The sequence below is a fragment of the Balaenoptera acutorostrata genome, chromosome 2 (genome assembly GCF_949987535.1).
Source record: "Balaenoptera acutorostrata chromosome 2, mBalAcu1.1, whole genome shotgun sequence".
Taxonomy (NCBI): domain Eukaryota; kingdom Metazoa; phylum Chordata; class Mammalia; order Artiodactyla; family Balaenopteridae; genus Balaenoptera; species Balaenoptera acutorostrata.
Window position 1 is genome coordinate 135,394,738 of NC_080065.1, and position 126,433 is coordinate 135,521,170.

Sequence of the window (126,433 nt, forward strand, 5' to 3'; positions counted from 1 at the left end):
CTGACAATATTTTCACGCAAAGGAAAGCGGAAGTTTGCTCTTGGGTTAGGAAAAAAGAAAAAGGAAAGAGATCAGATGGACCTGCGCTGTGCTCCTGCTGCAGCTGCGGGACCTTGCCAGGTCCCTGCATCTCTCTTAGCTTGACTTTCCTGATCTGTAAAATGGGTTGTGATGAAGAGTCAGGAGATGATGGTACAGAAGACCTGGCAGACACTGTATCCGGCACTCGATAAATAGCAGCTCAAAGGTATCAGGCCTGAGGATAACTCTGCTGACTTAGGGAGGGTGTGTCATCGCCACTTCACAGAGGGGAGGGGCCCCGGAGTCACGTGCAGTGAGATGAGGGTAGAGCACCAACTCTTTCGCAGGCCTGGGTTCCGCTGGCTCTGTGCCTTCTGGCAGGTTCCTTCACCCTCTGAGTCTCAGTTTCCTCAGCTATAAAACTGGGCCAGGGATAGCACCTAGGGACCTCATTGGGCAGCTGTGGGGATTAAACGAGCCAACCTAAAACTCCTGGCATGTAGTAGGTTCTCAGGAAACACTACTCTAGCTGAGCGGGAACCTGGAGGCCCGAGGCCAGGTCCTGGGCTGACCTCAGGGGCCAGGCCCCTCAAAATGCTTGCTTCAAATCATCCCACTCGTCCTCAGTTGGGGCCACAGCGTTTGGAGCAGGAAGGTCAGGCAGCCAGAGGCTCTGCAGCCCTGGGAAGGCATCTCCCCTCTGGACTGGTTTCAGGTCCTGCCACAAACACTACCGAAAGCATCTCCTAGAGGAGTGCTCTGTCCCCGCCCCTGTCCGCAGGCAGAGGGTGGGCAGTAACAGTGCACCTCACTATCACGGCCAGCAGGGGTGTGGGTTGGCTTCCTACCTGAAGGATCTTGAGAGAAAGGAGGAAACCGGGAAAACTGAGGCTCTCAGAGGGAAGGGGCCTGTGTGGGGTCCATGCAGAGGTGAGGCAGGGACTGGAGGGGTGGAGGCGAGAGAGTGGGAAACCTTGTGGGGAGAGGGAGGCGGGGAGGGCCCTGTACCGACCCAGCCGGGGCTTCCTTCCAGCGCTGTTCCCTGGAAGCAGGAACCGGTTGAAGGGCAACCGGAAAAGAGAGAAAGAAAGCAAACAGAATCAGAGAAAAGCCTAGAGCTCCAAGCGCTGGGGTTGTTTGGTCTGGCTGACCACCTCCTGGGCCACTCCCAGCTGCTCTGCAGACAGATTCCAGCAACCCTCGCCACACGCGCTCACACACACACACACACACACACACAGTCCCGCACAGACACACACACGTATGCACAGACGCACGGCACGGGAGCGCCGAGTGGGAGGGCAGGTGCTGGGACGGAGGACTTCCGCAGCCCCTTCCAGCTGGGGCGCCTCGCTCCCCACACAGCCACGGTGCACAGCAGCCCAGCCCCTTGCTGCAATCACAGTAACACCTACGAGGCGCTTACTGTTGCTGAGCTCTAAGCCCTTTACTTGGATGAACCTGTTTAAGCCTCACAGCAACCCCTCGAGGTGGGCACTGTCATCAGCCCCAGTCTGCAGATGGGAAAGTGGGCTCGGAGCGGCAGGGCCCGGAGCACGGTGCCCCTCCCTGTCTCTGAGGGCACTAGGCCCTGGCTCTGTGCCAGGCCCTGGGATCAGCACTTTCACCGCCCCCCCCCCACTCTCCACACCACGTGACCAGCAACATGATGCCGCCCTTTTCTCAGGCCCCGGGAAGGGAAGTCACAGAGAGTGGAGGGCGCAGGGCTGGATGCCTTTGCGTGTGCGGAGAGGAGAGACAGGGGGTCGGGGTCGGACAAACTCTCGCGTCACACGTAGGCTCAGTGTCCTGCAGCCTCCTCTTCCAGCGTCTCTGCCATAGCTCCCTTCCGTCACCTGCCCCGACCCCTGAGACTCACCTCTATCCCCTAGACCTCACCATCCAGCATCTCTCACCCTCACACTAGTTTATCCAGCCAGCCATTACCTCAACAAGTGTGTCCTGAGCTTGCTTAATAATAGCACTGGATGCCTGTTGACAAAACATATTTCCCTTCCATTATTTTATTTCATTTTGTATGTGTGTGGTGGTGGTTATTATTTTCTTTTACCTTGGCTCCACCATTCACTGAGAATCCTTTCCAGTCGAGGGCCAAACCAACTAAAATACATATCAGAGTCCTCCACTGGGCTCAAAATGCCAGCTGTACAGGTACAGGGTGCGGGAGATGTAGCATAAAAGCAGCAGTGGTATAGTGATGTCTTGGTGAAGCATAAAGACAATATAATTCAGCAGAGGTATAGCAGTTAAAAGGGGGGAAAAGCTAATCTGATGTTAGGCTGCATTAATAAAGAGAGAGTGCCCAGAATGAGAGAGGTCATGGTCTTGCCCTGGTCTATGCTGGTTTGATTTTCCTGGACTATTGTGGTCAGTTTAGTTCTGAGAATCTGACAGACTGGGTTGAGAGTAGAGGAGTGCGAACAGGAGAGAAGGGGTCGGAAAATTCTTCCCTATATGGAATAGTTGAAGGGACTGAGGTTTAGCTTGAGGAAGGGAATAGAAAATACTCAGAGGATGGGATTAAAATCAGTGGGGTAGAGTGGGGGGAGATTTCACCTCTCTAGAAAAGGGATGCGAAAGATGGAATGAATGAGCTGCCTCTGGGGAAAGTGAGGCCACTGACACCAGAGATGCACAAGGCTGGAGGCCTTAGTGAAAGGGGATTTGAGATTGAGATGGGGGCTTTAGTTCCCTTCCAGTCCCAACACCGAGCCGCTCTAATTCGGTGTCTCCTGACTCCAGCTCTTCCCACAGGTTGTGCTGAAGGTGAGGGGTCCCCAGGGAGGCCTGAGCACATCCCACGCCCGGTCTCTCCATGCTGCATGGCCTCAACTCCCACCCCCTCCCCATGGCCCACCAGGACCAGGACACAAATTCTTGGACAGGGTAATCCACATGGTTGGAGGAACCCTTGGGAAGCACCTTGTCCACCCCCTCCCTGTATGGTGGGGTGAATGGAGGCAAGTGAGGAGAAAGGGTTTGCCCGAAGTCAGTGGCTTGTACGAGGTGATCATAACTCCACCTTGAACCCAGACCTCCACCCCTGGGCTCCTGCTTCCGAGCCTGCCAGGTCATTGGTGGGCCGACAATGTGGTTCCCCCAGTCAGGGAAGGCTCCCAGGCAGAATCAGTCCTACTCTTTTCCACACCCCATAGTGTCTCTCATTTGAGATCTGCTTGGCGTGCATTTATTGAGAACCTACGAGGTGCCAGGCATTATGCTAGCACTTAGTGATGTGACAGTGGCTGCAGTAGAGTAGGGGGTGAGCTTCTTCCCTCTGTCACCTTCAGAGGACTTCTCATTTTTGAAATTACTTGGTTTATTTATTCATCTAATGGCTTACTCCCTGCCTTCCCTGTGCCACACTGCCCTGCTCTCAATCCATCCAAGCCCCCACTGTACTCCCAGCTCCCAGAGCAGTCCGGGTTCATAGGATATGTTTATAAACTGCTTGCTAAATGAGTGAATGGGGAGCAAAACTGACGCGATGCCAGCCCTTGTGGAGCCAGGGTAACAACCAACACTTCCTGAGCCCGTCCATATGCCTGGCACTGTGCCAAGTGCTTCTCCCACATCATCTCATTTAATTTTCACAACAGTGCCTGGAAAGTAGTGCTATCATTGGCCCGATTTTACAGATGAGGAAACTGAGGCTCAGAGAGGTTGAATAGCATCTCACGGCTCTTTCCACCTCCCACCTTGTATTATAACCATTCAAGCCCCTGTCTCATGCCCCTCTGACCACACTAGACTCCTGGAGGGCAGGAACCACTTCTGCTTTCCCTCTGTTCTCCCCTGTGTCCTGCACAGTGCTGACCTTCCTTGGCACCTATAAACGTTTAATACATTCAGTTGGGTTGAATAAAGATTTGGGAAAGGAAAAGAGGACATGGTGAGGAAGAGAGGATGCGTAGAGAACACCAAGCAAGGGGCAGACAGCAGCATAACGCAGTGTCAGTGCTGGGAGCCATCTTCAAAGACTGTTTCAGCCAGTGCCTCCCCCACCCACATTCAACTTTGGCACTCCCTCCAGAGCAGCCTGCCAAGGAGTTTCCCAGGCTCTGCTTGTTCACCACCAGTGATGGGGAGCTCAGCACTTATTGAGGCATGAGATGATCCAAGGATATCACTTAGCCCAGGGCCAGGTGGTCCCCTGACAACTCGTCTTTCCTGAGTACTTTCTCTGTGCCAGGCACATTAAAGCCACAAGAGGTAGGTACTATTATTATCCTAGTTGGACAGATGAGAAAACCAAGGCACGGAGAGTTGTATGACTTGCCCAAGGTCTCACAGCTGGTAAGTGGGAGAATACAGAATACAATTCGAAGCCCAGGAGTGGGGCCCTAGAGAGCCTGCCCTCCTAACCTCTATGCAAGCGCTGTCCATTGAAATAAATGCAAACACATATGTAATGTTACATTTTCTAAAAGCCACACTTAAAAAGCAAAAAGAAACAGGTGAAAGAAAAGGAACCTGAGAAATTTATCTTAATAATACGTTCACTTAAATCCAAAATAGTATCATTTTAACATGTAATAAATCTAAAAAAAGTCATTAATGTGACACTTTATGTTCTTCTTTGGGTTCTAAGCCTTGGAAATCTGGTATGCATCATAGCACATCTCAGTTTGAACTCAGCACCTTTCAAAAGCTTAGTAGCACATGTGGCTAGTGGCCACCATACTGGACCACACAGTTGTATACTAGGCTGCCTTTCAAGGTGCTTGCTATGCTATATCCTAGTGCATAGGAAGAATCCCATAAATGTCAGGCACCATTATGATTATTTTTATCACTGGCTGTTGTTGGTGGTGGTCCAGGGAGAAGCTGGGCTGAGGCCCCAAGCCCTTGGCATAAGCACTGATGTTTCTGTTCTTAATCTGAGTCCTCCAAGCCAGCAGCTTGATGTCTCCCAGGCTAAGCCAAGCTTTGTGCACCCTTGGCCTGTGGGTTGAGAAGAGCCAGCCTAATTCTCTCTAGGAGGTGAGGGAAAGACAAGGCTGAGGTCTCTCCATCTCCCCAGCTGGTCAGCTGAGTACATGAAGTGAGGCCTCCTTGGGGTTTAAAAGCCTGTGTCCCATCTGCTGTGGAGTGTGGGGTGGCCAGGTACACACCTGGAAGGAAAAGGGCAAAGGCCCCTCCTTCTATGGTCTCTGGAAGCAGCACCTCCTGCATGCCCTTAGGCAGATTAGGTTTTTACACAGAACAAACAAACACACAAATCCCCACACACTTTTTTAATACTTTTCTTTTTCGTGAAACCCCACGAGTTAAATGGAACAGAGATAAGGGGTTGGCATTGCCCCCTATCCCTCTGTGGTTCCTGGACAGTTGCTGAGCTCTTGCAAAGTGGTTCCCAAACCTGTCTGCACATTGGACTCACCTGGGAAATTTTGAAATATACCAATGCCTCAGAGGTTGTGATTGAATTGGCTTAGGGTGTGGCCCGGGCTTTGGAATGTGTAAAAGATCTTGGGAGATCTATCAGGCAGACAATTTTGGGAACCGCTTGCTAACCCTTTGGGGCACAAGCTCATCTAGTCCTCACAGCAGCTAGGATGCTGGTGTGGTTATAGTTCCCACTTTACAGATGGAAACGTGGAGGCTCACAGAGGTAAAATAACTGGCCCAAGTTCAGACAGCCAGGAAACGGGCATGGTAGGGATTTACTGGCCATGGTCTTAGCCAGTGGTGTGCTGTTAAATGTTTAACAACTGGCTCTCTGGAGCGAAAAAAGCCCTGATTTGTAGCATCTGCCCATATCCATGGTGGAATGACTCCCACCATGGCTGATTGCAAGCTACCAAAGTGATGTCACTGAGCGCAGAGTTGGGAAGTGATTCACACAATTGGCTGTTGGGTCAGTACACTGGGCTCCAGCACATGGCTGGGCCACGCAGCACAGTGAAGGGGGTGGGGGGTATCCTATTGAGTAGAAGGTAGATATTGTAGTAATTTGCTGAATTTTTAGTCATAGAACACTTTCTCAAATGAAAAATTTGAAAGCCCCCAACATTTCCAACAGATAAAAAGCAGTATGTTATCAGTAGAGGTTTCTTTTATAAACTTAAATTATAAGATCTTGCTCTTGCTAAACTGGGTGAGCCACAGGGCGGTGTGGAGACTTGTGATAATGGGCAGTAGGTGGCGTGAAGAGCAGCCTCCACTCAGAACCAGAAGCCTTGTGGTCCAGGCCCACCTCTGACCTCACTTCCCCGGGTGGCCTTGGGCAAGTCCCTGCCCCTCTGGGCCTCCATTTTCTTGTGTGTCCAGGAGGAGACTGGACGGCACGTGGGACCCCCAGGGTGTGGTTTTCTAAGCTGGCGTTGGCCCTGCAGCACCCCTGCCTGACCCCAGCCAGTCTTGGCCCTATATTTATAGCCATGACTTCAGTCTCTCCAGTGCCACTGAAGCTAGTTCCCTGGCCCACATATTTATAAACCCAGCAGGGCAGAAATAGATGTGACGCGCAGGGAACTTGGCTGATTTGGTGAGCAGACTGGATTTGGTGTGTCCATTTGGAATGGGCTCAAGCCCCCAGCATCCTGGGTACCAGGACTCAGGCAATCCAGAGCTGGAAGGGCACTTGAAGACTCCAAGCCCAGCCCTGTATTTGTGTGGTTGGGGGTCACAAAGGCCCAGGAGTGAAGGGACATGTCCAGGGGTGCAGAGGGCATGGCAGAGACAGGCCCAGAATAAAGAGTTTTTTGCACTGTGCAAAATGGCCTCTCCCCGGACCCTGGGGAGACCACCCCCTCCACAAGTGATCATATCAGGTGCCAGGTACCTGTCAGGTCCTGGTTTGGTTGTTTTCCTGCTCTGGGACCATGGGCAGAGATTATCCTCCCTCCGCCTCTGTTTCTCCATCTGTTAAATGTGAATAGTAGTAGGTACCTGCCTTCTAAGGTTACTGTGGGGAATAAACAAGATCATACTTGATATCATGTACCTGGACAGTGCCCAGCACACAGTCAGTGTTCGATAAGTGGTGCCTCTTGTTGCTTATATCCTCAGTCACCCCTTAACAAAAGTAACCTATAGGATATCATTATTATTATCCTCAAACTCGTTGTATAGCATGTGTTTTACATCGAGGAGACACTCTGTCCATTTAATGAACTTGGAAAAGAACGCTCTCAAAGAAATAAAGCTAATATGTGAAATCATATTTTTATATACTGGACCATAAAGATGCTCAATCCTAAATGGTAGACAGGTTCATAGTGGAACATGAAGGTTCTAAAGTGGTGAATGCTTAAATAATCAGAATGTTAGCGTAAGACATCTCCCAGGGGCTTGCAGGGTTTGTGTTCCTGAGCTTGCCACCTAATGTTGATTTTATATATTTTTAATTGCATATGAGAATTTAACGTAATAGTGAACCTGAAATACATATGCCATACAAAACAGAAGATAGCATCATAGTAATACCACTGTTTTTTCTGTCCTAATGATACATGCACTCCCCAGTCCCCTTTCCTGCTTAATTATTTTTCCATTGCACTTATCACCCTCTGACATACTTTCTTATTTATTTATTGTCCGTCCACCCCAACTAACGTGTGAGCTTCACGTGGGCAGGGTCTCTCTCTCTTTTGTTCGCTGTGTACTGCCAGGACTTAAAATAGTCGATGGCACAGAGCAGGCGTTCAGTGAACATGTGTCAAAGGAATGAATGAATGAATAAGTGAATGTGTGGGTCTCCATCCTACCAAGAAGACAACTGGAATTCAGTGAGATGAGTGATCGGTCCAAAGTTACCAAGCTATCATGAGGCTGAACTGAGGCCTGGCTGACACTCATCTCTCCTGAGACCACCCAGTGTGTCCAGCTCAGGAGTTCTTCCCAGGCCCTCACAGCTACCTCTTGTCAAGGGATGCTTTCCTGACGCTTCCAGAGCTCTCCCAGCTTCACATGACGCTCATCCACCACTGGCCCCTTATGCCCCAGGAGTAGGACAGGAACAGCGGGGAGAAGGGAAGTGGGGAGGAAGGAAGAGCAGTCAGAGCAGGCTGGGCAGCCAGGGTGGTGATGGCTGGGGGCCAGGGCAAGAAGAAAGGAGGCCACGATCGGTCAGTCTGTCCTGCAGGTCTGGAGGGAGGGCTCAGTAATGTGGGGTCACATTTGCACATCCCTCTGGGAATGACTCTGCCCACTGGAAAATGCCAGGAGAGGGCAAGTCCAGGGAGGATTCAGGGACACCTTCAATCGTGGATACTGCCATCCCCACCAACCACTCTGCCCAAGGCCTTTTTTAGCTGGGGAAACTGAGGCCCACTGAAAGGAAGTGACTCTTCCAGAACACATAGCAAGATAATTCCAAATGCCAGGCTTCCTCATTCTCACCAGTTCTGGAGGCTGGAGGAGGTTGAGACTCCCCCTTTGGAGCCATGGGGAAGAGACCCCCACCCACCTTGGCTCCCATCCCCTCCTTGAGAGAAAAGCACTAAGGCAGGAACATACTCTCAGCTCAGACTCTTGAGGGCAACAAAAGCTGTCTTCCTAGTGGCCAAGAGAACTCAGCTCTGGACAGTCCAGACACTACCCTCCACCCCACTCCTAACGCCAGGGTGCTGCCGGACAGGGGTGGGGTGGGTAGGTGCACCCTGAGCCATCTGGACCAGTTCTGGGTTACCCCTTTCCCCAGGGTGACTCCAATTTTGTCCCTAGGCTATACATACAGTTAGTACCTCAGTTACTCCAAGTCCATTATTCCACTTGATAAATATTTATTTAGTGACTCCTATGTGCCAGGCAGTGTACCAAGCATTGCAGATAATCTTCCCCTCTCTCCCTTCCATCCTCCCATCCTCCCATCTTTCCATTCTTCCTCCTCATTCATTCATTCATTCATTTAGTAACTACTTAAACTATTAAGGCAGTACAGCCCATGGATAAGAGGGCTATTTGGAGCTGGACTATCAGGACATGACCCCCGACTCAGCCACTCAGTAGCTGTATGAGCTTGGCAAGCCACATAAGTTCAATTTCCTTATCTGTAAAATGGGGATAATAATAGTATCTTCCTTATAGGGTTGTGATGAGGATAACATGAGTCAATGTACACTAAGTGTCTGGAATAACACCTGATGTAGTAAACACTTCATACACTTCAGCCATCATCTTTGTCGTTGTGATTATGTGCCTGGCACTGTGCCAAGTGCTGAGGAAATTGCTTCAAAATGCTCCTCTCACAGAGGTGTCTGCACGCCAGCCCTTGTTTCAGCCTCCACTTCCACCCCCAAAGCTGGGCCTTGCCATGGCTCCCGCAGCCCTATAGGGCTACCCTCTACATTACCTCTCAAGCCAGCAGGAGAGAGTCCAGGCAGCTGAAGCCTGTCACAATTTGGCCACCTTCTCTCCCAGCCTCACCTCCCTCTGCCCTGCCACACGTGCCCTAGCCTCAGCCTATCCAGGCCCTTGTGGTTCTCCAGATTCATCCTCAAATGGTCCTGCCTTCTTGCCTCCACTGGGCCTTGATGGATGGAGTACCCTCCGTTCATCAGAATGCCAAACACTTCCTGCCAAAATCCTTCAAATTCAACTGAAGCATCATCCATCATCCCCAGGAAGCCCTCCTTCCTTCCCCTCAGCCAAGAATCATGAGATCTGCCTTTGAATCTGCATTTCCCTTTGTTTGCAACTTTTCTTTATTCCATGAGCGATGGGGAGCCACGGAGGGTTCCTGAGCAGCTGAGCAACACACTCAGAGGTACACTTTAGAAGAAGGGACCAGATCCTATAGAGGATGGAGACAGGGAGAGATTGCAGGTAGGGAGGCCAGGTATGGAGTCCTTCAGAGGAATAAGGGTTTAAGCTTCCTGGGCTGCTTATCCCCTCTCTGCCTACTCTAGTCTCCCCCTTACAAAATCAGATCCTGTGATTTCCCCAGCATTGACTCAATAAGTCAGGGGGAAAGTCAAAACTAGGAGCCCATGCCTGACCCTGCAGTGTGTCTACTTAAGCCCTGATCCTCAGCATTCCTCACTCCCTTGATTTCCTCTGCAGCTACAAAGCAGGCTGAGGGCGCTGAAGATGATGAAGAATCAGGGGAGGCCAGACTGTGCTTTATGTTCACCTGGCCTGTGAGCCAAGCATCCCCAGAGCCCCATAGGTGAGCAGCACCCAGCCCTGCTCCCTCATCCCCTGCCAAGTAAAGGAACGAGTCTGTATTTTTCAATTAATCCCTCAACAACCCTGTGAAGTAGGCTCTGTTTTAATCTGTTTTACAGAAGGGGAAACTGAAGCTCACAAAGACAGAGAGACTTGCCCAGAGTCAGGCAGCCACTGAACAGAGGAGTCAGAATTCAAACCCAGATCTGATTCCAAAGCCAGTTCCCTTCCTCCACCACATAGGGGACGTGAGGCTCCCAAGGCCACGTCCCCTGGGCCTACTCATGGCAGAAGCCAACCACTGAAGGAGCCTTTGGAGATCTCAGCAGACCCTCAGAGCTGCACGGACAGGGGCTGTAGAGATCTGATGCTCAGCTAGGCCTCTGGTCCTGGGGGCCCTGCTTGGATTCATGGGAGGCGAGGGGAGGGAGGACAGGAGGCTGACCGCTCAGGAGGGAGCAGGGCTTGTGCGAGAGGCTGGAGGCAGGTGTCTTGACACCTGGTCTCTAATGCCAGGCCTGTGTCTGAACCTTCTGTACAACCTGGGTGATCCCTTCCCTGTTCTGGGCTCAGAGCTCCCCTCTCTGAGGTGAGCGCGGTGGGTTTGCTGGACTCTGTCAGCCCTATCAGCTGAGGCTGGATGGCCTAGAACCTTGGGCCTGTGGCCAGAGGAGGGCTGTGGATTTGGGGAAGCTGGTATTAGAGGACTCCCCCTCCCGTTTCTGTGGAGGCCGGAGCAGGCTCTCTCCTGCCCACAGCGGAGCCGTGCCCACACAGACAGGTGTGCTGTGTCTGAGCGCGCAACCTCAGGGGCTGGGCGGGGTCCCTGGAGTCAAGTCTGCAGCCACTGAGAGTGCGGGTAAGAGCACGGGGCCCAGCAGCTCTACCACTCAGTCCCCTGTGACCCTGGATGCAGAATTTCTCTCTCCGTGCCTCAGTTTCCTCATCTGTAGACAGCACTCATGTGGCTGTCCCATAGGAGCGTTAGGTCAAAGCCTTGGCCAAGCACCAGCAGATGCTCAGTAAGTGGCAGTTGCCATTACTGTTCCGGGTCCTGACACCCCCGCCCCTGCCCCGGGCTCCTGAGCAGGGTGGGTGTTCCAGGGCTTGGGCCCACAATGGGGCCTGCCCAGACCCCCCAGCTGGGCTGGGAGCCTTCCCTCCTTGGGAGGGAGACTTGAATTGGAGCGCTCCTGCCAACTCCTCCCTCCTGGCTTGGCAGTGCGAAGACAACGCCGGCCAAAAATATTTGTGTGGGTGGCGGAAAGTTAACTTTTCCGCCTCTGTCTTCTTTCCTGGAAACCGTGGCCACCGTCAAATACAGCAAAACAGAAGCAGGCATAGAGTGAGGCGAGGCCCCGTGGGGCGTCCCAGGGAGCCCTGCCCCCCACACCCACTCCTGCCTCCTGCCATCTGGCTCCATGGTGGGGCGGGTGGCGGTGGTGATGGAGGGCTCCAAAGGCTTAGAATCATGGCATCCTGCAATGCCAGGGCTGGCTGGACCCTCCAGCATCATCTGGCTCGAGCCCACCATGGTGCCTTTGGGCAAACCGACTCGAGTGCAGAAGGCCCCTGCCCAAGGTCAAACAGCCACTTAGGTCTCTTCAGAATTCTACTGGCCCTTCGTGAGATTCTAAGATTCTTTGAAACTCTAATGGCAGAAATCTGGCAGCAGCTGGCGAGTGAGAAGGAATCTGGAGACGAATGAGGCCCTGGAACCTCTCTTCTCTGTGTCCACCATCACGGTCAAGGTGCCAGAGCTGGGTTCAGAGACCAGCCTTATCGCTTACTAGCTGTGTGACTTAGGCCAGAAGTCACTTCGCCTCTCTGATACTCAATTTCCCCACCTCCGAAATGGGATAATAACAGTACCTCCCTCATAGGAGCCTACTGGGGTAGGGGATGCCTGACCCTGCCTGTGGGCGGAGGCATGGCCTTCAGGTACCACAGCAGCAGAAGTCAGCCCAGGCCCTGAGGTCACCAACATCCACAGCCTTTAACAATTCTCAGGATTCTCACCGCCCATGGGGCAGCCAGTAGGAGGTGGGGGGATTCTTCTCTTTCTGTTTTATAACAGGATAAGTGACATTCAGAGAGTTCAGATTCTTCAGAGTTCGCACAGCTAAGCAGTGGCGGAATCCAAGATCTGTTAACCAATGTCTATAAACTTCAAGGTTTCCTCCCGAGTGCAATTGGTCACTGACCCTGACTTAAGCTCTACCTGCCCATCCTGGGGCATCTTGCCCACCTCTGCCTGGGGCCTCCACAAATGATTTTTAAATCTTTGTCTCCAACCTGCAACTCTCCCCTGCTCTTCAGGCCTCCATGTGGAGCTGACCGTGCTCATCTCCCCCGGAAATCCCAAATCAAACTCATCTCCCTGCTCCCCTGAACACCTGCTCCTTACCATTTATTCCTGATCTCTATTAACGAAATCACGCTGTCACCAGAGTGACGAACTGGGCTGCATCCTAGCCTCCTCCCTCTTCCTTCACACCCACTCTCCATCTGCCTCCCCGCCCAGCCAATTCTTCCACCCAAGTTTCTCTCCCATCTATCCCCTCCGCACATCCCTATAGAAAGACTCCATCCCCTCTCTCCTGGATTGCCATCATTTTTAACATTTCTAAATAATCATACTGTTATTATTATTGTCCCTGTTGTCATTCACAGCTCTCCCCACCAGATTTGAAGGCTTCACAAGCCAGAGTACCATGTCTTCTTTAGTCCCACCGTAGCCCCAGTACATTTTATGGTGTCTAAAATGTAAACAGGAGCTCAAAAGTTTTTGGTGGAATGAAAGAATAGTCAACATGTATTAAGTTATGTCTCAGAAACTGTCCTAAGTCCTCTGCATGCATTTTCTCACCTAATCCTCATTGCAACACTATGATGGAAATATTACTGTTCCCATTTTACAGATGGGGAAGCTGAGGTCCACAAAGGTCATGGGACTTGTTGCCCACCACACAGGGGGCAGAGGTGGGATTCTAGCTCAAAGCCTGGGCATGTAAGCACATCACTGCACCACATCCCTTGGTGCACAGCCTCCTCAGGGGGTCCTGGCCCCAGTCTTGCACCCTCTGCACCACCATTGCTGTGATTCCTTGTGGCAAATGTACCTTTGGTGACACATGAGAGAATTTTTTTCTAGGAGGTGCCCAGATAAATATTTTTAAATAACTAGGTATTTATTTAATGTGTATTAAGGGGGAAAATGACTTAGCACAACATATTTGTGGTTTCTCTGCAATTATTGCTTAAGATAAGTCTAAAGTAATAGAAGTAAGTTATTTAAAGTTGATTTACGGAAAGATATTAAGCAAATAAAGTGTAAGTGGCATAAGGATATGGCAAAAATTGGGGCAAAAATTTGGGAGGTCAAATGACTGAAGCTTGGGACTTTCCTATGGACACGTTGAGACCCGTACCCCAAACCCCAGTCAGTTCAGTTCTCAGGGTTCCCCTAAAGTGGTCTCAGAGACTCAGCCTGGAACACGCAGCGAACCGTCTCATGCACTGTTTCTTTTCTCCCTCTGCAGATAGATCATCTTGAAGGGGAGGCCTCACAGACGAGAGACGGGTTAAGGAGGAGGGCTTGGGGGTCCACCACCCACCCCGTCCAGGAAGTCTAGCAGTTGGACCCCATTCCGGCTCTGTGAGTCGGCTGAGGAAGGCAGGGCTGCAGAGAGGCAGAGAAGGCCCCGAGAAGAGCAGACACCAGGGCTTACGCGGAGCCTCCAGTCCGGGCCTCAGCCCAGGCGCCAGCTTCTCTGTGCTCCTGAGGAGAGGCAGCACCATGCTGGGCCCTCACCTCCCACCCCCGCCCCTGGGGCCCAGCGAAGGCAAGTCCTCCCCCTGCACATTTGGGCTTCCTGACGGGAGCTACAGGTGTCTGGCCTTGGAAGCCGAGGAGAGCGGCGGCGAGGAGGGCCTACAGGGAGAGGCGGGGCTCACGGACTTGGAGGAAAACGAAGTGGCCAGAAGGAGTGAGGACAACGCCTGCAGAGCCACCCAAGGGGCACCCCAGCTTCCCAGAGCCCGGGGCATCCAGTCACCCAGGTGCTCCAGGGAGGTACGAGGGGGTTCCCAGCATGACAACAGAGCCAGCCAGGACTGGGACACGGTGAAGGCCCAGCAGGTGATGACAGCCAGCCTCAGCCCCAGCCCTGGGCCCAGGGTTGCCCAGAAACCAGGTAAGCCCATGGCCCTTTTCCCCTGGACTGCCAGAGTCATGGGGGACCCCACAGGTCCTTAACACAGGCACTCCTGACCATATTTTCCCGTGGTACACAAGAGACCATCAGAGTCCCACGGGCCTGCCCAGATTAACAGCTGTGGAGAGACAGGGGAGGCTGTGCCAAACGTGTCATTCCAGCTGTACGACATCTAAGTCCACTCTTGTCTCTGCCAAAGAGGGCACGTGAGAAGGCAGCGAGAGAAAGCCACGTCACCATGCTTGGTTAAAAAAAGCCCATCGCTCACTCTTGTCTGCCCTTTGATCATTCGTGGTAACAAATGACCTTAGAGTCTGAGCACCTGATGGGGCAGGACCACCTTGCTGAACATACTAAGTGCCAACTACTTGCGGGTGCTGGGGATGCAGCACGGGGTGAAACAGATGTGGTCCCTGCCCTCATGATGCTTTTGAGGTACAGACTGAGCCTTTGATCTAAACCGACCTCCTAATTTTACAGGTGGGAAAACTGAGGCCCAGAGTGAGGAGGAGACTGCTCCAGGTCACTCGGCCTGTCGGTGGCTGAGCCGAGCCCACATTCCTCATCCAGGCCTTGGTTTCCCATCTGTTAGAGGCGACAGAGGCACGTCACCTGGGCTGCACTGATGACTCAATGACATTGTGTAGGGGAGAGCTCGGTGTGCATGGCACAGAAGGAAGGAAGGAAGGAAGATCAATTTCCCACAGGCGGCAAGAGTCGGCAGAGCAGGGCGGGACAGGGACACCCACACTGAATCACCTCCACCGCTGGGTCCATGGCAACGCTGAAGTGGGTCCAGATGGGGAGGACATGAGCCGGGCCATGCTCGCTCAGGCGGGAGCCGCTGCCAACAGATCCCGGGGGCGCAGGGCGTGCGGGGGACACAGGCCTGGGAGGGCTTGTGCGTCAGGAAACTGAAGGAGCACTTCATTTCTGTGCAGGCGTCGCTGACACCCAGCCTGGCATCTCACCAGCCTCCCACCCACTCTCTTTTCCGAAATAATTCTCTCCAGGCTCTGACCACCCCCCACGGGCGCCATTCCCCGTTCCCGTGGCCCCCAGGCTTGGGTTACACAGGGAGCCAGGCAGGAACAAGGAGGGGTCTTCAATGCATTTGGGGTAGGAAGGAGGAGGATCCCAGGAGGATCCAGCAGCCTTGAACTTGGAGACAGGCCTCCACACCAGAGTCGACCCAAATCCATGTCCCTTAGAGCCGGAAGCCTCAGGACCTGCTCCCTTCCCTCTCACAGACCATGGCTGGGGGTCAGGAGACATGGGTGCTGGTTCTGGACCTGATGCAACTAGCCAAGCCCCCAAAAATCCCTTCCCAGTTTCTTCATCTGTGAAAATAAAATAAAAATATGAGCCCTATCTACCTCATAGAGCTATCGGGAGGTTGTAGAGTAATCTAGATAAGCAGGTAAGGGATGTTGATAACAACTAAAATGATCATCGTCAGCGCAACAATACAAGAGCTATTCTTTGTTGAGCCCTCATGTGCCAAGTCCACTGTGCTAAGAGCTCTACACATATCACTTCATTTAATCACATAACAATCCCCATAAGGGACATACTGTTACTATCTCCATTATACAGAAGAGAAGACTGAGGCTCAGAGAATATAAGTGACTTGTCCAAGACTCATGGCCAGCAAGCTGCAAAGCCATGATTCAATCACAGTGTTTTGAATGTGGGGCTTTGCTCTTGGCTACCACTGTGCTCTGGATCTACACGGGCAAGTGCTGACTGCTGACACCCTTGAGGGGAAGAGACCATATATGGAGATACTACCAGTACTGACTCCTGTTGGCTTCTCACACAGAGCTGGCCCATTTCATGGTATCTCATTCTTGTTGATCTTACTCTAGCCTTTCAAGGCAGCTATTATTCTCCCCATTGTACAGGTGAGGCAACTGAGGCTCAGAGACTTACGTCCCTTGCCCAAGGTCACAGTCAGCGCCGGAGCTGAGACTATGGTCTTGTTCTTCTTGCTCACAGTCTGGTTCATTCCTGTCTTTAACATCTAGCCAGATGGTTATCTAGTTCTGTCCTGAACATTTCTAGGGACAGAAGAGGTAGGAGTAACCTCAGGAGGATGGAGTGGGCAGGGGAGGCTTCTCAGAAGTGGAGGCAGAAAGGAAGCTGGGTCTTGCGAGAGAGTAGAAACCTGGGTGGTCTTGGGTCAGAGCCTATACTGGCCTTTCTGCACCCTTGAGAAAGGGAGTGGCCAGAGTTCCTTCTCTCTACGCAGAGATCTGGAGGGAAGAGGCCTGTGGAGCTGCCAGGTTATTAGCAGATTAAGGCGTCCTTTTAAAACTTCCTCCCATTACTGCCAAAAGATTATAAGCATCTTCAGACAGTTACACCCATCCTTCCGCAATTATACCTGCCTCTCTTGAGTGCTCCCTGACAGTTTTAACTATGGGTCACGGCATCTTCTGCCTTGCGTATCCACCACTTGGTGGGGGGGGGGGGGGGTTCCAGTGACATTTTGCTAAGGCCTGAGTACCAGCTGAGCAGGGCAGAATGGGGTCCTTGGCAGGCTGAAGGGTCAGGGGATGCAAAGAGATGAGGTGGGCAGCAGCCTGCAGCTCAAGTTTCCTGCTATCAGCTGCTGCCAACTTGAGAGAAGATACGTGGGAAGGAAAGTGTCCCATAGGGCTCCTCATCAGCACTGGTTAGTCCATAGCTCACCAAGAGAGACCCACGCTGTACTTTCCACAAAGTCTCAGGTGGTCATAACTGGCAGGGCTTATTGAGATTATTCTATAGATAATCTTGTGGAGCTTCCTAAGTCCAGAGATGGCAAGTGAATTGTCCAAGGTCACACAGTAAGCTGGTGGCAAAGCTATAGCTGGAACCCAGGGTTTCTGCCCCTCAATTCAGCTGCCAGGCCCTGTGTTAAATGCTTTGCATGGGTTATTTCTTTTCATCCTCTAAACAACCCTCTGAAGTTCATAATTTTCTTATCTGTTTGACAGATGAGGAAACTAAGGCATAACAAGTTTAGGTGACTTGTCAAAGTATCAGGCCAGAGGGTGGAGGAGCTGAGATTTGAACCCTGGGAGGTCTGGCCCATGCTTTCAACCACCCTCTGTGCTGCCTTGTCTCCATGGAGACAAGGCAGCAGGCTGTGTTCTTCTACCCACCTGGGGCTGGGGAAAGGTTGTTCAGACTCTGAGGGATGGTGGACAAGCCATACCCCCTCCTCCTTGGAGACACGCAGGGAGACATGGGATCCACTGCCAATCCAGCCCCTCCTCTGCCCGTGGCTTTGGAATTCCCACCTTCCCTCCTCTCCAGGCCATTGTTCTGGGGGTCCAGGTTATCTGGAGAATTTGGAGACCTTTCCAACTCTAGTGGACACTGCTCCAAGCCTTTGGGGTAGAGATGGGGGTGTGGATCTGGGTTGTCAGAGGAGCCCTGCCCCTGGCCATGTCTATCGTGTTGAGGAAGAGGAGTCAGCGCCCATGATGAGAGCTGATCCCTGGGCCAAGGACAAGGCCCCTGCTCCTCAGGCCCGTGGAAAAGAGGGCAGACAGAGCGGCAAGGTGCTGCCCACTCTCCCTCCCCTCCCCGACCACGGTGACTCTAATAAGGGTGATGGTGTAGGAGCAGGGCTCACAGGTTCTCATAGACCTCACACGTGTACCCACACATACTCGCTCACACTCCCTACAAACACATGTGTATGTACAATGATGTCTACACACCATGTTCTTATGCAAACGCTCACGTGTATATATTCACAACTGCACACATACGCATGCTCTCAGACACCAACACACCCGTGCATGGGGTAGACATTGGCACACACCCTCCCACAGACCCCCCCCCTCACCCATGCATGCTTAACTTTCACATGTGGACACATGTGTCAGATTTGCATACATAGCAGTCCCACCTGAAAACATACAAGCACACATATTCCCTCCCTTAGATACAGGTTAAAAGCATGTTCCTTTCTCCATTTTCTTTTGCTCACACACCTACACTGTGCAATCTCTCTTGCATGCACACACTCTCTCCTACAGGCATATCCACTCTGCACACCCACTGTCACATACCCACATACAGACCGAACCACTTTCTGTCCTTCCTTTCTCCCATCTCTTTCACTTTCATACCCACCCACACAGTAATCCTAGCCTCCCTCCCTCTCTCTCTCTCTTTCTCTCTCCCACACAGTTTGTTTCCTGGTTTCTCACAGGCTGGGCTATAGCACGTGCACTCACAGAGCAGGCAATACCCTGCCTGATGCCAATCCCCAGGACCCCTTCAGTGCCCACCTCCACCCCCCCACTGTCACCTGGGACAGCCCCAGCACAAGAGCAGCCACCGGGTCAGAGGGATTCTCTGAAGCCATGAAGCCAAGCAGAGGGTCAGCAGCCAGGGAGGGGGTTTGTCCCTTCTGTCACCTGACCCCATGCACTCTAAGCCCACCCACTGGGGACAGGGGACGTCTCAAAACCAGGCCACTTGCACCTCGGCATTTCACAGAACCTTGGGTGAGTGGGCTTATATCAGCACATTTCCAACTTCCTCTGGCAGAAATCTAAACACAGAACCTTGACATAAAGGACACAGAAGTGGAACCACCCTGGTTAAAGGGGTGGGGTACTTGGAACCCAGGGAAACTTCGGTGAAAACCCAGGACAGCGTTTTTCCAAGTGCTTTGTTTCAGAATTGTTGGGGGCGTGAAGGGTGCTTCTTATCAGCCCAGTTTCCAAGCCCATTGCTAGCCCCTCCATCACTGGGAGGGGGCACCTGGTTGTGGAAATCTTGACTTTTCACAGCATCCCCACTAGATTCTGATGCACAATGACCCTTGCCATGGGGCTCTGAACGTCACTGCCCTTGTTGTTGCTGGCCCACTAGTTAAGACAGTGGATGGCCCCAGACTGCCTGGGAGGTGACAACCTTCCTCAACCTCCATTTGCCAAGGCCTACTTAGGCAGTCCTACCTGCCTAAGTCCTAGACAGTTATTCTAGTTACTGGGGCTGAGGAGGGAGAGGATGGGCCTAAGAGGGTACTGCATCTGGGTCTGAAAGGAAACGGGCTGGGGAGATGGGAGGTGGTGTCAGTTATGGGGACTCACAAAGACAGACTTAAAATGGGGTTAGTGGGAAGGATAGAGGAAAGAGGGGGGGATGAAATAGATGGGAGAGACATGAAGAAACTGAGTGAAAGAGAAAGCAGAAGGATTCAGGGACCCATCGAGAGACACAAAAATTGAGGAGGAAACAGAGAGACAGACAATCAGGCAGCAGAGAGTGAGGCCAGGGAGAGGAAAGAGGGAGAGAGACGGGACCCGAGGGGAGACGGGAGGCCTAGCCCGTGGCGGAGGGAGTCGCACCTCCGAGGGCTGGGCTGGGCTGGGCTGGGCTGGGCGGGGCGGGCGGGAAGGGCGGCGCTAGGGCCCCGGGGAGCGGGCGGCAGGAGCGTGGCTCGCCAGCCCGCCCAGCCCTCCCGGCTCCCGGTCCCGGAGCAGCCTGCTAGGCGGTGGAGTGGGCTGTGGCGGAGGTTCGGAGGGGGCGACCGGCGCGGGGTGGGGGGGTGGCGGCGGGGGTCTCGATCGGGGCGGGGCGCGCTGACGGACGTGGCCAGGTGCGCGGAGGTGGCGGCGCCGGTGAGCTCGGGGACCGCGCGCGGAGGCTGGAGGTGAGTGAGGGGCGCCGGCCGGGCAGGGGTGACGGTGCCGAGCGAGCCTCGCCCCTTCCCACCTGTGCCGGTCTAGGTGCCGCCCGTGGAGATGGCACGTCTGGGCTCCAGTTCCCACACGCAGGGTGACCTTGGCCGAGTCGCTGCTACACTCTGGGCCTCAGTTTCCCCACCTGTACGGTGGGGTGGAGGCGGGGACCTGGGGAAATCTCGAAGCTCCGCGGCAGCTCAGCAGCGGGAGGACGCCCCGAAGCCGAGCTGCGTGGGAGCTCCAGCCCTCGAGCCCCAGCCCGCAAGCAGATCGCGGCCGGGGCAGCCGCGGGTCCGCGGGTGGGCGACAGCCGGAGGTGTGCGCTCCCCGGCCCGCTCTGGGGAAGGGGGGAACGGCTTGACTCCGGAAAGTGGCGGGTTGGGCTCTCCCGGGGGGTTGACCAACATGGGCGCCTGTGGGGCAGCGGGAACGGCGTGTGCTGGGCCCGCGCCCTCACCCCTTCCCGCGGGCGGGGCGCCCGGGTCCGGCTGTGAGGGCGAGGCACGCAGGACGCGGAACCCGCAGACCGCGGGGAACACCGGCGCGAGCCCCACCTGGGGAAATCGAGGCCTTTCCTGCGTGCCTGTGGGGGAGAGGGGGAACTGTCCTAAGGGCTCTTCACCGCATTCTCACAGTTTGCCCCAAGGTGGGCGCGGAGGCCCTAGAGGTGAAGGGCGGGGCTCCTATCTAACCACTACACCGTGGAATCAGGGGGCTCCATCCAGAGCCCGGACAGGACCTTTCTGAGAACTCGGGAGAAAAGGTCTCCCTCCTCCCCACCTCCACCCCAAGTTATAGGCTAACTCTGGATGGGGGCAGGACCTCCCGTGTTCCATGTCTGGGTTGTTCACGGGGACAAGAGCCAGTGGGGAAGCGGCATGCGCCCCAGTCCCCGTCCTACCCTGAGTGGCAGGTGGCACTGGAGTAAACCACCTTGCTCTGTGATCTTGGGGCAAGCCTCCTGCCCTCTCTGGCTCCCAGTGAGAGGGTGGGCGGGTGGCCCCTGAGGGGCTAACTGCGTTGGAGACAGCAGCACTGGTAGTGGCTGTAGGGGCAGTCGGAGGTTGCCCCACCCCTGTCATGTTGCACGATCAGGATGAGGCAGGATGCTGATTAGAGGGACTAGGGTACGCTGGGGTAGGGCACCGGAAGCCTTGCTGGTGCCAGCCTGACTGTCACCAAGGCCAGGCCGGGCCCCCACCCTGTGTTGGGGGACAGCACCCCAAGCAAACTGATGGCCTCTTGCTCCTCCAGTGCTTGCTGTATTATCTCAGGCAGTGGAATGGGACCTCAAGGGAGGCGAAAATACTTCGTTTGCTTGGGAGGTGGGGGAACACCTGCCTCTGTCTCCCTGTGGGGTCTTGGGTTGGTTCCTCTTCCTCTCTTTCCTTGTCTGTACAACGAGGGGAATGGACTAGGATAATTCTAGTTTGATATTCAGAGAACTTCCCAAAAGCAAATTGTTTGCTGCTATGCCACCTTGGCTCCCCATCGCCACTTTGCAGGCCTTGGAACAGCTCCCCCCACCCCGCACCCCTGTTGCCCGCCCCCAGACTAGTACCTAAATTAAACTGTGGTTGGAATCAGCATTTACATTATCAAAATAAGGCCTGTGAACTCCTTCCCTCCCTTGTTGTCTGCTGCCTTTCCCCTAAGGTAAAAAATAAAATAAAATAAAGAAAAAAGAAAAAAATCCTGTGGCATTTGGTGCCTGGTTCCCAACTGATCCCTAGCCTCTTCAGTCAGCATTTTATCTAATCTCCCCATTTTAGAGTTGGGGAGACTGAGGCCGGAGAGGGGAAGAGATTTGCTCAGGGTGGTTCTGTGAGGAGAAGGCAGCAGAGCCCCCTTTCCTTGGGACAGAGCAGCTCCTTGACAAGCAGGAGGGGCCAGTGTGGCAGAGGAGCACCTGGAGAGATGGGAGAAGCACAGGAGGAGCCTTTTCTCCATCTCCTCTCTACCCCTAGTCATGCTCTATCTCCCTGGATGACACGTGTCTCCCTGAGCCCACTGCACAGCCCTGGGCGCTGGGCTGGGCAGGGGTCATCACACTTTCTCCACCGGCCAGGGCTGCCATCCCACAAGGCTGAACACACCTCCAGGCCTAGGGGCCCGGCCTGGGAGGCACCTTTTCCTTCAGGGCAGCTCCCAGGCTTCCAGACATGAGCTCATCGGAGATGCTGATGCCAGGAAGGGAGGGACAGAGGGGGAAGCAGGCTGGGCTGCCCAGATTGGGGCACCGAAGGCCCCTGGGGCAGTGGAGGGACACTGTTGTCAAGGACTGGCAGGCCCTGGCCCCACTGTAGTGTGAAGGCAGGGACAAGATAGGCCAACAGAGGGTCAACTGGGGTGGGGATGGGGACAGGCCAAGTGCCCTGGGCCATAGTGCAGAGTTGCAGGTGCTAGGCCAACCTCTGCCACTTGCTTGCTGTATGACCTTGGGTGAATCCCTTGCCCTCTATGGACCTCAGTGTCCCTGTCTAGCAATGGGGTACGTGGATCCTTAGGCACTGGGGTTACAATAGTGAACAAGATAGACCGGTCCCTGCCCTCAAGATTGCTTTTTAATTGGGGAAATAGACAAGAAAAAGGGAAGCAAAGAATTCAGCAAGATAGTTTCAGATAGATAAAAGTAGCATGAAAAACAAACAAAAAGCCATTGCTAAGATGAAGAGCACTTAGAGGGGGTCTTTGTCTTGGTGGTTAGGGAAGGCCTCTCTCTGGAGGTGACACTGGATCAGCACCCTGAATGTTATTTGAAGGTGTGGTCATGGCTGCCTTTTGTGGAGTTGGCAGGTCCAGAACTTGGGTCTAGAAGAATGGGAGGGATTTGGTTGGGAGGAAGGGTGTTTCAGAGGCTGGTGAAGAGTCTAAACTAAGAGCTGGGGGCAGGAAGTGGGGTGGGCATTGGCTGTAGGTTATGGAAATGCCTTCATCCCTCAGGGCTTCAGGCTGTCCACCCAAAGGAACCCAGGCCTGTGATCTGGTCACAGGGGCAGCTGGGCTCTACCAGGCCTGTGTGTGTGTGTGTGAGCTCAGAGTCCTTTGTGAACTGTCCCTGGACACTGTGGCTCAATCGCTACCCAGTGTGGCCAGAGAAGTCAATGTGGGGACAGCCTCCAGGGCCTGTAATTCCAGAGGCTCACAAAAGCCCTCTCTCTCCGAAATGAAATCTTTACCAACTGGCCACTGCCTGAAATTCCACCATCCTAGCTTCATCTTTTCCACTCAGTGAGGCAGTATAGTATGGTGCTGTGTTGACCCTACCCTACCCTACCCTACCCTGTCCAGCCTCCCAGGGCCGCTTCAAGTGAAGCAAAATTCGGTCTACTCCTGTGCTAGCTGTTTCCTGTGTGCCTAATACACAGATCCTGTGGTTGGACCCCTGGATTCTCTCCCCAGCTTGCTGGGAGATCTTGAGCGTGTTATATAACCTTTCTAGGCTTTTGTTTCCTCATCTATAAAATAGAAACAATAACAGACCCTACCTTGTACTGTTGTTCTGAAAATTAAATGAGATGATAAAAATAACTATTACCTATTAAATAGTATTATAATGTTTTGATCTCTGTTAAAATAGCAAGCCCTGGAGAAGAGGGACACTCGCTGAAGACTCATATCTCAGTATATGTTACTTTTTGACGTTTAGCCAGGAACAGGTTTGATAGTGGGAGGATGGGCACAGTATGGTGGAAAAGGGCCTGGATCGAGCTTCAGGAATGGATACTTGAACCTCCAGCCTTAGCCAACGAGCTGGTGGTCTTGGACAAATCATTTGCTTCCTCTGGGGCTCAGGCTTTGGTTCTGAGCTACTATGAAATGGACTAAGAAGGATATAAGGGGATCGTGAGTGTGAAAGAGCTCGACAGACACGAAAGCCACTGGGCTGGCAGGAAGGGTGGTCACCAGGGTGGGTCAGGAAGGGGCAGGCTGGATGAGCCTCAGAGACAGGAGAGTGGGCTGACGTGAGACTCTTGCATGTAATCCTCTGGAATAAAATCTCTTGGAGACAAAGAGTGTTCGATAGGTAAAAGCCAAAGTTCTTGAAAAATAGTTAACATTTATGGTAACTTACTATGTGCCAGGGTGTTTTAAGTTCTTTACATGTCACCAACTCTATGAAGTAAGTCCTGTTATTATCAACATTTTACAGATGGGAAACTGAGGCACAGAGAGGTTAAGTGAGCTTCCCAAGGTCACACAGCTGGTAACTGGCCAGGTTCAAACCTAGGCAGTCTGGCCTCAAAGCCCGCGTGCTTAACTCCTGCACGACGTGCTCTCTCCTGCCTTAGGTGGAGTGCCAGAGGCTCAGAGGGGCCAAACCACGTGCTTAATAACACACCTCTTTCCCCTTTGATCCTCATCATCTCTGCCCCTCAGGTGCTGGAAGGGGGAGCCTCACTGGGTCTGGGGTCTGGGGCTCTGAGGTTGACCCTTGAGCCAGCTCAGCCTCTTATCTTCTCCCCTCATCCCCTGGGAGTAGGTCAGGGAGGATCACGTGTGCCCTGGGAATGCTGTGGGCAAAGGAGGCTCTGCCAGGGCCTGACAAGTGAGCGTCATTAGTGTCGTGAAGCTTGAGTGGATCCCAAGAGCCTGAGCTGTAATAAACTGCCATGGAGTCTGGCATGACTCTCATCACTGTACAGACAGGGTAAACTGAGGTCAGAGAGTCCAGGGACAGGCCCAAGCCCACACAGGCTCCCTGAGTCTCCTGTACTGCCTTCTGGGCTGCTTAGGACTTGTGGGCTTCGTGAAGATATGGGACTTGGGGACCCTCCCACCAATCTCCAAGGTGGCCCCTGGTCTCAGCCAGGGCATGGTTCCTACTATGTACCCTTTAGGAGGGCACATGAAGTTGGGGGATGGGGAGGGTGCTGATTAAAAAATAGACTGTCACGCGCATGTGGAACAGGCCTGTCACCACCCAGCTTGAGCCAGTTGGCTCCCCTATGCCCAGCTGCCAGGCCCCGCTCAGGTCTCCTGCTGGGGGCCCCGCCCACCCCAACCCTGGCTCTGGGCCTGAGGCTGGATGCTCCCAGCCACCTCCTCTCCTCTCCTCCTCCACCCCTGCCCCGCCTCCAGCCAGATGGTGACCTCACTGAGCCAGGGTGGGCCTGTTGGCTTTAAGCTGTGCCACGGGGGGTCTGGCGTCACCACACGCTGGCTGTGTGGCCTTAAATGAGGCCCTTTCCCTCTCTGGGCCTCAAACACGGATGAGTAGAACCACCAGTTAAAGCTCTTTCTAGCTTTCAGAGCCTTTCCCAGATTCTACCTCTCATTTAGACCCGACAAACAGCGCTCCCCATTCAGAGAGGTGATATGACCTGTGAAGGCCACTCAGCTGGAGCATAGCAGAGCAGAGGGTTAGACCCACATAATCTTGCAAGTCCTGGTCCTTTACAACTTCTCCAGGGTGAGCGAGGTCACTGGGAACCATGGAGGTAGATGTCAGCACTGTTTTTATTCATTTATTCCCTCATTCAGTCAGGAAATGTTTATTGCGCCCAGCTATGGCCTAGGCACGGGGGCAGGAACATAGCAGAGAAATGATAGCCAAGGTCCCTGCCCTGCGGGGCCTCCTTACCATGGGGCAGGGCAGACTGACACTAAAACAAATAACGATGGAATTACAAATCTCATGAGAGTTTGGGGGAGAGGTAGAGGGTGCTGTGGCAGAGGAATGTGACCTCCCAGGGCAGGCGTACCCTCCCTGAGACCTGTAAACATACCTGAAGGATGAGAAGTATGGCCAGAAAGGGACAACTGAGGGGTATGGGAGGAAAGGGTTCTAGGCAAAAGCAGCAGCCAGTGCAAAGGCCCTGAGGTGCGAAGTGCTTGGTTCCCGTCTGAGCGCTCGAAGGAAGGCCAGCGTGGCTGGCGTGTAGGGAGGGCAAACACCATGAGGGGAGCTGCAGCATGGCACGGAGGGGCACTGGGGCTAGTCATGCAGGGCCTGGAGCCTGCAAAGGGGTTTGAGGCCAAGCCTAGGAAAAAGGAGCTGTTCCTAGTGCTGGTCTTAGAGGCTGATCTTGCCTCCTTTCTTTTCTGCTTTCCTTCCGATGCCCATCCTGTTAGTGCAGTGGGCCCCCACCCCCACCCCCGGCCCCACGCACTCCCCCAGCCACTTCTCAGTATGACTGAATGCACAGTGCTCAGACCTCACCTTCCTCTGCCTGGATCTTGTTTGCATTTTAATAGCCCCCTGTTTCACCCTGCCTTCCAGGAGGGTGCCAGTCCCTCAGGCCTCAGATGCAAGCTGATGAGGGCATGATCTTGAGCCGGAGGCTGCAGTCGCTTCAGCTGAGTGCCTCTGTTCAGGTGGATTCTTATTTCCTTTTACGCCTTGTGGGAGCCTGTGGACCCCAGGAGGTTCAGCTTTCGGCTGAATGAAGGCCTGTCCCCGGACCGACTCCTGCTGCCTGGAACTGCCGCCTGTCCCCTGTCCCACTCCAGGCACCTCCACTCAACCCCAAAGCCCCTCTAGGACCAAGCCCAAGAGGATTCAGGAGGCCTGTGTTCGAAGCCCAGCTCTGCTGTATGCTTTTGGGCACATCCGTTTTCCTTTCCGGGCCTCGGTTTCTCCATCGATTTTATAGGGAAATGCTCTAGTTTTTCTGTACTCATTGTATGGCAATCATGTATGCAATATCAGCATCACCCAGGAGCTTCTTAGAAATGCAGACTCTGAGGCCGCACCCCAGACCTCCTGAATCAGAATCTGCAATTTAACAACAACCCTGAGTAATTACTATGTACATTAAAGTATGAGAAGCACTAAGTCAGTCATTTTTAAAGTTAAAAAAATTTTTTTTAATTAAAAGCTATAGAATCTTCTTCTCTCTCCAAAGTCTTACAGATGAAAACACATTAAGAGGGGAACCACCCACTCTGTTCATCACATGAGTGGGGGTGGGGATCGTGGGGTATGGGCTAGGGGCATGGGCTTTATTGGGATGGGCATCAGAAGGGAGGAGGAAAAGAAACAGTCCCAGTGGGCGAGGGTGGGTGGTGCCCCGTCTCCTCAGGCCTCTCCTGACAGGTGCCCCCAGGAGCCCTTTCAGCTCAGACCTCCAGGGTCCTCAGTTTGATGGGTTTGGAAAGGTGGGCTTGAAGAAAGGGCGCTTGATGGTCCACAGTCTAGCGATGCCTTTTCCTGCTTGTCCCCATCTTGGTGTCCTCCTCTGTTCCCTGAGAAATCCCTGAAAGGGTAGCCGGTGCTATTCTTAGCATGACAGGATGGCGAGCAGAGAATGTGCTAGTGCATTATTTATGCCTCTGAGTCAACAGGATTGCACTCAGGTCTCCCAGAACACGGCCCTCCCCAGCGGCCTTCATCAGTGCCTTCCCAGGACCCGTGACCCACCCCTCTGGCCCCGAGCATCTCTGCTCTGTGCATCCAGCCCCCACGCTGGGAAATGGGTCATGAAAGACAATGATGAGCTGGGATCAGGAAGAAGTTCGAGATGATATCTCATTTCTCACCCATTCGGGTGCATATTAATCAAGCACACGACACGTGGTAGGTGTGGGCTCCCTGATGACCACTGTGTGGGTTCCTGCCTTCCAGGAGCTCACACTTTAGCCTGCAAGTTAGTGGCGCTCCAGCATTGCAGGCCAGATGCTGGGTACTTCGCACAAAAGACCTTATCCTCACAATCACCCTGAAGGATAGGAATTAGGAGACCCCTTCGCAGAGGAGGAAACTGGGGCTTAGCATATACGAGGTAGTGATCTGCTCAGGTGGGATCTGGACTCAGGTTGGCTGGAACAGAAAGACCATTCCAGATCAAATGGTAGCGTGGAGCATTAGGGCTCTGGGAACCCCCCGCCCTACCCAGTGAGAAGGGCGTTTCAGCTGGAAGGAAATTAACTGGCTGAGGTTGTCCCATTGTCAGTGAACCCCAAGTGACTGGAGAAGTCAGTGCACCCGGAGTGGAAGGACTGTGTTTGCTGTGTACACAATACGCCCGCTGTGGGCTGGGAGGCAAAACGTTATGGGATGAGGTGACAAGGCCCCGAGGTGGTACATCTCACGAAGCTGAGCCGAGGACTCTGGCTGGGAGCCAAAGACCTGTGTTCTGTGAGATGCTGGCCAGGCCCCTTGACCTTTCTCTGCCTCAGTTTTCTAGTCTTTAAAATAGCATCACAATCCCTGCTCTACTTCTTTCTCTGATGGATGTGAAGCTGCTAGGAAAACTATAAAAGTGTGTGCACGCTCAAGGATGGTGTATGATTACTACATATAATTACTTAGGTAAACACATTTTCTCAAACTTAGTTTTTGTTGACGTGGGTCTATTTGCCAGACTATGTTCCAAGCATTTCCCTATATGTTCATTTACTGATAAACACATTTATAAAATCATGAGCTCTAAAGCCCACTGGGTCCCCAACCTAGCTGTGCTTCAGAACCCCTCAGGGAGACTGTTAATGTGCATATCCTGTGGTCCTGGGTCTGGGGCGGAGCCCAGGAATCGGCATGTTGGACACACTCCCTGAGAAATTCTGCAGCACCCACAGGTTTCCGATCTGGGCCAGAGAGGGGACAGGACTTGCCTGAGGCCTCGCAATGTGTTGGAGACCAGGTTGCGACTAAAACCCAGGCCTGAAGCTCCCAGTCTGGCCTTTTCCTTCTACTCCTCAGCTGCCCCCTGAGCAGCCTAAAGGCATGAAGCCAGGGATGCGGATGACTGTGATGAGCGATGATGCCAGTAGCGGCTGATCCTGTTGACAGTGCTGTGCTAGGCGTTTTACATGGCTTTTCTATTTAACTGCAGGAGGGGTAGAAAAGGGGACATTCTCCACAGCAACGTGATCCCTTGGGACATTTGAGCATCAGGTGGCCGATTTTAATGTAGCCCCGGAAATGGGAAACCATGACTGAGGTGCAGAGATATGGAGAAGTGAATTTGAAACCACGCCATCGGGACACTTGCCCTCCAGGCAAGGGTGGTCTGGTAACTCAGAGACAAGGCAGGCTGGCAGGAGGGAGACACATATATCCGCCCATAAGGTGTGTACCTGCTGCACGTGCACCTGTGCCAGTCTGCCACCTGAGTACCTGTGTGTCTCCACATGCATACCGACGGGTGCTCTGTGCGCACACACTGGTGTGTAGGTTCTGCCCCCTCTGTGGGTGCACACGCAAACAGCACCTTTGTGTGTGGGTGTGTGTGCAGAGGAAGGTATACTATTGCTGGCTAGGCTCTTACCAGCATTAGGGAGCTGTCCAGAATGTGTGTGTTACAGGGTGTGTGTGTGTGTGTGTGTGCGCACAAGCACAAATGGTTGCAATGCAGGGGGGTCCCTGAGACCCTGCAGGCCACTAGAAAGGCCACTAGAGAACCTGGTTTCCTTATTCATGTCCCACCTCCACATTACGTGCACCATCCTCAACCTGCCAGATGCGAGCCTGCCTAGGGACCTTAGCACTAGCTGTTCCCTCTGCCTGGTCTTTCTTCCCCTAGAAATGCACAAGCCTCACACCCTCACCTTCTTCACTTCTTCACTCAGATGTGATTTCTCAGTGATGCCTCCTTTGATTACCTTATTCACCTTTGCACACCACTCCCCACCCTGTGCAGTCTGTATATCTCCCACCCCGGCTTTATTTTTCTCTATAGAATTTACCATCTGACTTAATTGTAAGTCAGATGGTAAATTCTATAGTATTATAGAAGTAATAGAATAAGACTATAGATATATAATATAATAAGATTATAGAAATAGTCTTATTTATTATTTGGCTCCCATGCTAGAATGCAAGCAGGGCTTTATCTGTTTCTCTTCATGGCTATGAACAGTGCCTGGCCCTTAGTTGGTGTGCAATAAATATCAGTTGAATGAATGAGTTCATACACCACCTATACTTGTTTTCTTTAAATTGTCTAACTTTTGTTGCTGAAATATCCACTTTTACCTCTCCCTAAGCAGTAATATACCTTTAATGGGTTTATTATCCTCCTTTTCTAATACACACATGAAATTTACATAACTAGTAAGACGTTATTAAGTATCAGGGTACCACTTAAATCCTTTTGCTCCCACTAGAGGTGTGGGGGTACCACGCTCTAGGAATCACTGGTGCAGGCCAATCCCTTCTCTGAAACACATGGACATACTGAAACCCAAAGAGGGTCAGGAACTAGCCCAGCATCTCACCCATATTGTGACAGAGCAGACTGGAACCACATTTCCTGACCTCCAGCCTGCTTTCCTTTTGCAGTTTGAGGCTGGATGGTCCAGCCTCTCCTCTGGAGGGGAGCCACACATGCCTGGTAACTGGCAAATGGCATGAGGGGATGGCAGGATCGGTAGCCTCCTGCCCACTCAGGACCACAGCACCCTCCTGGCTGCAGGACTACGTACTGAGTGGTGGGAGCCTCGGCCATACCTTCCCTCCTAGGAGTCTTGGGTCTGGGGCCATCCAAGGGGGCCTGGGCACTCACATCCAGTAAGAGGCAGACCTGGGATTCAAACCTGGTTCTCTCCTGCTACAGCACGGTTAGCTAGAGGTTGACACTGGGGTTCCCTTGTTGAGAGGATGCTGGAGGGGGGAGGGGAAGGTTGGGCTGTGCCTGACTGTGAGCAGAAGAGGGAGACCAGCCCCAGAGAGGGCTGGAGAAGGGAGGGAGACAGACAGCGCCCTAGCCTGGCACAGTTATACAAAGGTAGGTTTGTGCAAAAGGCTGAAGTTAAATCCCCCTCAGGTATGCACAATGTTTTATGCTATAGAAATAATTTGTCATCTCATTTGCTCAGCAGTGACTCTGCAAAGCAGCTATAATCATCCCTGGTTTACTGATGAGGAAGTTGAGACTCAGAGGTGAGATGACTTACTAAAGGTAGCCCGCACAGGATGCTTTGTTGAGCAGGACGTGGGAAGGGAACAGGCTGCACCTCTGGTTGGATTTGGTAAAGGAGGGCTGTCTGGGGGAGGGCAGGCAGGCTGAATAGATATGGGAGTAAGAGGAAGGAGTGGAGAGGGTAGACCACTGACTGGCCAAACTACCTTCGCAAATCATAAAACCTTTCTGAACCTCAGTTTCCTCATCTGTAAAATGGGTATGACAGTACTTCCAGTTCACAGCTTGCAAAGATAAAAAAAAATAATGAAATAATGATAATAATGCCTGGAACATAAGAAGCGCTCAGTAAACAGCAACCTGAGTAGTAAAAGTGAAGGGTGCCCAGCCTCTGGCAAGTTTGCCCTCTGTGGTCACCTGCCACAACTGAAAGATTCCCAGCACCTTTCCCAGCACCTTCTTCAGCAGATACGAGTGACTCTGAGAACAAAAGAGGGTTGACAGGCCTGGGGAGTGGTGAGGGGCTGCGGGCGGCTCGTCTATTGCAGGGCCTGGCAGTGAGGACGCCTCGGGGAGAAGCAGCAGTGTCCCCATCCCCGCCCCAGCCCAGGACGGGCTCTGCTCTACAGGGTGGGGAGGCGAGCTGGGACTGCAGCGTGCTGGGGCCGTCATTATCATTCCTCCAGCATTTTTTCTCCCCGTTATTTATTTTTCTGTGAGGAAGGAATGTGGGGAATTTACCACAGGGCGCTGGCCTTGCTTTGGGCAGTGCAGCGGCCTCTTCTATGAGAGGGAAGCAGCAGAGACAGATGGCTGGGGAGGTGGAGGCGGAGGAGGGTCCCGGCTGAATCTGTGGCCCCGGCGGTGGGGCGGTTATGTAACCCATCCGGAGGCCCAGGGCCGATACCACGGTGCTTCTGAGCTCTAGACATGCGCCTTCCCATGTACATAGCTCCCTTGGAAAACTACCTGGACCACCCCAGTCACCCTTAGCCTCTGGGCAAGCCCAATGGTGGACGTGTTCCTCTGTCAGAGGCGCCTTCCTCTCCAGCTGTCTTGACTGGAGGTGTGAGTGGAGGAGGGTAGAGGATGGGGTGGGGATCACCTTGAGCCTTCCAGCCTCCACTGCACTGTCCCATTGCTTGAAATGCTTCCACATCTCCATCTTTCAAGACCTAGGGCATATGCTGCCTCCTCCAGGAAGACTTCCCAGATTTCTTCATCCTCATTCATCTCTCTCTTAAGCTCTATATTCTCCTGGAACTCAATGGAATATTCTGCCTCGTGGATCTAACACTGCCATTTGAGGTTTCATCTCCCTCTTCACCCAAAGGCTTGTTGCTACCTCCTTCCTTCCTCTCCCCTTCCTCGAGGAACCACCCTCTAGATCTCTGACCTAGAATCTCCATGACTCTGGGATCTAGACAAATCGAGAATTCGTCTCCTGGGGTGAATGGTGGAGTAAAATGTGAAGGTAGATTTGGACTGTGGGAGTGCTCATCCTTCAGTCATTTGTTTAGTCAACACTTAGTGAACCCCTCCTGGGTGACGGCCTCTGCTGAGTCTGGGGAATTTAGAGAGAATGGGACCAGCTCCGGCCCCAGGCTGCCACAGGGCCAAGAGCAAGGGCTGTATCTTTGTCGAGGGACTTGGGCTGGGTGCTGGGGACCCTGAGATAGACTAGGCTCAGCCCTGCTCCTGGCAGAGGCATAGTTTAGGGGAAATTCTCTCTCTCCCGCCCTGGCTCACCACCTTTTCGTCTCCTGGATTAAGTGTTTTCTCTGGAAGGGTAGGGTGTGGTAGTCCTTTCTGTACTCTCAAGGCTCCCAGGGCTGGGATGATGGAGGCTGATGCAGCAGGAGAGGGCTTGGGGGTCGGGGGGAGGCCTGGCTTACCAGGGCTGGACTGGGGGAGGTGGGAGCCTGGGTCTGAGCTTGGCTCCCTGTGAACCAGCCCTTTCCAGTTTGTTGTGCACCTGGAACTGAGCCTGCCTCTCTCTGGGTCACCGTTTCCAAGTCCCTGAAAATCTAACTGTAGATTAGTGTTTAGGCTAGTAGAGCAGGCAGGAAGAAGGTGGTGGCTCCTGGCCTTTGGGAGAGGAGGACCGCATAGCAGGGCCCTCGTCAGCCAGCAGTGAGCAGTGCCTGTGGCCTACAGGGATATCTGCTGGCCAACACCCATGCCGACCTGACCTGGGAGCCCTCGACTTAGCCCACCCATCCTGCCCTGCATGATCCCGAACCCCTGTCAGGGAGATACCAGGAGTTGGGCCAGTCCCAGCCTCCTTTCCCTTGGGCCTTGGTTCCTGAGCTTTCTCAACCTGTTGTTTCCTCCAAGCCCTGCTCCTGCTCCGAGGCCCCTGGGCCAGGTTGAGTAGGGGAGGAGCACTGATCTAGGAGTCTGGATGGATTGATGAAAGCTTCCTGGAGGAAGTGGCATTTGGGCTGGGCCTGGGGCAGTAGGTGGGGAAAGTGAGTGTGCTTTGTGGGCAGAGCTCTTCAGAAGGAGGGGCCCAGGCTTGGGATCAGTCAGACTCCCGGCTCCAGCTCTGCTCTGCCTGTCCCTTGCTGGCTGTAAGACCTGGGGTGAGTTGGCTAATTCTCTGGGTCTCGTTTTCCTCATCAATAAAACAGAGGTAAGGGGGCCTCCTGTATGAGTTGCTGTGAGGATTCAATGAGAGAATATACGCTAAACCCTTAGCTTGGCAGCATCTGGAGCGCCTCACGTGTTGGCTGTTGTCATCCTCATTGACTTCATCCTTTCTGCAAGCCCCTGGGGAAGGTGTAGGGGACAAGGCGGAAGCAGTTGAGGCCCCTGTCCCCCGGCTCTTGCACTCTCTGGGGGAAAATAAGACCCAGACCCTAACTGCTGCAAAGCAAGATGTTGGGAGGAGGCAGCATGGCCCATGTGATGGGTCCTGGGATGGGTGCTGGGCCACCCTGGGTTCGAATCCCAACTCTGCCTCTGGCTACCTGTATCACCTAAGTCACTTCACCTCTCTGAGCCCGTTTCTCCCCTAACATGGAGATAAGGGGACTGCTGACCTCCCGGCTGCTGTTAATGGAGCCAGGGCCTGGCATGGGGCATGTGGTAAGCATGCCCTGGACGAAAACTCTGACTAAAACAAATAATATGCCAAGTGATGAGGTTATTAAGCGGTGCAGATAAAACACTGATGATCTGGGGATTGAGCATGTAGAAAGGATAGGAGACAGAGACGGGTTCCGGGTGGAAGGGTCTGCGCAAACCCACAGCGGAGGCTGGAACTCGCAGGGCAGGTGTGGCACCACGAGCCACTGGACTCCCTCTGACCGTTGCTGAGCGCGCAGGGAGCAGGTGAGCGAGCTCTCGGGCAGACCCTGACGTCAGGGACCCTGAATGCCAGGATGAGGACTTGCTGCTTGATCCCCCATGTCCCGGAGAGGAGGAGAGCGGCCCGACACGAGTGGAGCCAGGCGGGAGGAAGATGGATCTGGCAGCATGGGGTGGGTAGATTGGCGGGGGAGAGACTGGGGGCGGAGAGACCATTTAAAAGGCTGTTGCGAAATCGGTTTTCCTGATAAAGAGCTGGGCTGAGTCATCTGTGGAGGAGAGAAGTCATATCCAGCTCCTCCGCGTTGCCGTCAACGTGGGATTTTCCTCTTTGTCAGCTAGTCGATTGGCTGCCTTTCGCGGAGGCTTTGAGAAGCAAGGCCGGCTCGGCATCCAGAGGGAAGCTGGGCTGCAGGGAGGACCCAGCCGGAGTGAGTAAAGCGAGCACCCAGAGGTGCCTTTGTGGTTTGGGGTGCGTGACTTAGGGCATACAGCATCCTTCTCTGGTCTCAGTTCCCCCTGGGCATTAAGGGAGAGGCATGCCATGACTTCTGCCGGCCGGTTGGTGGCCAGGCTGGAGCTAGGTCTGGGGCTCTTCCCTTCCATTCCTAGGCATCTCCCGTGTCTGGCAGTCCTTCCCACCTTAGTATGAATTATTCTCTGCAAGGAGGCCTGGCAAGTCTGCTGGGACTCAGTTTGCACTCACCAGGACTTTGGCATGGATGGAGAACTCCCCAGGGAAAGGAGGCTGTGTCATTTCCTCCTTTCAGCAGGGAGGATGCGGGGCAGGGGCTGGCAAGGTAGTCAGGCCATTACTCAGGTCCAGTTCATCTTCCTGCCCCCGGCTGAGGCCGAGGTTGTGCAGCAGCCAGCCATTGGTTCCTTCCTGACCCCACCAGGGGGGCAGTTAACCCAGCCTGTTTACCTGTCCCGTTGCCAAGACTCCCAGGCAGCCACAATGGGCCGTCTCCAGCCAGTCTCTCTTCCTACCTCTGGCTCCCTGTCCCACCCCACCCTACCCGGGCCCTGGGCACTCCCATTGACGGCAGCCGTGTGAAGAAGAATTTCCTTGAATTCTCTCCCTGTCCTGACCTTCTGCTCTGGCCTCCGTTCCCCTGCCCTGCCTCCCTCCTCTGGATCCTCTGTCCAAAAGGCCTGATGGCTGGCAGAAGAGGCAGCTGCCTACAGAAGTAATGGGGTGGGAGAAAGGGCTTATCCCTGCCTGGGCACAACTTGAACTCAGGTCTCCTGACTCCCCACACCGTGCTCTTTCTACTCCACTAGGTTTTTTTTTGGCTGTGTTGGGTCTTCTTTTCTGTGCGAGGGCTTTCTCTAGTTGTGGCGAGCGGGGGCCACTCTTCATCGTGGTGCGCGGGCCTCTCACTATCGCGGCCTGTCTTGTTGCAGAGCACAGGCTCCAGACGCGCAGGCTTAGTAGTTGTGGCTCACGGGCCTAGTTGCTCCGCGGCATGTGGGATCTTCCCAGACCAGGGCTCGAACCCGTGTCCCCTGCATCAGCAGGCAGATTCTCAACCACTGCGCCACCAGGGAGGCCCTACTCCACTAGTTTTTTATGTCCTAGAAGTCATTTCTACTTTAGTCACAATGAGTTTATCAGCTCTTCTCCTGAGAGGAAGAAGGGCGACAAAGCATGAGTTGCTCTGGGCAGCTGAATATGAAGAGGAGAGGGCACTGCTGCGGGCACTGGTCACGAGATGTGGAAACAGAGGGGTCTGCAGACCAGCATCCAGGAGCACCAGAGTCTCTGTTGGTGCCCCTCCCACCAGAGTCAGGGTCCAGAAGGCAGGGTGGTTAAGAAATGAGATTCAGCAACCAGATTTTGAGTTTTGAATCCCAGCTCTGCTACTTAAAAGTCATATGACCCTGGGCAGGTCTTTCTGAGCTCTGGTTTCATCTGCAAACTGGGAAGAATGCTCGTACTTATCTCTCGGGGTCATTGGGAGGATCGAACAAGATGATGGGTCTAAAGTGCACGGCACAGCACTTTACACTGGGCAGTAGTGAGGGCTCACTAATCGTAGCACCCACTGCGAGCTTCATTCTAATGGGTGTACTCAGGGCTTCTTGCCCCCCTTCCCCACTTAGGGATTCAACCCTGTTGGACCCAGGTCTCCTGACCCTGGGCAGCTCTTCCTTGAGTCTGCCCTCACCCCTCCATCTCCAGAAGGCCGGTCTTCAGAGCTCCTCATCCACTGTCCAGGGTGGGGCTTTCAAGGGCCAACCCTGAAGAGGCTGAAGGAAGAGGGGTTGTTAGGACTTGTACAGGTGCAGGCTGCAGCCAAGCAGATTGGGGGCTCAGCAAGGGGCCTGTCCCCTGTGGGCCTTGGCCACCTCTTGCCTCTCTGACACCAGGGACCACGATCTTGGACCCACCTGGCTGGGGCATCACTAGAGGTGGCAGTTCCCTAGTCTGGGGAATTTTGAATGGAGCTGCCACCCCCGGTGCCCTGCAGTGGGGGACTCTGGGATGCCCGTAGTTGGCCCAGCCCCCCTTCTCCCAGCTTTGTTTGTGCAGGGTGGCAAAAGTCGTCTGGATTGCTGGCTGGGTCTGGTCCAAGCCTCCTGCCAAATTCCTTTTCCGTGGAGTCATTGCAGGCTGGGATGGGGGGCACGGGAGCTCCCTCGGAGGCAGGGCTCTCTCACCCGCTGGCCTTTTCTGTTGGGTTCCTCTTGTCCCAGAACAACAGCGTGGGGAAGGTTCACAGCCTGGCTGGGGGTCAGCAGACCAGGTCTTGGCCCACGGCCTCCTCTGCAACCCCTTCCCTCCCAGGCCAGCTTATCCCTGAGGGCCCTTCACTCTCTGACACTGGAGCATTTTCTAGCCCCATGGCCCTTAGAACCAGCCTTGGGATAGGACTGAAGCAGAGGTGAAGAGAAAAAAGAGAAAAGTGCAGGGATTTGGGAGGTCTGAATTACACAAACACTGAAGCCCTTTCTAGGAGCCTGGCACTGTGGGAACCCGCTAGCCGGGTACACAGTAAGAGCCCAATCAATGTGAGCTACGATGGCTGCAGTTGTGTCATAAGAGCCACTGGTGGGACTAGGGATGTTTATCCTGACCATGCCCCGTGGGGATGTGATTTGTGACTGAGTCTCTGCAGGGCTCTCAGGTTGGAAAGAGAAAGCTCTTTATCTGTGTGGCAGTGAGGGGCAGAGTCATGTCAAGAGGTGGGAGTTAATATAAGGAGTGACTTTATAGCTAAAGAAAGAATGTTAATTAGCAGAAGGCACATCTTCAGGGTAGTGAGCTCCCTGTCAGTTGAGGGTATAAACAGAGGCTTGTACACTCAGGGACATGGTTTTAGGGATGCAGGAATTGTGTGGGGAATTGGACCCGGTGACAGCCATCTCTGAGATTCTGAGGTTCTGTGATTTGGGGCAATGATCCCCGCCTCCCAATAACTCTAGAATCCCCTGCTGTGTGACCTTAAGACAGTCACCCCTCTCAGGACCATGATCTGTAGGGTGAATCTCCTTTGCTAGAAGAAGCTCTGACCCCTTCCAGGGGGTCACCGTCTACTCCATCCCAGGGTAGCATGAGCCCTCAGTCCTCTCTACTTGGGCTGAATGACAGTAACCCCCTGGCATCCACGATCTCACTGTAGCCTCCAAACCCTAATGTCAGTGCTTTTATTACCTTCTTCTCAGCTAAGGAAACTGGCTCCGAGAGGTGCAGTAACTTGCCAAGGTCACACAGCTAGCAAATAGCAGAGCCTGGATTTGGGCCGGGAGGCTTGGTTTCTAAGCAGACCTGAGGAGACGGACATCGCGTGAGCTGAGCAACCCCTCCTGTGTTGCTGGCTTGTCCCCTACCTAAGTTCCCCACAGGGGAGCAGCCTGGCCCAACCCCCAAAGCCGTCATCATGGGGTGATCCAGGCAGGAGAGGAGCCCTACCAGGAGGAAGCAGGAGTCAGGGGCGCATGGGGCAGGCTGTGTGCTGTCACTGTTCTGGACCTGTGGGCACAGGTGTGTGTGGTGGGGAGCCAGGTCGTGATGGGAGGAGGGAAGAAGGAGGTTGGGGCCAGAGAGCCTGTGGCTGCTGGGCCTGGTCCCAGTGAAGCAGCTGTCGGCAGCCACTCTGTCCTGTGTCACAGGGCCTCCCCGCTGACCCTAGTGTGAGCTCTACCCTGCACCACTCTCCGAACCTTGGTTTCTTCATCTATAAAATGGGGGTGGTAGTGAAATAGCTCCTCTATAAGGGCCCTCCCAGCTCTGAGAGTCCATGAATTCTGAGCCTCGCTGGCAAGATGCCTAGAAAAACTGTCCCTGGAGACCCACTCAGCATGTCATGGCCAGTGCTAATGAGGGCAAGATAGGAGGAAGGGCAGGGTCAGATTCCTCAAGAACTAATTAGCTTCCCTCGGTGGGGGTGGGGTGACAAAGGGAGGAATTTTCCCAGCCACCGACTGAGCTGCTAGCCCGGCCACAGGCTGTCCCATCCATCTGTCCATAGGTTCATTTGTTCATGCGTCCATTTCTTCATTCCTTATTCAATAAGCACAAATTAAACACTGACTCTGTGCCAGCCGGGCACTGGTGATATAAAAAGAAATGGTTGCCTGTAGTGAACTTACAGATTAATAGGGCCTGACCCCCAGCCTGATCCCTGACCTCAGGCCCCAGCCTACGGTCCTAGCCTGCAGCCCCAGACTGAACCCCGACTCCCACCGACTCTGTCCCCTATATATATGTCCCAAAGGGACCTTTGGGACAAGCAGGCAGCTTGAGCATGCACTGTGGACCCAGCGAGAACTGATTCTGACTCCAGCCTTGCCACCCTTTGCTGTGTGATCTTGGGTGAGTTACTTACAAGTCTCTAGACCTCATTTTCCACTTCTGTAAAATAGGGGCAAGTAATGCTTGTATCCTAGTGTTCTTGTGAGGATAAAATGAGGTAATGCAATGTTCTAGTAGAGTCACTGAAATTAGCCCAATTTATTACTTTTATAATATTAAAGTATGAGAATTTTCCAATGATTGTTTAAATGAAAATGGTAAGAAATTCTGCAAGGACTTGGAAGAAACTATTAACAGTTGTTACCTGATTTGTGGTGTGGGGCACTCAGAGGTGGAGAGACATTTTTTACTGTATACTTTTTTATGTTTTTAAACTTTTAAAAAAATTTTAGTCCACGTAAATGTATTACCTATTCTAAAAAGAGGAAGTGTTAGTGTTAAGAAATGACTACACTATGAGTTTGAAAGTGTAAAGGGCCCTAAGATATGCACTTAGGCATGTGAATATCCTGCAGGTTCATTCATGCACTCAGTAATGCTTACTGAGTGCCCACTTTTTGCCAGGCACTATTCTAGAGGCTAGGGTTAGAGGGATGAACAAGTCAAGCAAGTTCATTTCCCCCTTATAGCTTTCGTTCTAGGTGAGGGAGATAGATAATAGACAAGGAAACGTGTAAAGAAGATAATACTGAATTGTGTTGAATGCTATGAAGAAAACAAAACAAAGAGATGGGTTGGCGGGGGTATGCTGATTATAGAGGAAGGCCCCTCCAGAGAGGTGACATTCACGTGAGTCCTGAGCGATAAGGAACCAACATGGAATGCCACCTGGGAAAAGATCATTCCAAGCAGAGAGAACAGCAAGTGCAAAGGCCCTGGGGCAGGAACAAACTTGGCATTTTCAAGGAACAGAAAGCCAGCCAGGAAGACGCCAGTGAGAGAGAAAGGTGGCACAAGATGAGTCCGAGATGTAGTGGGGCCTTGACTGCTAGGGCGAGGTGTTCTTGCTGAGTTTGGTAAAGTGCCACGTCAACAACCTTCAGGCGGAATCCAAACAAGGGGGCAGTTAACACTAAAAGGGTAATCAGGGAAGGTTTTACATGGGTATTTGAGTTGGGCGATGATGGTTGGGTCAGGGATCTTTATGAGGAGATTCTAGCACACAGTGAGTAAAGATCAAATTCCAGAGGAAAAGGCCATCTGTAGTGGGGGCATGGGTGACCATCTGTCTGTCTGTCTGTGTACCCCTGTGGCTCTGCAATCCCATTTGCTGACTCGGCCTCTGTCCCTCCTGCAGCGCTGGGCCGGAGCACTAGCCTCACCGAGAAGGATCTAAAAGAGGCCAAGGCGAGGAGCCAGCAGATCGCAGCCCAGCTGACCACCCCTCCCAGCTCCAACTCCCGCGGCGTCCAGCTCTTCAACAGGCGCCGGCAGAGGGTGAACGAGTTCACCTTGGAGAGCCGCGGCCAGAGGGGACAGAAGCCCGGCCAGGAGTCCCTCAGGGTGCCCCCCGCCAGCCCCAGAGGCCATGCCCCAGGGCTCAGCCTGAGTCCCACCTCCCTCCCTGAACCAGGCCCTCCGAGAAACCCCGCCTGCCAGAGCGCTGACACAGGGGTCCCTGGTCACAGCATGGAGGGCTCCTCAGAGGAAGCCAGCTTGCTGCGGCACCTGGAGAAAGTGGCCAGTGAGGAAGAGGAGGTACCACTGGTGGTTTATTTAAAGGAGAACGCGGCCCTGCTGACGGCCAATGGGCTCCACCTGTCCCAGAACCGAGAAGCCCAGCAGAGCCCCCCAACTCCACCTCCGGCGGAGGTCCACAGCCCAGCCACAGATGCCAGCCAAGACCTTCCCTCGCCCGGCGCCACGGTCATCACTCCACCTTCCAACAGCAGCCACAACCCGCCAGCCACAGATGTCGATCAGAACCCACCGGCAACTGTCACCCCGCAGAGCCTGCCACTGTCCAGCGTCCAACAGAATTCTTCAGAGGCACAGCTCCCGCCGAAGGGTGCAGTGCCAGATTTCAAACCCAGCACCCCCTGTGCTGCTGGGCAACCCCAGGAGCCAGCTGCGGAGCTGAGATCCAGCACCCTACTAATTGATAAGGTATCAGCTCCACCTACCACCGCCAGCACCTTCTCCAGAGAAGTTACTCCCATCTCCAGCTCCAGGCCCCCAGCCCCAGATTTCATGTCCAGCTCCCTGCTCATTGATGTCCAGCTTGGTGCCCCAGTGGTGTCCACGGAACAAGAGATGTCCGGGCGGGCAGCTGCCACCACGCCCATCAAACTGTACAGCGAGGTCCACCTCACGCTGGCCAAGCCCCCATCTGTGGTCAACAGGACGGCCAGGCCCTTTGGGATTCAGGCGCCAGGCGGCACCAGCCAGATGGAACGAAGCCCCATGGTAGAGAGACGACATCTTGGAGAGAAGGGTCCCGCTCCCCGGCCCCCCAGCGTGGCAGACAGGAGCCCTCGGCCACAGAGACACGTCATGTCCCATAGCCCCATGCTGGAGAGGAGGCCCGTGGCACAGCGAAGCCCCGCCTTGGAGAGACGCCCCTTGGGGAACTTCACCCCACCCCCAACCTATGCCGAGACCTTGTCCACGGCCCCCCTGACTTCCCGGGTTAGGTCTCCCCCCTCTTACTCTGCCCTGTACCCCAGCTCCGACCCCAAGCCTTCTCATCTAAAGGGCCAGGCAGTTCCTGCCAGCAAGACGGGCATTTTGGAGGAGTCGATAGCCCGCAGGGGCAGCCGGAAATCCATGTTCACGTTCGTGGAGAAGCCCAAGGTGACCCCGAATCCAGACCTGCTGGATCTGGTACAGACAGCAGACGAGAAGCGGAGGCAGAGGGACCAGGGGGAGATGGGCGTGGAGGAGGAGCCCTTCGCGCTGGGGGCCGAGGCCTCCAACTTCCAGCAGGAGCCCGCCCCCCGGGACAGGGCCAGCCCCGCAGGTGCCGAGGAGATTGTCCCCGAGTGGGCCTCATGCCTCAAGTCACCGCGCATCCAGGCCAAGCCCAAGCCCAAACCCAACCAGAACCTCTCCGAGGCCTCTGGGAAGGGGGCTGAGCTCTACGCCCGCCGCCAGTCCCGCATGGAGAAGTACGTCATCGAGTCTTCGGGCCACGCGGAACGGGCCCGCTGCCCTTCACCCACTATGTCCCTGCCTTCGTGCTGGAAGTACCCCACCAACGCGCCTGGCGGCTTCCGAGTGGCATCCCGAAGCCCGGCTCGGACCCCACCTGCCTCCCTCTATCATGGCTACCTGCCTGAGAACGGGGTCCTGCGCCCAGAGCCCTCCAGGCAGCCACCCTGCCAGCTGCGGCCCTCGCTCTTTGTCCTCTCACCCATCAAGGAACCTGCCAAGTCCTCGCCCACGGCCGCCCCGCCTGCCAAGCCGAGCTCCCTGGACCTGGCGCCCAGCCTGCCCAAGGCGGCCCTCCCACCGTCGCCTGCCCTGCCTCGGCCCTCCCGCTCCTCCCCAGGCCTCTACACCTCCCCTGGCCAGGATGGCCTCCGGCCCACCGCCGTGAGCCCTACCTACAGCAGTGATGTCTCGCCCGTGTCTCCCTCCAGGGCGTGGTCTCCCCGAGCCAAGCAAGCCCCCAGGCCCTCCTTCTCCACCCGGAATGCCGGGATCGAGGCTCAGGTGTGGAAGCCTTCCTTCTGCTTCAAGTAATGGACCCCACAGGGATCCCGCTGCCTGTCAGAGCCCGCTCTCCGAGGGCTGGATGGAGAGCAGGAAGTGGTACAGGGCTGAGTCAGGAGTATGGGGACTCAGGTCTCAAGGGCTGACGCTGCCACCAGCTAGCTTTGTGACGTCGGGCAAGTCACCTCCCCTCTCTGAGCTGCAGCCGCCCCTTCCCTACCACGGAGTGGCTCGACTCCGTGTCTGAGGGATCTGAAGTCTGCCACTGCGGGGGGAGGAGGGTCACGGAGAGAGAACTCCCTTGGCAGGCCCTAATGAAGCTGGGGGGCTTCACCTGGCCTTGGTGAGCTGTAGGGATGCCAGCGTCTTGCTGAGGGGCTTCTGCAGCAAACAGAGCCTGCCCTTGCCTGTGGGACCAGCCAGCCAAGGGTCTGCCTCCTCAGCCACCCCGGTGGGGCCGTCCTCACTGGGGCCCCAGCTCTGGCATCTTTCTGCCTCTTGCTGGATTCTCACCTCCACAGGTCTGTCTCTTCCACCCACCTCTGCCTTCTGGACACTGTTTCCTCTCCGCTGCTTCAGAGACCTTTGCCTCGGCCTCCACATTTTCTCTTCTCCTGGGTTCTGCTGGATGAGGACTCAGCCCACCACTGCTGTCTGACACTCTTCTTCCTGGCCCTCTGCTCAGCTGCCTTCATGCCCTCTCCAAACATCCAGCTCCGCTTTCGAGACAGCTAACGCAGTTCATCCCAGACCTCAGTCCTGGTTCTACCTAGCTTGCCCTCACTGTTCTGGGATGTGGGAGGTCCCAGGGGACCCCTGAGAGACAGAGAGCCCTGTAGGAGGCTGTGCAGAGGTTGGTGTGCAGCTAGGAGAGAGGCCCCTAGCAGTGTATCCATCAGCTGTTTTGCCTTCAACCTCAGCCAAGATCTGCACGACTGAAAGCAGCCATCTACGTGCAGTGGAAGGGGCCGCAAGGAGAGAGGCATCTCAGCTTCCCGTTTGCTGTGCGACTTTGGCCAAGTCACTTTCCCTTTTTGTGCCTCAGTTTTCTCATTTATACAATGAGGGCCCTCCTAGCTGGACAATCTGTGAGGAATGAGAGGAAAGGCTGGTGCTTTGGAAGAAAGGCCCTGTAAGTGATAAGACAGTCCCCTGGGAAGGGAGGGGAAGGAAATGGGACAGTTGCCATAGGACAGATGGGGAGTAGATGTAAGGGTGTCCTTGGGAGGGTGTGGCTGGAATGAGCTGCAGCAGGAGGCCAGGAGATCAGAAGTTTAGGCTGGGACTGCTCAGGCTCAGGATCGCCTGGAGACAGTGGGAACACGGCAAGGGCTGGGGCAGGAGCACAGCAGCTCAAGGAAGGGACAAAGGAGACCTTAAGGTTTTGAAAAAAAGGCTGGGACTTAGGAGATCTGGATTCTCAAAGATGGACTCCATGTGTAGCTTTGGGTCTCAGTTTCCCCATCATACTGTGAGGGTTTTGAGTCAGGTAGTCTGAGATCCTCACCACCTCTGACATCTTTGATGTGCTGCAGCCCCCCAAAACCACACTTTGTGGGGGTTAGAGAATGTAGACGCAAGAGACAGAATTCAGATGGAAGCTTCCCAAGACCGGGGGTGAGCACCACCCACTTTCTCTTTCCCAGCCCTATTTCTGGGCTCCCCAGAGGGGCGAGGGGTGGTGGAGGCGGTGCCCATGCTGGGCTGAGCCTGCAGTTTTCGTGAGCTCTCGGCTCATCTCCATGGCAACAGGGGGTGCCTTCCCAGTGAGTTCATTCTGCCCAGAACGTGGGGGCATGCATGGGAGAGTCGCGAGGGAGCTCGGCTCCTTCACGCCACACCCCTCCCAGGACAGAGTGAAGCCCATGTTCCGGACCCCTGCTCCCTTCCACCCCTGAGGGCCAGCAATGGAAGAGCCCACCCTCCATCCTGCAGCTCCTGTGATCAGGCTGGCTGAGCTCTTCCCTCAACTTTGTTTTCTCTCCTGTTCTCAATACACTCTGCCTCAAATCTGTCTTGCTTCTTTCTTTCTTCCACGCTCACTGGCTGGTGGTCAGGGCCCTCTCCCTCCTCCCCAATTCTGGCCTAGGAAGTGGGGTGGGACTGCTTAGTTACGGCGTGTGAGCCTGTGGTGTGTGTCCACGTGCTGCCTGCATCTGCTGAGTGTCTGGATCTGCCATGGGTACAGATGTGTGCTGGCTTGAAAGTGAGGGCTGCCCTCTCTCTTCCCTGGGTCAGCACTGAGGGAACCAGAATCCTGTGGAAATCATGTTCTGTTTTCTCCTTCCTTAAGAGTTTGGCCAAAAAGTCTGTAGAGCATGGGGGAAAACCCATGCCCCTTATGGTCCAGGTTTGTTCGAATTCTTTAAAAGTAGTATTTAAGTGCCTTTAGCCAGAGCATATATACTTTCTGGTTCCCTCAGCAGCTGCCCCCCGTCGCCCTCATTATCTAAATCTGGCCACTTTCCACAGTCATCACTGCTGGGCTCGTGCGTAAAATGAGTTTCTGCCCTCGTGGAGAGGAGCAAACTGCCATCAAGAACCAGAAACATGGGTGCTAGGCCCAGATCTGCATCTAACTCCTTGTGTGACCTTAGACAACCCGTGGGCCTCAGTCTCCCCTTCCACGCAACCAGAGGATTACAGAAGCTGTCTGGGAGCTAGCTCTCTTTGATATCTGATAGTTCCTGTCAGACTCTGCTCTACTCGTGCCTTCACCCCACACATGTGTCCTGCTTTGGGTCTGCTGCTGGGTTAAGTGGGTGCCCCTTTCTGAATTTTCACCCATGTGCATTTCCAAGGAGTTCTGGTGTATATGGTACATTGAGAACTTTTTCAGAAAGTGAATAATTCTGATTCCCTGCAGCCTTTTTATATTATTCACTGCTCCCCCACCCCCCAACATACAAACACACACACACACACAGTCAGTACCCAGACATGGCAGTCTCGATGAGGTCAGGCCCTGGCCCACCTCCAAAGGATGAGGAGCTGCTCACCACTGCCCCCAGTATTCCAACCCAGGCATTCTGAGAAGTAAATCCTGTTACTCCTTCCACTTGCTGGCCCTAGCCTTCCCCTTGTGGCCACTAAAGGCAGACCATCCTTGGAGATTTCAGACAGTTATCATAGCTCCTCTTGCCCCAGCCTGCTTTGCTCCTGGCTGAAAGCCCTGGTTCCTCTGCCTCAGTGCTTGTTGATGGACTTGGATCATGAACTCTTGGCCCTGCTCCCCCCAGCCAGGCTCACTGAAAGATTCCTGAGATGGCTCACAGACAGCAGCTCCCAGTGTCTCTGGCTCACATAGACACAACTCTGACCCTGGGAGTAAAAGAGGCGGAGCCCATGCTGAGCTTTAACTTTCCTACTTGATGATTGGGGCCTTGGATGTCCCCGGGAGGTTCCTAACATTCCCAATCCCATGAAAAATCTGTTCAGACTGCTGTATGTTCCTCTGTAGGTTAAAGGGCTCCATTTCTGAGTCTGGGCTCATCTGGTAGCTGCTGCATTGTTTGGAGAATACATGTACTTTATTGCTTCCTTTTGATTGGGAGAAATTAGATTCTGATTGGATGAGAAGCTGACTGGCTTGGCTGTGGCTAGTTTCTGATTGGATGAGAGAATGGATCTTACGAGAGGTTCTAGATTTTGATTGGGTAGGAGGCACTGAATGCACTGGCTAGTTCTGGACTCTGAGGGATGACTGCTGGTGAATTTGGATTGGATTGAAGACTGAGTGGACTGGCTTGTTGCTGGAATCTGATTGGCTGAACAGCTGGATGGTTTAGCAGATACATGCTGGGCATGGATCCCCACCCAAGCCCTGTACTTTCAAATCAGTTCAAACTGCTTAAGCCTTCCTCCCACCTTTAAGCAACAGATAGTCACACACATTTCCTGGTGGGGCAGAACACACCAGATAGTTATTTACACGTCTGAACTTCATTTTCATCACTGTAAAATGGGTGTGATAATACCAGCTACTTCACCAGGCTGTTGTGAGGATATGATGAGAGAGTAAGGATGAGACCCAACTTTGTAGACTGGAAAGTTCCTAAGGAGGTAGGAAGCAGGTATGATAGTGTATAGCAGAGCAGTGCTTTATAACTTCAAAGAGGTTCACCAACTTGGCCTCACGGAACCCACACTCCCCACCCCATGCTGGCAAGAAGTCAGGTGAGGGGAGTGTGCTGCCTAGTGAGGAACGACCCAACTTCCTTTTATGTTTCCATCTGTCGGTGGGAACCTCCTCCCTGTTCAAGGTGTCCAAGGAACAATTAGGAGGTGACCATGGCAACATGGCAGGGGGATTGAGACAGAGAGGGCCTTTCCCTAAGTCCAACTTTAGTAATAATGACCAATATTTTTGCTTGTAATTTTTTGAATAGATATTATATCCATATGGTTCAAAACCTTAAACTTATATAAAAAGTATATAATACATTAAAAGCCTTATTCCCACTCCTGTGGCTGTGTCCCCTGCCCTGTTCACCCCATATCCTCACAGAGAAGCACTCTGGTTAGTTTCATGTGTATCCTTCTAGTATGTCTTTAAGGTAACTAACATCTATTGCACACCTACTCTCTTCTAGGGAACCTTCTCATACTGTGATAAGTCTTTTACATAAGTTATCTCATTTACTCCTCACAACAATCCTATAGGGTACATGCTGATATTATACTCCCATTTCACAGAGGAGGAAACTGCAGCCCAGGGGCTTCGAGTTGCTTCTGTTGCTGAAGCAACTTGCCCAAGTTCATTCAGTAAACAAAGAGGTCTGTCTCCAAAGCGAGCGTTCTTAAACCGCCAGTCATCTGCCTCCCTGTTAAGCGCAGGGGCAGGCAGCGTGGGCTCGTTCAAGCACCTGAAAGATGAAAGTTGGGGCACCTGCGTTTTTCTGCAGGCACTACCTGACTTTGGTCACTGGCTTCCCGACTCTGTACAATGGACACAGCCGACTCGGTCCCTTCTGAAACCCCGGTATAGAGGAGCCCAGCACTAACGCCTGCCCCCACCCTCTCTGTTCTCTCCCCAGGACCGCCGAGAGAACCTGCCCACCTCCCCGCCCTGGACGCCGGGCGCGTCCCGGCCCCCCAGCAGCCTGGACGGCTGGGTGAGCCCGGGGCCGTGGGAGCCGGGCCGCGGGAGCAGCTTGAGCAGCCCCCCGCCGCTGCCGCCGCCGCCGCCGCCGCCGCCGCCCATGTCCCCCTCTTGGAGCGAGCGCTCCGTATCCCCTCTGCGACCTGAGACCGAGGCGCGGCCCCCCAGCCGCCAGCTGCAGGCGCTCCTGGCGCGAAACATCATCAACGCGGCCCGGCGCAAGAGCGCCTCCCCGCGGCCGGCGGGAGCTGAGAGCCTTCGGCCCTTCTCCCCGACTAGAGCGCTGCCACCGCCGCCACCGCCGCCGCCGCCGCCGCGCATGCGCTCGCCCCTGCCGGCCCGACCCGGCCAGGCCGCGGACCCCGGGGCAACGTTCGCTCCCATCCCCCGGAGCCCACTGCCCGCCGGGCCCTCGCCCTGCGCCAGTTCCCGGAGCCCGCTGCCCGCGCCGCCCAGGCCCTTCCCCTACCGCCGCTCGCCCACGGACTCCGATGTGTCCCTCGACTCCGAGGACTCTGGGGCTAAGTCGCCCGGCATCCTCGGCTACAACATCTGTCCCCGCGGGTGGAACGGCAGCCTGAGGCTCAAGCGTGGCAGCCTACCCACGGAGGCCTCCTGCACCACCTAAAGGCTTCCCCGCCCACACCCCATCCCTGCCCCGGGAGAGCCGAGCCAGAAGAAGTGTCGTTGGGCTTGGGAGATCCCAGCACCATGTCCCCAAGGGTCTGACCTCTTCGATAGCCCCAGAGATAAGGGGTCAGGGGAGGAGAGCTCTGGGCTTGGGGGTGGGGTGGTGATCCAAGCTTGGGTTCTAGCCCTTGCTCTGTCATTCAGTCATTGTGGGAAAGACCCTTCCTCTGCTCCTCAGCTTTCCCATCTGTTTAATAGAGCTTTGGCCAAGGCAATCTCCAAACTTCGAAATTACCCCTTCTATCAGTACCCACACACTAGTGCCTTGGAAGAGGCAAGGTGTTGTATGTATGGACCCCTAGACTTGCTGCATTGCAGGGTTCCATACTCTTTCCCCCCCTTCCTGGCTCTGATCTCTGGAGTCTGGTAAATGAGGGGTGTGTTCAGAGGATCCTACGCCTGAGTTCCTTGTCCAGGCCCTGGCTTGACCCTCCGCCTCCCTGGCACCAAGTCCCAGGCAGGAGCAGCTGTTTTCCATCCCTTCCCAGACAAGCTCTGTTTTTACCATGGTGACCTTTAGAGAGGGTCTCCCAGGCCAGCTAAAGGTGCCCTGCTGGCTTCTCTGGAGAGTCTCTCTCTCTCTGGAGAGAAGAGGAGGGAAGATTCCTCCTCTCAGATCCCTCTCAGGCTTTTCTCCATCCCAATTCAGGCTTCCCAGGGTCTCCAGGAATTATGCTATAGGTGTCTCCAACCCATCTATCCCTTCCGGGCCCTTTCATGGCAGGCTCTGTGCTCAAAGCTGAGCCGGGCAGAGAAGAGTTGATACGGAGCTATCTGCTATCCTCTGGCTTTACCTGGTAGCCCTGAGTTTGAGGTTGCCTATTTGGAAAGAGGGAGGCAAAGAGTTCTTTGTTATGGGTGGTATGCAAGCAGTGGCCAGGATGCATAGAGGAGATTCTAGCAGGGAATGGATTGGCTCAGATGACCTCTGGGGGCTCTTCCAGTCCTGAAATGCATTCCACGGTATTAGGGAGGGAGGGAGAGTAGTGCTGGAGGATTGGCTGGGGAGATGAGCTTGGGTGGGTGAGTGAGGGGTTAGACCAGAGTCTGCCTGTGTTTCTGGTTCCTTAGGAAGTACTCCGCTCTTCAGTTTCAGGCCCCAGCATCCATACTGTGCCCAGATGAGGGGGCCCTGTTCTGCCTCATCTCTTTCCCATCACACTCCGGCCTAGCCAGTGTCTGGTGCCCAGTGACCTTGGGGAGCCTGGCTGCAGGCTCTAGCCTGTCCCTTAGGCTGTAGTGACTCTGATTCCAATCCCCAGGAGGGACATAGGGAGGAATGTACCTCATTCCTATAGTTTCCAGAGTTGGCTGATGGTGCCCTCTAGAGGTTCAGAATATCAGTTTCAGGAAACTAAGTTGGGGGGTGGGGGGTGGGGGGGGGCTGGAATTGGCTGAGGATCAAAGGTATGTATGTAAGTGAAAGGATACCAGGATGTTGCTAAAGGTGAGGGACAGAGGGTGATTTTGGGGTTAAGAGGAGACTTGCCCATCCCTCAGGGTGATTTAGACCTGGAACCCCCAAGTGAGGCTAGGGCAAGCTGGGGTTAGGATGGGAGTCAGGGTGAGGGTGGGGTGCTTTGGAATAAAGCACTGATCCCAAAGGATTCCCAGGGCCTAAAGATTGGGAACATAGGCCCTGTTGGTAGGAAGATGAGAGGGTGCTCCAACTTGTCAGTGATGAGTGATCACATTACTGAAGTCCCCACCTGCTTCAGGGACACTTGTAGTGTGGGAGGCTGGGGCTAAAGGCCTCTTTCAGAGAAAAGACACTATCAGGCCACTGGTTGATGCAGTGGCAGAGAAAATCCACTTCTACCTGCATTTCCCCCAAAGAGCCAGCAGGAGGCAGCCTTGGGAAGCTGCAGTTCTGTCTGGCTGTTCTCTCCCTGTAACTGCCTTCTCCCCCAGTCCTCTCCTCTAACCCACAAGAAATTTCCTGTGTCCTGCCTTTTGCCTCCTGTAGAATTCAGCTCTGGCCCTCAATAAATGCTTCCTGCATCTTTCTGTCTCCTGTGTCATTTTCAGCTATGTCTAAAGCCCTTCCCTTTTCCCCAACCATGGAACAGTCCATGGGATGCTGGGTGGATGAGAATGTTTGATACACATGGGATGGGAGCTTGGGAAGTAGCAATCATGAGCAGAGATGGGGAACAACGAAAACACTCTGGGCCATAGAAGAAGTCCCTGGGTTGAAGTTCTGGTCCTATCATCTACTAGCTGGGTGACCCTGGGTAAACCCACTCCTTCTCCAGGCCTCAGCTTCCCTATCTGTGTAATGAGTGAGTTGGTGAGATGATGTCTCAAGGTGGTATTGCCCAGGCCCTGACCACAGAACACTGTCACTGGAGTGGCCAGGGCCAAGCTGCATCAGGGCCCAGTGCTCTGGGGCTGCTTCCTGATGGCAGGTCGGGGCTTCAGACAGGAGGAGGAGCCCCTATGAGAGGTAACGTCAGAGTCCAGGCAACCCTAGAGAACTCAGGATCCAGACCATCAGGAGTGCTCCTCTCCTGATGGGGGCGTCCTTTGCCCAGAGAAGGGGATTGGGGCCCCACTCCCAGGTGAGACCAAGATCCCTCACCTTCCGCTCTAAAAGCTCAGGCCCAGCAGAGGCAGGGCAAAGGACTCTGACGGGCAGGAAGCTGAGTTCAGGTGGTCCACAGCAGAGTCCAGGCTTCTTCTTAAGAGATATGCCCTTGGACAGTCTGTCCAGCACACAGGTACAGGAGCTCCCTGCCCTGGACCCAGCGCATCCCTGCTGGTCCCACCCTTCCCTGGTAGTGGTTAGTGCACCTCTGACTCAATCTTTATCTTCAGCAGGAACCTCTCCTGAGCACAGTATCCCCCTGCCTACTGGTGATCCTGGTGCCCAGACACACCGAACCAGTTTCACTCCAAACTGAACTCAGTCTCTGCCCCCAACCCCAAGCTGCCCCCCCCTACTCCTCACCATTATTTTCCTTGAATGACTCAATCCAGAAACGGGAGCGGCCCTTCCCTCACCTCCCACATCCAGTCTCTAACTGGGACCTGGTGATTCCTCAAATACTCCTCAAGCCCCTCTCCTCCTCTCCATGCCCTCTGTCACCTCGCTGGTCCAGCCACCCCCAGGTCTCACCTGACCACAGTGAAATCGTCCTGCCTCCAGACTAACTCCTGCCAACCCACTTTCCACAGGGCAGCCAGAGATATCTTTGGAAAATGACCATGTGACTGCTCCATTCCACTGCCTTAAACTCCAACAGCCCTTTATAAGACACACTATACTTTTGAAAAGGCTGCTGTAATCTGGCCCTTGCCCACCTGTCTGGCCTCATCTCTCAGCACCACCCCAGCCCCCAGTTCTAGCTCTCCTCGCTGACCCCTCACATCCTATGTGTGACATGGCCTCAGCCTGCAGTGCCCGTGCCCCTCTCTGCCTGTGAGCTCCCACTCAGACTTCAAGGCCCAGCTCAAATGTCTCCTCCTCTGGGAGGCCTTCCCCACCCCCAGGCCGAGCTGGTGGCCCCCTTCCCTGGCCCTCCCAGAGCATTTCCCATGATGCGTCGCAAAGGCTGTTTACAGGTCTGACACAGGCCTGGCTGAGCTCCTTGAGGACAGAGCCCTGCCTTATTTATTTTCAGTCCATAGAGAGAGGCTCAGAGAATGTGAGAAGGTGGAAGGAGGGAGGGAGGGAGAGAGGGAAGAAGGGAGGAAGGAAGGAAGCAGAGGAAGAAAGGAAAGGAGGAATGAACAAGTCAAGCAAAGTTACTGCGGGACAATTCATTCATTCATCAATCTACCCATTCAATCATTCATTCAACAAATATCTACTGAGTTCCTGCCAGGCCCTGATCTAGGCCCTAAGGATACAATTTGCAAGCTCAGGGGACCAGTGATTCACTCAGCATTTCCAGGTGACTTTGGTGTGTGCATATGTATGTGTATTGTACATGTGCAAGGCCTTCTGTTTGCAAGGGCCTGCTGCCCATGCACCTGTCTTCCCTGGGGCCTGGTGCTTTTAGCATCTGTCCCTGGATCCTGTTGCAGCCCAAAATAAGGCTGTGAGCCACGACAAGGCAAGGACAACTCTCATCAGCTGAGGCCAGAGCCGGCAGCAAGACATACCCAGCTCACTGACGACCGCCTGCACAGACACCGACCACTCAACTCTCAGCTTCCCGACAGAGGTGTAATCTGAGGGTCTGACACTCCCTCCTGCCCACTGTGCTTCCATCTCTCAGGTACCAGGATTCAAGGGGAGCTCGAGGCGCTGTGGGGAGTGGGCAGTGGGGAGGAGCCAATTCCCAGAGCCCCTTCCCCCAAGCAGAGGAAGGGCCCAAGGGGGTCCGGGGAGGGTGGGGCCTCGTGGAAGCCTGGACCCTGAGTTGGGAAGGGAGGGACTCTAAGCTCTGGGTTACTCTGGGTTAAATGGAGAGGGGGTGGCTAGGATTCAAGGTTGGGGTAGGTAATGGCTCTGCTCAGGACTCCAAGATCTTTCAGCAATAGAGGGAAGCAGGGTCCCTGTCTATAAAATGAGGGGTCCTTCCCAATGTCTGTGAATTTCTGCAAGGAGAGTGTTTGTCAAGAAACAGCTCCGGGGACCGTGGAATCCTAAGTGGTCCCAGTTGGAGCGCTGTCCACCAGCTCGTGGGCATCACCCCAAATGCATGCATGTGTGCTCACGTTCGCATGCAGTTTTAGGGGGTTCGTGTATGCCCTGCAGCACATCCATGGATACCCATGATCTAGCCCAGTCTCCTTAGGTTACAGGAGAGCTACTTGCTCACAGTTACCGAGGGAGTCAGGGACACCGATTAGAATCCAGGCCGCCCAGCTCAGCGCCCACTGACCCGGGGCTGGGTATGGGTGTGGGGGTCACAGATGGAGGCAGATTGTTTTTCTAAAAGAAGAAATATAGAAAAACCTGGAAGCAAAGCAGAGGGGCACAAGGGTTGGCAAGGCCGTCAGGAGGCTCAAGGACTTTGCCTTCTCTCCTGGGGGGCGAGTTAGGGGATCTGGATTTGGGGCCCACAGGGCTTCTCTGGGGCTTTGGACCTCATTTTATTTGTAAATCACCTCCAAGATTCCTGGGACACGCCATAAGATGCAAATGGGGGGATGGAGGAAGAGGGAGAGAAGGAGCGAGGGAGAAAAGAACACCATGCAAGTGAGCTGAAGGAGGGGGGGATAGGAAGGGGGCTGATGGTTGTTTTTAGTGTCCTTGGATCAGCCTGCGCCCTCAAGCCTCAGAGCCGAGTCCTGAGGACAGGAGGGGCGCACCTTGCAGACCCCAGTGCAGCTTCAGCCTAACCACCCACGTTCCTCTCCCCCTGACTTCAACCTCCAACCTCTTTCAGCCTCTGATTGGCGCTCACTTGAGTCAGTGGACAACAACAGTCAGAGACCCTCGCTTCCCCATCTCCTAATGTCCCAGAAACTACCCCCAATGAGTGTGTGCTTCTCTAGCATCAAGGAAGCAGATTTGTGTGACCTTGAGCATCTCCTTTTTCTTCCATGGACCTCAGCCTCCTCTTTCCAGCTCAGACAGCCCTTGCTTGAGGCTTTGGGGTGGGCCAAGGCTGCGCAGGCCTGGGGTTGGGTAGACCAAGGATTGGGAGGTCTGGGGAGGAATGGAGGTAGCCTGGACCATTTGTGGCAGTCTCTCCTCCACAGGATGATCCCCAAGGAGCAGAAGGGGCCAGTAATGACTACCATGGGGGACCTCACTGAACCAGGTAAGGTTGACCCAGCCCTTGAGCATTCCTCAGATCCCATGCTTTCTTGCTCCCAGGCTGCAGCCACTCAGGCCTGCTGCTCCCAGGTCTAGGCAAACAGGTGTGAGTTCAAGGCCAGCCTGTGCAATCTGCTGCCTGGGCTTGTAAGCTTCCCAAAGCACTGGGAGGGGCCTTGCCCTGATGCCTGCACCCCCAAGAGCTGAGGTTGAGTGCCCTAGATTGGGCTCTGCCCCCACCTAAGTCCTTACCTCAGCCCCAAATGGAGCTCTGAGAGCTCTGGTCCCAGATTCAACCCTAACAATGGCCCAAGCGTCCCACAGATTGCCCCTGCTTGTTTTAACTGGGCGGTGTCCCCGAGCCCCCATGGCAAGAGACAAGGGGTCAGGGGAGAGCGGGTCAGGGGGGCAGGAATAGGCTGCCCGATCTGCCTCAAACCATTTCACTTAAAAGCACATTCATCCAATGCATAAATCATCTAAAATACATGATTATCAACTTTATAAGACCTCTTGGCATAATTTTGGAGTCTGTTGATTTGGCCTACTTTAGAGCATTTCAAATATTTTAAAAACAAATTTAGCTAAGTCAGGACTCTCAAACTTTACTGTGAATCGCAGTGACATGGCGTTGGTTAAAAGTACAGATTCCCAGCATCAACCCCCAGGAATTCTGATTCAGGGGACCTGGGGAGGAGGCCATACATTAGCCTTTTAGACAAGTACCCAGGTGATTCTGATGCAGATGGGAAGTGAACCAAGCTCTGACAAACCCATGTCTAAGGGCATTGCTGAAGTTTTACCTCCTTCAGTGTTCTAGGAAGTATTTAATCATGTGTATGACTTTATGTGTAAGTCGTACTTTTAACTTGTTTTGTGTGTTCTTGCCTCCTTTTGTTGGTGTCATTTTTTTTTTTATTCCATGATTTTCTGTGCTGAAATACACAAGCTTTGTGAGGTACCAATGCTCTAACTAGAAGAATCAGGCAATGCATTTTCTTTTCTCTTGTCTAAGTAATTAATTAGTTACAGACCCCCAAATACTGACGCACAACATTTATGCCAGACTGGAAATACGTGAATTGTTGACGATTGCTAGGGTATTAATTAAGGACAATTTTGGAATTAAAGAAAAGCAGAAAGGAAAAAATCTCATGGTGTCACCAGCGAAAGATAGCCATTGTAAAATAATAATAATAATAAAACACTTACCGTTATTGTGTGCTCACTATGTCTCAGATACTGTGCTAAGAGCATTTGTACCTTTCGTTATATATATAACCCTCACAACAACTCTGTAAATTAGATACGATCACACCCATCTTGCAGATGAGAAAACAGGGGCCAGAGAAGCTAGGAAGTCACATATATAGTAGGTGGTAGAACTGAGATTTGACCCCAGAGCTCTGTCTCCAAAACTGCTCCTTTACCACGTGGTTATATAAATAAAGCATTCATTTTATAGAATATTCAGACAAAGCAGACATGAATGACTTTGAATGTGAAAGTTCCTCATAACAAAACCATCTGGAGAGAACCACTGTTAACAGTTTTGTGTAAATCCTTCTTCTGTTCATATATAAACGTATTTATATAAACACACACACGGGCTAAATACTATACACTGTGTTCGTCATCTTCAAGTTTTTTCACTTAGCGGCATACCACAGGCTTCTTTCCATCCTAGTATGACTTATCTCACCCCTCCCCTCCCCTCGCTCCCCCAGCATATAAGATATTATATATATTTATACACACACATCCCCTAAGGGAGGCCATGAAGCCTCAGCCCAGGTTGGGACCCTTAGGAGTAGAGCCTGAGGATTCCCGGACGTGGGCTCCAAAGCATAAATTAATTGCCCTACAGAATTCATCTCATCTTCAGCAAGGGGGCTCTTGCAGCCTCTACTCACCGGGGCAGTTCTCTGTGGAGGTCACGGTTGTGAGCTGTTAGTCACTGATAAAGGGCATCTGGGCAGCATGCACCGCAAGACTGATTCCCAGTTTTCACAATTTGAAAACTCACTGCAGTAAACATCCTTGTATGTATATCTTCAGGCATGTTCATTCAACTTTTCTGCCCGAGGACGAATGCCTAGAAGTGGAATTGCTTAGTCAAATAGGTTTTACCTATAGCTTTTTTTTTTTTTTTTTTTTTTTTAAAATATTAAGCTCAGTTCATCTGAACAGCATTTGAGAATATGATGCCAGGGGACTTTTATTATGTATTTAGGTATAAATGGTCTTTCATCTGTTTAAGTATGCAGTACATTTTCTTGTTCAAAAACAGAAACAAAGCAAACAATTTCCAGCCCTCCTCCTTCCGAGGTCCCCAAATTGTTACTGCCAATATTTGGCATATCTCCTTGCAGATTTTTCAATGCATACATAAACATGTGCTTATTTTTTAAAATATATGAGTGGGATCTTAGAATACAGATTCTTCTGAAATTTCCTTTTTTCCCCCTTTTAATCTACAGTGGATTTCTTTCTGATCCTAACATGTAGAAGGTGCTGTCTCTATATTTGCTGAAAGAATGAAAGAAACATCAGCCTCCTTTTTAAAAAGGCCGTTTAGGATTCCATTGAATGGGAAGAATCACAGCACCTGAATGGCCCTCAGTGTTGCCTGGTGACCACATCACCCATCCCTGACCCATTCACTCTCCCCTGCTGTTCTCTGAGATAACTTTAGCAACCTCTCTTCTCAAACCTCCAATACCTCCTTCCCCACCTTCATTCTCAGCTAATGACCTTGCTTCTTATTTCACTGAGAAAAGTGAAGTGGCCAAAAGAGAACTTCTGCAAGCTCCCGCCTCCACATCTGTCCACTTGTTTGCATCTGTGTCCCTGTTCTTGGTTTTCCTTCCTGATATGATAGATGAACTCTCCTTGCCCTGTGTGAAGCCAACCCTTCTTGCTGGGCACTGAACACCCTCCCTGCCCTCTCTCCTGCTCAAGCCATTCCTTCAGTAATTCTCCCTTCTCTTTATTGCATCGTCAGAGTTTCTCATCAGCTAACAAACATGCTATTGTTCCTCCCTCTTTAAAAACAAGCAAGCAAGTAAGCAAACCAACAAGCAAGCAAACCACTCTTGCTTCCACAGCTGCCCCCAGCCATGGTCCTTCAGAGCACACCTCCTCAAAGCCTCTGTCTATACTTCCTTCCTCTCTTTCTCTCTTTTTCACATTTTATTAAACCAACTTACACACACACACACACACACACACACACACAAAAGTTGAGAGTGCAAATCCCTGCGGCCCTCCTTTTATTCTTGGGGTCCGGAGCAAATCCCAAAGAGCATGTCATTTCATCCCCCAAATACTTCACAGAAAGTAATAAAAAGGACATTTCCTTACATGCCACAAAGATATTAACACACTGAACAAAATTAAATGTTGATTTAATACTATCTAATAACCAGTCCTATAGTCAACTTCCTCCAATTTTCTAGTTTGTTCATGGGGATCCAAATAAGAGCCACTTTTTAACTGAGGTAGCATTGGTTCATACTTAACGTTATATATTGATAGTTTCATGTGTACAAAATTATGTTTCTACTTCTGTATACACTATAGCATGCTCACCACCAAAAATTTAGTTTCTATCCTTCATCATACAGTTGATCCCCTTTACCCATTTCACCCTCCCCCCCAGCCCCCATTCCCTTCTGGGAACCACTACTCTGTTCTCTGTATCTACATGTTTGTTGATGTTTGGTTTGGTTTGATCATTTATTTTGGTTTATGTTTGTTTGTTTTTATATACCGCATATAAGTGAAATCATATGGCATTTGTCTTTCTCTATCTGACTTATTTCACTTAGCATAATAACTGTACCCTCAAGGGCCCTTGTTTTTATTTGGTAGCTATGTCTCTTAAATCTCCTTTAATCTAAAACACTGCCCGCCCCCCTCCTTTTTTTCCATGTCATTCACTCCTTTGAAGACACCGGGCCACCTGCCCTCTAGAACGTCCCACATCCTAGATTTGGCTCATTGCTTCCTCGTGATGTGGTTTAACTCTGTCCTCTTCTCTTGAACCCTGTCCAATAAGGCTTTCACACCCAAATACTCCACAGGAACTGCTTTTGCGGAGATTGCCAATAATAACACCATGTTACTAAATACAATGGTCAGTTTTCAGCCCTCCTCTTACTTGACACATCAGCAACATTTGACTCCGTTGATCAGTCCATCCTCCTTGATACACTTTCATCATTTGGTTCTAGGACACCACAGTCTTTAGATTTCCTCCTAACTTGCCGGGTGTTTTCTCCCAGGCTCCAGGGCTGGGGCTCATCTCCTCAGTCTAAATGTTGGAGGCCCCGGGGCTCGGTCTTTGGATCTCTTTATCCATTCTCATATCCTTGGTGATCTCACCTAGCCTCCAGGCTCCAAATACCGTTTAGAGAGCTGGAATATGAACCTACGTGTGTCTGATTGTAGAGATGACAACTCTGCCTGTGCTGCCCATATGTATCCCTCTCCTACCAACGTCTTCACCACGCTGACACTCCTCTCTTCCAAAAGTCTTCCCTTGCGGCGCCAACATAAAAGTACGTGTTTTGCTGGTGGGGAAAGCGCCAAGGATGTGGATGGGCCACCAAACTACTAAGGATGGTCATCAGCCCTGGAATCCGTCTACATGGCTATAATGACTGGTCCTAACTATGAGAAAAGAAATAAATGGGACAGCCTTCATTAAAAAACAACAACAGCAAATACCATTTCTACTTCCTGATGCCCCAGTTTTTAAGTCCAGGTCAGTTTTCTCCCATGAACACTAAACTCAGATACCCAGCGCCCTCCTCGGCATCTCCGCTGGGATGCCTACAAGGCTCTTCAAATGTTATGCTCAGTTTTGGAGACAATTAGGGGAGTTTGAATATGGACTAGGCATTATATTAAAAAAAAAATTCATTCACTTGGAAAGGTGGAGATCTTTAACTGATAAAAGCAAGTTACAAAGCAGCTGTGCTGTGATTTCGTTTTGGTTAAAAAGTCACATATGAATACATAGTCAATGAAAAAGACAGGAAAGGATATACACTAAGGTGTTAGTAGTGGCAACCTCTGGATGGTAGAAAATGGTGGGCTTTTTTCTTTTATGTCTATATTTTCTAACTTTCTTCAATGCACATATATGCTGTTTTTATAATAATAAAAGGCTATTTTAACATTAAAAGAAGACATGTCTAGAACAGAATGCCTGGTCTTTCCTCACACCTCCTCCTCCTCCAGCCTTCCCATCTCAGAGAGCGGCTACTCCATCCTCCCAGCGGCTCAGGCCAGAAACCTTGCCTTTACCTCCCACACCTCTCTCTCTCTCTCTCTCTCTCTCTCTGTCTCTCTCTGTCTCTCTCTTTCTCTCTGTCTCTCTCTCTGTCTCTCACACCCCACACCCGTGGCCTACCTTTAAAAGATACCTAGAATCTGATCATTACTCACTACCTCCACCACTATGGGCAAAGAGCTGCATGGCAAACGCATGGAATAAATATACCCGGCCAAAGAACATCTGAAATGATGCTCAATTTCACTGAGTGTCAAACACATGCTAATTAAACTTGGAGGAGTCATTTCCGCCCATTGGGTGGGCAAAGATTCCTAAGAATAATGACACCCAGGGTCAGCAAGTGTGGGGAGAAATCGGCACTCTCAAACACAGCATATGGTGCTGTGCAGAGGTCCCCTTAGAGGCAGCAACCTGGAGTGCCCTGAGGGTTTGGTAGTAAGAGCTCCCTCTGGCCTCTCTGGGCAGTGCCTTTGCTGGACCTGGGCAAGAAGATGAAGGTGCCCCAGGACTTGATGCTGGAAGAGCTATCACTGCGTAACAACCGAGGATCCCTCCTCTTCCATAAGAGACAGCGCCGCGTGCAGAAATTCACCTTTGAGTTTGCATCCAGCCCGCGTGCGGTGAGTAAGCCTCCATTGTGTTCACAGGGAAACTGAGGCCCAGAGAGGGTCAATCGTTAGCCTAGAGCCAAACAATGAGCCAGATAGGACCTCTGCCCTCTATGGGGGGTCCCTCAAGTTCCAGCTGGGGACGGCTGTGATATCGCCATCAGATTGACCTCTGCCTTGCTAGGTGATCCTAGAAAAGGGTTAGCTCTTTAGGCACCTTTCCCCAGATACAATACATAAAGTGGATTGGACAGGATGACCCATGGAGTGAAGGAACTCTGGCTCCTACAAAAAGTGCAGAAGAATAGTCAGGTGCTCTGGGCTGAATTTGCAGCAAGCAGGATTTAGATTAGACTTGAGCTTGATCTAAGATGGAAAATGCAGAATGCCGTCCTCTTCTTCCCACTGGAAGAAGGCAAAGGCCACGAGACAGTCAGCTGGTAGAGAAAGGAGGCAAGAATGGCTTGTCCTCCAGCTTCAAAAAGGTGGCAGGCAGTTTCAGGTACTTCTAATGAACTCAGGGGCCTTTCATCCTACTCCACTCAATTTCTGGATGAAACAGGAGATGATGAGAGGGATCAATGTGGCAGAATAATAAAAATGACAAAACACCTACCTTTGCTACGTGCTTATGACGGTACTAGCTAAGCAGTTTGCATGCATCTTCTCATTTAATGATCAGAGAATGATATTATTATCATCATCTCCACTTTACAGAGAAGGAAACTGTGGCTCAGAGAGGTTAAGTATTATATGCCCAGGGTCAATACTATAATAGCAACTAACGTATATAAGAGCACTTCTCTGTTCCAGGGTTTAGCGCTCTATTAACTCATCCTCCCCTCCCCGAAACATCCCTGGGAGGCGGGCTCTAGGATTATGACCTCCCACCACCCCCTGCCTTTTTGTAGTGGAGGGAGAACCCTGGCCTCTTGCCCCATTGGGCCTTCCTGTGGTTTATTTGCCCCTCGCCTCCCCCCAGCTCGTGGCAGGAAGCGCCAAGGAGAAGGTGACTGGAACAGCGGAACCTGGGACGGTGAGCGTGCACAGAGACCCCGAAGTGGCGGAAGCCTGCGGGAAGGGGCCAGGCAGCTCAGATTCCCCGGTCCACCACCTCTGAGCTCCCGCCCCTGTGCCTAGGTTGCCAACAGCTCCAAGGGGCAGAACTACCACTCTGAGCTCCACATCTTCCCGACCTCAGGGCCTGGGGGCCCTGAGGGTGCCCAGCCCACAGCCGCCCGGCCAGTGAGTGCCCGCAGCCCCAGTGCCCTGGCACCAGGTGAGTGGCCTGCCCGCGTCCCAGGACCAGGGGACCGTAGCGTGGGCGAGCTCCACGGTGGGGCAGGAAGAGCATCCAGAGAGTGTCCTATATCTCCACCTCCTTCCCAACACACACACACACACACACACTCACCCCACTCCAAAGACCCAACACAAGCCCAGAGTAGCGCAGCAATGCGCCAAGGTCACAGAGCGAGTCAGTGTCCGAGGCAAGACTAGAGTCTGCGCCCCAACTCGCAATTCCAGTGCTCCATCCTCCTTGTTTCCAGGGATGGGGAAGGGTCCTCTTTGCTGGAGCAACTTTAGCACCACATTCCACCCCCTCCCCCAGCTCCCCTTTCCTAGCCCCCCAAAACAGTGTCTGCAGCGGGGCGTGGGGGGCAAGGTTAAAAGGAACCCAGGCGTCCCGCTCTCCCACCTCCCACGTGCCATGCTCCACCCCTAGGCTATGCTGAGCCACTGAAGGGCGTCCCTCCCGAGAAGTTCAACCACACGGCCATCCCCAAGGGCTACAGCTGCCCGTGGAAGGAGTTCGTCAGCTACCGGGAGGACCTGGGCGAAGGCGGAAGTCACACCCACAGCCTGTTGGAGTATCGAAATTTCAACACGTAAGACCAGGCGGGCTGCTTGGGGAGAGACCTGGAGGGAGGATGCACTGGAGCCAGTCACAACCACAGCAGCAGCTGCACCTCCTGAGCACTTGCTACATGCCAGGCTCTACCCCCAACGCCGTATATACATTTATTGAGCCCCTGCTAAAACTCAGTAGAGCTCTTGCCTTAACACAACTAACTAGTGCTCAATAAATGTACAGGGAGTAAATGGGTGAATGTGGCACACATCTTGCTGGATACTCCTCCACAACAGGGTGGGGCAGGTGCTAGTTTTTCCTATTCTGCTGGAGAAGAGGATTATCAACAATCTGCCCAAAATCACAAAGCAAGGAAGCAGTGGCAGGGCTGGGATCCAAGTCTGGTTTTGTCTGACTCCGGAGTCCAGTTGCTTATTCTCCATCACTGCTGTGTGCCCTCTGCTTGATGGACATCAAGGTGCGAGTCCTTCCCTGGGTGGGGGCCCCAGCTCTCACCAGTCCTAGGCCAGCTCAGCGTTTTCCTCACTTTCATCAGTGGTCTGGAAGAGGCCTAGAAAGTGATCTTGAGGCTGTACCACTGTGGGGAGTGGCAGTGAAATGTTGGACACCAGAGGCGAGAGCCACAAAGGAGTGGCGCATAGTGTTTAGCACGTGGGCCCTCGACAAGGGCTTAATGCAATCTCCACCCCTGGCTGTGTGACCTTGGGCAAGTGGCTTAACCTCGCTGGGCCTCCCTTTCCCCACCTGTAAAATGAGACTGTTATAGTACCTGCTTCATAAGATGGTCGTGAGGATGGCATGAGAGGCCTTAGGCAAAATTTCTGGCAAGTGATAAGCTCTCAATAAATGGTAGCTGCCATTATTATTATTATTATTATTATTATTATTATTATTATTATTATTATTACTTACAGGTTGAAATGATGGCTGGAAAAGCCAACAGGGGAGAACTTAAAAGGGATAGATTTAACATCCTGCCCTGGGGGCCTGAAAACAAATCACAGCAGTCAGGACAGGAGCTTGGCAGGAAGGAAGGCTTTGGGCTGGGGGATGCATTTCAACTGCATTTCAGTTGGCTTCCTTACTCTGCTGCTATTTGTGAAAAATGCTCCTCTGGCTTGGGCTGGATTCAGTGAGAAAGTGGAGGGTCCACAGAGAGGAGGCCACAGTCCAGCTCTTCTGGCACCTGCTCAGACCACACGTGGAGACTGTGTCTGTCTTGCTAGGCCTGGAGACCAAGCCCTCTGAGGAAGGGCTGAAGGAACTGGGGGTGATGGGCCTTGAGAAGAGACTGCTCAGAAGGGATGTAACTGCCCTCAAACAGCTGAGAGCCAGGCAGGACCATGATGGGAAGAATGGGCCCAACAGGCCTCATGTGAATCACAAGCCACTGGCAGACATTTTGGGGTTTCCTGCCAGGCAGGACTGTGCTGTTTCTCCTCCTGGGGCCCTCAGACCCTGCCTGTCCAGCTATTTAAAACCCTCAGCTGACATTCAGTGTTAGCAGCCAGCTTCCAGGCTGGCCATTGCAGGTCGCAGCCCCATCCATTTCATGCCTCAGCTCTGACAGGCTGAGGCATGTTCCCACCAAAATAAGGAGGGTCTTAGGGACCCCTGAGCCCAGACCCCTCCTGGGACAGAAGAGGCAACTGAGGCAGAGAGAGAAGGAACTGTAGCGTTGGTGGCCAAGCTGTGCTCAGGATCCAGGACTCTGGGCTCCTGATCAAGGGCCCAACGGTGAGGCCTGCTTGACTTGGAAACAGCCCAGCCTGTTCCTGCGGGGCCTGGCTGTTGCCATCGCAGCTGTGGTGGTCCAGGCAGAAACACTGTCCTGGCTGGAACCCAGGCCCTGGCCCAGGGTTTGCCTTTTTACCCCAGAGCAGGCGTTCCCCTCTCTCCATTGGTCCCAGGCTGCAGGGAAAACACTACATGAGCAATGCTTTTTATTCTCTTAAAATTAAAAAATAGTTTGAAAATCATGTATTTATATTATCTTTAAAGAAAACCCTAGGCGACTTCAAATAAAGGTAGGGCCCTTTTTTTCCCCATCCTCCAATCCCAGCTCCCTTCCCAAAGGTAACACTGTTGTCAGGTTGGTATGTATGTTTTCAGAACATTCTCTACAAGAGAACATTCTCTACAAGCAGCTACATACCTATGGGGATGTAGCATTGTTTGGTGTGCATGTGTGTGTGTGTGTGTGTGTGTTTTGCTACTTTGTATTTCATCCTGTAACTTGCTTGTTTCTTTTCACTCGCTTTTGCAGTCTCCTCTTTCTAATACCTATATCTCTTTTCATTCCTTTTAAGTTGCTATATAGTACTCTGCCATGTGAATATACTATATTTATCTTATCCATTCCTCTGCCAGTGGGCATATGGCTTGTTTCTGGTCTGTCACTAATCGCTGCTCATAGCTGCTTCCTTGTGCATGCGCTTCCCTAAGCCATATGCTTACAGGTAGAGTTGCTGGTTGACAGAATTTGCACATTTTCAGGTTTAAAAGATCCTGCCAAATTGCCCTCTAAGGGAGCGACACCAATTTACTCTCCAACCAGCAGTATATGAGTGAGACATCGCCCCACCGCCTCACTAACTTTGCCCCATTACCAAATCATTTATCCTTGCCAGTCTTATGAGTGAGAAATGGCATGTCTCTGTGGTAATCTGTAGTCTCTGATTCTCAGTGTTCTTTCTAACCCTCCTTCCTCTCTCCAGTCTTGATATATTGTTTTAAGGGGAGATGACAAGAGGAGGGAAAAACTCTATTCCAATTCTACTCCCTTCTAGACCTTCCTTAACAGGAACGTAGAGTTTTGCCAGGACAAGCCAGTTCTCACTGAAAACCTCACTCCTATTTCAAAGCAAGAAGCCATCCCCACTAGGGGCAGATTTGAGAATGGGCAGAGCTGGAGAAACCTGTTAAAGACAGTACAGAACCTTGCTGAGTAGCAGGGAAACTGAGGCCCAGAGAGAGGAGGGGAGGGGGCTGCAGGTGGTGACCCACAGGTCTGTTCTGCCACCCTTTCCCACACTGCCTTCCTCTCCTGCTGCTCTTCTCTCCCCAGGACACCAGTGCCCTTTGGAGGACGCCTGGTGGGGGAAACCATTTCGAGGGCAGGCACCCTCTTCGTCCCGGAGCTCACCAGTGGCTTGGAACTCCTCCGCCTCAGACCCAGCTTCAACAGAGTGGCCCAGGGCTGGGTCTGCAACCTCCCAGAGTCTGAGGAGCTGTAGCCCCAGCCCCTTCAATTCCCCCATCGCAGAGGGCGGGTAACACCTGGAGCCAAGACTTGTGGACAGCACTTCACAGTTTACAAAGGGCCATCACACACAAATGGCCTCCAAGGTCACAAAGTTCAGCAGTTCCCAAATGTGGTGTGCTTCAAAATTACCTGGAGGTGTTTTAATACAGATTTCTGGCCCGTCCCAAACCTGCAGCATCAGAATCTCCTGAGTGGAGTATCTCTATTAGTAACTAGTACTCCCAGCTGATTCCAGGAAAACTCGTCCCCGGTTTGTATCTTTAGGAATCCAAACCACCAATGACTTCACGTCCAAGCCTCCACTCTTTCCTGCTCCTGTAGTCTAGCTTACACTGCCCCAACGACAGGGAGCTCACTAGCCGCCTATTTACCTGTGAATCACTCTGATAATTAGATTTTCCTTTTACTGAGACACAGATGGTCTTTATTTATGCTGTTAACATTTACTAAGCAGCAACTGTGTGCTAGCCGCTGTGCCAGCTCCAGGGAGAGGGTGTGGTAAGTAAGCCCAGGCCCTAGCCTAGGGAGGAAAACACAGTAGGGAAGACAGATTTGTAAAGCAGGAAGTCATCTTAATTTTCCCTAAAGCACGCTAATTGACAACTGAGGAACAAAGTGCCAGTGAAGCAGAGGAGGGGTTCTCTAACCCTGGGTGTGGGGTGGGATTCTGGGAAGCTTCCCAGAGGATTCGAGTGGGGCCTCAGAGGAGTGACAGTCCAACAAAGGAAGGGGGTGTGATGGGGAGAGTGTGATGGGGAGGGCATTCCTGGCAAGTGCACAGCGAGTGCAAAGGTGCAGAACTGTCATGGGGGCAGGTGTTGTGGAGAAGGGAGATGGCAATGTCAGAGGAGTCGGTGACTCCTCAGGGGGCCACAGTGGGGTGGGCTGCACTAAGGAGATGGGGAGGTTCTTAGGCTGGAGAGCGAGGGGTGTCACTGGTTGCTGTGTGGAGCACAGACTGGAGAGGAGTACAGCTGGACGCCAGGATCCTTGAAGGAACAAGGCCTGGACTAGGGAGGCGGCCATGGGGTCAGAAAGAAGGGGCAGCGCTCGGCACCTCACAGGACAGGTGCAGAGTAGGGTGCTTACAAGGACGACTCCTTTCCAGCCCCTTCCACTCACCGTTTAGAGCAGGCGCCAGGGTAGATCTTGTCCTAGTCCCCACCGGGCGTTTTCTGGCCTGTATGCTGGCTCGTTAGGAAGAGAAGGGAAAGGAACGCCTCACTGCAGGTGGTGGTGATGATGATGATTATGGCTGCTTTTTATTGGGTGTCTCAGTGCTTGGGCTGGTAGTAGGTTCTCTCCATATCCCATTTCTAATTTTCAGTACAACCTTGAGACAAAGGTATTGTCCCGTTTTACAGATGTGGATATCCAGGCTCAAAAGGGGGAAGTGACTTGTCCAGGGACAAGTGGGCATCTGTCCGATTCCAGTGGATGTTTCCTATCACCCCACTGGGCAGCCAAGCCCATTCACTCTGGAATCACCTAGTCATGGTGCCCTGCTTTAGAGTTTAGAGGTCAAGAGTACAGGCTGGGGGTCAGACTGGATGGGGTGGGTTCTAATGCCACTGCTGGCTGTGTGAACTCAAGTCATTTCTCACCTGTGGGCCTCTAATTCTCTACCTGTAAGATGAGGACGAGAGTAGAAGCCCCTGCATAGAGTTTTGTGGGCATAGTGACGGACACATACCTAATAAGCACTCAATCATTATCAGATTCCATGTAGCTACTACTCTTGGCTGGTAAGATGTTCCTGCAGTGAGTGCACCTTGAGAAGCAGGCTCATGCAAATGTCACTGTGGGTCAGTAAAGCTGAAACCTGAAGGAAAGCCTCTGATCACTGCAGGGCTCTGTTGGACATGACTCACCTCCTTCCCCGCTGCTTCCCTCTGTCTCCGCCCTGGCGCCCTCTCCTGGGGAGATGAGAAGGCCGGGAATCTAGCTGGTTCCCAGGTGCACGGGATAGTGGTTGCATTTTCCTTTTGCTCTGGAGTTTCACTCTGCCCCACACAGTTTCAAGGGGCCAACAGCTGACTCAGATTTGCTTGCAGTTGATGTGTTGGCTTGAATTTGGGGGCTGCCATTTAAAGTCATGTTTCCAAGAGCTGAAAGCCAACCATTAAAGTGTCTGAAACACGGAAGAGAGGATTTGGTCTGCCTTGGGTTGGCTCTGCTGTGCTCTGCGGGTAATGGCAGCCACCAGGGACAGAAGAGGAGAGACTGGTAGGGAGGCTGCTGCACCCCAAAGTAAATTCTCATTCCTTCCTTATTCTAATGTGACTTTTGCTGATGTTGTTTAAAAAAAAAAAAGCCTACTGTAAAAATAAATAAATGAAGAAGTAAAATGTGAAGGTATCTGCCCACATAGCTCCTCCCATGCACATACATAGACCTTCCCACTCTCCTGCATTCTGCCCCATTCCCATATACCAGAGGTAACCAGTGGTAATAGTTTGGTCGCTCTAGAATTCTAGACTTATTTGAATAAACATTTACATGTATATAGATGCATAAATACAAAGATACGTCTTTCTTTTAATGGGATCATACAGTATTTGTTGTTCTGTATTTTGCTTCTTTATTCAACAAGTAAAATTTTGATCCTGAAAAAGCAGGTCATTAGCCATTCATGTAATTTGGGGGCCTAGTAGGCCCTTCATATAAACTCTATGCTTTGGCCTGTTTTTGTTCTTTACATGAATGAAATCAGACCGTGACATGGAAATGAAAAGGGCTGAGAATAGCCCAAACATTGGGAAACCTGACACTAGACATGGCAGCAGTGAACATGAATGAACTACAGTTACATATAACAATATGGATGCATCTCAGAAACAAAATGGTGAGCAAAGGAAGGCACATATACAAACATATGTTTACTGATGCAAGGAGGTGTTGAATATAAAAGTCAGGATGGTGGTACTTTGGAGGAAGAAAGGTTTGTGATTGTGAAGGGACATAATAAAATGCTTCTGGGGAAAGCTGGACAATTTCTATTTCTAGATCTGCGTGATTGTTACACAGATATTCACTTTAAAATATTTAATTTAGTTGTGCTTCTGTGTTTATGCACTTTTTCTGTACATGAGTTACATTTTACCAAGACAATCCCTCCTTTTAAAAAAGTTAATGGGGGACTTCCCTGGTGGTACAGTGGTTAAGAATCCGCCTGCCAATGCAGGGGACACAGGTTCGATCCCTGGTCTGGGAAGACCCAACATGCCATGGAGCAACTAAGCCCGTGCGCCACCACTACTGAGACTGCACTCTAGAGCTTGCGAGCCACAACTGCTGAGCCCATGTGCCACAACTGCTGAGGCCCACGTGCTTGGAGCCTGTGCTCCGCAACAAGAGTAGCCACCGCAATGAGAAGCCCACTCACCATAACGAAGAGTAGCCCCCCTCTCCGCAACTGGAGAAGGCCCGCGTGCAGCAACGAAGACCCAACACAGCCAAAAATAAACAAATGAATACATTTTTTTTTTAAGTATACAAATAACAGGGACTTCCCTAGTGGCACAGTGGTTGGGAATCTGCCTGCCAATGCAGGGGACACGAGTTCGATCCCTGGTGCAGGAAGATCCCACATGCCGCAGAGCAGCTAAGTCCGTGCGCCACAACTACTGAGCCTGCACTCTAGAGCCCGCGAGCCACGACTACTGAAGCCTGTGCGCCTAGAGCCTGTGCTCCACAAGAGAAGCCACCGCAATGAGAAGCCGGCGCACTGCAACGAAGAGCAGCCCCCGCTCGCCGCAACTAGCCCCACACACAGCAACAGACCCAATGCAGCCAAAAATAAATAAAAAATAAATAAATTTATTTTTAAAAAAGTATACAAATAACAAATGCTGGAGAGGGTGTGGAGAAAAGGGAACCCTCCTACACTATTGGTGGGAATATAAGTTGGTGCAGTCACTGTGGAGAACAGTATGGAGGTTCCTCAGAAAACTAAAACTAGAGTTACCATATGATCCAGCAATCCCACTCCTGAGCATATATCTGGACAGAACTGTAATTCAAAAAGATACATACACCCCAATGTTCATAGCAGCTCTATTCACAGAAGCCAAGACATGGGAACAACCTAAATGTCCACTGACAGACGAATGGATAAAGAAGATGTAGAATACTACTCAGCCATAAAAGAGTGAAATAATGCCATGTGCAGCAATATGGATGCAACTAGAGATTATCATACTAAGTGAAGTAAGTCAGAAAGAGAAAGACAAATACTCTATGATATCATTTGTATGTGGAATCTAAAATATGACACAAATGAACTTATCTATGAAACAGAAACAGACTCACAGACGTAGAGAACATACTTGTAGTTACCAAGGTTGTGGGGGGGTTGGACTGGGAGTTTGGGGTTAGTGGATGTAAACTATTACATATAGAATGGATAAATAACAAGGTCCTACTGTACAGCACAGGGAACTATATTCAATATCCTGGGATAAACCGTAATGGAAAAGAATATAAAAAAGAATGTATATATGTATATAACTGAGTCACTTTGCTGTACATCAGAAATTAACACATTATAAATCAACTATACTTGAATAAAAATAAATTTAAAAAATCACCATTACTCAGTACAAAAATGGGTTTCTGCTTTTTTTTTGTGATCAGATCTGATTACACCTTTTATGAGAGTAACACTAGCTGCTGTTACAGACAGATCCCCAAGTCTCAATGGCTTACTGTAACAAAAATTCCTCTTGTCACAATGCTCTCCTTGAAGCAGTGATAAAGTAACCCAGGCTCCTTCCATTGTGTGACTCTGCCGTCTTCCAGGGATCATCCTCCTGTGCATTCAGCCAGCAGATGGGGAAAGAGCTCATAGGACTGGATGGGTGAGATGTTTTTTACAGAGGTCTGGGAATAGCAAAGTTTACTTTTCGCCAAGTGTACCCCTGGCTGTACGCCCTAGAGAAGGAAATGGAGTTTGGTAAGCACCTAAGAGTTTTTGCCGAAAGCTAATTGCTCATAATTCTGATTTCCATAAGAAAGACTAATCAAGCATCTATTCTATACTTCAATTTATGTTGGTTTATGCTTTAAAAAAAACTACACATCCACAGCCAGGTAGTGCACAGAATTTGGAATCTCTTTCTCAAAAAGGCAAGAATACGCAAATTGGATAGTCATATTTACGCGTGTATATAAATATGTACAGATATAATTGAATTTGGCAATTATTAAAACACTATGTTTCACATTATTCACAAATTGGCTAAAAACCTCTCACCTGCTCAAAAGTAAAAAACCCTACCCAAAAGGGTGTCAAAATACTTGGAAGTACCCCTACATTGCTTCACATCTGATATTACTAGAATTAAAATCAAAATTTCTAAGTGCTTCTAGATTAATTTTAGATCTTAAAAAAAACAAGGCAAGATAAAGTCCTCTCGAAGAAAACAACAAAAATTCTCCAGAGAAGCTAAAATAGGGTAATAAGGGGTATACCCATTCTGTAAGTACGTATTTTAGATAAAAATGACATGGGAATTGGCTTCTGGTAAAATGCACTTGTAGATAAATTTTTCCTGTTTCCTTTTAAAATGACTTGTATAATACTAGGACAACTTTTTAAAGCTACCATGTATCAACAACCACATGACAGGCTCTGTGCTGTGCCTTCTGTGTATTCCTATTTCAAGCCCACAACTAACCTTTGACATAAGTACTAAAAAGGCCTGGTTCTTTTAGAATGGATAGAGATCAGAATCAAAACAGTCTAAAACAAAAACATATTTATCTATAACTTGTTTCTAACTCCCACTGACCTCAAGTTCAGCTACCAAGGATAAAGAAAACAGAAATAAACCTATGACAACATTTAGAAAATTGACCCGTTTTAATTTTTTAAAAACAAAACCACAACACAACATCAATTTTTTTTTTTTTTTGCCATCTACAATTCAGTTATATCCAAATATTCTAAGACCAGAGTCCCCTGCCCAGAAGCAGGGAATTAAAATGAGACGCTGAAGTCACACAAAGGTGAATGCTGAAGATCAAAGTTCCAGCTATAGGTCACAAGTCTTCCATTCAAACACACTCTAATTCTTTTCCTTTCACAGTTTGTTCAAGTGTTTTACTGGAAGTTCTTTAAAATAATTTCATCCTAGACACCAGGTTTCTTCAATGATACACAGCCCCATGACATTTGTGTTTCCATCTGATTGACAGGAATAAAAAGTAATTTTTATCTTTGTCTTTTTTTGGTAGCATAAAGAAGTAAAACTATCAGCCAGATTCCTTTAGTAATAAATGAGGAAAGGAGAGATGAGAAAAGACCTGGGCTGTGCTGGCTGCTGGTTTCTACTTGTCTTTCTGAGTGTGACTTTAGAAGCGTTAAATCACACTCTTGCCACTACAATGATTAGTACTAGTAATCTTTTTTTAGATGATAAAAAGGAAGATATCCAATGGACATAAAAATGGTCAAAGTTGTTTGTTTTTTTACTGCAGGTCAACTTTTTCCCCCCAGAAAAGATACAAAATGAACATTTAATTGGGATGGTAACTCCACTGGACATTCCAATTTACCCAGTTGCTTGTTCCCCATACAGGTAAGGGGAAGAGGCATTAAGCTTTATTAGTAATGTTATAGCAGTAACCAGATGTGTTAATGGCAGCTTATTTCAGGTCCATCAATCCTTTGAGCACATGTAGGAAAGCACGGCTGTTGTTCTCCAACTGCCCACATCTGAACACATTCCGTTATCATGGAAACTACAAAGGAAGGAAAAATATATTTATTCCAAGATTCATTTACTGGGATTTTTAAGCGCCCTCTCTTCCGTAGATCCCCAGAGTGGTGATAATGTGCTAGGGGCTGCTGTGTTTCCCGGCATGAGCTCCCATCCTCTGAGGGTCCTGAGAAGGATAGTGGATTGGTCCTGGAGCCCTCATGAAAGGAGGGGGTGGTCCCATTGGGTGGAACATGTGTGGCCCAAAACCTACAGATAGGAGAGAAAAATCTGTTAGGTTTGCAGTTCTCTTGACAACCTTTCAAACCCTGAATTTTCTAAGGTCAATACCACCTACACATAAATCAAATTGACACGGGGCTTCAGAAAATGTCAGTTCACAAGACTTGCTTAGGAATGTCTACCTGCTGACCTCCTTGGTTTTAGAAACCTTCCCCCTCAAGATGGCTTAAAAAAAAAAAAACTCCACACATCTCAGGTATTGCTAGTATGTCATCTGAGCCTCTGCTATCTATCAAACATGCCAAGCCTATCAGACAGGATTTGATCAGAATTGGGGAGGTGAGGGAGAAATCAGGCTGATGGCAAGACCCTGTCATCATTAACCTCAATGCTTTATACTCGAGTGAAGGGTGTTCAGAAACCAGGACTTTCTCCAGAGAGTATGGGAACTCTGCCCGGGAGAACCGGCTGCTTGTGATTTACTTACACTGCTCATGCTGGCACTGACAGTGCTATAAAGAGCAGTGCTATACAAAGTGCTAGTCCCTGAACTGTTTATTACTTGCCATGAACAAGATAAAGAGCTTGAGCCAAAATGTAACTTCATTACATGACCAAGTGCATTGTTTAGCTCATCTGACAATTTTTTGGTAACACGATTTTCTTGACGAATTTACATTTTGGTGCAAACTCCTTACCTCGTTGCAGGCAGGTAGTAAAGGCTTTAGGAGCTAACACACACCCACAGCCTACAGAACTTCGCCAGGGTTTCCCGATTTCCTCAGAAGGAAGCTGAAGTTACCTGGGGGTGGGGGCGGGGCAATACCAGGTGGGGGTGGCAGGGCAATGTTAACCACGGCTGGAGGACCGCTGGGGGGTAGGTTGAAGTAGTTGGCTGAGGCCTCTTCTTCTGCGGCAGGAGGAGGAGGAAGAGCTAAAGAAGAGAAACAGCTAGTTAGAGCAGAGGACAACCGTGCAACAGCGTTTCCACTGCCTTGAAATCCTGGGAGGTCCTGCTGGGAGAACACAGCTGCTGGGAGCCAGAGACCTGGGTCTCTTCTAACATCCGTGGGACACAAGGGCAGTGTGAGCAACTGAAGTTAGCAAGCTACCAGGTAGGCAGAAAGTCTGCACTCACCTCCTGGTAGCCCTGGAACGGGCTCTAGCTTGATTCCAGAGTCTGTGGTTCCGTCCTTCTCCTTTTCTTTTCCTCTGGCTGCTTGGGACCTGGGAGACACAGACCCTTACGCCATCAGCACACGGTCCCACCTTCTCTCACACCTCTGCTTCTCATGCTTCCTAGTCAAACGGAGTTCCTTCACTCCTTGCCTCCTCTTCAGCACACACTCTTTTCCCATAAATGCCACAGTGCACAGAGGATGAGCAAAGGTTTTGAAGCCAGAAAGACTTGGGTTCAAAATTCACTAGAACTGCTGTAGGGGCTGGAGGAGGCAACACCCATGTGCTGAGCCCAGTGCTCAGGAAGCACTCCGTGAGGACTGCTGCTGCTGCTGCTGTGAAAGGTCTCCCTGGCTCCAAGCCAGAAACACCTTCCACCTCTGAATGTCCAGGGCACTTTACCTGTGTCTCTCTCATGCAATCACCACTTTCAAACTTATGTTAGCTATTCTTCTTCACTAGACAGTTGGCCTATAGAGGACAGAATCTAGGTCTAATTCTTGTGTAAACTCGCATGCCACCTTTCATGCCCTGGCATTACCCTTGGCCTATAATGGCTGGTCACAAAACACATGAACCTTCAAAGGATCCGATCACTACACCAAAACCCTGAATAAATTTCCAAAGTAGCATCTTCCTAATATCCACAGGAATGGAGTGCCAGACAGAATGAAAAATTCTTTTTAAAGGTCCTATTGATTTAAGCCTATTCACCGAAAGCTAACTAGTCCCCAGATAATGAAAAGGTTCTTGAAAATCTCAATAATGATATTTTAATACATTCTAATGCTCACCTTCCCCATTTCACGTTGAGCCTGCGGCCATTGACGATCAACTTGTTAAAGGACTTCTCAGCAGCCACTTCTGCAGCCTGCCTTGTGGCAAACTGGATGAAAGCACACTGCTGTCTCTGCACAACAGTGATTGTTCGGATCTCTCCAAACTGGTAGAAGTGATTTCTGAAGGGATACAGGTAGAGAAAAACGGAGTTAATAACATAGACATTCCCAGGAAGTTGAATATGGATTATTAACTCTTTAACTGATTCACCACAAGGCAGGTGGCCCCACGGTGATCTGCCTAATTACCTGCAGGTGGTTCCCCCCATACCTTACACCCTATTGTGGGTGCTGTGTATTGAGGAAGGGAAAGAAAAATAATGAGTAAATAAAGGCTATCAAACATCTCAGTGTTTTTCCCATGGAGGAAAAGGGGCTCCAGAAGGTTCCCTAAAGACCTTAAACCCTAGATAAGGGGTTGGCAAACTACAGGGCCCATGGCTGATGAGCCAAGAACGTTTTAAAAAAAATTTTTTTTTAAGGTTGTAAAAAAGAAGAGAAAGAGCAGGTGGGAAAAAGTCTGCCACCCCCTGGGGACACTCTAGCTCACTTAGGGTTTAATGCAGACAAGCTACCAAGGGCAGGTTGTACACCTATAAGAGTTTCTTCTCCCCTCTCTCTCTTTGCAAGAGGCAATTTCCATCAGTATCTGCCCAGATGTTTCATCTAGCCATGCAAAATACAAGCCAAGAATAACACAAATTTACCAAATACCAATCTCTTTAAAAAGCCAACAAGTTAAACCACAAGGTTTTATAATTGCAAAGCTCTCCCTCCCCTACAAAATTAATCATACTTGGATATGTGCCATCTTTAGAAATTCTAATGGCTATTAGGCCAAACAGAAGCTCATGTAATTAATACCCTACACAAGCATGGAATAAGCACTGTTGAGGAACATTATGTGGCATCATAAAGGACAACTTTATAAAAATTCCAGTCAGCATGACACTTACTAACTCTAGAGCAACTAAAGAAAAATGTACCATATACAGAATTATCATGTTTTCCCATGTTTTTGCCAAAAAAAAAAAAAAAAAAAAAATTCTAGGGCTGGTGAAAGCAAAAATAACTCATAAAATTATATTCACAAACCTTAGATCTGTCTCAGTAATGGTATCGCCCAGACCACCAACATACAGTGTGGTGATAGTCTTGTCCTCTGGTGGGTCCAGACGAGGCATTGTTGATGCCCGCTTTAAAAGTTTATCTGCCACAGGGTCATTGATTCCATAATATCGGTCTTTAATATTCTGATCAGCAAGGGGGTCATCCGGATCTGTTGGCTTCTCATGTCTATGGTTCAGGAAAGAACAATGCATAAAGGTGAAACAAGGGAAAAATTTTATAGATACTACCCAACAGGAGCTACAAAAGTCCCCTTTTGATCTAGAAACCATGGCCATACCAAAACATAACTATTAAAACAGAGCTAATATCAAGGGATTTACTGTATCACACAAGGACTTGCTAGCCTCCGAAAAGCCACTTAAACGGCCACAGGGTGGCAGTTTCCTTATAAAGATGTTTTTGGCACAATCCACTCCAAAACAAAAGGTAACCACAACATGATTACCCTCCTCTAGGTCAAGGGTTCTTAATGTGTCTGAGGTCTTGCATTCCACTCAGAGTCTTATTAAATCTATGGACCCAACCCCAGAAAAAAACATAGCTAACTTTTTGTTGGGTGTAGGCTTCACCAACCCCAAAGTAAGAACTCCTAATCCAGATGCCTGGCAGTCTTGACTCAAACACACTTACACATTCTTTAGAAGTCTGGTCTTAATCTGATTTCAACTATATACTGAGATTCAAGCCAATCATACCATGATGGCAAAGACTTACATCTTAGGCAGAAACTTTTGAGGTCAACATTGATATTTTATGGCAGAGCAATTTAGTTTCCCAAGGCTTGGTTGTAAGTAAAAGTTCCATTATAAGTAAACACAATTTAATCAAGCTCTAGTCCTAAGATATAAGACATATGACACTAGTTGTATAAACTTTTACATTTTAAAGCGGAAATAGTTTAAGCTAGCACCTCCCCCTTCTTAGATGACTAATCATCTGAAAGCAAAAACTGAAAAAGCAGTTCAGCTCTTGCCTGTATGGACACTCCTCTCCTCTCTTACATTCTCCTTTCACCCAGAAGGAGCAAATGTGGGGTCGATTTCTTTTGTAGTAGGGTGTGGTCCGGGCCAGTTTGAGCAGCATGTCACTGGTGGATGTGGCCTTCCCCAACATGCCAACTGGCCGTGTTCCATCAGAGTTAGAAATCTATAAAGGAATGACACATTCAAAAGATAAATTACACAGGTTGTATCAATCCCCCAGGATTCTTTCATTCTTTCAAATATAAAACTACATCAAGCAAGTGGCAACATACTTCTCGCTCCATATTCTGTGTGTAGTATTCTTTGTTGACATCGGACTTTGGCATGTCATCCTTAAAAGACAATCCTGCGTCACGAACCTGGATGGGCAAGCCTAGAACAAAGAAAAGGAGGAAAAAACTCAAAATAATTTTAAACCATATCCAAACTGAATATGTAGACAGAATACATCATTCTTCCTTTCTCTACTTTCTTAGTTGGTACCAGAGGCTTTATTTTAATTCAAAATCTTTAGCACCATCAGGCCAATACTACTACAGAGCATTCTAAGAAATTATCCAAATTCCTGAGTCTTCATGAAATTTCATGAAATGAATGTTTTAGGAAATCTTTTAGATGAACAAACTTTTACTATAGTTAGATTTGACCTACAATAAATAATGCATCTAGCTTTTACTATGCCATAATTTATTTAAAGCAAATACAAAAAATGGATTATTTTTAGGCTTGTCCTACACATCCTCTGGATAGTCACAGTCATGTAAGCGTCACTGTATTCCAGAATCAAACACCCCCTCAACAAACATACAAATAATATTAAACAATATGTGACCAGGACTCTGATTAGCAGAGTCAACTTTCTGAACTTAACATAGATAAACTTGTATTTTCCTTTTCCCTTTTATTTTACTGTATAGTAGACACTTTTGTTGAAAGAATATTTTTCTCATAAATAAAAAGTCACCTGCAGTTAAAAAAAAAAAAAAATCACTCCCAAAAGCAGTTATGCTGAAACAGTAGCAATATAGTGTATCAGTCCTAACAATATATTTGATACAAAAATCTAGAGCACAATTAGCCAGAACTTTGTCAGGGATTGTGGGAAAAAAAGCTCTGGATTTAGAAAGAAGCCAAAGGCAAAGAAATTACCTATCATAGCAACAATGCCTTTAACTTACCTTGGCTACAAAGGTATACAGAAGGGAGGTTTCGGCCAGTGCTGATCAATTACCAACTTTTCTTTAAGTCCCTACTGTTGTTCAGAACGCTAGAATAAACTAGTATGGTTCTTTTCTTCTTGGGAAAAGCAGAGCACAGCAGACACTCCAAAGTGGGTGAGAACCAGAGAAGGGGTGAGAAGTGGGAGACAAGAAAACTGGTTTGTTGTGTAGAGTAGTTGCACGCTTTCAGACCTATGGGACAGGGCAAACATACCATACTCTAGGTCCAAGAGGCAGGTCTGACAGACATTCTTCAATTTACTGCAGGTCTGGCAAACTTCAGTCTTCTTGAAACGCATGCGGACCCCGGGGCACCAGCGAAACACTGTGAACGGCCTGGCACAGATCTGGAACACAAAATAAAGCCACAGAGTGTTAATGGTCCTGATCTGGACAATCAATCCAGGAGATTTAATAAAAGGATCCCTGAATCTAGGGTGTAGAAGGGATCTTAGCAATCATCTAGTCTAAACACCATATGATGTTTCAATCCTTTGTAACACCCTTCCTCAGTAGTTAAAAAATTCACATAGTACAGAAATAAAATACTCAAAAATCAAAGTCCTCCCCACCCTAGAGGTCACCACCATTAATGATATAACCCTTAATCTTTTACGGGGTGAGTAGGGAGTGTCATACACTCCTTTGAGAATCTTATGATGGCTATGACCTTCCTCCTCAGCTAAAATGCTCATGTGCATAATCATACGACACTTGGTATATACAATCTCAGGGGGTTCAAAGCCCAACCACAGACACCAAGTTAAGAATCCTTACATTAAAGGGCTCATTTTCTTATCCCTACACTAAATAGTTAACAGCCAATGAGTATATAAATGATACATGAATGTCTGTGTAGCACTCACTTTTATAAAGGACTTCATACCTCAGCAAGTGGAAGAGAAAAGGAAAATAAAATTAAATCATTACTCTTTAAACATACTTACTTTGCATTCCTTCCCGTACTTTTCTTTGGTCTGAAATAGAAAAAATAGAAAAGAATGAGTTAGGGAAAGAAGAAAACCTGATGCCTGCTCCTTCTCTAGACAGGACCCAAGAAATTTATCTGGAAATCCCTGGCATCTTGAAGAGAGGAGGAAAAAATGCACCCGTTTGGGGAGGGAGGGGGCGTAAGGGAGGGCTGGGGATATAATCTAGTCACCTACAAGTTATAACCTCTTAAGAATCTTACAGATCTAACACCAGGTAAGTATGTACCTTTCCACAACCGCAACTCTTAGATTCATTTCTGGCTCCGAAGTTCTCTCCCAAGAACCATTTCCTAATGGTTTCCACAGTCCCTAAATGGAGGATGCAGCCATGGCCAGCCCATTTTACAAAGTTTAGTCAGAGTTAACTACTACAGATTCATCCTGTGCTGGTCCCCTGCATATAGTCAACCAATACCTCCAAGACTGATCACAACACAGCCCTAATCTAAGTATTAAATGTTAACTGCTGCTAATTTTACCCTTATTTGTAAGGATAGAGGGTACCTATACTAAACAGATTACAAGGTGCAGAGGCCAAAAGGCACTTGATTAGGAGTCAGGAAACCTAGATTTTTAGTCCTGGTTCTCCTCCTATTTGCTGAGGTCCCTGGAGTCAGAATATCTGAACTTAGATCCCAGCTCCACACCTTACTTGCTATATTGAAAAGACAGAAACTCCCTTTGCCTCTGGTTAACAGACCTATCTCCTAGGTAAATGCTCAACGAATATTAGCTACTATCATGACTCTTATATCACAGGACTGTTGCTGAGTTCCAAAGTGAGAGAACAAGCATGACAGTCCTTTGCAAATTCGTCGTACTCTTCGGGTTAGTAAAGGGGCATTATTACTTCTTGGCTAAGACAAACACATCACCGACAGTGTGCAAGTACCACAACACTGACAGAACACAGACAGTTAAGTCCCGTTTCACACACGATCACTCACCATTCGGATATATGGGTTTTCTCCAAGACACGTCTGGCACAGAATAGGGAAGTCCTGGTGAAAATGGGAAATCTGGTCGAACGCCAGGCTCCGAAGACCCTGCCATCTCGGCCACAGTGGTGGGGGGGGGGAGGGGAAGAGGAGCGAGGTTGGGGAACAGGGCAGGAACCCGAGGTCCAGCACGGGCCGGGTCGCGGACGGGGTGCTGTCTGCACTTCCGGCAGATGGCGGGAGAAAAGACCCCCTCGAAAAGAGTGGAGGGAGTAGGGATGGAAAGGGGGCTGGTGCCGGACCCTGGCTAAGCCCTCTCCCTCCAAGCCCGCAGGCGGGCCGCCCTTCAGCTTTCAGCCGTGGCCGAGTTAGGCCGCGGTGCTGGCTTCTCCCCGGAATTCCCTCGGCTGCGCCGCAGCCATATCCCTGCCCGCCCGGTGGAGGCCTGGCTTCGCTGCCTCTTTCCGTCCTCCTCCGGCAGGTATACTCACCGCATCCTCCCAGTTCTGCCTGTTATAGGTGTTGGAACCCAGAGAGGTCGCCATCTTGAAAGCGTCCGGAGGTAGCCGCAGCTTCCGAGTTGGGAGAGAGGACCGCCACAATCCCGTCAGGCCCCGAGGCTGCCTGCCGGCCGTCGACGTCTTATTTACGCGTCTTGTGCGCCCTTGGGCGGGGGAGTGGGCCTTGTGCGTCATGACGTCGCCCGCTCAGAATTTCTTCGCCTGATAGTTGGCTTCCTGGTGCTTCTTCAGAGCGGTGACGGCAAGGGATGAAGAATCACGAGTACAACTGGTTTATTTAAACATTTGAGTGAAAGAATAAAGGAACAAGTAATGAATGAGGGGTTGGGATTAAAACAGCTTTGGTCCCCACTGAGCGCTTATTATGCGAAACGGTGGGGTAACGTCTTGCCGTGACCGTGTATTACTTAATTCCCACAATAAGCCTTCTCTCTGTAGGGTTGCCACATTTAGCAAGGAAAACCCAGAACGTCTAGTTAAATTTGAATTTCAGATAAACAGCGAACCCTATATTAGTTCCAAATATGTTCCAAACATGCTTACACTAAATAATGACTCGTTTTTCTGAAAGTGAAATTTAGCAGGATGTCTTGTACTTTATCTGGCAACCACTACCCTCTAGGCAAGTATTATTGTACCTCTTTTATAGAAGGAAACTGAGGTTTAGAGAGATTAAGTAACTTGCTTCTGGTCGTGTAGCTAGAAAATGGTGAAGCCACAAATCCAAAGACAATAGTACTGTGTTTCCAACTTCTGAAATGAAAAGGGTCCTATGGATCAACACATGTATTGTTACATCGTTTTTGGAACAACTCATAACCACACTGCCGATACTTTATGAATTCCTAGCCTCCTGGTATCACTTTCGTAATTTTTGACATATCCTATCATCAAACTAATACTTTTATTTATGCCAGCTTATATCTTAACAATTAGGTTTAAAGCATAATTTGTGTAGAGTAAAATTTTACCCTTTTACTTGAACAATTATGAATTTTTACATATAGTCATACAACTATAGAATAGTTCTATCATCCCCAAAAGTTCCCTTGTGCTGAGTGAATCCACTTCTCCCCATGCTTGGTCCATGGCAACCACTGATCTGTGTTCTGCCCCTATAGTTTTGCCATTTCCAGAATATCATAAATGGAATCCTTTTTGCCTTTTGGGTCTGATTTCTTTCTCTTCGCATATTGTATTTGAAATTCATCCATATTGTTACACGTATCAGTAATTTGTTCCTTTTTATTGCTGAGAATTTCATTGTATGGATGCACCTGGGGTTAAACACACACCGCCCCCCCCAACACACACTTGCCAGTTGATGGACATTTGAGTTGTTCCAGATTTTAATGAATATAAATAAAGGCATAAGCTCATGCAGCTCAATATCAAAAAAACAAACAACCCAATCCAAAAATGGGCAGAAGACCTAAATAGACATTTCTCCAAAGAAGACATACAGATTGCCAACAAACACATGAAAGGATGCTCAACATCACTAATCATTAGAGAAATGCAAATCAAAACTACAATGAGGTATCATCTCACACCAGTCAGAATGGACATCATCAAAAAATCTACAAACAATACATGCTGGAGAGGGTGTGGAGAAAAGGGAACCCTCTTGCACTGCTGGTGGGAATGTAAATTGGTACAGCCACTATGGAGAACAGTATGGAGGTTCCTTAAAAAACTAAAAATAGAACTATCATATAACCCAGCAATCCTACTACTGGGCATATACCCTGAGAAAACCATAATTCAAAGAGTCATGTACCGCAATGTTCATTGCAGCTCTATTTGCAATAGCCAGGACATGGAAGCAACCTAAGTGTCCATTGACAGATGAATGGATAAAGAAGATGTGGCACATATATACAATGGAATATTACTCAGCCATAAAAAGAAACGAAATTGAGTTATTTGTAGTGAGGTGGATGGACCTAGAGTCTGTCATACAGAGTGAAGTAAGTCAGAAAGAGAAAAACAAATACCGTATGCTAACACATATATATGGAACCTAAAAAAAAGGTTCTGAAGAACCTAAGGGCAGGACAGGAATAAAGACGCAGACATAGAGAATGGACTTGAGGACACGGGGAGGGGGAAGGGTAAGCTGGGATGAAGTGAGAGAGTGGCATTGACATATACACACTACCAAATGTAAAATAGCTAGCTAGTGGGAAGCAGCCACATAGCACAGGGAGATCAGCTTGGTGCTTTCTGACCACCTAGATGGGTGGGATAGGGAGGGTGGGAGGGAAACACAGAGGGAGGAGATATGGGGATATATGTATATGTATAGCTGATTCACTTTGTTATAAAGCAGAAACTAACACACCATTGAAAAGTAAGTATACTCCAATAAAGATGTTAAAAAAAATAAAAACCAAAACCAAAAATAAATAAATAAAGGCATTATAAACGTTCACATACAGGTTGTTGTACAGACATAGGTTTTCATTTTGCATGTGTAAATACCTAGGAGTGGGATTACTTGATCATGTGGTATGTTTTTTTTCCTGTAAAAGAAAGTGCTTGCGTTTATCTGAGCTTTGTGCATCTGTGATTTGTTGTCCTTCATTGTATTTTGAAAATTCTTAAGTGTCATCTCTTTAAATATTCTGCCCAGTTTCTTCTCCATCTGGGACTCCAATTACACGTTAGACTATTTGATATCATCCCATAGACCTTGAATACTCTGTTGTTTTCTTTTTGGGAGTTTCAGTTTGGATAATTTCTATTGACCCATTTCCAAGTTTCCTGATTATTTCCTCAGGTATGACAAGGTGTTCTGATGAGCCCAGAGAAAATATTCCTCATCTCTGATCCTGTGGTTTTCATTTCAATTTGTCCCTTTCTTATAGTTTCTACCTCTCTGCTGAAATCTGTTCATGCATATTATCCCTATTTTCAACTAGATCTTCAACATGTTAATCAGAGTTTAAGCCCCTGACCAATAATTCCAACATCTGGGTCATACCTGTATATGGTCTCGTTGATTGTCTATTCCAAATGGGTTGATTTTTCTTGCTTCTTTGTGTATATCAAAATTTTTATTGAATGCCAGTCATTACTTATGTAACAGTAGAGACTGAAGTCAATAGTATTAATTCTTGGAAATAGGCAAGCCTCTTCTGTCAGGCCATTCATGTGGGGTTTGGTCATTCTGGTCAGAAATTGAGCTAGGTTTGGGTTTTGTTGTTGCGATGGTTGCCTTCAGTGTACCACAGGTTTCATATCCACTAATTTTGTGCTTTAGGTTGGGGCTGAAGAATTTTTCTCAGGTGTTCATACTTCATCCTTAGCTTTCAGCTGTCCTGCATACCTGCACCATATGGTTAAGTCTCTATGCCTTTGGCCATGCCCCCAGCAGCTGCTTGCTACGTTGGTAGTCAGGGAGGACTCAGGGATTCTTTATTCTAATTAAGCCTCAGTCTTTTTTTTTTAATTTTTAAAAAATTAAAAAATTAATTATTTTTGGCTGCGTTGGGTCTTCATTGCTGCACGTGGGCTTCCTCTAGTTGCGGCGAGCATCGTTGCGGTGCATGGGCTTCTCATTGCGGTGGCTTCTCTTTGTTGCAGAGCACGGGCTCTAGGAGCACGGGCTTCAGTTGTGGCACGCAGGCTCAGTAGTTGTGGCTCACGGGCTCAGTAGTTGTGGCGTGCAGGCTCAGTAGTTGTGGCACATGGGCTTAGTTGCTCCGCATCACGCAGGATCTTCCCGAACCAGGGCTCAAACCCGTGTCTCCAGCATTGGCAGGCGGACTCTCAACCACCGTGCCACCAGGGAAGTCCAGCAGGCAGATTCTTTTATTTTTTTTAATAATATTTTTTATCTAGCTACTTTTTAAAAAAAATTTATTTTTATTTATTTATTTTTGGCTGTATTGGGTCTTCGTTTCTGTGCGAGGGCTTTCTCTAGTTGCGGCAAGTGCGGGCCACTCTTCATCGTGGTGCACGGGCCTCTCACTATCGTGGCCTGTCTTGTTGCAGAGTACAGGCTCCAGACGCGCAGGCTCAGTAGTTGTGGCTCATGGGCCCAGTTGCTCCGTGGCATGTGGGATCTTCCCAGACCAGGGCTCGAACCCGCGCCCCGTGCATTAGCAGGCAGATTCTCAACCACTGCGCCACCAGGGAAGCCCCCAGCAGGCAGATTCTTAACCACTGTGTCACCAGGGAAGTCCCAAAGCCTCAGTCTTTAGTAGGTCCTTCATGCCCAGGCCTTGGGAATGGGTCTTTTCTCAGCATTCTTGCCCCTCCTCTCTGTGGCAGCCAAACCCTGACTTGTATCTGTGGTTGGTCTTGAGGGGGGAGAGTTTCTTGCCCTTTTTGCATTGGCAAGAGGCCTTTAATGGTATTGGTATAAAATCCTGGGGGGGCTCAGGACTGAATCCTGTCCCTCCCAAGGGCAGAGGTTTTTTCTTACCTTGTCCCAGCAGCAACGGGTCTTTACCTGTGTTCTAGGGAGACAGGGTTTTCTGCTCCTCCCCCAGTGGCTTAGGCCTTTTTGCTCTTAATGAGGGAAGGGCCTAGCCAGGGGGAGGCAAGGTTTCATGCCTTTCCTACTCCTCCTTCCTTTGCATGCCTCCAAACCAAGGGAGGCTCTGTAGAGCTCCAGCACCCCACTCCCCCCAGCTCTTTCTCATGAACACCCGGTGGAGGTTTTGGAAAGAGCTTGTCAGTGCATGCAAGGTCCCCTAGTATCTCAGGCTCCCAGGGGTTTTATACTGTCATGTTAGCTCCAGTTTGGCCTTTAGCAATTCTTTATTTTAGTTGATTTCCTCTTACCTGCTTATATGGTGGTCAACACTTCTTCCTCCCATGCTGTGCTACAGGTGAGCCAGTCTACATTCCATCTCTCCTTGGAGAGGTCTGTCCTTCCTTGAAATTCAGGCTAGTTGACTGCCCTGCCACATCAGCTATCTGATAGATCCAATAAAATGTATAATTTTGTCATCTATCCACTTTTTTTGTTTGAGTCAGGGTGACACTCTTTCCACACATCCACATCATAGGCACAAGTGGAACTCCTAAGTCTCCTCATTTTACTTAAATATATTTTAAGAGGAACATTTTTTATCACTTCTGTAAATGGAAAATTAGTATCACTTGTGTAGATGTAGCCTTAAGAACAAGTACAATGAAAATGAAACAATATTTTTTAGTAAGTAAGCCTCTGTTGTCTGCCAAAGGCTCTGAGACAGAAGCCTATGTTTAAAAGAAAAAAAAAAGTGCTACATAAGAGAACTGATACTTTATCCTTATTTGACAGAAGGATGGGGAGAGGGGAGCAGGGCATGAAAATGATACAACTTTCTATTTGATTCCATATCATTTAATGTTACTTTCACTTAACACTTAAAGTCATTGTCTTGTGTAGGTGGTTTGTATTGTGAAATATATTTCACTATTGATGTCCCTGACCACCAGAAAATGGGGATAAATAAAGCTAACGACGATTGACCCTTGAACAACACAGGTTTGAACTCCATGGGTCCACCTGCACACTTTTATCCCCCACTAAATACATACTACAATACTACATGATCTGCACTTGGTTGAATGCATGGATGCAGAACCTTGGATACAGAGGGCCAACTGTAAAATTATACACAGGTTTTTGACTGCCCCAACGTCAGTGTCCCTAACCCCTGCCTTGTTCAAGGATCAACTATATTGCAATTGAGCAAGTGACTTGGCTCTGAGTTTTTGAATTTATTCCAGGCTACCCTTTGACTGGAATATAGGAGAAAGAGATGACAAAGGGGCCTGGATTTGACTCTGCAAGGGTGTGCATTACAGCAAAGGAACTATACACATACAAAACCCAATACTAGGCAGAGGTAAATGCCCTAGAGAGGTTAAGTACTACAGATTAAGACCCCATCTAGATGGGAGTAAGGGAGAGATGGGAGCAGCAAAGTAATTCTGGAGAAGGTGCAGAGAGAGGAAAGAGTATCCTAGGTTGAGCTAACACCGGAACAAGAGAGCTCAAGGGAAGTTAAGATATTTGGCTTATGACAAAAAGAGGCATATGTATATATATTTTTTAAAAAGATAAAAGACCAACAGCTACATAAACAAGGAAAAGGAAGATGGTATTAATTTATTTAACAAATATTGGTTGTCTGCTATTTGCCAGGCATTGCTCTAGGCTCTGCAGATACATCAATTTTTTAAAAAAGACAAAAATCCCTGTACTATGGGAGCTTATGTTCTTGTATGATGAAACAAAAAATAAAGTGTATAGTGCTGGATGGTAATCAGTGCTATGGGGGAAAAAAGCAGCAAAGAAGGGGGATACGTGTTTAGGGAAGGGCAGTTTTCATTATCACATAGGGAGGTCAGGGAAAGCCTAAGAAGGAAGCATTTAAGCACAGACCTGACTGGCGGGGGTTTGAGTTGTACAGATATCTGGGAGAAGAGTTTTCCAGGCAGAGGGAACAGCCAGTGCAAAGACCCTGAGAGGGCGCAACCTGGGGTGACTCAGGAATAGCAGAGACTTGTGTGGCTAGGGTGTAGAGAGCAAGGGAAGTAGTTGATGAATTCGGGGAGGCAGGGGTGGGCAGTGGGCTTTGGGTCCTGTAGGACCCCCTAAGCTATTGTAAGGACTTTATATTTGTTTTGCTCTTGAGCAAGCTAAGAAGACTAAGGGTTTTAAGCAGAGAAATGACTTAATCACTCTGGCTGCTATGTTGAAAACTGACTAGAGTGGGGCAGGGACCAGGGTGGCTTCAAGACCAGTTTAGATGCTACTGTAAGTATCATCTAGGGGTCTACATAGATGATGCTGATTTGGCCCAGGATAGTAACGTTGGAGAGGCTGTGAAGTGGTCACAGTTTGAAGACAAACCTGAAAGGGTTTGCTGACTTACTGGATGTGGCATGTAAGAGGAGTCAGTGGTGATGCCAAGGTCTTTGTTGTGAGCAACTGAAGGGAAACAATTGCCACCTAGTTAGGGACGAATGCTGGAGAGACAGATGTGGTGAGACAATCCAGACTGGGGTTTTGCACTTTCACAGGCTATTCTAGAGTTGGTATATGAATTTGACAGACGGCCTGAAAACTGGGTGAGATCGCTAAGAGTGAGTGCAGAGAGAAAAGCACTGTAAGAAATGAGAGCTGGAACACTCCAAGGTTGGGAAGATGGGAAAGAACTAGCAAAGGATACAGAAGAAAAGTTGCCAGTAAGGTAGAAGGAAAACCAAGAGAGCTGTGTTCTGGAAACCAAGTGAAGTAAGTCTTTCAAGCAGGGAGACATCCACTGTGCATGCGGGATCTTCCCCAACCAGGGATTGAACCCGTGCCCCCTGTGTTGGGAGCACAGAGTCTTAACCACTGGACCACCAGGGAAGTCCCTGACCATTATATTTAATGGTGTGGATTCTTGCGGACCTAGACAAGAACAGTCTGGTGATGTGGAAGAGGTGGCAGCCTAAGTGGAATGGGTTCAGGTGAAAATGGGAAGAGTAACTGGAAGGTAAAGTTAGGCGTTTTGGGACTTCCCTGGTGGTTCAGTGGTTGGGACTTCGCCTTCCAATGTGGGGGGCACGGGTTCGATCCCTGGTCTGGGAGCTGAGATCCCACATGCCTTGTGGCCAAGGAACCAAAGCATAGAACAGAAGCAATATTGTAACAAACTCAATAAAGACTTAAAGAAATGTTCCACATAAAAAATAAAGTTAGGAGTTTTGCTGTAGAGGGAATAGAAAAATGGGGTGGTGGCTGAAGAGGGGCATAAGGTCAATTTCTTTTAGATAAATCATAGCATGCCAATGGTAATGATGCAGGAGAGGGAGGGGGAGAAATTGGTGAAGCGAGGTCTTTGAATAGGTAAGAGGGTGAGACTGAGTGCAGTAAGTGGTGGGGCTGGCTTTAGACAGGAGGAACATGAACAATTCATCTACAGTAAGAGGAGGGAAAAGTTGAGTACAGATGAAAGTGGACGAGTGGCTACCTGAGAGGGCTGGGCCACTTTGTACACTTAAAAGGATATCTTTGGGAGCAATGACCCAGGATAAAAGCTGGTGGAGTCCTAACAACATAACATTTACATATTGGTTCTGATAATACGTTCAGAAGGAGCTCAAGCAACATCTATCTATATAATGTTATAGTGAACTACCTTGAGGTTTTACCTTAGTTCATTTAGACAAATGGAAGAAGGGAGCATGCCCCACTGACCCTCATGCTAACCCTAACTCCACCCCTGGCATGCTACTCCAATCAGTCTTCATGAAACCAAACAAAAGACACTTTTCAAGCTTTTTCTGCTTTATTTCACCACACGAAGTTAAGCAATCAGGCAAAACAGTAACCTGTCATTCATAAAGACCAAGGAGTGCCTCTCATTCCCAAAAGGGACCAAAAAGGCTGTTTCTTTACAAATATGCATGACATTTAGCTCATTAAACAGTTTGAACAAAAGAAAACTCTGGTGGGCTAATCAAATCACAAATTCAAATTAACTTAGCTTTAAGTTTCCAAAATTGTAGTTTCTAGTGCTAATGACATCTAATTTGCCTGCAGTGGTGCACACTGACTATACTTTAAAAATCTTGCACCTAATCGAACATAAAAAAGGAACAAATAAAATTCCAAATTCACCAGCTGCAGGTATTGAACCATTTCTACTAACACACGGATACTGAACCATTTCTACTAACACACGGAAGTACCAGCTTGCACTGAAAACTATCTTGAGGAACCATTAAATCAATGGCTCTGTTATTCTGCAAGTTAATTTGGCTTCTGAGGAAAAAATTCTATGATCAAAAGTGTTCTTGTGTTTCTGTGTCACATGGGGGTGATGAGACCCATTACTTCAACATTATTATTTCTGGGAACAAACACCAGCTATATGCCATAAACACGTAACTGTGTGTAGTCTATGCAAATGTGTAAACATAGGAAGCTATCCTCTACCTTGAGGCTCATCTCCTCCACTGGCAAATACGGAGCACTCACGTCACAGGAGGCTGTAGTGGGGAGTGAAATAAAAATTAATTTGACACTTTGTGGGGTCACAAAAAGTTAAGCAATTTCTATAGTCTGCAGAGGTGTCATTATACAACACCCTGCCCCAACTCCTAACAGGCTAAGCCTTATTACTGTCAAAATATTGGAGACATGAGTGTTTTTTTCTTATACCGCAGCATATATATTACTCTGTGGAATACTGTTTCATAATATTGGCTTGATCTTAAAGAGTAGTATTTAGTGTCTTTCAGAGGCTTCCTAAATATTTTTATCTTCCAAGGGGAGCTGAAAAGTAACTATGTCCTGTCTGTACTCTAGATGACTATATATACCTTTAATTTTTTTTTTTTAAACTAAAGGCTTGAACTTAAAAACAAAACCAGAATAAACAGGAAATTTCTCTTTCCCCAAAAGTCTGTTGGCTGCTTGCTAACAATACATTTACAGAAAATGTGGTGCAGGTGGTGGTCCACTTTGTCAAGTCTCAGTTGAGAAAACATCACAGAAATTAAGGTTAGCAACCCAACTCCAGGGTACCAAGTGAAAACAGCATGTGTGCTGTTAGGCAAGTATTCTTTATGATTTATGGTCAAAATGCTCTTATTTGACAAACCGTATGATAAAAGTCTTAAATGCAGGAAGGGAGAAGGTTCTTTTTCTGAATATCCAGTTTTGGATTCAAGAGATTACAAAATGTTAACTTCCCCTTCAAATCAATGGAAAGAACATTAGTTCAGATCATGATAAACATCTAACATTTAAAATGTTTTCTGCATTCCAGAAGTGAACTTGTCCACCAAGTTTTCTTTGGGCTCTTTCCAGGTCCCCAGTACTCAGAACAACTTATTGAGTTAAAGAGGCCGAGCCGAAGAGAAGCGTAGGGAGTAAGACATAAAGCCTGGCTCGCTGCGGCAGCATCAGTCCCTGGATATTGTGGCAACAGTTAAAACGAACAGAATTTGCCACCCCCTTGACATGACATGTAATTGCTTGCTTCTCAAAATCTTCCTAGAAGAAAAAGTTCTGTATTCTACTGGGAAGAAATTTTTTAAGAGCAATTAATAAATAAGTATCCTATATCCACTTAAAAGAAGGCAAATTAAGGTGCCTTAACTATTTCACAGGTTTTTCCAATCATCACAAAACTAAAGACAACATGACGATTCTATTATCCTGTCAAATGGATGGGAGCCAAGACGGCAAGTGAAGGGATATGTTTAGAGTTCTAGATTATATCTAGTGGAATGCAAAAAGCAGCTGGTATACTGAGACCAATGCTGGGTCATCAATAGCGGGCCTACCTTTCGGTTATTTTAAGTTTCATCTGTGAGACTGTGATCCTTTATGAGATCAGATCGGGAGATAGTATGGTCAGTTTCTCAAGTGGTCAATCGAATGCCACTCCAAGGAACAGCCACCCCCTTTCTTGGGATGGAACTATGCTGTTGTTAGTCAACGTGCAGGGTTCAGTGAGGGAGACACAGACTTACGGGTGCTAACAGAAGAGAGGGCCAGAGGAACAGCAGTCACCCTGTGTTCCTAATGCCTTGCCTATGCCCCCAACCTCCTAGGAAGAGGATTCAGTAGTGCACGGGTACATCATTATAAACAAGGCCTAACGAAGCAGCGGCTTCCACATTTTAACGCGGGTTCGTGATGATACTGTCCTGTGGGATCTGCCCGCCAGTGGAACACTTTAAGGAAGAAGCGGGCCCAAGCTGAGTTCCACATGCTGGGTGAGCCAGATGACCTCTGTACCCTGGTCAGCTTCTTCGATGGGGCGGATGGGGGTGGCCAGGTTTTTAAAATCGTGCTTCATCTTAAAGCACACGGTCACTTCGCCCTCCTCACGCTGTGGCGTCACTTTGATGAAAATACCCACTTTGTTGGCCTTTCTGAAGGCTATGATGCTATGGAAGGAAATAAGCATAGTATTAGGCAGGTCACAAGTCAGCCAAGCCTGTTAGACTCACAGTCATTTTATGCCCCACCGGAAATCTCTGTTGACAAGATATGACCACCATCCCGTTTGTCAACAATGAAGAGTTTCTTCAGCAAAATGCTGACCTCCTTATTTTTTTAATATTACAACAGTAAAATATAGTCATAAAAATTTTAAATGGGGAAAAGTAAGTCTTTCCTCTTATTTTCCTCTTCAGTACACAGAGAACAACTGTAAACGGTTTGGCTCTTAACCTACCAAATATTTTTCTGTGCACTTACACTTTTCTGCTTTTTTAACCAACACAAAAGGGACACACACTATTCTGTAACATGCTTTTTTTCACTGTTTATCACAAACACCTGTCCATACTGGTATATATAGGTCTTCTCCATTCTACTTAATGGGTGCATAGTGACCATAATTAGTATACACCGATTTCCTCTGTTATAAACATCCCTTCACATTAACCTTTATATACATATGGTATTATTTCTGTAGGATATAGACGGATGCTAACTTGGAGCTTTAAAGGAATTTCTGGGATACCATAAATCAGTGTGTTTTGTAAATAGAGTCTGTAAATTAGGAATTTTTAGAATAGGAAAGAATCTCTTTAGTTGAAGTTTCCATTTCAGTTTTCTGATATGCACTTGAAGTTTGTGTTTAAATAACTTAGCTTCAAAAAGTCAAAAGGCAACGAAATAAACAGAACTTGATCTACTATCCAGATGATACTCAATTACTTTAAGAAAAGTTACTGAAATCAAATATGTACATATTATCCAGTATTAGTACTATTAATTTCCAGATATCTGGAAGTCCTATAAAGTACAATAATGTGGAATATAATTAGTTCAATCTTTCATTAATCTGTCATGTAATCTGACTGGAATTTATCTCAGATCATCTTTCCAGAAGTTCACCTTGGCTTAACAAATTTCTGTACTTAAATTAATATAATTTATATAAAGCAAGGATTATAGAGAATGCATTTTGTATTATACTAACACAATCATTTTGTAGTAACTAATCAAACCTTTGATTTACATCAGATTCATTTTAAAAATTCAGTTCAAAAATAGCAAAAAAGAAAAAGTCTTTCTAGCCTTAATTTCCCAGGCAACCACTGATGCCTGGGAAGCTTTTTTTAAAAAAATTCAGATTCCTGGTGCCTACCTAGACCTGTTAAAGAGAAGCTGTGGGGTCCGGTACTCTATACAGAATTAAAAATAAAAAAAAATAAAACAGAACACCCATGCTGGTGCTTTCTGAAGTTCACCCGAGTTTGGTAATCACCATACTAACCTCCTCTTTGCCCTCACTTTGTTTTTCTAATTTGTCCCATGTTATTTCTTCTTTCCGGGATCTTGCGGAGGGAGCTTTTTGATCATTCTGTTAAAAAACCTTAAATGTTCCCTACACCAGTGTATTACATGCTATTGCTTTTCAGCTCCAAGCCCACTTTCTGCAGCCGGCTTTGTGACACAGGATTCTGCAAACCACATTTCTGCTTGGTAGGCTGGCTCCTCACCAGGCTCCCTTTAGGGGCTCTAACGGAGACCAGAGGCCCCCCGGTGAGCTTCCTGTCTGCATGCAGCTCCTGTGCGCAGCACTCCAGCGATGCCTCTTCACTCAGGAAGTGGCAGTATCCAGGTTTTCCAACTGCATAACCAGCTTCAGCATGCCACCCCTCCTCTGGCACCCTGTGATGCCAGCACCAGTCAGGCAGTGTCCCCGCTCCCATTTCCCAGGGGTCTGAGTTTCAGCTCCATGGGGCTCCTCCTTCAAGCTTCTAAATTTGAATCATTTAAACCATTTCCCTTTGTTCCCTCAGCCCTCGGAGTGGTAAATGCTTCATAAAATTACCATCTCTGGGATATTTCAGATTTCTTCTTAACCTTTGAAGTTACCCAGTTAACAAGTCTTTACATTAAATTCTCTCTGTTCAAATAACTGATGTGACTTCTGCTTTTAGACTGGAACCTGACTGATGTATTCCTCTTCTGGGAAAGGTTTGGTTTTTTACTTCTCAGTTATTAGGTATGAGACAGTAAAATCTGTTACTCTAAGAGGGAAAGGTTGGGGGGCAGGTGGACAAATCCAATGGTAAATCTTTGGGGATAGAATACTATATCCTGTCCACAACCATTAACAACCATACACTTGAAAACTTTTTAACACAGGAAACATAGGTTAAGAAAACTGTGCTTACAGAATGATCCCAATGATGGAAATGTTAATGGTGCTTATCTCTGGTGGTGAGATTTTATTTTCTTCTTCATGGTTTTATACATAAATATAAATATATATTCACCAAATTTCTATAGTAATTATTTTTATAAATAGGAAGAAAAAATTACTTTAAAAATTCAGATAAGAAAATTTAGATCTATGAGTGGGCCTCGTGTACCAGCCAGTTGTGGCGTGTGTGTGTGTGTGTGTGTGTGACCAAAGGATCACTCACTCAGGATCATCCTGAAAGTCCTGGGGTTCTGCCAACTCATCATACTCTGCTGCTGCATCCTTGCCGGCTAAAACAAGCTCTTTGGGAGGCACCACCACCTGGAGAGCAACACAAAGAGGGCTGCCTGAGAAGGAATCAGTGCGTTGTAGAACATTCATTCAATGGGATACAGAAAAGTATTGCCCTGACCTAGACATGCAGAAGTAAGCAGCAAGTTTCAAGAAACATACATTATTTCACTTATAAAAAGTTTAACAAATATATTGTTTGGTCATTTCTGATAAAAATATAAGAACAAAGAAATTTAAGGGAATGGTAAAGTCAGGTGAGTGCTTACTTCACTGGGGCTGCTAAGGGGAATTTAAGTGGGCAGGATGCGGGGGCTTCAATTGTGTCTTTAATGTTTTATTTCTTAAGGGGCTGGGGGAATATGGGTGTTTGCTATATTATTCTTTATGCTTTGTGGTATATCTGAAACAGTTCTTCATTTTTTTTAAAAAAGAAAAAACATAATGTGAAACAGTGGTTCCAACATATTTTCTGAAATGCAGATATTGGGTATGTTTATGGCCATGAAAAACAGTTAAGCATTCTTTACACTTAGCCTTATGTTGTAACTAGGCTTCAACTTTGCTATGTTAGAAGTTAACAGATAACAATGTAAACAACATTCCTAATTATGGATATAAATGTGGCCGGGGAGCTGTAAAGAGAGAGAAAAACGGCAAATCCATAAGCTGGGTATACTCATCAGGCACTTATTTCTGTCTCTGTCCTCACTGGCACAGCTTATTAGTGTTATTTTAAAAAGGAACAAAAAAAAAAGAAAAAAAAAAAAGGAGCAAGGACAGATGAGTGTCATCTCTCTTTGGAAGTGATGCTAGTAAATGAAATCATTAAAAAGAAGAAGTAAAAAAAAAAGATAAATTCTCTAATAAGTATAACTTGAATAACAGCTAATTAAAGATACAAGCATCCTTTCTACCAACTTCTGTTACGAGTATCATGCTGAATTATGAGTCAGTAATAGATGGTCTATAGAGAAAAGTTCTTGCTCTAAAATTTCAAGTACTAGATGAATCATGAAGTAGCAAAATGTAGAAAGGCCTCATTTCATTCACTCAACCAACGAGAGTCAAAATCACCTATTTTAATATTTAGTACTTAGACTTCCCTGGTGGCGCAGTGGTTAAGAATCCGCCTGCCAGGGCTTCCCTGGTGGCGCAGTGGTTGAGAATCTGCCTGCTAATGCAGGGGACACGGGTTCGAGCCCTGGTCTGGGAAGATCCCACATGCCACGGAGCAGCTGGGCCCGTGAGCCACAACTACTGAGCCTGCGCGTCTGGAGCCTGTGCCCCGCAACGGGAGGGGCCGCGATAGTGAAAGGCCCGCGCACCGCGATGAAGAGCGGCCCCCGCACCGCGATGAAGAGTGGCCCCCCACTTGCCGCAACTAGAGAAAGCCCTCGCACGAACCGAAGACCCAACACAGCCAAAAATAAATAAATAAATAAATAAAGTAGCTATACAATTAAAAAAAAAAAAAAGAATCCGCCTGCCAATGCAGAGGATACGGGTTCGATCCCTGGTCCAGGAAGATCCCACATGCTGCAGAGCAACTAAGCCCGGGCGCCACAACTACTGAGCCTGCACGCCACAACTACTGAGCAAGTGAGCCGCAACTACTGAAGCCACGCACCTAGAACCCATGCTCCGCAACAAGAGAAGCCACCACAATGAGAAGCCCGCACACCGCAACGGAGAGTAGCCCCCGCTCACCGCAACCAGAGAAAGCCCGTGTGCAGCAATGAAGACCCAACACAGCCAATAAATAAATAAATAAATAAATGAATTGACTATTAAAAAAAAATATTTAGTGCTATGTATACTCTGTGTAAGCAGAGGGCATCTAGTGGAGGCACACCAGCTTTTAAAAGGAAATGTTATTTCCTTTGTGTCTTGAAAAATGAGTATGGGGGCTTCTCTGGTGGCGCAGCGGTTGAGAGTCTGCCTGCCAATGCAGGGGACACGGGTTCGAGCCCTGGTCTGGGAGGATCCCGCATGCCGCGGAGCGACTGGGCCCGTGAGCCACAGTTGCTGAGCCTGCGCGTCTGGAGCCTGTGCTCCGCAACGGGAGAGGCCGCGATAGTGAGAGGTCCGCGCACCGCGATGAAGGGTGGCCCCCGCTTGCCACACTAGAGAAAGCCCTCGCACAGAAACGAAGACCCAACACAGCCATAAATAAATAAGTAAATAAATTAATTTAAAAAAAAAATGAGTATGCATCAGGCAGAAAGAGAGGTGTGGCCCATGTATGGGGAGTGGGGATGGGAAGGAGGAATTCTAGATAAAATGAATAGCATATGCAGTCCTCCAGAAGCATGAAAGTTTATAACCCATTGGATATGCTTGGATCTCAACCATTAATAGGCACAATTTCGAGAATGCTAGATTTGGGGGTTTCAGGGAAGATCATCCTGGAAGAAAAGAGATTGGTGAGGACAGCAGGGAGCTCTTAAGCTATGCCAAGGAATGTGGACTTCATCCCAACGTCAGAGGGACAGCAAACAAGCTGCATGCCATGATCAAAGTGAGATCTTAGAAAGAGCACCCTCGTGGCAAGATGGAAGATGGGCTGGCACGGAAGTGGGGCTGAAGAAAAAACAGGGGCTTAGGAGGCTACTGTCACAGTCCACGTAAGAAACGATGAGACCTTCAAAAAGGGCAGTGGCAGTGTGCCTGCGGATGAAGTAAAAAAACTCAAGAGGTGAAATCAGAAGAACCTGATGACTGTTTGGATGTGAAAATGAGACAGTGGGGAGTCCTTTAAGCCAGGGCAAATGAGGCCACTCCAGGAGAAGTCAGGGTTACTCAGGATGAGGCAAAGCGTTCCTACCTTAGCAGTGCTGTTCATATTATCAGGGTCCCCCTCCTCGTACTCCAACAGAGTCACGTGGGTGAGGTTTTCCACTGGGTTCGTAAGAGTCAGGAGGACCTGGCTCTCCTGGGGAAAAGGCAAGGCATCTTTCAGACATGTTCCACTGCTGCCACCTAGGTCCACTTCCTTAGCTGCTTAGACCACAAAATCATCACCCCCTCCGCCCTCCAAGTCCCCCACCATTACTCTTGAACAGTAACACCCACCTGTGCCTCTACATCACTGCATTCTCAAAGCGCTCACTAACTCCTATTCTGTTACTTACATGCTAGTCTACATACTCTCTGGAGCTGCTATTTCACCGAGGAAATCGAATAGATCCCACAGAAAGGGCCAGTTATTGGATGCAGAAATTCTGAGAAATACACATTATCTAAGTGATTGTTTAAAGTTCACAACTCTTGCCCTACCCAGGTTGCCACTTAAGGACTAAAAAGAAGGAAGCCCTCATACATAAAATATGGGAGCCACAGGCTAGCCAGATATATTAGCATAGAAAAAAATGCCACATCAAGACTGTAAAAGGCTTTTAAGATTTCTTGAACCATAATTTGCCCTTGTTTGGTATGCTCTTTACATTAGCAAAAAAAAAAAAAAAAAAAAAATTAAAATGAACAGGGACTATAAATGTGTCTTTATGAGCAGCATGAAAGAACTAAGACGCTGCTGCAGAACACTGTGCAATTCACTGGGGTGTCTGTGTGTGGGAGATAAGGACCTCAAAGAAGAGAGGGGCTGTGGTAAAGAAGAAATCTAGCTGACTCCTGATATCTCACACATACACACACATGAGGTGGTGGAGAATCTCCTGGCTGGAGGAGAGCTGAAGATGCCTGTGGGGTCTAACATCTCCTTTCTTTCCCTGCCATGATTCTACCTCAATGTAATGTGCACACTGCTCCTTCTGCATATATTTCAAAGGTGCTGTTATCAAGAATCCCAGCTTAAGGACACTTAAAATCTCAATCCCTTTATTATTTCAAACTTTCTTCTTTATCCCTTGTTCGTTGCATCCCATGTCAAATACACACAGCCACCACATACACATATGCACACATCTTTGATCAATTAATTCTTTCTCTTCCCGTAAATAAGCATGGTACTAACCTTCATGTAGCGAAGGTTGGGAATTGACATGATTCTCACTTCTGGGATATAATTGCTATGCGTGAATAAAAAAATGCATTAATGGTCATTGGAGTCTCTTAAAATTGTTACTTTATTTTTTTAAAGCTAGTGCAGCAAAGAAACGATTTCTTCACGTTAATTAGAACATGTCAGAGAAAATTTTAAAGAATCATACCACTACGATAAGAACTTAAGATATGAAACCAAACTGGTAATGAATTCTTTCTGAAATCTTACGTATACCTCTAGTTTACAGCCTATATACGTGTGTGCATCATGGCAGATATCTCTACCTTATATACTGATTAGATATATTTTTTGAGATTTTTATTAACTCATTTTTGTAAATCTATAGGCAACTGGTTACAAGATCCAAGACTGATTTAATAATACATTGTAGGGGTATAAAAACACTACCACATACTTACCACTTTTATATAGCACTTACTATGTGTAACATTTGAAGTATGTTACAAATATTAACTCATGTAATCTTCACTGCAACTGCGTAAAATAGATATTACTATTATCCCCATTATAAAGAGGAAGAAACTAGGCTTGGGAGAAGTAGCTTGCTGGTAAGCGGCCAGCATTCAAATCTAGGCAGTCTGGCTGCAGGGTCCTTGCTCTTAACCACTATGTTATGCTACCTCTCTAAATAAGAATAGAATTTTGTACTTATATGTGTTTGTTCTGGACTCAAAACCTCAAAACCCAGGTTCAAATTCCAGCTTAGTGTTTATATACCAAGATACTTCTTTGTAAAGAGCAGGGCAAGATATTTACCTCTTTGTGCCTCGGTTATAAAATGAGAACATTGAAAGTACCTTTATCTTGAGGTTATTGTGAAGAATAAATTAAATAATAGTGCAAAAAGTGCTTGGAACAAAGCATGCATAAATGTTATCGTGCATATATTAACGTAAGACAAAATCTATTGCAGAAACACTACAAGTGGGCAGGGGTAGGAGTGCATCTTAGCATTAAGGTATTTTAACTTCTTACTAGGTATTTTTCATGACAGTCATCAGAACTACCTGAGTAACTTGATACAAATTCAAGAGCCCCACTATCAAGGATTTGGATTTAGCTGGTCTGATGTGTGACCGGAACATATGTATTAAGATTCCCCGGTGACTCTGCCATGATTCCAGAAGAAAAGCACTTTTTTTCAAAGCAATCTTAAGAAATTGATGCAAAGCACATCCTGCCATTCAGGATTTCTGTAATGAGTGTAATTCTTAATTAAGAAAGGAGTTCGTACCACACTTCACATGCCATTTTTGTAGTCCTAACCAGTCAGGCATTAAATAACAGTTGGGAAAACAGAACATACTGTACGGCGATTTACAGTTACAAAGCATTTGTGAACACATAGCTCATTTGATCCTTCTCAACAACCACAAGAGAGAGGCAGGACTGGTGTTATGCCCATTTCAGAGATAAGGGAAATCAGTTTAGACAAATTCTGTAAGTGCCAGAACCCATATCTGGCCCTCCTAGTTTCTTCCTCCTAAGTCATGAGACCAGCACTTCTCTGCCATTTTGACTGCCAATGATTTCTTTTTAATTGTTGCATAATATTCTACCTGAGTGTATCTCAATTTAATCAATTATTTCTTTAATGGTTAATCAGTTTGACATTAAAATTGTTTCCAGCTTTTTGCCTTTAAAATGTTATAACATACATCTTTATAAATGTATCTTTATGTATTGGTCTTTATATATTGCTTTGTTTCTACAGAATAGATTCCTGAGATAGTACTACCAGGTTAAAAGGTCTATGTCATTTTGTCTTGATATTCCAGGTCTCTCTCCAAAAAAAGACTCTAGCAATTCAGTCTACCAACAATGTATGCAAGTGTGTTTACCCACACGCTCACGAGCACTCAATACTACTTATTATTTAAAATTTTTCCTATCAAGTCTCAGCATCTTTCCATATATTTACCGGCCATTTGGAATTTCTCTTCTGTGAGCTACATGTTCAAATCCTTTGCCCTACCTCATCCCCCCACAACAAGCCCATTCCAGAGATATTCAACTTTTATTTATCATGGAGTAGCAAATATTCTTTCTTGCTCTACCGTCTCAGGACTTTGTTGTCAATTTTGGTTTTTACAACTCATATCTTTCTGCTAACGTCAGAGCTGGCTACTTTCCTTAGTGGCTTCTGGGCTTCCTGCCTTACTTGGGAAGGGCTCTCTCACCCTAAAGTCAAGACAATAGTTTCCTAATTTTTCTTGTTTCATAGATGATTTTCATACACAAAATTCCCTTCTACTGACAAGTCTCAGTGAGTTAATGCTAATTTAATCACTTTTATCCCACTCAACAAAGCATTATCAGAACACAGTTAAATAGCATGAACATTGTTACAGGGATATTCTTCCATCTGATATATTTTATTAATTTTTTTAAGAGGTCATTCCCAAACGGAGGTACTTTATCATTTGTGATGAATGACTAGTGACTCTCCAACCAGCAACATACCACATTGCCACAAACCATACTATCACGTGCCCTGATATAACACCCTGGATTCTGTGTCTGTATATTTGCCTTAAACTTCCTGGTATGTATTTCAAAACCAAAACAGGAACAAAACAGCAAGATTATTCTGAGGTAGTTTCTCTTTCCTTTTCTAAGCCAAGAGTAAGCACATGTCACAGTGAAAAAACAGAAAAAAAAAACAGTAACCCAAAACACCAATCCCAAATACTCACACAGCAACCAGCTGGATTTTGAATTTGATAGATGTTGGATTAAATTCGGGCTTGCTCAGATTATGTTCACATTTCTAAAACGAAAAAAATATGTATCAGAGGAAAACAGGAACACACTCTGCTGATCCAGAGACCTGCCAAATCCAGAAGCATAGCATTTACTACAGTTTGGATTTATTTTGCTGCAAGATCACAGATGTTTTGAAATAGAGTGTATACTACCCATAACCAAAATACACAAAAGATGTTTTGGACTTCTGGAAATATGCAACCACACTATCAAATATTAATAACCTTGTAGTGCTTCAAAACTACTGAAATAATAACACAGACTTATTAAGCGTGAACGATGTGGATTTTTCTGAGTTTTCCTCTTCCTTGTTTTGTTTGTTTTTTTGCCCATGCCTTGCGGCATGCGGGATCTTAGTTCCCTGACCAGGGATTGAACCCATGTCCCCTGCAGTGGCAATGTGGAGTCTTAACCACCTGACCGCCAGGGAAGTCCCTTCCTTGTTTTCTTTTATATTATTAGTCCTTTTTAATTTCCTTTCTACTAGCCTAAAAGATATATATTCTTGGTTTAAATGAATTTAAACATCACATCAACTTTATGAGGTAGGGGTAGGTACTATAATTATTATTGTCCCTATGTCACAGATGATAAAAATGGGACACAGGAAAGGTATATAATCTGTGTAAACTTCAGAGCCAGTAAGACTTGGAGCTGGGATTTAAACCCAAGTGGGGTGATTCCAGATCTCATGCTTTAAAATACAGTAACAACAACAACAAAAAATACAGTAACAATTACTTGCTTACTTTCTTCAATGGGTTCCACATGCATCCGGTTAAAACATTTTTTTTAATGGTATAAAAAAGAAACAGTGTAAAGATACCAGTTACCTGTCCCACTGTTCCTCTCCCCAGAGCCAACAAGCTTCTCATGTGTTTTCTTACAGATAGCTGATGCGCATAGAAGTATACACATACATCACCTTTCTTTTTCACAATAACACAAAAGAGAACATTATATATTCTTCTGCCTTTTTCACTGAATCGATCTTGGAATGACATACCAGCACACACAGATGTACCTCTGTGTCCTACTGTAATGATTTCCGTAACTTATGTAACCAGACCCACATTGATAAATGTTTCCTTGAGTTTGCTACTACAAATAATGCAGCAATGAGTAATCTTGTATGCAAATCACTTCCCACACGTATAAATGTATCTGTAGGATAACTTCCTAAAAGTGGGTGCATGCATTTATTATTTTGATGGATACTGCCAAACTGCTAACTTTTGCCAATCTGATGATTATGAAATGGTTTCTCACTGTAGTTTTAATATACATTTCCCTGATTACTGTACATGTTTGCGTATCTTTCCTATTTATTGGGTATTGGGATTTCCTCTGCCATAAATTGCAAGTTAGTACCTACTTGTTATTTTTATACTGGGTATCTTTTCCTTACTGATTTGCTATACTTCTTTACATATTCTGGATACTAATTGTCAATTATATACCTTACAAATTACTTTTTTCAGTCTATGGCCTATGTTTTCATTTCTTTACGGGTTTTCTTTGGAATGGGGGTATAAACTTTACTTTTAATGTGTCAAATATATAACTTTTCCTTTATGGTTTGTCTTATTTTCTGACTACTCCCTTAACTAGAAGCCATAAAAAATATTCTCCCATATTTCCTTCTAGACATACTGGTCATCATATTTACTCTTTAAAGTTTCCAATGCTCCTGAAATTGACTTTTGTGTATGATGAGTTAGAGACCCAATTTTATTTTTTTTTCATAGATTCATTTGACCTAGCAAAATTTCAATAGTATTCTTTCCCCAGTGACCTGCAAGGCCATATTTAGTAAAATCAAGTTTCCTCACATGCATGAGTCTGTTTCTGCTTTCTCTATTCTGTTCCAACAGTCTATTAATCGAACATACACAAATATTTTTTATGTTTAAATATATATTTATTTTCCCTCTTTTCTTATACAAAAAGTTATGTAACTGCTGCGCACCCTGCTTTTTGCATTTAAAAATACATCCCACATTAGTACATTCTGTTTTATATTTTGGTACTCATTGAGTGGATGTACCCTAACCTCTATATATTTTGGTTGGTAGAGGTGTACCTTCAGGGTAGACTCCTAGAAGTGAGATCGATGGGTCAATACGAAACTGATTTTTTGCCTGCTGGATCTGTCCGTTTCTGACAGACAGGTGTTGAAGACTCCAACTACGATGGTGGACTCATCTATTTCTCCTGCAGTTCTATCAGGTTTTGCCTCACACAGTTTGACACTCTACTGTTCAGCACATACACGTTAAGAATTGTTACATCTTCTTGGAGAACTGACCCCTTTACCGTTGTGTAATACCCTTCTTTATCCCTCGTAACTGTCCTTACTTTGTAGTCTGTTCTGTCTGAAATTAATATGGCTACTCTTGCTTCCTTTCAATTAGTATTGACATGGTATATTTTTCTCCATTTACTTTTTTTTTAATTTTTGAATTTATTTTTTTATACAGCAGGTTCTTATTAGTCATCAATTTTATACACATCAGTGTATACATGTCAATCCCAATCGCCCAATTCATCACACCACCATTCCCCCCACACCGTGCCTTTCCCCCTTGGTGTCCATACGTTTGTTCTCTACATCTGTGTCTCAACTTTTGCCCTGCAAACCGGTTCATCTGTACCATTTTTCTAGGTTCCACATACATGCGTTAATATATGATATTTTTCTCTTTCTGACTTACTTCACTCTGTATCAGTCTCTAGATCCATCCACGTCTCAACAAATGACCCAATTTCGTTCCTTTTTATGGCTGAGTAATATTCCACTGTATATGTACCACAACTTCTTTATCCATTCATCTGTCGATGGGCATTTAGGTTGCTTCCATGACCTGGCTATTGTAAATAGTGCTGCAATGAACATTGGGGTGAATGTGTCTTTTTGAATTATGGTTTTTCTCTGGGTATATGCCCAGTAGTGGGATTGCTGGATCATATGGTAATTCTATTTTTAGTTTTTTAAGGAACCTCCATACTGCTCTCCATAGTGGCTGTATCAATTTACATTCCCACCAACAGTGTAAGAGGGTTCCCTTTTCTCCACACCCTCTCCAGCATTTTTTCTTTGTAGATCTTTCTGGTGAGGCCCATTCTAACTGGTGTGCTGATACCTCATTGTAGTTTTTTTTTTTTTTTTTTTTTTTTTTTTTTATAAATTTATTTATTTATTTATTTATTTATTTTTGGTTGTGTTGGGTCTTCGATTCTGTGCGAGGGCTTTCTCTAGTTGCGGTGAGCGGGGGCCACTCTTCATCGCGGTGCGCGGGCCTCTCACTATCGCGGCCTCTCCTGTTGCGGAGCACAGGCTCCAGACGCGCAGGCTCAGCAGTTGTGGCTCACGGGCCCAGTTGCTCCGTGGCATGTGGGATCTTCCCAGACCAGGGCTCGAACCCGTGTCCCCTGCATTGGCAGGCGGATTCTCAACCACTACACCACCAGGGAAGCCCCTCATTGTAGTTTTGATTTGCATTTCTCTAATAATCAGTGATGTTGAGCAGCTTTTCACGTGCTTCCTGACCATCTGTATGTCTTCTTTGGAGAAATGTCTATTTAGGTCTTCTGCCCATTTTTGGATTTCTCCATTTACTTTTTTTTTTTTTAATTTTATTTATTTATTTTTGGCTGTGTTGGGTCTTCGCCTCTGTGCGAGGGCTTTCTCCAGTTGTGTGTGGCAAGTGGGGGCCACTCTTCATCGCAGTGCACAGGCCTCTCACTGTCACGGCCTCTCCCATTGCGGAGCACAGGCTCCAGGCGTGCAGGCTCAGTAGTTGTGGCTCGTGGGCCTAGCTGCTCCGTGGCATGTGGGATCTTCCCAGACCAGGGCTCGAACCCGTGTCCCCTGCATTGGCAGGCAGAATCTTAACCACTGCACCACCAGGGAAGCCCTCTCCATTTATTTTTAATCTATATGTGTCTTTATATTTAAAGTGGACTTTTCCTTTCTTTTTTTTTTTTTTATAAATTTATTTATTTATCTTTGGCTGCCTTGGGTATTCGTTGCTGCGCGCGGGCTTTTCTCTAGTTGTGGTGAGCGGGCTTCTCATTGTGGTGGCTTCTCTTGTGGCGGAGCACAGTCTCTAGGCCCGCGGGCTTCAGTAGTTGTGGCTCGTGGGCTCTAGAGCGCAGGCTCAATATTTGTGGCGCACGGGCTTAGTTGCTCCGTGGCACGTGGGATATTCCCAGACCAGGGCTCGAACCCGTGTCCCCTGCACTGGCAGGCGGATTCTCAACCACTGCGTCACCAGGGAAGCCCCTTTCTTTCTGAAAAGGTTTTTCAATATAGAAATTTTTTAACATATGCAAAAATACAGAGTAGTATTATAAATCCCTTGGTACCAGCCACCCAGCTTCAACAATTAGCAACGTGTTAGCAACAATGGCCAATCTTGTTTCACCTAGACTCTTACCCACTCCCTATGCCTGACTATTTTGAAACAAATATCGGACATCATGTCATTTCATCCTTAAACATTTTGGTATGCAGCTCTAAAAGATAAAGATACTTAAAAAAAAATAACAATACCATTATTATCCCTAAAAAAATGAATAATTATCTTAATAGCATTAAAAAATCCAGTAAATTTCCCCAAAGGTTTCACACATTTTTCTTTCCTCCCTCCCTCCTCCCCTGGTCCCTTTCTTTCTATGCTGTGTTTGAATCAGGAATTAAAGTCTATACACTGCGTTTGGTTGATAGGCCTCGTAAGTCTCTTCTAATCTAATGCTGTGTTATTTGATAATAGGAGCTACTAGTCACATGTGATTATTTAAATGAATTTCATCTTAGAAAGATTCAGGCCCTCAGCTGCACTACCATATTTCAAGTGCTCAGTAGCCACAGGTGACTAGTGGCTAACATGCTGGACTATGCAGATAAAGAACATTTCCATCACCACAGAAAAGTTCTGCTGGATGGTACTGATTGCAAAGGTTTCCTTTCCATTTTCTTTTTCATACTTTGTTTTCTTTTACAATGTTTATTTTATTTATTGAAGAAACCCTGTTGTTAGTTTCATAGATTCCCAGAGGCTTTTGCTGATTTTTCTTCTTTCTTGCTTTCTTTTAAATTGATTTTTTTTATTAGTCCTTTTTTTCCCCTCTCTACTGGCCTAAAAGCTTTATATTCTTTCAGTATTCTTTTAGGGGTTAGCAGTATGAACTTAACCTTCAAATACCCCAGCTTCCACATCTGTAAAACAAGGGTAACAACAATACCTACCTCACTGAGTTAGGGGGATTAAGTTTATCTTGAGAGTTTTAAAATAGTGCCTGGACACAGGAACGTTATCTACAAGCATTTTCTACATTTACTACATTCCAGAGGTTTTGATGCTGACCAGATGACAATTGTGTTTATTTTTGCTTTTCTCTTACACAAATGACAACTCTACAGAAAGGAATACTTACTCGGCAGCGCAGGGACCGTTTGATCAGAAGATGCTTGTGACGAGGATAGAGCTGTGAAGCACAGATTGGCTGGAAGTCAGGCTGTAAGAGGCGCTGCTGAAGGGTGGTCACTAGCATGAAAGGCAGAAACCAAGCTTGGTTTACACTGACTTGCTCAAAATCAGACGTATATGAGATAATTACACAAAATAACACTGCCTTTGTGAATAGTGCTCTTCAAAAAACTACAATACAGAAATTTGACAGACGTTTTAAAGTTCTTCAAATGATTACATCTATTTTATTTTCTACATGATTCATTTTAGTACTAACAACTATGCTATTAAAAATCTCAAAGAAAAACCCTCAAATCACAAGACATATAAGTAAAAACAGAATTAGATGTAAAATAGAAACAAAGCAGAATCATGTATAAAATTACCCTCTGTTAAATTTACTGGTCTCGTATAATAGTCTTCAGGTAGAGGTTCCACTTCATCTACAGCCTGAGCTGGCTCAACCTTGATCTCTTTCTGGTCCTCTCCTTCTTTAAGGCTAAAAGATAAAAGCCATCATTTCTCAAGGGTCCACCTCAATATCTTCAAAGTGCATGATATCAATAATTGAAGTATTACTCCATTGTAGAATATTCTTTCTGTTTAGGTTTTTCCTAAGTATGAGTATCTTCTTCCCCATTGGCAACTGTTATTAACTTTAAAACCACATTCCTTCAATATTCATTTTGATATCAGCTTTTTCCCTCAAAGCCATTCAACGTCCAAACTTACGAAAGTCCAGCAAGGGTACTGATGGTTGTACCAGCTCGTGGTCGCTGAAGCCTGGTTCCAAGACCATATTTGTCCTAAACAGAGTTCAGAAATTCCTATTAGAAATTCTACTTTTATATATCCTGTGTATCAAAATAAAGAATTTTGGGAGGGACAGCATGAGAAGCTCAGGGAAATAAGCCAAAAAAAAAAAAAAAAGCTAATTTTAAAGCTTCTTTTAAAGAGAGTAATTGTAGCCCCACATCATCTTACTCTTAAAATAATAACAAAAGCACTGAACATGGAGATTGAAACTACATTAATACAGTGAAAATGAGCAAAATGTGATAATCTAAGAATATCTAAGCTATGGCTTAGACCAGAACTATGTCGAGTATCTAAGATACACGATGAACGTCTTCTTGGAACACCAGTGATCATCTGCTAACTTCTTCAGGGTTAGCAAGAATCATAAAAGAGAACTTACCACTACATGAATAGTATGTTGCTGTAGGCCCCAAAATAGCAGCAGGTTGCAACAGAGACAAAAAATGCAGCATAAGATAGAAGCAAACTCATACAGCAGGCAGCTTATATGGGAAAGTTGGAAGAATAACACATTTAATTCAAATTCCTCTCCTAAATACACTAGTGCATATGCTGATTATACCACTGGATTGTTCAAAAAATTCACTGAGACTTCATAAAAATCTCTGGCAAATATGGATGCTTTGCAAGTTTTAATGTTTTATTAAATTCTAAACTAGATATTTTTATATGAACCTTACCAATTCTTAGGGTTTTAATGCCTTAATTCTCATGCAGAGGCAGTACAAGAAGTTAATTAACCTTTACAGGTCTCATTCCCTTCAGCGTAAAATGGGGATATACCACCTACTACACAGGATTGTTGTGAGGATTAAACAAAATAATATGTATAAAGTGCTTAGCACAGAGCTTGACATATCATTGCTATTCAATAAACATTATTTATTAAATGCCAACCTGCTTGGCTCCAAGCAAACACACAGAAAATAAAGTGTTCTGTGAGAGCAAATAAAACTTGGGGGACAATAGCAAAAGCTCCAAATCCTAATTTCTTGCTTCTAATTGGTAGTTTACAAACGAATAGAGAATGACTTTTGTAAATAATTCCTATCAAAAATTACACCTGCATATATCACTACTTATTTAACCACAAAAATGCTGTGTGTAAAAGTCAGGGTTTTTTATACTGAAGAAATATTGGAAGGGGCCAAAAAATTATGGTAACTAAAGCTGGGAAACCACTACTACCAGGATGCCAAAGGTGGGTGGGCTACAGGGTAATATGGATAAAACCTACCACTCGCCCATATTCGCCTGACTTTCTGTAATATCCGAAAGCTGTAAATGTGGGTGCCTACAAAACTAAACAGTAGCCTCTTTAGGAATGATCAGAAGAGAAAGGGGTGTGATGGAGAAAGAAACACAAAAGTACTTAAAACTCAAAGAACTCAAACAGAACTAATGATATGGCAAAAGCATAACCGCTGGACTTAGACACCTATCACCTGAGGAACCTTTTTCTGTTAGCCATCGTTCAGGAATCTAGGGACAATGGCCACTTTCTGAAACGTTCCCTGTTCTTATGCCACACTGGTCTTGATCCATGAATTGCAAACTCCTTTTTGTACCAATTTCTCACCGAAAAAGCCAAAGGCATATAGTTTCTACGCCGTGCCAGTTTCTTGCGATCTCGCTCAACCTTCTCCTTCTGAGCAAGCTGCTGGTAATATTCAATCAGTTTGTTCATCTGTAAGAAATCAAAGACTCAGTATTCGTTTCACGAAAAAGCTAACAAGAAACTTACAAAATTAATCAACTCCACTGACTAGACATATAATGAATAGACAAGACAGATTTATTAAGGTGGGCAAGTTTGCCCTCTTCTTCAAAGAGAATTTGTCTTCATTACATGCTCTATTTTCAGAATTGAAATGGAATCTTCAAGTTCAACAACAGGAAGAAATGAGCAATGAAAAGGCTTGAAAATTTCATGCTCTCTTTTCACTGCTCTCTAACTTCATTGCTTACTTCCCCTCACAACTGCTCCTATTTTCTCTGCATGACCAGAGGACCACCTACTTCCAAGGATGTGACATTTCATACTTTATTTTCTCCCACTCTCCATCACATATTTTCATTTAAAAAATATATTTTAATCATAAAAGCAATATATGATAACTGTGAAAAGTTCAAACAATATAGAAACATAAAGAATAAAAAGTGAAACTTCTCTTTTATCTCTCACGCCCAAGTCCACCCTTCCCCTCACCACAGGTATCCACCATTAGAGTTCAGATATCTTTCTTACACACTTACAGACACGGGTATGATATTATATCCTGCATACATTAAAAAAATGCATGTACAGACATATCGCTTTTATATGTGTAAAATAAATATAGCTCTTTTTATTTTTCATATAAGGGGAAAAAACATACTATTTTAACTTTTTCACTGTAAGTGCCATGAACTTTCCATTCAGTACAAATAGATCTACCTCATTCTTTTTAAAGGCTGCATCTTATTAAACGGTACAGATGTCCTAAAGGTATTTAACCATTTCCTCTGAGAGCACTTAAATGGTCCCCTGGTACCCACTCTTGTCCTCTCAATTCAGCAGTAATTATTTTTTAGAAACACTAACCTGATCCTTTCAGCTCTTTTGCTTTAAAGGCTTCTCAGACTCCTTAACTTGGTCCACATGGTTCTGCACAGTCTGACCCCAGATCTTTTCTCCATTCACCTACTGCTATGCTCCACTCTGGCACACTCGCCTTCTTGTCTATAACTTGCTTTGCTCCTTCCACTTACAAGCTCTTTGTCTATGCTGTTCCTCCGCCCTGAATTCTTTCCCTTCTCTGCCTGTCATCCTCAGATCCTAGCGCAATCCTCAGATGTGGACCTACCTAGTTGAAACTCCCCCTAATAAATGCCCACATGCACAGTTTCTCTCTCCTTCATATTACCTTGAGTTTTTCCTTTATCTGGGGATTATTTAATTGATTTTTGTTTTCCCATTAGACTTAAGCTCTATGAGGGTAAGGACCATGTATTGCTATTGTTCAGCACAATCCCTGACACACAGTATGCAGCACATGCTTGATAAGTGTTTGATAAATGAATATACATATTTTTGTGCATAAGTACAAGTATTTCTGTAGGTCAGAGTCCAGGAAGTAGATACTGCTGAGAGACCAAGAAATCTGTACTAATTTACACTAACAATAGTATATGTGAAAAGGTCAAATTCCATACATTCCCATCCAAGATATTTTCAGTATTTCTAATTTTTGCTGATGTCATAAGTGAATAATTATAAATTACTATTTAATTTGCAGTCTGTACAACTTCATTTCGATAGCATTTTATCATCTTTCTAATATTCTACTTCCAGGGGCAACAAAATCAGTTCTAATGTATACTGCAGAGATCAATTCACTGTGAACTATTAAAGGATGTCTAAATCATGATTCTATAAGCAACCACTACTGAGTCCAACGGCATCTTCCAAATTAGTGGTGTTTCCAAGAGTTAAAATGTTTATATGTTGATGATATTTCTGAGAACAAATGGACCCTTAACATAGTTGGTGGGTACGTGGAAAACAGAAACGTATCATTTCCCTTTTCCAATTCACAACCTGAGTACAGAACTAAAACTACACCTAGGTTTCTCTATTAACTTAAGTCAGACTGGAAAAAACTGCCACTGTGATTTAATGTCTTACAACGAGAAGCACTTTCTAAGTGTAAAAAAACACCAAAATACACATCATGGATTTATAAGCATATGCCATATACACTGATAAAATGGTCTTTTTCTTCATCTTTTCTCATTTCATCCTCTCTCTGATGACCCTTTACTTACCCGTTGCGTGTGAGGATTTTCAGGTTCCTGCCAACCACCACTAGCTGCAAAATAAAGGAATATTAAACATGACTTACATAATTTGATTTTATTTTCACAAAAACAGGTCATCTGCAGGCCACAAAATAAAGCTTAAAAACATAAAATCACAGAATGTCCAAGAAAGAGTCCTAGAAATTATACAGACCGAAGGGCTCAGAATGAAATTTTTTTCTTTAAATATAATGATGGTGATAATAATAACCACCATTAGGACCACAACTACAACTAACACACGTATAACTTCTGTGCCAGGTATTTGAAATGTATCACACTCCATTTTATCCTCATAATAACCCTCTGAGGATTTCCCTGGTGGTTCAGTGGTTAAGAATCCACCTGCCAATGCAGGGGACACGGGTTCAAGCCCTGATCCGGGACGATCCCACATGCTGCGGAGCAACTAAGCCCACGTGCCACAACTACTGAGCCTGCGCTAGAGAGCCCGCGAACCACAACTACTGAGCCTGAGTGCTGCAACTACTGAAGCCACAGAGCCTAGAGCCCGTGCTCCGCAATGAGAAGCCCGCACAATGCAACAAAGAGTAGCCCCTGCTTGCTGCGACTAGAGAAAGCCCCCCACGTGCAGCAACAAAGACCCAACGCAGCCATAAATAAATAAATAAATAAATTCATTAAAAAAAAAAAATAAAGCTCTGTGGTAGGGACTCTCATTATTAGTCTTATTTTACAAATGAGGAAATTGAGGCTCAGAGAATTAAATAACTTGCCCAAAGTCATAGAGATAGTAAGCGGTAAAGCCAGGATTCAAACTCAGGCAGTCTGACTCCAGAGAACTTGCCCGTATCTGCAACACTGGGCAATTTCTGTGTTCTACGACCTCAGTTTACAGAAGAGTTTCTTACATAAGAGACAAAAGCACAAATCATATGGGAAAAGATTATTCCAGAAAGCTGAAAGTAAAACCATAATGAATACTTTCAACAAATGGTGCTGTAACAATTTACAAAAAATTAACCTCAACCCTTACCTCACAACATTTACAAAATTTACCCTGAAATGGTAATAAACTTATATGTAAGAGCTGAAACTATAATAGTTCTAGAAGAAAACAGAAGTGAAAATCTTAGCAACCTTGGGTTAGGCTAAAGTTTCTTTACTAGAACACAAAGGGCACAACTATAAAATAAAAAATTGATAAACTGAACCTCATGAAAATTAGAAACTTGTAGGGCTTCCGTGGTGGCGCAGTGGTTAAGAATCCGCCTGCCAATACAGGGGACACAGGTTCGAGCACTGGTCCGGGGAGATCCCACATGCCAAGGAGCAACTAAGCCCGTGCGCCACAACTACTGAGCCTGCGCTCTAGGGCCCACGAGCCACAACTACTGAGCCCACATGCCTAGAGCCCGTGCTCTGCAACGAGAAGCCACCGCAATGAGAAGCCCACGCACCGCAACGAAGAGTAGCCCCCGCTCGCCGCAGCTCGCCCAAGTTGCTTGTTGCTCGCAGCAACAAAGACCCAATGCAGCCAAAAATAAAATTAAAATAAAAATTTAAAAAAATTAGAAACTTGTGTTCTTCAAAAGACACAGCTGGGCTTCCCTGGTGGCGCAGTGGTTGAGAACCTGCCTGCTAATGCAGGAGACGCAGGTTCGGGCCCTGGCCTGGGAAGATCCCACATGCCGCGGAGCGGCTGGGCCCGTGAGCCACAGTTGCTGAGCCTGCGTGTCTGGAGCCTGTGCTCCGCAGCGGGAGAGGCCACGATGGTGAGAGGCCTGCGCAGCGCGATGAAGAGTGGCCCCGACTTGCCGCAACTAGAGAAAGCCCTCACACAGAAACGAAGACCCAACACAGCCAAAAATAAATAAATAAATTAATTAATTAATTAAAAAAAAAAAAAAGTAACTGAAGTGAAAAACCAATTGAGGACACAAAACAAGGCAAAAATATTAAAAAAAAAAAAAAAAAAAAAAAGACACAGCTGAGAAAATAAAAAGGCAAGCCGCAGACTGGGAGAAAATATTTGCAAAATATATATTCAACAAAGGACCTGTATCCACAATACAGAACTCTCACAACTCAATAAAAAGATTAAAACTCAGTTTAAAAATAGGCAAAAGATTTGTACAAACACTTCACCAAAGAAAATACATAGATGGCAAACAAGCACATTAAGAAAATGCAAATTAAAACCACAATGAGGTATCACTGCCCACTCACTAGAATGGCCAAGATGAAAAAAAAAAAAAATACTAATAGTTGATGAGGAACTGGAACTCTCCTACACTGCTGGTGAGGACCCAAAATAGTACAGCTGTGGAAAACAGTTTGGCAGTTTTCAGTCAAGGAAAACATACACTTAACCCTAGGACTCAGCAATTCCATTCCTAGGTATATACTCAAGAAAAATGAAAATACATATTCACACTAAGATTTCTAGGCAAATGTTCATAGCCAGCTTTATACATATGAGCCCTAAACTGCAAAAAATTCAATGTCCAGTAACTGGAGAATGAATAAACAAATTATGGTATATCCATACAATAGAATACAACTCAAAAATAAAAAGCAAAAACACGAACGAACCTCAGAAGCATTATGCTAAGTGAAAGAAGACAGACACAACAGACTAAACTTCTCCAATTATATAAACTTCTAGAAGAGGCACAATTACAGTGAAAGAAAGAAATCAGTGGTAGTCAGGGGCCAGGAGGTGGGGGGAAGGAAGTGACTGCAAAGGGGCATGAGAGAACTTTCTGGGGTAACAGAAATGTTCTATGATTGCGGAGGTGGCTACATGGCTATACACATCTGGCAAAAATCAAAGCATTTTACACTTAAAATTGGTGAGCTTCATTGTATGTAAATTATATCTCAATAAAGCTAACCAAAAAAAAAGGGGGGGGGCAGAAACTGTAATGAGATGACATTTCACAACCATCAGTTTGGAAAAACTTGAAAGAAGTCCAACAATGCTAAGAGCTGCCGGAGATCTGGAGCAATGGGTAGTCTACTCATATATTATTCGTGGGAGCAAAAATTGGTAAACCATTTTGGAGAGCTAAACATGTACACATCTTAAAACCACCAATTTTACTTTGTTATACAGAGAAACCCTTGCTCTTGTGACAGGAAACACACACAAGAATGTTTCTAACAGCACTGTTGTCAGAACCAAAAAATTGAAAACAACCTAAATGTGAAGAAGAAGAGTGAAGAAGTAATCCGTGGTAAGTGATGCATGAATCACCCACCATCACAACTACATACCACAAACCTGATAGAGATAAATTGTAGCAGGATGCACAAAGCATGGTTCCATTTGTTTCAAGTTGAGAAGCATTCTTTGCTAGTGGCTAAATACATACATGAAGAAGTGCAAAAACATGCATGGACACTGATGACCATCTGAATTCAGGATTGTGATGACTATCTCTGTCTAGAAGGCAGAAGAAGGCAGATGCAGTGGGGGGAAGGCTATACAATGGGCTTACACTGTTTTGGTTATGTTTAATTTCTTAAGCTGGGTGATAAGTTCATGAAAGTGTATTATTTGTATAATTAAAAATAACTTTTTTTCCAAATAAAAAGGACTCCTGTTGAAGGTGACACTATAGCCCCCTGCAAGAAAATGCAGCAATAACATCCTTAAGTACAATATTTATATTTTAAAAGTTGCCTTAAGGCAATTATGAAAAATAATTATGTGAAAGAAATGTTTTAGTAATATTTTAGAAAATCTGAATGTTTTACCTAATTGTGTTTTTAGAACTGGTGATTTATTCTAAATATAAATTTGAGAGACATTAAAAAGTTTCTGCATGTTACTGACACAATGGCTTACTTACAAATAAACAGATAGTTGTAACTAAAGTGGTTTCAGGGCTTCCCAGACACCAGTGACATCATGGAAGAAATGAAATTATCTGTACTCCTTAAGAACTCCTACTATTCAATTACCACTGTCAAGATACCCTAAAGGAGCTAGATTTCTAGAAACAAGCACAACCTTTAAATTCTGAAAAATAAATTCTCCAATCCTAATAGCTTACAGCCCAAAAAGTATTAAAAAAGCACTTACAGAGTAACAAACTGAGAAATCCATTTGGATTTCTAGGCTTCAGTTCTTTAACTTGATAAAAAGAAACAAAATACAAACATGGAAAAAATACACTTTAACTCACTGAACTAAGTGCCACTTTGAGGTTGTTTTTTACATTTAACATAAATTCATAAACAAATTCAAACAATTTACTTGCTACACTGACATTAAAACACACACACACACAAATATTTACTGACAATCTAAGAAGATGCTACAGAAACTTTCCAATATAAATCACATTTCAGGAAATGCCTACCCACCAATGAGCATTTTTAAGGGACTTGTTTAGTTAACTTTTTGTTTTTGAATAGTATTTTATCAACACAATGTATGAAGTTAGAAAAACAACCAAGAGCTCAAGCATTCTAAACCAAAGGGCGAACTCAAGAGAACCAAGGATTAAGTTTTAAGAATAGAGTTGAATCTAAAGGAACTTCACCCATATTTACTTCCAAACTATGTAAGAATCTGTAGAAAACTTTCAGCTGAAGTCCATCTTCATTTTAGTTATGTCAAATAACATAATGAGTTTTTAATTGGCTTCCTCATGTAAATAGTAAGTAGATATTTTGAATGGGAATGTAAAAATGGGAATTTTTAACAAGTCTAAAAAGTTTTCACAAAATTAAACAAATGAAATTTCAGACAGAAAAAAGACAATGGGGAGTTAGCAGTGCTGCTGTTTATATAAAAAATAAACAGCAACTCAAGATTTTCAACTGATTGTAATAAAGAGTGTTTCTACTCTCTGATATTAACCATGGAGTACAGGATATGAAAAAAAAAAGGAAGTTTCCTAATAAAGGTAAATGCAACCTCTGCTTTGAAATGCTCAAATGATGGAGAGGTAATTTAATACCTTAGGTTTTCTTTAGGTCCAAACATACATTAACTTTTCTGTTTCACTTATGATACATATAGATGTATCTTTGAGCATGTGTTTGAATGCTCCAGGATAGGTACTTGGACATGTAATTTCTGGGTAAAAGAATAAAAGCAATTTGAAATTTTAATAAACGTTGTCAAACTGCTCTCTAAAATGGCAGCAGACAAAACAACTATTTTCCCATATTCTTGTCATACTACCAGATTTTTAAAATTTTGCCAAATCAATGGACGAAGTTTTAATTTGCATTTTCATGATTACTAGCAAAACTGAACGTATCTTTTTGCATATTTATTGACTTAAAAAAAATCACCTCACCAAGTTGTGTGCAAGAAAAAAGATCCAATGATTTGTGCACACTTTGGTCATTGACCATCTTTATTTCCATTTCTGAGAGCTGCTGTTCATATCCTCTGACAATTTCTTTCTTTCTATTGGGTAGCTTTCTGATTTCTAAGGGTTCCTTATTTTTGGTTATTTATCTTTAGACTGTTATATATGATCCAAGCTTTGTGACTTTTATCTTTTAGGTTTGTTCATGGTGTGTTCTACCATCAGGAGCATTTATTTTTTATGAAGAACATTAATCTTTTGATTCTAAAAAATTATCAGATTTATAAATGCTATTTTACCAACTTCAAGAAAATGAAATAATTTACCAAGTCTCAGATGAAACATCATGGTCCATGTGAGAATGTGGGAACATAGAAGATTTAATGACAAAATACTCTGAATTTATCGCCTACCTCCCAACAGGTAACAGAAATAATGATTTGTGTGCAATTAGAGCACTGCCGATTTCACAAAATCTCATGTTGAAGTCCGCCTCACTCACCCACAGATTTGTCTGCCATGCCCACATCTCTAGATGTCCAGCGACAAAATCCACAGGCCAGATAATAGGCTTTCTTCACCGTGGTCTTGGCTGGGTCATCTGGAAGCTGTGTGGAAATGCTTGTTGCCCGAGTGGAGAGGGTGTGCATACAGCCGGGACAGTCAAAGCAGTTGGCGCATCTAGGACATGACAAACAACCATTGATTCATTCAACAAATATTTACTGAGCACCTACTATGTGCCAGACATTGTTCTACATGTTAGGAATTCAAGAGAGAACTATAAGGGAAGGGCGGCTCTCAAGCAAAAAGAAAAAGTACTCTGAAGAGGCTCCTACAAACTTCATTTTAAAATTTCAAAAGTATTACGATAATTATTTTTAAAAATGCAATCATCATCAACGTTCCTGAAGAGTCACAGCATGACCCAATCCTACTCCAGAGAGGGAATCACTGTTAACAGTCTGGAGTTAACTTTTAGACTCTTTTACAGACCACAAAGATTTCTGTGGGACAGAGAAATGTCACAGCTTATGACTTTAGAGAGGACAGACCAATTGCACAATGGAAAATTGAGAGGCAACAATACAATAAGCTGTGAAACTGGGTTTGGAAAATAACTGCTTGTTTGCTGTGCCAGAGAGCTGAAACAGATACCAAACAATGCTACCAAGATGAAACGTTTCAGAAGCGGGGCATTTTCAGGGCTTTCTGCTCTCTTTAGGCATTACTCTTCCTAGTGAAACACTCAACATTCCCCTACAGGCTCCCCCATGCCTTGTTGCTTTTAACTTTCCCACCATCTGAGATTATCAAGATTTCACCTCCAGTCCTGGACTTGTTCTGACGTTCCATTCCATAACTCCAATTTTCTGTGATATTTTGCTACTAGATAATATCCTCAAATAAGGACAATAACAGTACCCACCTCACAGGGATATTTTGAGGATTAAATGACAAAATTAATGTATGGAAAGCATACAAAACTGGTTTACAAGGAGCTGTTTCTCCGGGACAGGAAAGACAAAACAGTGGTTCATATCCATGGAGGTACAGAGGTGTGACTGGTTACAAGGGACTTCCACACCATGCTAAAAACCAAAATGGCAACAGTAGCAGTGAGTACCAGATCTTGGTTTTTAATACCAAATCTTGGTTTTTAATACCAATCTTGGTTTTTAATACTACCCAGATCTTGGCTTGCAATACCAATCTCGAATAAAAGGTACCAGGGCTCCTTGGAGAAATGGCTAATTCTAGGACTGGAGCAGAAAATATAGAGGATGAGCCTGGAGTGAGTAAGAAAGTTCTCAAACAATTGAATAACACTTCCCTCCTCCTCACTGCCATATAATGACGAGGGTATGCCAAAGGGAGACGGAAGTCTACTAAAAGAGGTCCCAATGGCCAAAGCTGGAACAATCCGAGTTAAAAAAAAAAAAAAGTAGTACTGGATTATAACCTAAAGTATAAAATAAATATTCACAAGCCCATACTGCTTGAAGTAAATGACTAAATAAATAAAAAGGGGAGAAGAGAAAAATCTTCCACACAAAAGAATTCCAAGTAATACATGGAGATAGCCTTCATGGAAGGGGATCATAACTCCCCACTATTTAAGTGTGGGCTATAACAGTGCCTTTCTTTCCAAAGAGTACAATATGGAAAAGGAGAAGAAAAAAAAAAAGAGAAACTTTACATCAGAGAAACCTGACAAACACTAGCTCAAGCCAGGTAATCAAAGTTAACATCAATAGTGATGTCATGTTGGTGGTATATACCTTTGATATGATGTGATGAGAGATGCACTTTACCTGTGTGGTTCTCCTCCCCACAACACATTCCCCCAGCTGATGAGAAAAACATAAGACAACTTCCAATTGAGGGACATTCTACAAAATATCTTACCAGTACTCCTCAAAACTAAGGAAAGTCTAAGAAAATATCACAGCAAGAGGAGCCTAAAGAGACATGACTATTAAATATAATGTGGGTATCCTGAATAGGATCCTAGAACAGAAAAAGGAGATTAGGGGAAAATTGAGGAAATCTAAATAAAATATAGAGTTTATTTAATAATAATGTTACCAATAATGTTCATTAGTTGAGACAAATATACCATACTAATATACGACATTTACAATAGGGGAGACTGGGTAAGGAGTAAAGGGAATTTTCTGTATCATCTTCACAGTAATTCTTAAGTCTAAAACTGTTCTAAAATACAATTTATTTTTTTAAAATGAAAGTTTCATCTTTGGCATAAGTGATGCTAAAAAAAGAAAAACAGCTTGTTAAAAATGAGAGTTAATTCCATGTGCTTTTTTACCAGCTATTAAAAAAATAGTTGGGGAAAATAGAAAAAAATTGATCCCAGTCTTACCTATTCTTTTTTAGTTTGGCTTCAGCCGATGGCATATTTTCTAAACAACTGGGACAATAATGGGAGTCCACCTAGAAAGAAACAAGAAATCAAAAAATCGGAGGAAAAGACATTTAGCTTGGCTTGTATATATGTCTATGCCAATTAGTGAAATTTAAAATACATTATTCTGCAGCAGAGGTGAGAGATCATTATCTGGCAAAGAACCTGGACTGTTTTCAGCATCGGGTTTATTCTTCAATCACCTGTTGTTTTCTTAACCTCTGGATTTCCTGAAATCCTTCTATTTTTCCTTTCTGATCTTTCCTATTCCCTTTCATCAGGGTTTTATGTATTAGACGTGTTAAAACATGTTTATGTAAAAGAAGATCTCTATGATAATCTAAATAGATTAACAAATAAAATAACCCAATTTATGAGGCTGTGATCAAATATCCTTCTATCTAGTCTAGCTTTGTGTGACTGCAATAACTTGACCACACAAACTGTTAAGAGATTTTAAAAGTTTTCCCATTACTGAGGTATTACATGTTCACTGAAGAAAAGCATACATTAACATTTACAAAGTCAGCTGCAGCCAACCAATTAGAGATTTTTAAATGGCAAATTAAAACTACTAAGTTAACAACATAGTCTCATTGCATTTAATGCAAAAACATAGTACAAAAATTAAATTCATTGTATTTTTGTAAGGACTAAATATTTTCTTTAATGTAGTAGATCCTATTTGATAATTCTAGAACTCTAGTCACCTGCAGATGGACAGATTCACTTGAACATAAATACTATGACAGAAACTGTTTTCTTTTTTCATCATCTGCTTATAAACAGAACCACCTTTGAAAAGATAAAGTTACTGCTCAAATAAGTCTCCAGGAACACAAAATATAATACTGGTAACTTATATTTGCACTTACTATCATAAAAGGCAAAATATAATTCATTCCTCCCCGTCCCCTTTCCAAATTATGCTCATCCCTTCATGTGAAGCTCCAATCCCAGGCTTGTCATTAGAAATTTCTGGACTGCTTCAGCCCTCACTAGCATCATCCTTCCCCACACCCTAATGGCCTCCATTTCACAGGTGCACACCAGTCTGTAAAAGATGCAGTCACATACTGAATGTCCTAGCTGAAGAGATCCTTACAGATCATGGAGACTCAGCTCCCTAATGATCACCAAATGAGAATCTAATCCAATAAATTCTGGAGGTGGAGCTAGGACAGCATCCTAAAGAGAAAGGACCTGCCAAAGAATAAGCATACAAAGTGCTAATGGAGATGGAGAAAAAAAAATCATGTATATAATACAGCATTGATTTTTCTCTTGTGTTATTTAACTGCTTTCTCTGACTATTCTTAACAGTATGAAAAATATTCCCAATAAAATAATAATTATTCATAATGTGTAAAATAGCTTATAGTATAGGACATATTCTCATATGCATTTTTAACCGTCCAGCGATCCTCACTGAAGTCCTCTGAATCAGGCTGCTTGGTTTCAAATCTTGGTGCCCCCCTTCCAACCACAAATTTTTGGCTGTGTGACCCAGCGCAAACATTATGTGCCTCTTTCTTTAACTGTAAAGTGGTTTTTTAAAAAAGGTATCCATTCTAATTTGTAGGATGATTAAAGATTATGTAAAGCACATGGCGTATAGAAAGTACTGAATAAGCATTAACTATGTATTATTACTAATCAGCTTTTCCTTCACGAGACTGCAAGTTACTCAACAGCAAGATTTACGTCTTAACGCGTCTTTTAATCTGCAGAGCCTACTGAATGAACAACATGCTCCAAGTGCTGCAGAAGTTCTGGGGTTTTGTTATTTGGTGATTTTTTTTCCGGGGGTCTTTTACATTTTGAGCAATCCCACCTCCAACGCCCACTTGCGCCAGTGAAGGTCAGAAATGTACCCTCAGGAGAAGCGCCATGAATGTAACACTTTGAGCTTCTTAAACGACAGACCCGATCGTAAGCGCTTTTCACTCAGCTCACCCCATCCCAACCTCTTATCTGCTGCAGGCCTTGGGCTGGGTCAGGAAACAGAACACGGCAGTTGTTACAAGGCCCAGTTTCTGCCCAAGCAGGGGCAGAACTTCCAGGATGGGAGGGGCTTGGATGAGAATGCCCGCGGACCTCCCCACTCCCTCAGTCAATGCTGGAAAGACGATATCTCGCCCCTCAAGTGGCCTGAACTAAGCACCCCCATACCTTTTTTCCCCCTGACCCACCCAATTACCAACCCCTGCCCCACCCAATTACCAACCCCCGCCCCAGGAGATGGCCAGGGTGGCCAAAATCAAGTTTGTCCCAGAGGGCGCTCTAGAACAGAAGGGCCGCTCAGCCCCACCCAAGGCCGCTCCTCCTTTCCAAGTGACAAATTACGTACGTATAAGCAAATTAAATCACAGGCAAATCTGAGTGACGGAAGGCAGAGCCAATCAACATGCTAGGAAAATTACCACCCGCTAGGCGCGGTGACTAGCAGGAACCGCCTTCCCCCCTGCCCCCCCCCCACACTCTTCATGGGACGACTGCATTACCTCGTGAGACACACATTCCAGCGACCGCAGCTCGCTACAATAGCGGCAGAAGTAAAGCTGCGAGAGCGGGGCCCGAACCTTCTTTTCTCCCTGGACTACGTAGAGAACCCGCTCCGATTGCAGCAACGACGCCATCTTGAGGGGGAGGAGTCAACGACGCTCTCGTCGCATCACGTGACTCGAGAGTCAGCGTTTCCCTGGCTTCCCTCCCTGTGTCTTTCAACGTAGACTTTGACGTAAGGTTTCCGAGCTAGAGGGGCTTTGCGCCGGACGAAAGTCAAAGTGCGCATGCTCAGCTGGGGTTCCAGGTTTTTTTTGTTTTTGTTTTTTTGGGGTTTTTTCCGTCCCCCTCCCCCGCCTCCATCTTCCCCCTCCACCATTTTTGTGAGGTCAGCCGTCCGGGCTGAGCTTAGACCTTTTTTTGACAAGTACGGAGTCGCAGAACAAATCCAGACAGACTCAGTGCGCTCCTTTCCTTTGTATCTAACAGAAAGGAAGGCTGCTCTTCCGTTTTATTTAACACTGCCTCTACCGCCCTCACCTTCCAGACAAACATCCGGAAGTTAGGGAGGGTCTCTGAGACAGAGTTTCATTGGAACTGGAAAACTAAGAGTCCACACCAGCACTTGCTTCTGACAGTCTTGCTGCTGACCTATAGGAAACTTTCACGGACGTTATCTCGTTTGAAGTTTCTTAGACTGAGCTCCACGCAGAAGCCATATCTCATTCATTTTCAGGTTTCGCATATTTAGCATTAGGACTAAGTCTATACTCTGGGTGTTCAATAAGTATTGCCTAATGAAAGAGTGGAATCAATGAATGAACAATGTTGCTAGGTGTCGTTTACATTTTTCTAGTGCATAAACTAAAGCTTAGACATGTAAAATAACCACTTAGAGCTGGGCTGGCAGAGACTGGAGCCCATGTTACCTGCCATCAGTTCAGTGCTTTTCTCTTTGTACTAGTGTTGTATTATTGCCTATCTGATATTAGAGTTGGTGATTGAGAAGAAATAGAACTGAATAGTAATATTAGTTGATGTTTATTGAGCACTTATTGAATGCAGAACACTGTGTCAAAACTATACATACATTGCCTCATTTAATTTTCACCAGAACTTCAAAAGGCAGGTAGTATCATTATCTCTATTTTACAGTGCAGGAAACTGAGATCCGGGTGCCCTTCTCTTTTCCCAAGAAAGCCTGGCCATCTCAACTGGGGCAGACTGAGATTCCTCTGCTCTGTGACTGGTAGTCACCAGTAGCAGAATCCCCAGTGTGTAGGTAGGGACCAGCCTGGGCCCTGGGCAGCAGCAAGGCACAGGCACTGGCACTGCAGACCGGCACTGGGAGCAGAGGGAGAAAGTGAGTCATAGGAGGATACCTGGCTTGGTTTCTGAGGCTCACAGGGCCAGCCTGCTTCAGTGGTGCTGGCAGGTTTTACCAAAACAGACAACAGCCACGGGTTGGAGTTTGCTGACGCCTGCTATAGCCTCCTGGGGTAGTGGACTGGATACCTTAGAATTATCATATACTAGAAAGATCCTAGTTCAATACTTGTATTTTTCAAATGGAGAAAATGAGGTCCTGAGCGTCAACACGCCCCAGGAACATGCCCCAGGTTTTCTCACTCCTGGTACAGTATTCTGTTTTCTAATTCCATAAATGCAGTTCCCTGCACACTACAGCAGTTCACTTATATTCACAGCAGAGTAAGAAACCAGTTGCTCTTCTAACAACACTTAGAAAGAGAAGAAAGCAAATGCAAAGGAAAGTGGAACATTAATTGATAGCCTACTCATTTTTGCCCTGGAACTTTGCTGGAATTGCATCATTCCCATTATGGGCACATGAGTTTCACACCTCTAGAATGCTCTCTGCTTGGCTTCAACAGTAATTTCCCAAGCATACCTCAAACCTAGCCAAGGCTTGTTCCCGCCCCCCCCCCTTCTCTGCTTAGTAGACTAACCGGAAGCTAATGCTAATTCTGTGGCACCATGGAACACTTCCTCTGTGTTCTGCTGAGGATGCAGGGAGGTGAGATGGGCATCCTCTTTCGGCTGGAGGATGCACAGGGTGACTTCAGGTTAACCACTGCAGCTATTATCCAATTGCTGCTAGTGCTTAAGGCAGACCTCAGGCCCCTGAGGTGCTGGCTTATAAGGGATAGCTGGTGGCCATGCACTCTCTGTGCCCACTCACCCCTGAGAACTCGCAACTGACACAAGAGACCATAGCTCTCTGTGAAATAAGGGTAAAGTCATGGAACTATAGAGCCAAACGTGACCTTAGAGACTAACTAGTTCCCTCCCCTTATTTTCAAGATGGAGAACTGAAGCCCAGAGTAGGGAAGAGACTTGCCCAGGTTCCCAAAGGAAGTTAGAGGTGAAGCTAGGGTTTGAATGCAGGTCTTTGTTCCAAGTTTATTGCCTTCACTACACTTTGCTGGACCTCCATCTCTCCACAATTCACCATCCAACCCTAAAGCTTGCCTCTGAGAGACTACCAGTGTATTGTTTGTTGAATTGAATAAAAGAGAATTGAAAATTGAATTCCAGCCTAACTCAATATACTATCTTCAACTATCTGGAACTTGCTGCAGCTGGAATCCAGTAACAATTTTTTTTTTCTTTTTGGTCTTTAAGTAACTCCTTCTTTCAGAAGGTAAAGGAAGAAATAGGGGAAGGAAACTGGTCACAATTTTAAGTAGGGTGGTCAGGGTTGGCCTCATAAGAAGGTAAGATAGGAACAAAGATTTGAAGGAGGTGGGGAGAGGGCCGGGTGGCCATCTGGGGGAAGTGCCTTCCAAGCGGAGTCTCAGCAAAGTCTCTAAGGCCTAACTGAGGAACAGCAAGGAGGTAGTGGGGCTGGTAAGGAGTGAGCAAGGGAGAGAGGTACAGGGGATGAAGTCCCAGAGGTAATGGGGGTACAGCTCATGCAGGATCTTGAAGGCATTTTAAGGACTTTGTATTTTGCTCTGAAGGAAGTGGGGAGCCATTATATGATTTCACACAGAACAGTGATACGATCTAACCTACATTTAACAAGGGTCACTCTGGATGCTGTTTTGGGAATGGACTGTAGAGGGACAAGGATAGAAGCAGGGGGTGAGTTTGGAGATTACTGCAGTGACCAGGCAACAGGCAACAGTGCCATGGACTAGGGATTCTGACTATATTTTGAAGTAGAGCTCACAGGATTTCCCAATGCCCAACCCTGGGAAGACATGTACATAGACTGTCATATGAAGGGTAGTTTGGAGTCTCAGCAGAGATGCCCTTGTTAGGCTGGGGGAAAATCCATTTCATGGTTTAGCCAAATTCAGCCGCTGGGAGTTTATTTCCTCAGAAATTATCAAGACTCTCTCTTCTCCCGGAGGTCAAAATAAAAACATCACAGAAAGGATCAGACACTTTCATATTTAAAGGAAGCAGATGAAGCTAACTTGTTTAGCCTCTAGTTTACTTTGTTCCAAGTCACAAAGCACGGTGATTGCCACACAGGGAAGCATATTTCACAAGAAGCCCAGAGAAAGAGCCAGCCCATTACTAAACACATGAATCACATCTTCGGAGCTCCAGCTCAGGCTGAGAATAGGAAACTGGTGTGGGAGCACCCAACACATTTGCAATGGTGCCGAGGGCTCTTCCAAACGAGCTTTGCCTTTCGCCATGCAGGAAAAATGAGTTAAAGTGGGTAGAGCACAGAACATGATAAGTTGCTACGTATTTGTTATTCGGCCACAGAGTTTAGTCCAGTCCCTTCATTTACAAGTGAGAAAACAGTTTCAGAGAGAGGAAGTGTCTGTCTGAAGTTACATGGATCTCCAGCTTACTTAATGAGCACTAACTAAGTTGATTTCTTTTATTATGTTTGGATGATTGGGATCTCCAGTCTTGCCCACACTCTCATCTGTGCCTCTTGAGTGCCTCTTACAGTTCATTTCTGGGAAGCTCTTTTAGACTTTGAGCTGTCAGTTTACATGAGAGGATCTTTCTGGCCTCCCAGGGAAGTTCAATGGGATGTTTTGTTTCTCTTGACCACCTGTAGAAGCCAGCCTGCAACTTGTCCTTCAATGGTATTTATACCGTTGTGTATTCCCCTTCCACATTGTACCAGGGTTGGTCTGTGAGACCAATAGCATACAGTAGAAGTGGTGGTGACCCTTCTGAGGTTAGATTATGAAAGTCTGTGGTTTCTATGATGGGCGCCCTCTTGCTGTGTTGGGTGCTCTCTTACATCACTTGTTTGGGAAAAGCAAGCTGCCGTTTTGTGAGCAGCCCTATGGAGAGGCTTATGCGGTAGGGAACTGAAACCTCCACCAACAGCCAATGAGGACCAAGGCCAGCCAACAACTAGTGAATGAGCTTGGAAGTGGATTCTCCTGTTCCAGTCAAGTATTGAGATGACTACAGACCCAGCTGACAGCCTGACTGGAATCTCTTGAGAGACCCTGAGTTAGAACCACCTACCTAAGCAGCTCCTGGACTCCTGACCCTCAGAAACTGTGAAATATTAAATGTTTGTTTTAAGCTGCTACTTTTTTTTTTGAGACAGGGTTCAGTATCAGTTTTATTTTGATTCTTTCACTTTGAAAAAATGTAAATGCTAAGAAGTTTTGTTCACATGAATAGGTAGAAGGAAATGAAAAGTTTTTCTCACAGCATTGTCACACAATTCTTTGTATTTCCTCTGAGTTATGTACCAAAAATTCCATCATGAGCCTCAAGAATTAATTTTCATGATTTATTAGCTGACAATTCCATTAGTTACTTCAGCAATTTTGTTGAAAGCAAAGAATTATAAACCTCCTGTGTTGCAAAAGGTCTTGTTAAGCAGAGATTAGGGTCATTCATTTTTCCACATCAACACCCTTATTTTGGCTGGTCCTGTTGTTTGGTACTCAGAGGCTTCTGTCCCTTGCGGCAATGCACCAAGGTCAGATTAGCCACATGGGGGGTAGCAGGGAAAGAGGAATGTGTTTTTTTCAGTAAAATGAGAGAAGGGCTGTTGAGAAAGAGGAGGTTAGAAAGGAGACAGTGTTCTCAGGCAGATCATTTTAGGAAGTCAAGAGTCTAGAAATTGGTTTCTTTACAACTGAATGTGCCCATGGACTCCTGGCAATTCTTTGTGTGTCCCCAGTGATATTCCTAACCTAGTGTGACCTAATTTACCTCATCCCAGTTTCCACATCTGCAGTTTGGGACTAGCATTATCTAAATCACAGGATTAATTTGAGGATGGAGTTAAATTGCATACCACGTGTAAAGCACCGAGCACAATGTCAGACATACAGTAGGTATTCAGCAAATAATGGATTCCTTCCCCACCTTTCCAACTTGATATGCCCATTTTTTTTACATGCCCAGTTTTATACAAGTACAATTAATAATATATTTTTCATTTAACAGTCTAAACAGCATGTTT

General features: G+C 47.2%; 4 protein-coding genes across 10 annotated transcripts; 2 read left to right on the forward strand and 2 right to left on the reverse strand.

The window, feature by feature from the left end:
- Nucleotides 1–13,734: 13,734 nt before the first annotated feature.
- Nucleotides 13,735–50,389, forward strand: SYNPO (synaptopodin). 6 transcript variants are annotated; one of them, XM_057540585.1, is made up of 3 exons: nucleotides 13,735–14,351; nucleotides 40,239–42,595; nucleotides 47,632–50,389. In XM_057540585.1, exons 1-3 carry the CDS (start codon nucleotides 13,955–13,957, stop codon nucleotides 48,322–48,324), a joined length of 3,447 nt encoding a protein of 1,148 aa, XP_057396568.1. In that variant the 5' UTR covers nucleotides 13,735–13,954; the 3' UTR covers nucleotides 48,325–50,389. The 6 variants fall into 6 exon arrangements, 5 of the variants coding, with proteins under 5 accessions (XP_057396568.1, XP_057396573.1, XP_057396572.1 ...); XM_057540590.1 differs by lacking the exon at nucleotides 13,735–14,351 and adding an exon at nucleotides 19,808–19,896; XM_057540589.1 differs by lacking the exon at nucleotides 13,735–14,351 and adding an exon at nucleotides 33,376–33,455.
- Nucleotides 50,390–52,088: 1,699 nt separating this feature from the next.
- MYOZ3 (myozenin 3) lies at nucleotides 52,089–68,140 on the forward strand. 2 transcript variants are annotated; one of them, XM_028168151.2, is made up of 7 exons: nucleotides 52,089–52,609; nucleotides 54,028–54,103; nucleotides 59,867–60,021; nucleotides 60,992–61,045; nucleotides 61,150–61,288; nucleotides 61,736–61,898; nucleotides 64,950–68,140. In XM_028168151.2, exons 2-7 carry the CDS (start codon nucleotides 54,043–54,045, stop codon nucleotides 65,116–65,118), a joined length of 741 nt encoding a protein of 246 aa, XP_028023952.1. In that variant the 5' UTR covers nucleotides 52,089–52,609; nucleotides 54,028–54,042; the 3' UTR covers nucleotides 65,119–68,140. The 2 variants fall into 2 exon arrangements, with proteins under 2 accessions (XP_028023952.1, XP_007188696.1); XM_007188634.2 differs by having other exon boundaries at nucleotides 54,042–54,103.
- Nucleotides 68,141–68,222: 82 nt separating this feature from the next.
- Nucleotides 68,223–80,021, reverse strand: RBM22 (RNA binding motif protein 22). Its single transcript, XM_007188633.2, has 11 exons — nucleotides 79,865–80,021; nucleotides 79,383–79,436; nucleotides 78,391–78,420; nucleotides 77,658–77,790; nucleotides 76,496–76,596; nucleotides 76,214–76,386; nucleotides 75,205–75,405; nucleotides 74,065–74,229; nucleotides 73,230–73,318; nucleotides 72,894–73,025; nucleotides 68,223–72,118 (listed from the first exon to the last, which is right to left on the reverse strand). The coding sequence occupies exons 1-11, from the start codon at nucleotides 79,916–79,918 to the stop codon at nucleotides 71,988–71,990; spliced, it is 1,263 nt and encodes a 420-aa protein (XP_007188695.1). The 5' UTR covers nucleotides 79,919–80,021; the 3' UTR covers nucleotides 68,223–71,987.
- Nucleotides 80,022–88,154: 8,133 nt separating this feature from the next.
- DCTN4 (dynactin subunit 4) lies at nucleotides 88,155–121,161 on the reverse strand. Its single transcript, XM_007188632.3, has 13 exons — nucleotides 121,008–121,161; nucleotides 118,462–118,532; nucleotides 116,080–116,258; nucleotides 110,251–110,294; nucleotides 108,023–108,130; nucleotides 106,357–106,430; nucleotides 106,011–106,123; nucleotides 105,590–105,699; nucleotides 100,081–100,154; nucleotides 97,334–97,388; nucleotides 96,185–96,292; nucleotides 93,290–93,387; nucleotides 88,155–90,790 (listed from the first exon to the last, which is right to left on the reverse strand). Exons 1-13 carry the CDS (start codon nucleotides 121,140–121,142, stop codon nucleotides 90,577–90,579), a joined length of 1,383 nt encoding a protein of 460 aa, XP_007188694.2. The 5' UTR covers nucleotides 121,143–121,161; the 3' UTR covers nucleotides 88,155–90,576.
- Nucleotides 121,162–126,433: the final 5,272 nt, after the last annotated feature.

Excerpts from the sequence above, each read along its gene's own strand:
- MYOZ3 (XM_028168151.2), top strand. The coding sequence starts at position 54,043 with ATGATCCCCAAGGAGCAGAAGGGGCCAGTAATGACTACCATGGGGGAC. Across the intron at positions 60,022-60,991 it reads TTGCATCCAGCCCGCGTGCG|CTCGTGGCAGGAAGCGCCAA; the intron begins GTGAGTAAGCCT and ends GCCTCCCCCCAG. Across the intron at positions 61,289-61,735 it reads CCCCAGTGCCCTGGCACCAG|GCTATGCTGAGCCACTGAAG; the intron begins GTGAGTGGCCTG and ends CTCCACCCCTAG.
- RBM22 (XM_007188633.2), bottom strand. The coding sequence starts at position 79,918 with ATGGCGACCTCTCTGGGTTCCAACACCTATAACAGGCAGAACTGGGAG. Across the intron at positions 77,791-78,390 it reads AGTACGGGAAGGAATGCAAA|ATCTGTGCCAGGCCGTTCAC; the intron begins GTAAGTATGTTT and ends TTTGTGTTCCAG. Across the intron at positions 73,026-73,229 it reads CGTTCCAGGGCTACCAGGAG|CTCTTCCTCCTCCTCCTGCC; the intron begins GTGAGTGCAGAC and ends TCTCTTCTTTAG.
- SYNPO (XM_057540585.1), top strand. The coding sequence starts at position 13,955 with ATGCTGGGCCCTCACCTCCCACCCCCGCCCCTGGGGCCCAGCGAAGGC. Across the intron at positions 14,352-40,238 it reads CAGGGTTGCCCAGAAACCAG|CGCTGGGCCGGAGCACTAGC; the intron begins GTAAGCCCATGG and ends TCCCTCCTGCAG. Across the intron at positions 42,596-47,631 it reads ATGCCGGGATCGAGGCTCAG|GACCGCCGAGAGAACCTGCC; the intron begins GTGTGGAAGCCT and ends TTCTCTCCCCAG.
- DCTN4 (XM_007188632.3), bottom strand. The coding sequence starts at position 121,142 with ATGGCGTCGTTGCTGCAATCGGAGCGGGTTCTCTACGTAGTCCAGGGA. Across the intron at positions 97,389-100,080 it reads AAAATCCAGCTGGTTGCTGT|CAATTATATCCCAGAAGTGA; the intron begins GTGAGTATTTGG and ends ATTCACGCATAG. Across the intron at positions 90,791-93,289 it reads GACTTTCAGGATGATCCTGA|CATCATAGCCTTCAGAAAGG; the intron begins GTGAGTGATCCT and ends TTCCTTCCATAG.